The sequence below is a fragment of the Plecotus auritus genome, assembly GCF_963455305.1.
Source record: "Plecotus auritus genome assembly, chromosome: 6".
Classification (NCBI taxonomy): Eukaryota; Metazoa; Chordata; class Mammalia; order Chiroptera; family Vespertilionidae; genus Plecotus; species Plecotus auritus.
This window is the reverse complement of record NC_137773.1, coordinates 102,492,670-102,636,848: the sequence shown is the minus strand read 5'-3', so window position 1 is coordinate 102,636,848 and position 144,179 is coordinate 102,492,670. Positions and strand designations below refer to the sequence as shown.

At 38.9% G+C, this 144,179-nt stretch overlaps 2 protein-coding genes across 2 annotated transcripts; both read right to left on the bottom strand.

Moving 5' to 3' along the window:
* Nucleotides 1–39,986: 39,986 nt before the first annotated feature.
* On the bottom strand, nt 39,987–116,844 carry ADAM7 (ADAM metallopeptidase domain 7; the record flags this gene model as incomplete). Its single annotated transcript, XM_080675482.1, has 22 exons — nt 39,987–40,351; nt 41,409–41,465; nt 47,395–47,494; nt 47,878–47,983; nt 48,503–48,581; nt 50,458–50,538; nt 56,303–56,489; nt 57,683–57,785; nt 58,180–58,375; nt 59,428–59,517; nt 62,903–63,077; nt 64,899–65,029; nt 66,486–66,570; nt 70,356–70,525; nt 81,124–81,195; nt 83,881–83,934; nt 86,136–86,328; nt 88,676–88,752; nt 89,986–90,064; nt 91,529–91,605; nt 96,093–96,196; nt 116,799–116,844. 22 exons carry the CDS (start codon nt 116,842–116,844, stop codon nt 40,307–40,309), a joined length of 2,307 nt encoding a protein of 768 aa, XP_080531608.1. The 3' UTR covers nt 39,987–40,306.
* Nucleotides 116,845–117,219: 375 nt separating this feature from the next.
* On the bottom strand, nt 117,220–140,077 carry ADAMDEC1 (ADAM like decysin 1; the record flags this gene model as incomplete). The annotated part of the gene is made up of 14 exons (XM_080675481.1): nt 117,220–117,292; nt 124,971–125,053; nt 128,801–128,978; nt 129,779–129,909; nt 130,572–130,653; nt 131,344–131,513; nt 131,805–131,876; nt 132,566–132,628; nt 132,853–133,039; nt 134,150–134,226; nt 135,699–135,777; nt 136,540–136,613; nt 137,842–137,960; nt 139,990–140,077. The coding sequence occupies 14 exons, from the start codon at nt 140,075–140,077 to the stop codon at nt 117,220–117,222; spliced, it is 1,476 nt and encodes a 491-aa protein (XP_080531607.1).
* Between the last annotated feature and the right edge of the window lie 4,102 nt (nt 140,078–144,179).

The following is a 144,179-nucleotide window of genomic DNA, read 5'->3' as shown; positions in this document are numbered from 1 at the left end:
CCTATCTAAACATTTTTTGTCAGGCCAGTGCCACTCTCCTTCTTATGATTGATGTTTTTTTGTCTTGTACTGCCCACTCCTCATAGTTCTGCTTCGTCATTTGGCTTCTACTGCACATGCACTTAGTAAAAGGAATTCCCTTGCCTTTTCTTCCTTCTGCACACCACGTTAGTTGGACAGATTCCCTGAGGTGACCAAAAAGCTCTCATTCCCACTCACTTGGATATTTTTTTTCTGTTTAGTGGAACGATGCTCGTTACTCCCCAGGGTGACTAGAAGGCTTTGTTTGTTTGTTTTTTGTTTTTTTCCCTCCTTAATCAGGCTCAATAGCTTAATCAGATGTCTGGTTCCATTTGCTTTCTCTTCTTTTATTAAAATCTAATTAACTGTCCCATCTAACATTCCCCCCTCAAGAACTCTGGGCACTTGTATTCTTACAAGACTGCATGGATAAAGGTCTCATCTTCTGTAGCTTCTTCCAGCTGTTAAGGGACATAGTCATGCCTACCTCCTGGCCCCGAGATTCTTGCTTTCTGTCAAGGGAAGAAAGGAGCCAAGAAAGGATCGCAGCTTTTATGTGGGAAATAAGGATTTTTGTAAAGTCATGGTTAGTCTATTGCTGTTCTTGGAAAGTGGCTTATGTGGTGTCTAGAGGATGGTGCTGCTGGACAAATTGGTACCCTGTTGTAGGGTCATCTGCAAGATGACAGCTTCTAGATGGGAGGCTTTAATTTTACTGGTTGTGGATTCCAGGCTTTCTCTTCCTGAAAACAAACAAACAAACAAACTGCCAGTGTGTCTTTCTCGGCAACTAGAAGGGTTCAGGAATCTGGAGAAGGTGCTGTGTGTAAATTAATCAAGAGTCCAGAGACGAAACATAATTTTGGAAGGCATTTGGGGGGCCAGAGGAGCTTGGCTAAAGAAACCAAGTTCTCCCTTGTCTGAGGACCCCTTGCTTTTTATTAACACAAATTGTCATAAGGCAAGGTAGATATACACATCAGAGGCCAGGGTTAAGTATACCGAATCCATTGTCAGATTGGAGGAACTACCTCCAGCTGTTCAGGTGTTTGGCCAGGAGGAGGCAATAACATGTAGATTGAAATGCCCTCAACTGTCTGGCAGCAAGCAATCATTTATGCATCCTTTTCATGTTTGGGGAAATGCCCTCAGCCATTTTCAGATGATTCAGCCCTGCTGGCATGCTGGAATTGGCTTCTGGCACAAACAAAAACTTCAAGTTTTCAAGGGATTGGCAGTCAGAGGCATGCTTGTAGACTCCCTGTTCTGGATTCTCCTGGGAATACTCAGAAGAAAAAGGTTTAATTCTAGACAGGTAGACCCAGCTAGTGATCCCTGTAGTGTCACAGCTGTAGGGGTGTGTAGGAAGACCTGTTCCCATTTAGGTTGTAATTGGTCAGTGGGAGAGCCTTCCTTCCAGGTTTTGAGAAGGATCATATCACCTGGGCTGATTTGAGTGGGCACAGGGCTTTGGTTTGGCATAGGCAGAATCCTGTTGTCACAGTCAGTTAGGGCTTTTTGTACTTGCCCTAAGTTAATTAGGCATTTAACAAATTAATGAGTCTCAGTGTCTAATAAGAAGTTAAAGGTTAAGAGGAGTCTTCCATATAACATCTCAAAGCGGCTGAGATTAAGGTTAATTTTGGGGGCTGTTATTAGCTTAAGAAGAGCTATAGGCAAGGGTCTTATCCAGGTCTCTGATGTCTCTTGACAGAGTTTGGCTAAAGTTTTCTTGAGAGTTTGATTGGCTCTTTCAACCTTTCCTGAGGATTGGGGTCCCCAGCTAGTGTGGAGATGGTATTGTATAACTAAAGCAGGGGACACTTGTTGAGTAATTTTGGAAACAAAGGATGGGCCATTATCACTTTGTAAGGACTTAGGAAGTCCAAATTGGGAAATGATTTCTTTTAGTAGGACTTTTTCTGTTCAAGTAGGGTATGCTTCTACCCAACCTGCGAAGGTGTCAATAAATACTAGTAAGTGTGTGTGTGTGTGTGTGTGTGTGTTAGGGAGAGAGAGAGAGAGAGAGAGAGAGAGAGAGAGAGAGAGGGAGGCATTTGAATAAAGTCTATTTTCCATTCTTATCTTGGGTAGGTTCTCCATTTTTGGCTAAGGATTAGGAGGGAACGGGGTCTTATTTCCCCTCCCAGGATATTGGTATAGCATAAATTGCAAGCCTTTGTGACTTCCTTGATACTTTGGAGGAGCCCAAGTTCTATAAAGCGTCTATCAACTAGTGATGTCATTGCATCTCTGCCTAAATGCAAGGAATCATAAAGCCCCTTAATGATTTTTCCATTGAGAGGTTTGAGGGAGGAGTAATCAGTGATTTAATTCTTAACATCCCTCAGGGTTTAGCTGACACCTTCATTTTTGAGCCCAGCCACTTTCCTTTTCTATGTATTATGACCGTGGTTGGGGGATAGATTTCTATGGAAATAAGCTAGCCTGTATTGGGTCTAATTGCAAGGCAGCTCTTTTTTGTGGTGGTATCAACTAGGTTATTTCCTTTAATAATATCTGTGTCTCCCTTTTGATGTCCTTTAAAGTAAATTACAGCTACCTCCACAGGTCCTGGTACTACTTGTAGAAGGGCGAGAATTTCCTGGTGATGTTGGATAGAGGAGATTTTGCTGTTATGAGCCCCCACACTTCCTATATTGCTGCATGGGCATATAAAATGAGAAAGGCGTATTTAGAATCTGTGTAAATATTAACCCTTCCCTAACTATAGGGCAATGAGCTCAGCCTTTTGAACCAAGGTGAGGCAATACCTGGTTGTTGGTGATTTGATTGAGGTCTGCTACTGCATATTTGGCTTTCTTAACTCCTTCCTTTATAAAACTACTGCCATCAGTTTACTGTATTTTATCTGGATTATCTAGTGACTGGTCTTTTAGATCAGCTCTGCTGGAATAAACATATACATGTTCTATTTCCTCTCTATAGGAATGTGAAATTCTTTCTCTTTAATTCATAGGCAGGAGGGTGGCTGGATTAAGAGTTTTGCATACCTTGAGAGTCACCAAAGGGGAGTCTAGGATTAAGGCCTAGTATCTAGTGAGGTATCCCCCAGCCCCCATTAACCATTGGTGACTCTTGATTTCTAAGACCCTCTAAACCTGGTGTGGGGTTAGGACTTCTAGTGCTGTCTCAGGTTTAATTTTACAGCCTTCTTTACCAAGGGTGCTGAGGTTGCAATGGCTCTTGCACATCCTGGTCATCCTGCTGCCACTGAGACTAATTGGTTGAAAAAAGTAGGCCATTGGCATATTTCTGGGTGAGAACTTTGAAGGCTATTCCTTGCTTTCAGCCACATATAAAGTAAACTAGAGGCCTGGTGCATGAAAATTTATGCACTCAGGGGGGTCTCTCAGTCAGGCCTGCACCCTCTCGCAGTCTGGGACCCTTCAGGGGATGTCCACCTGCTGGCTTAGGCCTGCTCCCCGGGGGATTGGGCCTAAGCTGGCAGTCAGACATCCCTCTGGCAGCCCGGGAGCCCTTGAGGGATGTCCAACTGACGGCTTAGGCCCGCGCCCCGTGGGGAGTGGAGTGGACCTAAGCCATCAGTCGGACATCCTTAGCACTGCCAAGGAGGTGGGAGAGGCTCCCGCCACCACCGTTGCACTCACAGCCATCGGCCCGGCTTTTGGCTGAGCGGAGCTACCCGCTGTGGGAGTGCATTGACCACCAGAGGGCAGCTCCTGCATTGAGCGTCTACCCCCTCATGGTCAGTGTGTGTCATAGCAACTGGTCGTTCCCGGTCATTCTGCCATTAGGGGCAATTTGCATATTACCCTTTTATTATATAGGATGGTTTCTTGAGATTTGGGATCCTAAGTGCTGGGGTTATTTTGAGTAAATCTTGAATTTTTCTCTAAGCCTGTTGTGTGCCTGTCCATTCAAGCAGGTTAGTGTCAGGGCCTTTTATGCAATCATATAGGGGTTTAGTAATGAGTCCAAATCCTGGTATCCAGATTTTGCAGAAACTTGCCATGCCTATAAATGTCCTGAACTGCTCTTTTTATGCCTTCTAGAAGGCAAAATATGATGTGGTTCCTGTAGATGTGCCAGATTTGCCCTGGTTGGTAAAACCAATTAGGATCGGTGTGGGGGATTGCAGTCATCCCTATGGGGTTTCTCTTTGTCTGGCTGCTGTAAAAACTTTGAATATTGCTGGGTTGCTCCCCAAATTTGGAGATTTTCCTCAGTTGGCAGCATTGTGAAAGAAGGACAGTTAAGTCTTCCCAGATTAAATAGTAGATTTAGGTTAAAGTTTGAAATTTCTCTGTGAATTTTGTAGGGTCCTATAAGATTCTACCAATTCATGCCTTGACATGAAGGGCATATGAACTTGGATGATCCTCAGTGGCCCTCCTGCTACCTATAGCGGGCAGAGGAGTTTCTGTTCTGAAGCTTCATCAGGTACTGAGGGATGTAAGGGTTGATAAGCAGGTGGGGATGTTGGTACTCGGTTTCTGGTTCTGAGTTTTCAAGTGTGGAGGCAAGTGTGCAAGTGATATTGCCTATTGTCTCCAGGGAAAGAGATGTCCTTCCCTGTAAAAGAGGAAGTAATTGGGCAGCAAAGGAAAACATGGGCATCTCCAGCTTTTCCCTAGTCCCATCATGTGACCAGAACCTAGGACTGGGTGTGCGACTTCTTTGCCAGCCTTGGCATCCCAAGGCCCATGCCCTGCCCCTACTTTGACAGGGGTGAAGGCCTTCCCAAAGCCTATAATATTGTTTGTGTCTGGATTTGGAGTGTTACCCCATCTTCTGAGGGCAGCCTTACCAATAGTCACAGTGGTGATCAGGCACTGCTAGTTGGGTTTACTCTGCTCAGTCAGGTGGCCTTAACTCCGCATGAAGGATCCACCAATAATGCATTAGTTCCTGGGTGTAGACCTCAGGAATGAGATCCTTTAAGACTCCAGGTCTTCAAAGATCCCAGTTTCTCTGTTCTAGGATAAGTCTTAATAGGTGAAGACTGGTCAGAGTCACCATCTTTGGGGAGAGAGATTTTCTTCCCTGTAAAAGAGGAAGTAATTGGGCTGCTAAGGGAAACATGGGTATCCCCAGTTGTTCCCTAGTCCAATGGCACAACCAGAACCTAGGAAGCTGCATGATTCCCTTTCCAGCCAGGGCACCCCAAGGCCCATGCCCTGCCTCTGTTCTGAAGGAGCAAAGGCCACCCTGAAGACTGATGTAAAGAGAAGTGTCTTGGTGGCAGGAGCCACGGTACTGGGGAGGGAGCAGAGGGGGAGAGTCTGGGGGAAAGTAGACAAGGGCAGGTCTAGCTCCATCACCTGAAAAGGCATGCAGCCAAATCAGCGAGGTGGGGAAGAAAGAAGAACTGAAGTTGGGGAAAAGAGAGAGAAGAGCTGTGGTGGCAGCTGCACCCAGCTGTGTGTCTCCTGCCACCAGAGGAAGATGGGGCTACAGGGCAGAGAGTACTTGAGATTCTGCAGAAAAGATCAAGAATTTCAGTCCCCACATAAGGGGCAGAAGAGCATTAAAGTATTAACCAGAGACAGCAACATCAAAGGCCAGCAAGGAGTATGAAAGGCCATTAGAGAAAGATTAGTTAGAGCGTTGGGGTGTTTCCAACTGATCCTATTAGGGAACTGCTATGGGGTTTGAGAAGGTGTTTCCTGAAGTGCTATGCCTTGTGGATGATTTTTGCTTGAGATTGGCAGGTAGCCTAGCACTTCTGGCCCATATGGTTACCAGATTATCCTCTCATGGGGGACTTCTTTATCATGGTGGTGGGTGCCCTAATAACTCTCAAAGGCACAACTCGTGCCCACCATTAAGTATGGCTGAAACACCTGGGACCAAGGCAGGTTGGGAGAAAGAAAGATAGGAGACAGCTGACCCACTAACTCAAAGGGAGTGAGGTCCTGGTCTTTTACTACAAGCCATGGCTCCTCCTGATCTCTTCATGGTTGCCAAATTTTTTTACCAGAGGACCGAAAAGCTGTCTTTCCAGCCCATTTGGATTTTTTTGTCCGTTTGGCAGAGCGATGCCAGTTACTGCCCAGGGTTACTAGAAGGCTGAATCTTAATCCCACTTAATCAGGCTTAATCGTTTACTCAGATGTCTCCTTCCTCTTTATTTAAGATCTAACTAATTTCCTAACACTTTCATTTTCATTGTTTGTTCAATATGCTAATCACACTTTGCGCAACCTGTAACTGACTCTGCCCTCTACCTGGAATGCACTTCCCCAACTTACTTGTCACTTCTGGTGTCTCCACTGGACAGGATTCATTCTTCTGCCTCTGCTGCATTGTATCATTATATATGTTCTTACTGAAGCATAAGCAATTTGACACACATCTATTTTCCTTCTTATGTACCTACACTTAGCCATATATAAATATTTATTAAATCCATGTATCCCTACACTTGGCCTGACAGAAAGCACATGGTGCATACTCAATAGAAATATTAACAAAAATAAGATCTTTTTGGAGTATTTACTACAGGGTTCTGGCGGGGGGCGGGGGGGGGGGGGAGAGGGTTGTTCTGACCACCTTCCATGCATTTTCTCTTTTAATCCTTCCAACCTCCAAATGAAGAGGAGGATTCAGGGGAGACTTGCCCAGTGATAAAGAAGGCTTTGGAGTTCGGTGCTGCATACTTTGTTCTTCAAACAACTCAGCATCCTTCCTCAACTAATTATATCTGATTATCTTGAAATTTACTGTTGCTGTTTTAACAGTCTGAGAAAACCATTAGAGGGTTTTAGCTAGAGTGTGCCTATGAATATTCATAGACAGCCAGCTTCTGTATTAGAAACCGCACCCACATCTCTGCAGTATCCGCAGCATGAATAAGGGCATTCTCTGAAACTAATAGGGCAAATGAAAACTCGACACTGGGCTGCCTGCAGAATGCAAAGAAGGTCTGCTTTGCTGTTTTGACTTTTATATAAAAGCCCTTCTGATGGGCTTTTTGCATCATGGAAATGTTTTTAAGCTTCTTTTATCTGTTTTGCACAATTTGCCTAATCACAAAATCCTCATAAAGTTAAAATTTTCATTTTTTTTTAAATCACAGATTGATACGTAGCTTTAAAAATATTACATATACTATCCCTGTGTTATTTTGGGATGTACAATGAGGCAACATTTTGCATGGTAATGAACACAGAAGGGTGGTGAAATATACAGAAAAATAAGATTGTTCATGCTAAGCATCTCAATGAAGTTATCATTTTGAATTTGAATTTGATATATGAATATAGGGACATATATAAGTGAGTTGATAGATGAGTAAATATTGGCAACTTGCTTAAAATCACATAACTAGCTAGCTGAATCCATTATGTATGTTTTATTCATATGCACCATTCATGTCTGTCTACACCAAGCATGTCAAACTCAAAGGTTAACATGGGCCAAATAAAGGAGGCATGCGGCCTTGGGGCTGCGAGTTTGACATGCTTGGTCTACACCATATAACACAAAGATCAACAGGAAACTTCCAGATCCTCTGGGAAGTAAGGAGCCCTCCACACAATTGTTTTTTGTCAGTTTCTGTGGCCTAGATTCTCATGGCTTCCTCTACCTTATACATTGTCATTTAATCGCTAAAGTTGAAATTAATAGATCTTTGAGAACCTCCCACCACTCTTCCACTCCCTGCCATGCCAGTGAATCCACAGACATAAATAAATCAATGACCTGTAGACTTGCTGAAGTTTTCATTTGAGGACAAGAACTTTAAGCTGAACATAGAACTTCAAATTTCTTTTAGATATGTTTTTTCTTAAGTTCCTACCAGGGTCTCTCTCTCTCTCTCTCTCAGCATCTAGCCTTTCTTAATTGTCCTTTTTTTTCCCTATTTTCCTCCAAAGAACTTCAGTTATTCTGTTAATTTGCAGTTATTCAGCAAATTTGCACATCCCAAATTTGCTTATCCAAGCCTGTCAATATGTTATCCAAACAAGATTTTCCTCACTAACATAATACAGCCTTTTAAAGAACTGTTGGGATAACATAAAGCAAGTTTTTGTTGTTGTTGGATACAAAATGCTTATTGGAAAGTACTAGTGCATCCAGGGTTTCATTTTTGATCGCCTTCTCACGTGGTGCTCTTCCTATAGTATACCCTTTCCTTCTCCAGTGTTTCAAACTCCCATTTCTATTACAGTGATGTGCAAATTTGTCTCAACTTCCACCTCCTCCAGTGCTGCAAACCCACACGCAGATCTGCATACTGGACCTATAGATTTGGAAGTCCCTCTAGCACCTTAAATTCCATATAGCCCAGCAAATCTCACTATAGCCCACAAACAACCTATTTCTTTTTGTGCTCCTTATTTTGTTAATAGCACCATTATCTTCACAAATATCCAACCTAGAAATCTGGGAGTCATTAAGTTCCACTTTTCCTTATAAATAACAGTGGATTACTAATGGAAATCTGTCTTGTCTAAAATCTATGGTTTCCTTTCCAGGCTCATTAGCCATCCTTGACATCTTCATTATTATTTTCTTCCTAGGCTATGGGAACTACCAATTTAGTTGACTTGCACTTGGCCTGTTTCTATTTCAATCTATCCTCGTCCAAGTGCCAGAGAAATCTTCCTAACCTACAAATCTGACTTTTACTCTCCTCCCCTGCCTCAAAGGTCAAGCAAAACACAAGAGTAGTGATGCTGGCAATTTGAATATGCCAAAGAGAAGCTACAAAGTATGTATGTATAGAAATAAATATAGTGCTCATAGGGTTCAGTGCTATCTGTAACTGCAGGCATCCATTTGGGGTCTTGAAACGTATCTCCTGTGGATGAGGTGCAATTTACTATATTAAAGTACAATATCCTTCACAATCTGGCCCTGGGTGACTACCCTTATCTACTTCTATTCCCTTCAGATTCCCAATGCTGGGTCTAACCTCTTTCTACATTTCTCAGTGACCTGCCACATTTGATATTTGATGTCTTTATAGTACTTGTGTAACTGTTGTTCCTTTTGCTTTGAAAGACCTTCCCCAATATTTTTTTTCTTCTGACAAATGCCTACCATTTCTTCAAGACCCAAACCAAAATAAGCTTTCTCTGAGAAGTCTTCCTTGATGCATGTTCTTATCTCTTCTGCTTTACATTAATTCCCTCTCCACATCTCTATTTCCATAGCACTTCCACCTCTTTATTAAAGCATTCATTGTCTGCTGCTTTCTCTCATTTTCCCAATCAAGATGAGATCCATAAGCAGCTGTATAATTATTTCAATGATATTTTCACTGATTGAATGCCAGAATCTCTTCTGGGAACATATAAATTACAAAAAAATTAGGATCAATCTTAATGCTACATAATTCCACTTTGGTTTTCTTTAAATATTAAAATATTTCATACCTACTTCAAATCAGATATTAAAATAGCACCTTTTGGGAGTACTTTGTTAAATATCTTTTCAACACCTACTGCTAGATGCTGAGAATATAAGAGAAAAATCCAGATGAAGTTATTGTCCTCATGGAGTTTATTTTGTAGTGCAAGAGAATGACAATATATAAGAAAATATAAAGTCTGCCAGATGGTGATAATAAATGTGGAGAAAAAAATATAGAAATATAGAAAACATAGGGTTTATATAGAGAGTGTTATTTTATATGGAATGTCTGAGAAGATCCCTAAAAGGTAATAAGAGAGGAAATATTCAGAGGGAGGGAGGGAGGGAGAGAGAGAGAGAGAGATTGAGAGGAAAGTCATTATATACCAAGGAAAACCCAATGCAAAGGTAACATGGACAGGCTGGATGTATTTAAGGAACAACAGGAGGCAGTAGTAGAAGATGAGGTAGACAGGTGAGGCCAGATCATCATAAAACTTCTGGGGTTTATTTTGAATGAGGTGGGACTATTGGAAAGTTTGGAGCAGATGAGTGACAGAGCTGTCTTACTCTTTTAAATAATTCCTCAGGTTGTGATGTGAACAGTGGACTGTATGAGGGCAAGGGCATAAGCAGGGAGAGTGGTAAGGAGTTTCTTATGATAATCCAGGGGAAAGATGGCAGCAATTTCAAGTAGAGTTGTAGCAAAAGAGGTTGTGAAAAAGACCTGCATTGTGGACATATTTTTAAGGTAGCTCTGCAGGATTTGCTTGATAGTTTCATTATTGGGTGGAAAGAGAAAGAGGAAATAGAGGGAATTGCAAGGTGTTTTGTCTGAATAGCACCAAGAATGAGATTACCATTTATTAAGATGCGAGAAGTGATAATTTTGGAAGGTGGGGATTGAGTAGTAAGGTTTTAAAGAGCTTTGCTTTGAAATATAGTAAGGATCTACTAGCACTGTCTCTTGAAAAGAAATTTGTTGCCTTTTTTTTCTTGTCAAGATAGAAAGAGACTTAAAGCTGCTGATGTGCCTACCCTGTGTACTGCACACCCAGATGGTGCGATTTGCAATGTGAAAGGGCTACTTGCCTCAAAGGCTAGTGGGTATGAAGATGGAAGTTAAGTCTGCCAATGTCACAGACAGCTTGTCTGCATTTCACAAAGATAAGGGCAATATTCTAATTAGATAATTAATCCTCAAGGCAGTTTGGCTTGGATAGAACTGTCCCCAAAGAAAGCCTGCATTAAAGCACAGACTTCTTTCTCATTTCCTGGAATTCTTCAACATATGGAAGTACCAATTCTGGCCAAGAGGCTTTCTGTGCTTGCTTATAAAGGGGGCTAATGTGCCTCAAAAATAGTAAGTCATCAATGTTGTCTTTTCTTAGAATGTCAGGCTACTCTGGAAGTTGAGGTTGACATGTACAACTTTCAGATCTCTTGAACATACAGTATTTAATTAAATGCTGTTGCAGGCAAAAATTCTTTGAATTAGGTTGGACCACCACAATTATTATTATTGTCAGCCAAGAAATCCAAATCCAAAAAAGAGAAAAAAAGAAGAAACTAAATTCTAGAAGCAGTGCCTGGCCGGTATGGCTCAGTTGGTTGGAGCATTGTCCCATACACTGAAAGCTCATGAGGCCTATTCCAATCAGGGCACATAACCTAGCTTGTGGGTTCAATCCCTGGTCAGAGTGCATTATGGGAGGCAACCAATTGATGTTCCTCTCTCACATCGATGCTTCTCTCTCTCTCTCTCTCTTTCTTCCCCCCCCCCCTCTAAAATCAGTGGACATGTCCTCAGGTGAGTATTATAAAACAAACAAACAAACAAACAAAAACATTCTAGTAGCAGTAAGTAGCAACTCACATTTGCAAAGGTTATTATATCAGAGCTGGAATGAAGAACAACTTGTCTGAACTGGTAGTGCAGTATTTTTTACACCATATCACACAAATATAATCACTGAGCATTTAACTGCATTTTTAAATTTCTTATGTAGGTTTTTGTTTGGAACCGGCAGAAACCTCTGCAGTGAAGTTTATGTATGCGTGTTGTTGGGAAGTAATTCAGAGGAGACTATTGGCAGGTTGAGAAGGGAATTGCTTTTATTGAGTGATCATAAAATATCTTATATAAGCTGTTGGAGACCATCCAGTTCTTTCTGGTTGCAGAGAAACTTGTCCTCTAACTCCTGGAAACAGAAATTTTAGACTCAACCAATGAAGCTGAAGGGAATAGCATTACCTCATCGAAAGTGTGTTTCATTGGCTGTTCACTTTTCAAGTAGCTTTAAGATAGTTTCTAATACTTTAACCCTTGTGTTTATAAATCCTACGTAGTGCAGTATTAGAGCTAATTCTTGATACTAAGGACATTCTGTGTGATATCACATATGGTTAGATTACAGAAGCAAATGCCACTTATTTTCATTCAAAACATAAAACAATACCAATGATCAATTTTATTTTTAAAAACTTAATTTTCTTTCTGCTGAATCATACTATCTCTATTTGCCTGCTAGAAAAATATTAGTCCTTGAAAAAAGTGCAGAGAGAATCATAAGCTGATGTCTGCTATGTGTACCACACTCTGTGGCTTCTGAAATACCCAACGGACAAGTTGGGGGTAGTGTAGGGTTTAGGTGCTGGAGAGGGGAGTTGAAATCTATGTATGTGGAAAAAATGATAAATACAGCTAAGGTATAGGAGAATGTTTAAAGGAAACCAAAGATGCAAGACTCAGGTAGTTTATCAAGAACATATATTTACTCCCCATCTTCCTAATCTCACTAACTTTTAGGCAGAAATAAAATATCATCGTTTCTATTTAAAACTATTTTAGCACTGGCTGGTGTGCTCAGTGGGTAGAACATGGGCCTGTGCACCAAAGGGTTGTGGGTTCTTTTTTAAAATATTTTTTTTATTGATTTCAGAGAGGAAGGGAGAGAGATAGAAACATCCATGATAAGAGAGAACCATGGATCGGCTACCTCCTGCACGCCCCCTACTGGGGATGGAGCCTGAAACCTGGGCATGTGCCTTGACCGGGAATCGAACCTGTGATCTCCTGGTTCATAGGTCGATGCTCAACCACTGAGCCATGCTGGCCGGGAGTGGGTTTGATTCTTGTCAAGGGCACGTACCTGGGACCTTGGTTGCGGGTTCGCTTCCTGTCCCTGGTTGGGACAGGTGCAGGAGGCAACCAATCGATGTGTCTCTCTCACATTGATGTTTCTCTCTCTCTCTTTCCTCCTCCCATCCCTGCCTCCCTTCCACTCTCTCACTGAAAAGCAATGGAAAGAAATATCCCCCAGTGAGGATTAATAACAACAAGAAATAATAAAAAAGTTAAATACAACAATTTTAACTAGTCTGACCTCACATTTTGATCCCTGTTTGTCCTGTTTCATGATAGTTCTGTGCTAATATAGTATATTGCTATCCAACAATTTCTATCTTGTGTTGTCAATTCTATGAGTTTAAGATTTAGGAGTTACAATTTTTTGCATCTTTCTTAGAACACAGCGTAATAAAAATCTGAAGGCTGGTTAATATGAGTGAGTCAGAACTCAGGAATAAGTTTTTTGTTTTTGTTCTTTTTAAAATTGATTTTAGAGAAAGAGGAAGGGAGAGGGGTAGAGCGAGAGAAACATTCATCAGTTGCCTCCCTCATGTGACTCAACTGGGGGATGGGGGAGATCATACCTGCAACCTGAGTATGTGCCCTGACAGGGAAGTGAACCCACAGCCCTTTGGTGTATGGGACGATGCTCCAACCAACTGATCCACACTGGCCAGGGCAATGACCATACTTTTTTTTTTTAAATATATTTTATTGATTTTTTACAGAGAGGAAAGGGGAAGGATAGAGAGTTAGAAACATTGAAGAGAGAAACATCGATCAGCTGCCTCCTGCACGCCCCCTACTGGGGATGTGCCCACAACCAAGGTACATGCCCTTGACCAGAATAGAACCTGGGACCTTTGAGTCCGCAGGCTGACGCTCTATCCACTGAGCCAAACCGGTTAGGGCAATGACCATACTTCTTAATAGCTAACAGGATGAGGAAAGGCCACTCCAGAAAAGAAGACCTGGGTGTGTTTTGTTTGTTTATTTGTTTGATCTCTTTCTTAGTTCACAAACCTAGTTTCTCAGAGTTTTAAGGTTACTTAAGGTGTAATGACCTTGGAAAAGATCTAGATTTGACACCTAGCTCTGTCACTTTCTGTGTTGTAATTTTGGATAAGCTATTTAAATTCCATGAGCTTCAATTTCCTTCTCTGTAAAACTGGGATAAATGGAGCCTCGTACCCAAAATAGTTGTAGGGATTATAGGAAGGCACGTATATCCACCCACTTTAATATCTTTTTTTTTTTTTAACCATCTTCCCTTTCCTCAGGGTTAGAAAGTAGATTTTGTAATTAGCAGGACTTTTCTGGTATCACCTCCTACTTTACTCATTCCTGCTCAATTATGAGTGCTAAAACCCTGCACTTCTGGCTTTAACTTACTTCTAAATCTCCAGCCAATCTCCATCAAAACAGAAAGAAGAACCTTGACAGCATCCAACTTCCCAATGAATGGATCTTGAATTAAATTTGTTGTCACTGATCTTTACCTCTGATGAACCTTGAGCATCTGAATGTCACAGGCTACAGTCTCCAGCTTTTCCTCTGAAGCATACCTCTTTGTTCCAAATGGCTGGGTATTGTCTCTCTGCTCAACTTCTGAGTTCCATAATGAGCTGAGAATCTTCACCTCAACTGCAGTTCCCTTTACTAGGACCTATACTTTGTTGCTGGCACCTGCTATTCCTTAGGAAGGAGCTGTGCTATCCTCTCAGGCTAAGGAGACCCACATCATGAGCCACAGGATTGCCCTGATTCTCTGCTATCACTGCTCATAGTGACCTGTTTGTCTTGATATCTTCTGCAATTGCTTTGGATGGCTGAGCCCCTAGTTAGCACACACAGTCTTCAAGATCAGTTAATCCATTCACTCTTTTTTTGTTCATCCATTCTTCCATTTTCTGAGCATGTAACTCTGCTTGAAACCCTTGCCTAAGCCCTAGGATGCAGAGTTGAATATCCTAGAGAGTTAGTTCCATTGGTCTTGACCTGATCATGTCTTAGCTTCACCTTGTACTGCACTGATGACTCACAGCTGAGCCAGAATTATCCTTAACTGCTACCTTATATCTTTTATAGGAAAATATATTCAAATAGGAAATGAAGAAAATGTTAATAGATCCAAATACAAATTGAATAATTTGGATATATCCTGGAATTTTAAATTCACCTGAAAGCAAATAAGCAAGTGGTTTTTCCTAAGTAGAATTATTTACACTAAAATAAACAGGTAATCAAAATAATGGGTTAAAAACAGAAAAATCTTTAAAAGAATAGTTAAGTAACATACTGCACTTAGCTAGAGGGAGACAGAGCATTGACTAAACAAATTTAATATAGGACTCTGTCTTCTCTCAATAAATGCTCTAGTCGTAATAGATGGCTGATTTGTTATAGTCCTAATAAGTTAATGGAAATGATCACAATCTTTCCAAGTATTTCTTGTTTTTATTTAAAAAATCAATGTCCAGCTTTCCATCAAATTATTGCAAAGAATGAAGCTAATATGTAGACTGCAGAGTCTGCCAGAGTGTCTATTTAAAATGACCTAATACAAGGACACATACCCTAATGCCTTTGTCATTCTCCAGTGCTCCCCACACTGGCAGCCAGATTTGTGTTCTCTGAGCCAGCCCTGACAGGAACAGGGGCTATCTGTGGCGGGTGCTCCTCTCTGGTTAGACTTGGGATGAAGTCCTATTCTCCAGCCTGAAGTCCAATGGTCCCATAAATGACCTTGGATCTTTTATGTGGAGGGGAGCACACATCAAAGCCAGAATTTCAGTCTGGCCCATGGAATCCCAATTTCACTCCCATGTTCTTCTGTCTGAATCATTACCTCCCTTCCAATTGTTTTTTCTTATATTCTATCTAGTCTTCATGATTAAGATTCTATTGTTCTAAGTAGCTTGTTAATGAATTTATTTTCACAAATAGTTATTGAGCAGTTACAATGTGTCAGGAAGGTGCTGGATTAGAATAGGAACCAGTGAGAGTCCCCTACCCTCACGGAGTTTACAGTCTTTTGAGGTGACAGATGTTTCACATGACATTACTACAAAATGTAGTGAGTGTTAGCAGGGTAAGTATAAATCCTATCTACTCTAGGGGCTCGGTCTTGAATTCTGCTCAATGAGGAAATTCCCTAGAATCATAACAAGAGTTTATCTGATTGCCAAGAATCCTGCCCATCTCTCCTTCCTATCCCCCACACTATGTCCTCCCTACCTGGTCCTGTTTCTCAACAATGATCACTTAAAACCTCACAACTGAGGCCTGTTTCATTATTTCACTGTCCTTGAGCTGCACGGTTATCTATTCAGCTGGCCTTTGTAGCAGTCAGTTACTTCTAGCCAAGCCTGCCGTTTTGCTCCAGGCTACCACTCTGTCTTTCTCTCCTCTTAACTTCCTGTGCAAAACTCCCTGGATTTTATGCATATCAGCCCACTAGGCTGCAAAGATTTCTGCAATTATATCTTCATGCGGACCTTGACTTGGCACTGACTTTATAGCTAAAGCTTGTCAGCGCCTTCCTAAGATACAATGCAGTGTTTTTTTTAAGGAACTTTCGATCTCTAACAGAAAACCTGATTCATTGTAAGGCCACTGCTCTACTAGATACTTTATTAATGAGGTTTGCACTGTTTTCTTATGTGCAAAATATGAATAATGAGTGTGATTTAAGGATCCAAAAGAGATGATGCATGGAAAAGTACTTTTAACTGCAATGCACCATACCCAGGTAAAATACTTTTATGGTTGCTTGATAAGGGCTGCCCTGGTAAGATGCAAGAAGCATTAAAGCCATCAAGACTGGCTTGCCCAAGAGAGTAAAATTTGTTCTGCTTTGGGTGTCAGTTTTATTTTATTACATGAAAGATTTGGGCTGGATGACTTTCCAGCATTACTATTGATTCCATTATACTACTGTATCTTATTGATGCTTAAATATTTCAGTAAGGTCAATTTATAAAAAAAATCCACTATCCACAAACACTTATAATTCAAAAGCTGGTACAAGAAAGTGTACTGAGTGCTAGGGACATACAAGGGTTTCACATCTGATCATGACTACAGGATTCTCTGATTTGGAAGACAAGCAGCATGTATGGGAAGGTATACCTGCCAGCATGCAGCTAAGTGTTACATCAGAATAAGATACTGTACTAGAAGTGAAGAATTGGAACAAATTTCTACTAAGAACCAATGCTTTTACATAATTAAATCCTCATAATAACTGTGCAAGATTTACATTGGTATTCCTATTTGGCAAATGAAACTAAAATAAGGTCCATAATTTATCAAGCTAAAATAACTAGTATCTAGAAAGCAGCTTTATATAAAAAAAAAAGTATATAGGTTTTTTCACTAAAGGCTTTAGTATTTCAGAAATTACAAGTTCCTTAGCACATAACTTGCAACCGGAATTAGAAAGCTTTGGGGAGGAAGAAGGGTTACTGTTGTAAATTACTCTGGAACAACAGACATGAAACAAAAATGACCTGGGTAAACTAGGATGTATGATCATCCAACCTATTATGCTTTATTCAAATGATATCACTGGGGAGAAAAGATTTAGGAATAACTTAGAGCAGGATTGAAGGCAAGTGTCCATGTCAATAACTTGGTGGAAGAGCCATATGGGTCTCTCTGCTCTCCTACCTTCTTCAGCTGTGTTTTTCCGACATTCAGTAATAACGTTTAATAGTCCTTAGCTGTTGAGTGTCAATAGCGTGCAGTGCTTCTTCCTTCATAAACCCAGGCAGTTATTTGTTTGAAGCTTCCAATGAGGTAATACAGTGGTAATAACCTTGGGGTTGCAGGCGGTGGGTCCCCAAATGAACCTGTAGGCTTACATAGTCACCATTGTACCTTATTTCTGCTAGCTGTCTTGTACTTGTTACATCAAACACAGGAATGTTTAGGAGTTATCAGCTGGCCTAGGTTTGCATTTTCACTTCCCCTAACTGTGTGGCACTTTCAAGTTACTTAATTTGCCTTTGCCTGAGTTTTCTCATCAGTAAAAAGGGGATAATTATAGTGGCTACCTGATAGGCCATTGCTTCCAAAAGTATTAGATACTTTTATTTATTTATTTTTAATATATTTTATTGACTTTTTTACAGAGAGGAAGGGAGAGGGATAGAGAGTTAGAAACATCGATGAGAGAGAAACACAGATCAGCTGCCTCCTGCACACCTCCTCCTGGGGATGTGCCTGCAACCAAGGTACATGCCCTTGACCAGAATCGAACCTGGGACCCTTCAGTCCACAAGCCGGTGGTCTATTTACTGAGCCAAACCGGTTAGGGCAGTATTAGATACTTTTAGTATTAGTATTAGATAATTAGAATTCACATTTCTTTCTGCCGAGCAGAGACTGGGATAAATAGCTCAGTATATATGATTCACTAACATTTGACAAAAAGAATCATTATTAGTAGAGCAATGGATTTGAAGTTATAAGTCTTGGGTTAATGCTTTTGGCCTCAGCATGTTACCTCTCTGAATCTGTTTCTTATCTGTATAAACTGAAGCTAATGCCTACCTTCATAGAGTGATGTTCACCTCTCAGGGTCATTATGAACACCAGAATAAAGTATTTTTTTATTCTGAAGAGAGCCACCTAAAAGTAAATGCTTATACATTTTAATTCTCATATTTTACAAATTATTTAAAAATTTACTCTTAATAAGATGTATATGGCATTTGGTAACTTTCAAATATTTTAAAATATAAAAATATTGTAACAGCAGGTGAACTGGCAGGGTTGGATTAAGATTTAAAAAAAAACACAAATGAACAGTTTTCAGTGAAATAAATTGTGTTCAGAGTTTGCTTCTGAAACAGAGTCATCAGGAGACTAATGGGATACAAGCTGCTCATCATACCCAAACCTTTGAAGAATTGCACCCTGTTGTATATGCAGTTCATGTTCCAAAACTGAAATATACAGTAAGAAATACAGAATGAAAACATCAGATTAGAACTATCTCTGCTTGGAAGGGACTAATGTGGTGCATTGCAGAGAAATCTGAGTGGCAATGCCGACTCCAGCTATAGCAGTCAGCTTCAATTCCCTTGGTCAAGCAGCCATAGAAACCCAGGAGAGCCAGAGCCAGTAGCAGGCCAGAAGGGATCCCCAGGCAATTTTCTGGAGAAAAGTGATAAGTCAGGGGAGAGAGAAAGGTCTCTCTACTGCTTTGAGTTGTTATAGAAATCAGGTTAAACTCACAAGTCCCCAAGTAAAAATCCTGTTAAAGCAAATGATCAAAAAATGTAATTTTGTGTAAAATCTGTATTGTAAAAGGGTATGCTGAGATTAATATTCACTGCTATTGAAAGAAAGATGTGTGTTTCAATCAGCATTCCCAAGGCATGTGTGGATTCTCAGAGCTTAATGCTGTAATGCCATTATCTTGCTCATTATTCCCATCAGGAGGGACAGTCCCATTTTCCAGTTGGGGAAGCATTGGGTTAACTGCCCTAAGCCCACAAACTAGCCATTTCCAGGCTTGTTCTTTCTTGCTAGTAAATGCCACCATCATTCAAATATGTCAGAGAAATTTATAAAATGCACTTAAAACTTAAGTGGTTGAAAGAGCTCATTGTTGCCTAGCAACAGAGCTTCCAGAGATAAGTAATGTGACATGCTGAAGAGATCTCTAGAGAAGAGAGGAAACCTTGCTTCTAGCTGTAGCTTTCTTACTGTATTAGGTGGTAAAGCATTTCGGTGGTGGGGGAACTCAATGATAAAATGATGTCTTTGAACTAGATGGTCATTAGGTTTCCTTTCACTATTTGATCTATGACTAGAGGCCAGGTGCATGGATTTGTGCATTGGTGGGGTCTCTCGGCCTGGCCTGCACCCTCTCGCAATCCAGGACACCTCGGGGGATGTTGGAGAGCCAGTTTCGGCCTGATCCCCACAGGCCAGTATGAGGGACCCCACCTGTGTACAAATCCATGCACCAGGCCTCTAGTATGCATACAAGATCTTTGGTTAATCTCTTCCTGCCCTCCTCTTCCCCACTTCCCTCTGAGATTCATCAGTCTGTTTCATGTTTCCATGCCTGTGCATTGAGCATCTGCCCCCATTGGTGGTCATTGTGTGTCATAACTACCTGCTGGTCGGCTGATCCACCTGTAGGCCGGTTGCTTAGGCTTTTATATATATATATATATATATATATATATATATATATATATATATATATATAGATAGATTGGATGAACCATCAAATTATTACAGCCTTAGCCTCTGAAACAAGGCATTTGGGTTTAGATCCTAAATTTATAATTGATTATAATATCTTTGGCCATTTCCAAATAAAAAATCTTACTTACCTGTCTATGTAAGGTACCATAAAGAGTTAATATGTGGTTCCTTTGCATGATTTACTTAAAGAACAAATATTTCTTGAGCAAGCATTGTATGCAAGGCACTGTACTTGTGCTAAGGGAGTAAACATAAGTAAATCATGAATTCTATCTTCCAGGAGCTCCCAGCCCTGTAGAGGTCAAGAAAATGTACACAAATATCTTTAAAACACAGAGAGGTTCATGAAAGTTGGAGTGGCCTGAGAGATCACCTAGCAAAGAGTCTTTTCATCACTTCCCCCCCGCCCCCGCCTTGAGATCTGGAAAGCTTTTAATTTATGAAAAGGCTACATTGTGGTGAGTCCTGGAAAGTCTTATGCATCTGCCATATCTTAACAAAAGAGGAAACTGAGGCTCATATTAGATCACACAGCTAGCAAATGACAAAGGGACAATTCAAACTCATGCTTTCTGATTATATATTTAGTATTTTTCTGCAAAATATAAGGTGGAAATTGACAGATGTACACAAGAGGTTTAAAAACAAAGGATGTTCTTTGAAAGAAGGGAGAAGTCACATAGGGAAGGAATTAGGAAAAAAATGGAAGAGATGGCATTTGAATTATACATTGTAGGACACATTGACTTAGGTCTCTGAAGATGGTAGGAAAGAAATTATTGCCAGAGGGAATATTATGAACAAAAGAAACAAAATATGGATAGTAAGACCATATCATTCAGAGGCCTTGATTTTATTCAGTAGGAAATGGATAGAAATTAACATTTTTTTAGCAAAAGAATGGCATCACCATATTTATGGTCTTAAAGAAGTTGTATTTATAATAGGTATAAAATGCCTTTGTAAAGATCAGTTAGGTGGCTGCTGCAATTGTCCAGGAAAAGGCATGAAGGCATGGGTATTTTCAGGTAGGGAGAAAAGAATGGCATCAAATAATTTTAGAAGCAACAAGAACGGTATTGTGGTATTAAGTGAGGAAGTGCTTAAGTGACCACACTGCCTCAAGTCTGGTGACAGGACAGCAGTGATGTCAGGGCCGCAACTATAGATTTTGGCATCATCTACCCACAGGAAAATATTACTAGGGTGAAGGTGGATAAATGGGCAAAGAAATGATCATCTATTATCTATAAACCTGTGTTCACCAAATAAAGTAGCAGGGACCATATTTTATGCTTTAAATATACTTTCAGAAAAATTCACAGATATTAAACATGAAAATGTCTTTTCCCAGAGCAATTGCAATAGGGCAGAAAGTGCATTTCCAAAGAAAACTTCATGTCCTATCTTAGTCTCTTTCTTTTCTCCCCAGAGGTAATCACTATTCCCACTTAGTTTTGCTTGGTTTTGCCCTTTATAGAAACACAATCATCTAGCATATACTCTTTTGTGTTATTTTCTTTTATTCAAAATTGTGCCTATAAATTCTTCTATAATATTCCATGTGTCAGCAAATCATACTTTTTCATTCCCCAAAGTAAATGCTAATGAGGCCTAAGTCCTATCTAGTTAGCTGGGCTTTAGCTCCAATTTCCAATGCCATCAGGAACTGAAGTGCTCATCAGGAACCAGAGACAGAAGCCCAGGCCTGTGGTCTAGAAATTGATGATCGACGTTAGTGCAAAACTGCAACTCAATTGACAACTGAATATGAATAACTACAGATAGAACAGATTCTGAGCTTGGTGAAGTAAGACCAGTCCTTGACTCTATCTAAGGGTGTCAGCCAGTTTCCTCATGGACTTTGGTGCCATCTAAATTGGCATGAAGCTGGATTTTCACATGATAGGCCAAAAGCTATAATGAAGCCAGGAATAGGCTCATATCATGATAGTATAAAGTCTTCCAACCCCATGTTTTCAAGGGGGTCTAATTCCAAGTGGATTATCTATGTGTTTTAAAGACAAAATTAGGAATTGTATTGCCTTATCCCTTTGGAAACTACTTCTATTTCTCAGTGGAATGTGAAATTAAGACAAGTAAGCCTCTAAGTTAAATGTAAGACAGAGAATCAGAAGTGCTTCCCCAGTGGGACTGTAATGAGTATACACGAGGAGGAAGTGCCAGCAAATTAACCACGCTGGGTATGCATGGGGAAGAAATGCTAGCAAATTAATGGCCTCAAAGACAAAGTGTATAATAAACATCTTATGCCCAGGGTATTCTAATAAAAAAAAGAATGCAAACTGTAATAAGAATTCAAACAAGGAAATTAGATAGCAAACCTGCACTCTTGTTTTCTTTTGCAACTGTGAAGAGATGCCTTTCATTTTCAAAGTCCTGACCTAATGAGCAATGCATTGCTTTATGCAAGAGCATTGTTAAAATGCTTTGATTTGTTTGTTCTCTAAGACATGAAAGCAACCTGGGGGACCTGGGATGTGCAAGATGCCTGTTCTTGCTCGTTGGTTAATCACTGTTGCCTTCTCTTTCCCTTGCTCTTCACTGGGCATTTCAGTATCCATAAATACCTTTAATAGGATATCATTGATGAATTAATGAAGCTATTTTCAACACGGTAATATTTGCTGACACATACTAATGTGTTGTTGTTTTTTTTGTATGTGCAGGCTCTGTCCTAATGACTTTATGTATATTAACTCATTTAATCATTGTAACAACCTTCTGAGGTGGACACTATTATTATATTTTACATTTGAGGAAAGTGAGGCATGGAGAGCTTACAGAACTTGACCAGGTATACATGTGTGGGTTGTGTAGTTAAGATTCAAATACTGGCTTTCTGAGCTCAACATACACTTTTAACCACCAAACAATGCTGCCTCTTAATGATGTGTGAGCACCTTAGGCAATAAGAAGACAAAATCCTAATTTATTCAGTAAACCCAACTTTAGGATTATCTATAAATTAGATATTGTTGTGCTCCAGAGCAGCAAATATGAGTAAGGCATCTTTTTGGTAGGGTACAGAGATATATGCCTCAAAACACAGATGTGGAAAAAGGTACCAAAGTTCAGATTTTGTGTCTAAGCTTATTTAAACACACACACACACACACACACACACACACACACACACACAGAAAACAACAACAACAACAACAACAACAAAAAAAACAAAAAAAAAAAAACAGGCAATGCTGAACCAGGAGCAAGTTCAGACTTTTTCTAGTATCTGATTTAGACTTTAGCTGTGGACAGTAGATTTTAGCCACAATGTTTTACAGAAGAATTTATTCCTCCAGCTTATTCATACCTGCTGGATAAATCCTTTATCACTATTTCATTTCTTATTTTCTTTTCTGTTCATGATCTAAATAGACTTCCATAGTTTATCTATTTCTGTAGCTGTAGGTAGGTGAGAAGACTAACTCCCACATCTTACTTCAACCTTGCAGCACCTTGATTTGACTTAAATATAAACCATTCTCAAGTCTTTGGTTCTGGGAACTATAAGTCTGGAGTTTCTGGAGCATTGGTGTTGCTAGAGTTACTGCAGTATAAACTAGATGGGCATCTGTGCTGTGTTTATGTAAATTTATGCAGCATAGTCAAGGCAGCCAAGGGAAATGGAAGTGGAAGCAGTCACTGCACTGGCCACTGTATAGAAATGTTGTAACATGGTGACACATCTGCTCCCCACCCAGTGAATTTTTATTACATTACTAGAGGCCTGGTGCACAAAATTCATGCACAGGGGAGGGTGTGTCCCTCAGCCCAGCCTGCACCCTCTCCAATCTGAGACCCCTACTGGGATTGGGCCTAAATGGGCAGTTGGACATCCCTCTCACAATCCAGGACTGCTGGCTCCCAACTGCTCGCCTGCCTGCGTTACTGATAGCCCCTAACTGCTTCTGCCTGCCAGCCTGATCACCCCCTAACTACTCTCCTGCCAGCCTGATTGATGCCTAACTGCTCCCCTGCCAGCCTGTTTGCCCCTAACTGCCCTCCCCTGCAGGCCTGGTCACCCCTAAGTGCCCTCCCCTGCAGGCCTGGGTCCCCCCCAACTGCCCTTCCCTGCAGGCCCAGTCGCCCCCAACTTCTCTCCTCTGATGGCCTGGTCACAACTAACTGCCCTCCCTGCAGGCTTGATCGCCCCCAACTGCCCTCCCTTGCAGGCCTGGTCCCTCCCAACTGCCCTCCCCTGCTGGCCATCTTGTGGCAGCCATCTTTGACCACATGGGGGCAGCCATCTTGTGTTGGAGTGATAGTCAATTTGCATATTACTCTTTTATTAGATAGGATGTAATGTTAGGTGGCTAAGGTTGCTGGCTCACCAGGTCACATGGCATCATTGACATTTCAGCGGTGTTAATGAGATTTCCACAGATCACAAACATGAGTTTCTGTGATTCCCAGGTATACCTTTTTACAATATTCTTCATGTTGCTTTTTAACAGAGTGACTTGGTATTTTAGAGAATAGTTGTAAATGGCAATTCTATACCAAGTTTGGGCTTGATAGTGATGGGCTTATCAATCTAGAACATTGACAGAATCCAGGGAACTTTAATGTTTTAATAATTATTGAATTTATTGGGGTGACATTGGTTAATAAAGTTATATAGGTTTCAGGCGTGCAATTCTATAATATATCACCTGTACATTATATTGTATATTCATCACCCAAGTCTAGTCTCCTTCCGTCATCATTTATCCCCTCTGTTCCCTCTTCTACTGCCCCAACTCCCTTTTCCCTCTGGTAATCACCACGCTGCTGTCTGTGTCTATGAGGTGTTTATTTTTTTTATTTTTTATTTTTATTTTTCTTTAGTTCCTTCACCCCTTTTACCCAATCCCTCAAACCCAAGGGACTTTAAAAGTTGTAATCTTTATCTGCCTCTGAGGCTGTAGGATGCCAATGCCATCCCTGCTCAGGGTCCCTACTTCTTGCTGTTTTTCTGTTTTGTTTGTTTTATTTTTAATATATGACTATGACTTGCAAAAATCACTTATAAAGATTTTTCTCATTGAGCAAGCAATAAAAAAGGATGCAAAACATTTGGGAAATACAAAATGCTCTATACATTTAATCACGGTTCTGTTCATTCTAAAACCAGAACTATACACATAGGATTACCTGGCATGAAAGCAAATACTGCTTTTGCTTAATTTGGGGCAGAGTAGAAGCACTTTATGAGTACACTGGTGCAGAGTGAAGAGCATGGATTTGGGTTTAGGGAGACCAGAATTTGATTTCAGCTTTGTCACTTATGAGGTATGTGACCTGGACAGATTGCCTCTCAGAGCCTCAGTTTTCTAATCTACATAATAATGTTAACTGCAAACACTCTCCTGCCACTCAGAGATTTGCAGGGCTGAATGAGATAGCATAGGCAAAGTGTCCAAACAGAATGTCTATCTTCCAGTTTTCCTAAAGTTTTAAATGCTAAATCACCAGAGTGATCAGTGCTCAATATAAGATACAGGCTAACAAGTGGTACATCCCAGGAAAGTTGCCACAAAGAAAGAAAAACACCCTGTTGGTGTCATTCCTCTTATCCCAGCCACTCTGCTTGGAATAAAATCCATGAAGACCCAGATCAGTGTTGAATGAGTACATGGAACTCTTCTTGAAATAGCCTCATAATGGGTGATTGCAAGTTCACTAATAATGAAGAAATTGCATTGGCGAAGGTCTCAAAGAAGCATGGTGCTGTGGAAGCCATACTGGGCAAGTGACAGGTGTTTAGTGATCTATTTCCCTCTAGTTGCAGGTCACCTGGGCTCTGTGGGTGTCAGTTTCCTTACCTGAAAAATGAGGAAAACGGCTTAATGATCTTCATAGCCTAGAACCACTCTGAATCTGTGAAATAAAATTTCCTGATGAAAGAGATTTTCTGCAGCTCAGCAAATAGGCCAGCTGCTAAAAAACAGCTGTAAGCTTTTATAGCAGGGAAGAAACCCATCTTGTGGTTTTCTGAATGGGAATTTAGCTTAAACAGACTCTGGAGCCTTGGCTGTTGGCAACACAGGGAGCTCCATCACTGAGGACCACAATACACATGACCTTTTCCAAGTGGGAATGTTGCCTGTAGAAGCAGCAATATTTTTCTAACAGTGTCATTAACACAGCTATTCCAGACCGTGAGGATTTTACAGGAAAGTCATTTGGAATGTTTTTTACATAATATTCATGCATTTTAATAAGTTCATCGGGCATTAAGATGCCACAATACATTTCGTTCTCACCTAACACACTGGGAATCCAAATGTGTTAATAAAGGTCTTGATTGTCATTTTAGCCTCCCCCATGTGAATGAAGATCTTCTAGGGCAAGGACTGAAGCTATTTTTTTCTCATTATATCCAGAGTACGTAGCATAGATACTCAGTTTAGTCTCAGCATGGATATTCAGTTTATGACAAGTCAATGGTCACAAAGATCATAGGAAATACTTATTTGTGAGCTAAATAAATGAACATTCAATTCAATGGCAATCTATTTGAGTTTAGAAGGAAGCCCTATTCATACCCTATTAGATCCCGTTAAGGAATTTTTACCTCTCTGAGTTTAGACATCTACCTTAACTAGTAAGAGGCCAGAACAACGTGATTTTAAAAGTATCTCCCAGTCCTAAATTTTATGTCTTTATTCTACATGTGTACTGAAACAATTGATAATCTCAAAGTTGTATTTGGAAACTATACCGGTATAAGGGATATTAGAATGACTTTTCCTCTCAAAAATATAAAATCAGTGCCTATCTAAATTTCAAGTTCCTTAAAGCTGGTATTCAAAATTCTTATAGCATACAAATAGTCACTTCAATATGATACATTTTCCAAGGTTATTTTTAATATACAACACTTAATATGTATACAATTTCAGAGGATCAATAGTATTTCTTGTCACAATTATTTATCCCTAACCTTAAAAAAAAACACCCAACTCTTTGAGTAAGGAATTATAGTTTTATTTTTAGTTCTTATTAATAGCTTATATATAGGGGGTGCTAAAATATATGAAAATATAAGTAAAAAAAGACATAAAATCTTATTTTCTTTCAAACACAATGAAGGAATAAAAAACGGAAAAGAAAAAGAAAGCCCAGTGACAGTGTAGGGATAGAGAGTGGGTCTCCTTTAATTAGATGCTTGATGTTGATCAGGAATACAGGTCTGGCTGCAAGCAGGCAGAAACTTAGCTCTCCAGCATACCTCAGAAGAAATTCTTGGAAGAAAACACGTATCTACCGAGTTGAGCATGTATAATATTCAAACAAACTACTTCTGCTCAGGTACACCAGGTGAGTAGCACATGAAAAGCATTGATAGTTGAAAATGGACTGTCCTAATTTAAAACCCTTTGCTGAATGTAATGAACAACATAAACTGATGAACAAAAATAGATCCAGAGACACAGAAGCAATGAACAGACCGTCCAACCTCAGAGGGAAGGCAGGGGAAGCGGGGAGGGGGAGATCAACCAAAGGACTTGTATGTATGCATAAAAGCATAATCCATGGACACAGACAGTAGGGGGATAAAGGCATGTGCTGGGGGGTGGGAATGGCCAGGAAGAGGTCAATAGGGGGAAAAGGAGACTTATGTAATACTTTAAACAATAAAGAATTTAAATTATAAAAAGAAGCCCTTTGCCGTGTAATTCTGAGCAAACTATTTAAACACCCTGGTTTAATACTACTACTATTAAGTGAGAAAATTCTAAGAACATAGCACAGCCTTTAGCCTTTATTAAATGTTCAAAAACATGTTAATTTTCCCCTCTACTAATTTGTATTCCTTATCCTTCCCTACGAGATAAAAAGAAAAAAGTCATATGCAGACCATTTAGATGATTAAAAAGCATAGATCACTTCATGACCTATAATCTTATTGGATTCCATGCCAAAGGGACTTTGGATCCAACTCTGATCATTTTCATCTCTTTGGCCTTTTCTGCATTATTGGTTCTTCCAGACTGCAAATCAAACAATATGTCCTAATAGATGTAGCATGGACCTAAAGAATTATTATTGACTAATTTTCCCAGAAATGGAAATTAGGGAAACTTTCCTGTGGTCATCCACTTCTGTGTGAGTTTCTAGACACTTTGAAAGCTTTTCAATCTTCACATACAAAACTGTATCCAAAGTCTATTTAACTGCCATCTCTCTATTATTGTGTAGAGATTTAGCAAAGCACCATAGCACTCTCTTAACTAAAGATTTTAAGATTTCCACATGGCCATTATGGAAGAACTAGAGGTCTGGTGCACGGATTCGTGCACCAGTGGAGTCTCTGGGCCTGGGCTGCGGGGATTGGGCCAAAACCGACTCTCCAACATCCCCCAAGGGGTCCTGGATTGCGAGAGGGTGGTTCTCGGGTGACGCACCCCAGAATTGGGCTCCCTCCTCTCTGGTTCTGTGTGTGTCACCCGAGAACTACAGCTGCCAAGTCACCACAGCTTGGCAGCTTCTGCGTTGAGCATCTGCCCCCTGGTGGTCAGTGCACATCATAGCTATTGGCCGGTTGGCTGGTTGCTTAGGCTTTTATATATATATATAGATTACTTTGGCCTCTATTGGCTTCCACATCTTCCTGAAAGTCCAACATGGTCTTTCTGAGGATAGTGCCATCACAGCTCCAAAATCCTGTTAAATTAACTAAATTGCTAGAACAGAATTCTTCCTAGTGGTGGTCATGTTTAGCATATAACTTCAATGTTTTTCTGTTGATGAATACATCTAATTATAAATCTAATATTTCTACCTAACTTTCAAGCTCTTCTATCAAGGAACGTTATCTACTCCATCTTGCCTTACTCCCAAGCACCTATTGCATACAATCTGTGACTGCTGAACCTCTTTGTCTTTACCAAAATGTAACCTTTTCCTGAAATGCTCTCTAAACTCCTAATGAATCCCAAATCATTTCTTTTTATCAAGGTCAAGTTGGAATCATCCCGTCTATATAAGCTTTTATGATTAGTCCAACCTGTGTGATTATGAGTTTCTTACCTCCCCCCAACTATTCCCCCAAAATTATAGGATTGGACTGAGAATGTTTTGCTTGGATACATTACTGTCCTGTAAGCCAAGATTTCTCTCCTTGTGACCCCCATCAACCTTGTCTCTTTGTATCCATATTTTACGCTTGGAAGAGGTTTTGTGAATAGGAGCAAGGCATAATGAGAAGATGGAGAGAATGATTTGAAATGATTTAATTCTTTAACTTTTTTGGCCTATTTTCTAAGATTGTAAGGAATTGAATTTCATGAGATTTGATGCAACTTAACCAGCTACAAGCTGATCTCCTTTAGGGCCATTGTAATTGCATGTGGCACCAAACGAGAGAAAGGGATGAGTATTTCTGCTACCTCTGCATAAAACTAAGAAGAATTTTCACTTTGTAGCCATCAAGGTCCTGGCAAATGACACACTCAAATGGGGATAATTAATGAGTATTCAAGAAAGGAGTAGCAGGAAGAGAATTTTATTTTGTGAAAAGTTGTGGTAGGGTTTCAGGAGATTTAAAATATGGTAAAACACCCTGAGACTATCAATAGCAGCTAGCTCTTACCACCCTTAGTCAAAAGTTGCCAATGGAGGGAGCCATTACTGGAAGAGCGAGAGAGGGGGTGGGGGGGGGGAGGAGAGAGAGAGAGAGAGAGAGAGAGAGAGAGAGATTGCTGCTGGAGAGGGTACATTTTGGTATAGAAGTCACAGCAACTTCCAGCCCAATTTGGAAGGATCAGGAAATAAAAATGCCAGCTGCATTTGTCTCTCTATTTTTTTTAACATATTTTATTGACTTTTTACAGAGAGGAAGGGAGAGGAATAGAGAGTTAGAAACATCAATGAGAGAGAAACATCGATCAGCTGCCTCCTGCACACCCCCTACTGGGGATGTGCCCGCAACCAAGGTACATGCCCTTGACCGGAATCGAACCTGCGACTTTTCAGTCCGCAGGCTGACGCTCTATCCACTGAGCCAAACCGGTTTTGGCATTGTCTCTAATTTTTTTTAAAAAAACTCTTCATTGTTCAGATTATTACAGATGTTCCTCTTTTGTCCCCCCCATAGCTCCCCTCCACCCGGTTCCAACCCCCTACCCCAACCCCCCCAACTGTCCTCATTCATAGGTGTAAACTCTTTGTCTAATCTCTTCTCACACCCCCCATACCCCCTCCCTCCCCCCCAAGAATTGTCCGTCCGCTCCCTTTCCATGCCCCTGATTCTATTACATTCACCAGTTTGTTCTGTTCATCAGATTTTTTATTCATTTGATTTTTAGATTCACTTGTTGATAGATATGTATTTGTTGTCATTTTGTTGTTCATCATTTTTTATCTTTACCTTTTTCTTCTTCTTCCTCTTCTTAAAGAATACCCTTCAGCATTTCATATAATTCTCTCTCTAATTCTTGCCTGTTGTCTCCTTTTGGACAAACCCAGAAGGAAACCAGAAGAAGAAAATTTCCCTGCTGCAATCATTCTTAGGCAGAAAAAGGGTGAAAAGGATGGACAGTGAATCCGAGGGCACATGGAGAGAACCCAGCAGAGGCAGCCTGATTTTATTAAAAGTTTTGAATGATCTAGAGAAGGGGTGTAGATAATGCAAACCAAAATGCAACCACCCAAAGAAATGTTTTTGCACCTCTTGTAACTAGGGGAAAATTATAGATTTAACATATGCATAGTTGAAAAATTAGGGTGTGAAAATGGGAAAGATTTTAACCATATGAATGCAAGTATAAGCATCATTAGCTAAGTGGATTTTTAAATTTTCCTTGTGACATAGTTATTCTTCTAAAAACCATGACGAGTTCTCCTATGTGTGTACATCCTCTGAATCCACTAGTAAAAATTATTCTTATGATAAAAGAAAAATTGCCCTGTCATCTTTTAAGTACTGTAATGTAATGCAAGGTATTCTAATCACTGCATCTAATCAGCATAGTAAATCACTTTATATCTTCATGTTATTATTGAACCCTTGATTATAATTGTCCTATATTGGCAGTACTCCTTAAAGCAAAGAGTAAGTAAACCCATCACCGGAAAGAAATAAGCTCTCCTGCTAGACTTCTTATCCAAAAGCAGATACAGATATTTTGTCATCAGTCAGATGTCTAGCGATGCTGTCACCCAGTGAGGCTGTTTCAGCATTGCAGCAAAGGAGGCTTTTGTCCTGATCACTTGCAGACTGGTCATTCCCTCTGTTTCATTATTTGAGTGGCTCACAAAGATCATACATGGAAATTCAAAACGAGAGAGCAATTTATCCTTTGTGTGTTTGCCAGTGTATATGCAGGTATATTTGCTCAATTTTTGAGTCCTCCCTTTGTATGACAGTCTGACATTCTTTTCTGTCCCTTCATCTTTAATGCAAGGATTATCACATGCCGACATGTCCGGAGAATTCACACAAGCCTAGTGGCAGGCATGGGCTCCCATCTCTGGAATTATTCCAGTCCACCTCCTATTGCAGCCAATTCTCCTCAAATTGCCTCTCTCTCCAATTTCAGTTCATGCTGGATGCTTCCTTTATTGCAGTGTTATGGGCTGGGCCCACTTTGCACATGAGCCTTTGGATCAGCTTCTATTTTGTCTCTCAGTTTTACATTGTCCTGGCATCATGGAGGGATGATGATGGCACAGTCTTGGTGCTCCCTGAATCCACCCCCGGACACACCCACCTCTGCCTGCTCTGCCTAACTCTCCACTAGGGGAAACCAATTTGAAATAATAGGGAAAAATTATTATAGTGAAGGTCAAGAAATTGCCTTTCTGGGTGTTTCAATCATAAAAATACATATAGTTTAAAATATCAAATAACATTCAAAGACTTATAATGAAAGACAGGAGCCTCTGCCCCATACTTTCTCATTCCTGGTCCCACTCATTATTCACTAAATATTCAATACCGTGAGTTATTTCCACTACCAGCGACCTCGATCTTTCTAAGTAAGTTACTTATGCTTCCATTTGTACATTTGTCATGCTTAGGAATTATCTACTGTCTTTCAACCAAAAATATAAGATTTATCACTCCTTTACCTCCTTTTCCTCACCACTTGTGTTTGCTAAACTTTCCAAAATAGTTCTAGCACAATGCTTTAAATTTCCATCATATTTGAACAGCATACTATATGTGATTACATTTCTTTCCATGTACATTTTTTCTTGGAGTTAATATCGCCTAATTTATAATTTCTCATACAACAATCGATTGAATTGAAGGGGAATTGGATCCTATTTCCAGAATTATCAACATCTATTATTGTTCACTAGTTACTCAACTTCATTGGGCTTTATTTTCATTACCTAAAAAAGGCAAACACATTTCTTTTACTAGTAACTCTAAATCAGTATTTGATGAGCCTGCCTTCTATTCTACCCTGCACTACTTGTTCAGAATTAGCCATAGGTAGTCAGCATCTAGCACAATAATTGAATAAATTATTTCATTTAAGGTATTTTAAAGCCATTTTAAGGAAAATGTTTCTCAATAATTTTCCCAATTTGCTCCTATAATCACAGTAATTCACTATACTTATTTATATGAGTCAGCTAAAAATGCCTCCTATGTAATACATTATCACCTCCAGCCTTATTTGCTTCCCATTTACATTCTCTCTCTCTCCCCGCCCCACCCCCAGTTACTGCTGAGGCCCTGGAAAGGGGCTCCTCTCCCATAAGGAACTGCCTGCTTCACTCAAGAAAGCCAAGGCCCTGGCAGGGGAGTCTCTTGCCCCAAGTCACAGAGCAGTAATCAGCAGAGTTGGGTTCATGCTTAAATTAAAAGTTAGCTCAACAGAAAAACATTTTTGATCCCAGAGCCCCCAAGCCCCAGGGAGGGAGTGGCTGGCAGGTCTCAGAGCTGTGCCTTGGGATTTATCGCAAGTCTCAAACCACAGATGGTGATTGTTGCTAATCAATGACCACTTTCTCTTTGTTGGTGAAAGAACCCATGAAGCCTCTACAAAAGCAAAAACCTATAAGCCCATCTCAACTTTCCCTCTACCTCATCCCTGTCCCCTACTTTGCCATAAAAAGCTTTGTGACGCTGACTGCTTCTCTCTGTTTCTACCATCCCTGGTCTCCTATCAAGTTTAATGACTTCTAAGCTGGACAGTCCAGTCATTTCTAATCCACCCTACAATTATGACTGTCATTTTTTTTTCTAAAATACAAGTTTGATCCTGTTACTGCCATTTAAATCCATTTAATAAGGTCTCATTGTCTTTAAGATAAACAGCTTAGAATGCCCTCCAGAGCCCACCTGCCAGCTGCCCTCACACCACACTTTCCTATACATCTTCTAAGTCAGCTACACTGTCTACTCACTAGGCGAGAACCCATCAAATCTGGTAGGCATACTCCCTGATTCTCCCTGGAATACCACTTCTCGGCTTGGCAAACCTTTTCCCACTTGTTAAAATTCTCCCTTGGTGCCATTCACCACTTTATGCTATCATTCCTTCAGGAGCCTGTCTTGTTTTCCCATGAGGCTTTGGTTTCTTAAGGCAGAGCTTTATACACATGTATATCTGTTGAATAAAGAAGCAAATGAATAATTAAATAAGCAGAATTGAAGTGGTATCAATCTTTATTTATTTATTGTTATTTTCATGCCAATTTCCCCTCTGAAGTCTACAAGTATTATTGCTCTCTGTCTCCAGTTTCTGTTTGTTTGCTTTTAGAAGAGTCACCTGGAGAGAGGAGGTCCTAGTGAAGAAGATGATTGTGCCTCGCTAGCACAGCCAAGGTTCCGCGAGCCTGAGGGAGGGCAGTGAAGGATTAAAGACAGATGAAGAGAATATAGCTGGGTCTCCGTGGATCTCTTATGCCTGAGTAAGGACACAGAAAGACCCCACCTGTAAGCCTAGGCCAGTGGTCCGCAAACTGCGGCTGGCGAGCCGCGGCGGTGTGCCGCTCTGTTGACTAATGAGTTTGCCGACCACTGGCCTAGGTTTTATTTTATAGTCAGAGACAAACAAGGAGCTGGTTAACATAGTTACAATGTTCTTGTGAGTTTCACTTGTTTTGGCAGCACTTGCTGCACCTCCCACAGCCCATTAGCTACCCAGATAGGATCTAGGGAGCATCATGAGGTCAAGCTTAATTATGCTAAGAGGGCTGTGCCCTCTAAGCTGGGACTTGTTTGTGGCTTTGCCAACAGGTCAGTCCCAGGCTTAACCCTATAGCCGCTCCCTACAGATGATGGCTTTGCCTGTGCTGTGATCCCAGAAATGGTGCTATGTGGTCTGTCGCTTTACCTTTTTTTCCGAGTCTGGGTGCTCGCTCACTTGAAGATGCCAGTGAACCCAGGGAGGAGTGTGGTATGCGATTGGGCTGGTGCCTGATAATTCACTTCTGAAGTTGGGCTATTGAGTGACACAGGGTCCAGCTGGTGATATTTTCAGCATAGAAACCTGTCAAACTACTAAGGCAGCATTAAGGCGATGGAATGAATTGATTTATTTTTCTTTTGAATTGCTTGGCAGTGTCTCAATATTCGGGCATCAAATTTGCTCAGTGTGCTACGTAGGTTATTTCTTTCTCTCAGCCCGTCTAAAGACTGCAGTAGCTAATGCTGTTGTAAACTATGTCCTTCTTCAGAGAGAGCATGAAACACGGTTCAGAGAAGATCAACTTAATCTCCAGCTACTTTCCCTGGTGGACCTGAGGAGGCATGTCCCTGAGTCAGGACTTTAGTGTTTTGGGTTGTTTTTTTTCCATGTCATCCCCTTTGGGTCATTGACATAAACTTTTACATCAAGAGGCTGATGCTGATAATAGGAGAGAACAGAATAGTATAAATGTAGGAAGAGAATGATTTTATATGCTGGAGGACTTGTTTAAAGTAATTTATATTTTTATGTCTAGCAATTACTCATTTGATTCCTGTTGTAATAACAATAGACCTTTGAACATTTTCTTCCTTTTAATCATTACTTTGAAGAACCTGGAGAAGATGTGAAGTAAAATTAATACTCTACAGCTTTATGACAAAAACATAGGCTCAGCCACTGCCAGCAAGCCTCTTTCTAGATCAGTCACCTTTCCCGGGAATAAACTAGGGTCATTCAAAGGTCACCCGTGATGTCACTGTCCCATTGGTGACTGCTAGGCCAGCCGAAGTGGAGTGGGTAACAGCTGAGATTGTAGTTTTGGTCTGAGACCTATGCGCATATTTCTGTTTTGCTTTTCACAGCTGGATGTCTGGGCCCTCTCATCCTTAGCTTCCTCGCCTGTAAAATACTTGTCATAGAGCTTTGCAGCGGGCAGCACATGAGAAGGGTGGAAAGGGCTAGCAGGTAGGTGCCTAGGAGTCAGAAAGGTGTAGTGCAGACCCTCTCTCTTTCCTACGTGTTAAAAGTGACCACTCACCCGGTGCATTCGTTCTTTTATTAAAGCAAGGAAGAAGGTTTCATCCAAGGCTCTTCCCCTTTTATTGACCCCTGCTATCTCCTCACCCACTGTCTGCTGCCAAGCATCAATAATCCTGTTGGTTTTCCTTCTCTGCACACAGATGGTGGAGGCAGGAGCAGAGAGCTTCCCCAGGCATGCTACACTGAACTAATACATCACTCAGACAGAGCCCTGTTCTGCTGAGAAAGCATTTTCAGAACCTGAAATAGTTGTAAAACTGCCCCCCCCCCAAAAAAAAAAAAATTTCAGGGTCACTAGCACCCCCTAGAGAGTGGCCAGGAGAACAGTAAAATGATTAAACTCTCGGGTGCATCTCCAAATACAGCTCCACATGAACAGCAGCGTCTCAGACCGGGTCTGGCTAATCTGGGAGGTGACAGCTACTTGGCTTTCCTTCCCCTTCCTGGCTGTGTAAACCTGTGCACTGTTGTTACTGTGGCTGAGAAGGCTGGGCAACTTGGTGGGTGAAAAATGAGAGTGGGAGTGAGATGTATTAACTTCTCTTACACAGGTCTGAAGGCCTGTGCCTTTTCCTGAACAAAATTACATTTGCACCAGCAGCATGGTAAGCATTGAAAGTATAGACTTTGGAGTTAGACTTCCTGCGTGGGTATTCTGACTATACTATTTAATTGGTTCTCTCATTTGGCAAATTATTTGACTTTGATTTTTCTCACAGTGTAATACGAGGATAATAATAGTAGTTAATTCATAGAATTGTTTTAAGCTAAATAAATTTACATGTGAGGGGCTTCGAATAGTGCCCGACAGGTAGTGTGTACTCAATAAGTGTTGTATTTGCTCTCCTTGCAGCAAATTACCCGTATCCTTGAGCAAGAAGCACTGACTTTCAAATCCACTTATCTAAGATTCTGTAAGTCACCTCTGATACAACTGGTTCCCAACTAGCACTCCTGTGATCCTGAAGGCCCCCTCCCTCTGTGTCTTTCATCCCTAGAGACCCCTGAGGTTTAAAGTTATGTGTATCTTCTTTTCTTAGCAATCAATATCCATTACAAATAGCTCATGATTGCAGCTTTTCCTGGAGAAAGATGTTAATGGATTCTGCCCAGGCCACAAGACAGTCACTTCCCTACCTAACCTAACAGCTCCTGAGTCCCCTAAAAGCCTGACCTTCCATTAGAAAGTGATCAGGAAGCTTCCAATAAGCTCAGGAATCTAATCAATATTTCTCATTCCCTGATGATTAGTAGGGAGACATCAACTGTCATCAACAGTCCACCACAAAGTCATATAAGTCAAGCAGGCTGTGGCTTTTCCTGGCATTTACTATCCCTTATGCGTCCCTGGGGAAAGAGGAAGCCCTTCAGGTTTCCATGGCAGCAGTGGTTAATTTTCTGGTCTTCAAAAAAAGTAGATAAACAGATAATATAACAAACAAACAAAAAAACAAAACAAAAACCCCAAACTAAACACCCATAAGTAGTTTTCAAAAGATGGGATCATTTTGGGCTGTTGACAAATCAACTTTAAGAAGACTGGACTTCAAAATGTGAGTGAGTCACATTTATCTTTCCAATTTAAAATCTCCATTCAAATCTTTCAGGTGCCAGCCCAGCTCCCCTCTGTTTAGGAAGGAGTATGGTCCCTGTTTGTGTACTTCAACTCTCAACCCTGGCAGAGAAGAAAGTATGTGTGTAGCAAAATTCCCCCAGACTTATATTTTTAATAACAAGAAACAGGAGTTTAGCAAATTTCTTAGTAAGTGTATTGAAAGTCACGATTCTGAAGGTCTAGGGTTGTCTGACAAAGGGAAGAAATAATGGAATTTTCTAGCTTACAGATTTAGTTTACTAGACCGTCACCTAGTGGTCATTGTAGGAACTTCACTGATAGACAGTCCTACCACACATTTGCATGCTATTAAGGGAATGCTTACCTTTCTTTAGAATGTAACTACCCAATTTTAGTGCAACCAATGCAATTTTTAAAATTCCACAACAATCTATAAGGACAGAAGCTTCGAGAAAAAGGCAAAGTGGCTATGTGGAGCTGGTTGATATGTGATAATAATCATGCTTTATTGGAAATGCTGGTTTTGTTTTAGATCACCATCACTGTATTCCTGGCAGAACTGATGTAAAACTATACTTGCTACTCCTTGACAGAATAGCATACAGGTAATATATCGTAATAAATACAGGTTCTGATTTATTTTTCTGAGTATTTATTTGTTTATTTTTAAGAGTTTACTTGAGCAAAAATTAATTCAAATCAGGCAGTGCCAAACAGGAATTGGTCAGGAGCACAGGGAGAGACATTTTCCCTTTCTTCTGAGTGTTCTTTTATGACTTGCCTGAACTTCAACTGCAGAACTTTGCCCACCTCTGCCCCCTGAAATATACAGCTGGTGTCTCTCCTCAAGTTTTAATTCATATTTTTATATTTCATACTGTTTTTCTATCGGTTGCCCTGGATCTGCATGGCTCAGTAGCCAGTGATTAGAGCAAAGGTTTTGTTCAAACTCCCCGAGCTGGTAAAGCTTCTGCCCTTAGCCATTGATCTGCATATATGTTGAGGAACACAGTCAAAATTCACTCAGCTTTCACCCCGTCTGTGATTTTACTCTCTGTAATGCTACGGGAGTGCTCACTCCTACAAAGGTCTCTCTCCAGTCAGCAAGGGGGTTGTAGATAGCTGCTCAAACCTGCCATTCTTCTCTCTTTCCCAGGTCTCCCGCCCCCATTCTGTATTGAGCTGATCCTCTCCTCACTGTTGCTGAGACTTTGTTTCCTGTAGGCACTTTTGCTGATAATTATTTGAATTCCTCCTCCTCAACCCAAATCTAGCTCACTGAATGTCATTACAATATGTAAATACAAAACTAGATAAAAAGTCCTGGAAGGGGCAGTGTGTATATGGGCCCTGAAGCTCAAGCTTCATTAGGTTCCAGATAAATCGCCTCTGCCCAAGGCAGAGAGCACATGACCCAGCTGCAGGGACTCCAGGGCACAGCATCCAAGGCTGCCAGAGGTTCAGTCTTAGTTTAGGCAAAACCAGCATCAGGAAGAGTTCTCAAGCTGTGCATGGGGCAGGGCAGCAAGAAGTTCATGGGACTAGGGTGGAAGACAGAGGTACTTAGACTGCAGGTTGGGCAGGTCTGTCCATTCACAGTAGGAGACCTGTCAGCAATTGTGGGTTCAAGGGAAAGAATTCAAACCCCTGGAGGTGGCAAGGGCCAGAAATATTAAGACTATGAAATCATAACTGGCCCATAACCAGAAACAGAACTGGGCCTCCAAGGGGACCATTGGTAGGGAGGTTGAAAGTGCTTTTTAATCTATAGACAGTATCGGAAGGAGAAGGTCCCTATGAAACAGAGCAGGTAGTGGCAACATTTGAAAGGAGTGCAGGTAACATCTCTAAGGGATAGGAAACACAGTATGGGCAAGCATGAGGAGCACTACCTAAAATGGAAAGGTTCTTAGCTACCAGAAGGCCCTGGGGTTATCTGAAAAGAATGAAGCAGGTTAGAAGTCTAGAGCGATTAGGCTGGAAGCAATGAGGCAGGAAAATTTGGGGAGTATCAGACACATAATTGGAGCGAGAGAAGAAATTTGAAAAAATCACTGGAAATGAATAGTTAGGGAAATGTTGAGTCCAAGGCAGAGGAAGTGGGTGGTGATGACAAGTTCTCTGGAAGAGCATTGGTAACAAGAACAAATCAAGAAGGCTATCCTTTTATAGGGGGAATAATATGTCACCAAAATGTGTACTGTTCAGCAACATATGTATTGTTCAGGTGAATATGAGTCTGTGACTGTCCCTTCATTTTGATTACCAGAGGATTATTGTTTGCTAGCATATATGAGGTTTTATATTTTATATAGAATTTTTTTAAATAAATTTACATAAAATATGTAAATTGGCACCTTCTGCTTTAAGTACATATTTATCAATATTCTTTCTTAAAGGGATGGTTTTAATTAGAAAAACAAATCTTTAATCAACTATCTAGGTATTAAAGTGCTGAGTCACTGCTGCCCGATCTGCACTCTTTTCTCTCATCAACCAGTCAACATAGCAACAAAATCTCACCAAGCACAACCAGCCTTCTTCCTTGATTTGCAGCATTTATTTAATTGAATCATAAAATTTGCAGTTAGCACTTGAAAACTTTATTTCAAAGAATGAAAAAGAATTGGATGCAGCTTTGACAGCTAACCAAAAGAAAGTAGAGAGCACAAGAGAAAACACTGAGAAGCAAAGGTATCAGAAATAGCTGAAATCATTCCCAGGACAACCCCACTGGAATCAACTGACAGGGAGGAGCGGAGACAGCACAGAAATCACACACTACGTGATCAAGTCCATCTGTTACAAGGATCTCACAAGCCTTTCATGGAAATCGTATTTCTTCTCTGTGGGAGTAAATTTTCTGAAATTCTTATAAACCTCTGACTTCTCTGTCAGGTTCTAAGGAATTCTAAAGATTTGAGAATTTAAAAATTAAATTCTAAGAATTTAGAATTAATCAGGAACATTTCAAGTCCTCCAATGCTGTCAAAACCATTTTAAGAATTATTCTGCAATTAGGGTGACTGTTCCGTCTCCTTCACTAAAAGGAAATGAGTAAAACAGTCATCTACCTTTTAATTAGCACTGAATTCCTTGGCTTTCTGTGGGAGAGAATTTCACTTAACCCAGAATGAGTGGTAATCATGTCATGTTCAGATGAAGGTAAGTACTTTCATACTCCCAAGGCACTAACCTTATACAAACACTGTTTTGTTTTGTTTTTTGTTTGTGTGTTTTTTTTTTGTTTTTTTGTTTTTTTTTTGCTTCTTAGACTCAGGATTGTAATTTATTGTCTTCAAGGTTTTGGTTCCTTTTTAAGTAACTATACTAATATTTTATAGGGAAATACTAGAGCAAGGAGACGGTTTATATTGGTAGTAAGCTAAAGAGGTTTTGAAAAACTATAATGACTTTTGTAGCATATGTCTACACTACAGGTTATGAATTCTACAGGCAAATAATTACAGAAAGAAGTTGTTTCTTTTCAATGTTTTCTGTCTGGATAAAAAACATTTGAAAAACTACCAACATTTGTGTAGCGAATATTGAGGGAAGGTTGTGAAGATCATGCATCCAGCAGCCTCAACCTAGACTTGCGCAGCCATTTTGGATATCCAATTTCAAGCTCTAAATAGAAACATATGGTTAAAATAAGTTGTTTTGGTAAAATCTATAAGCATGTACTATTTCAGTTACTTATTCATATCTACTAATTGCAATAATCTTTCTGGATATTGCTGTACTACGTTTATCGACATTTCCCAGCTCTCCTGAGCCAGGGCTAATTAAGCAGTTATTGTAAAATGAATGAGCCTATCACAAAAGAAAGAAAACCATTTAGTTTTTCATTAGAGGAAGCCAGTTTGTTTGCACTAGGAGTGCCTCTCTTCACACTCCAGCATGAGACAGGTTCATCATTGTGAAGAGGTAGGGCAATTAGAAATATCCCTTCTTCCCCATCCCAACAACAAAGGTGTATTGGGCAGGATTTCTTGTAAGAATGCTTTGTGAGGGGAAGCTTCATATTAAACCAGTACACTGTAGACACTCAACAAAAGTCAATGAATGGACGAAAGAAGGAAAGAAAACAAAAACTCTAAAATGTAGCCAAACAGTCCTAATTTTGTCTCCCTTTGATAATTTTGTCTCCCTCCACAATTTTGATAAATTTTCTAACACAGAGATAAATTTTCTAACGTACACAAAAGTGAAATTCTCCCTCAGATACAGTCAGTTATTGATTTGGTAAGTGAACTTCGATAAACCAATCATGAAAAAAACAACAACAACAACCTTTACCATTAGAAATGATACCTTTTCTGTGATTGCCAGTACTATTATGTCCTTTAAAATACTTCATGAGAACCCATAAATTTGTATACACTGGCCAATAAAAGTTTGAGAATAAAGTTTTGTTTTTGTCATTATATTTTGAAACTCTGACACTTGAATTCTAGCTCGCTCTTTTGGTCAGGTTGAAACTCTTGAATTAAAGCATGCCCTTCTAGATTATCTTAGAAATGTTAGCATATCAGAGGAAACAATGTCGACCATCCTATTCTTTTTGATAAGAGCAGAGGATGTTCCTAGTCAGTCAACGAGCATGTAAAGAACACAAAAGGACGCTAGCCTTTGAAAATGTAAACGGGGGATGAGGGAAGTGCCACCTGTCTTGGGAGCCTACCATTTTGGCATGTGGATTGGAATCTTCAAGTCCTCTTGGCTCTCTACTTGCAGGTTTCTATAATAAATAAATGCTGTGTCAGGAACTGCATCAGATATCATACATAGACACACATGCACATGTGCACATACACATGCAGAACACATCTTCCTGATTCATGAAAAATCTAAGATAGTTTGTAAATTCCTATGGGATAGGGTGGGGGAGGTGATTCTGGTTAAGTGAAGTTTTATCAGAAACTATTTTTCCTTGTAAACCTTGTGAATCTCGCCAAAACCGGTTTGGCTCAGTGGATAGAGCGTCAGCCTGCGGACTGAAAGGTCCCGGGTTCGATTCCGGTCAAGGGCATGTACCTTGGTTTCGGGCACATCCCCAATGGGAGGTGTGCGGGGGGCAGCTGACCCATGTTTCTCTCTCATCGATGTTTCTAGCTCTCTATCCCTCTCCCTTCCTCTCTGTGAAATATCAATAATATATATTAAAAAAAAAAACCCTTGTGAATCTCTCCAACAATATATTTGGTAATAGATTTACAAACATTTCTCAAGATCTTTCATTCAAAAAGTATATCTATTGAAATTCCAGTAAAACCAACTTATGAAAAGGACTGTACTGATTGCATGTGCAGCATCTTCTTAAATCATCTTGTGTGATAGGCAGATTCTGTGGAAGTACAGACAGAAAACTATCTTTTCAATTTTTTTAATTGATTTCAGAGAGATGAAGGGAAAGGGAGAGGGAGAAAGAGAAACATCAATGATGAGAGATAATCATCCATAGTCTGCCTCCTGCATGCCCCCTACTGGGGAATGAGCTGGAAATCTGACCAGGAATCGAACTGTGACCTCATGGTTCATGGGTTGATGCTCAACCACTGCACCACACTGGCCTGGCTGAACACTATCTTAATCACATCCTTTTAGCTATGAATAAAGATGACATAATGATAATTGCTAATTTACAAGAAACATACAATTGAGAGTCTTGGTGCATTCAGCACCCCGTTCTCAGTAAGAAGCATCCTGCTCTGTGACCTTGAGGATATAGATGTAGAAACAGCCACCAGCATTTTGGGTGATCTTAGAAAGCCTGTAATATTCTTTTTTGACTTAGTCTCTAATGTTTGAGTGTGCTGATTTGGCTAATCTGTTTCTCTCTTGTCAAGACTGATCATGGACTACACCTCCTCAGTCAGTGGAAAGTCCTCAGGTTGATCAAGGATCCATTGGAAGCCATCTTTGGATATTGACTCCTGAGAACCTGGGCCAGGACTAGGGTGAGGTGAGCGAGGCATTTGTCTTGTCACAGGAACAACATTTAAAAGAGACACATACATACTCAGTAATTGTGATAATACTATAAAATTAATTTCCAAGATTTCATGATGAACACAATTCCAATATTGTAAATAAAGACCATCTCTGACTGTGTACTTGCATGAACCATTGTGCTCTTCCCACCTGAATCCCAGCCCTACAGAGACCTAGAAAGTGTCTTATTTCTGCCTCAAATAAGAGAGTTATATTATATTTTTGGATCTTTTCAAGGAACCAACGAATGGTCAAGTGACATCAAAATTATTACTGCAATGAACAAACTGGCACAACTAACAGAAAGGAGGCAAGGGGCTATACCAGTGTGATGTAGAGAGGACTGGAGAAATGGCTTGGAAGCCTCTCCAGGGACTCTGCAGTTCTTCACTGGTGAAGGGAAATACTATGAACCTGCAATTAGTATTCAAGCCAGTATGACTCTGTTCCAAGTCCATGAAATAAATGTCCAGCCATCCCTGGAATACAGTCCTAGTAAATGTACAAATATTAAAATACATGGAAACAGCCTTCTTCCTAGGTTGTTCTCTTGTGGTGGATGAGTCTCAGATTTTATCTATAAAGCCAACTCACATATGAGAAGGGTAGAAGCTTTTTTTCCATATTATGTTATGAGTAGCACAAGGCACACCTGTTAGCCTCTGAATCTTAGTATCTTCAATTGTCTGGGTGCCTGCAATTCCACAACCATTATATCCCTTTGGACCTTGAAGGTCTTTGCAGACCTTCAGAACTTACTAGGGTAATACACATATGCCTGACTGAGGTTACCCCTGTAAAGTGCTTTCCGTTAACCCCCGCAGATGTTAATATAACGAGAAACGTGTTCCAGTGGAAACAGGACCTAGGAGAGGCATTGGTGCAGAGCAGAGCTTAGCCAAACCCCATTGATGTAATAGGGAAAGGACAACAACGACTTTTCCCAAACCAATTTTGCTGAGAGAACCGGCCTTGCTAGATAAATAATGTGTCCAACAAACACCAGCTAAATCACTATTATGTATATGATTTTATGACAAATACAACAAGTCTAAACCAAGCATTTGCATACACTTTCTTAGTTAAACCTCAAGTTAAACATACACATTGACATCATTATCTGATTTTGTCTCATGAAATCTTAGTATAACCTCAAAACATCATCACACAATATATTCTACCCATTTGAGTGCACAATTAAGACTTGTTTTTATCATCTTGGGGTCACCACTGGTGTAATAAAAGCACAAATGGATAAATATAAGAAACCACCATATAATCAGAGAAAGATGATCTGTCTGTCCCTAAATACTCCAGTGAAGTTCAGAAGAAGCATTTCTGCTCTAGGTCATACATGTGTTCCTGGGTGTAGGGTGGGAGCAGGTTCTATATTATTGTGCAGAAAAAGCACAGGGCATATGGGACATAAATAATCATATGATTTTATTATCTTAGTCTGATAATGCAGAAATAAACAAAGCATTCAAAACCTCTGGAGCTGTGTAACCAGACCACTGTGAACCCCAAAACTCCCTGTTTTAAATTATTGGCACCATTATGTTTTCATTGGCATGTGCAACCAGCTGTGGTCAGTTGATAGTTAGCCTCAAAATTTAAGGCTTATACTCCCTCCTTGAAACAGTCCCATTGGGCAGTTTCATCGGGATAATCTTATCAATTTTAACTGATAATCTTATCAGTTTTATCGGGATAATCTTAATTACTTTTTCAAGAAAATGCCTTTATAGCTTCTTAAGCTGCACTCACAGTTGTGTGTTTTTTTTAAATGTGTTTGTGTGTGTGTGTGTGTGTATCTTTAGTGAGCTAACTGCATAGAAAATCATGGCTGTTGTTAAAGGCACTAAGCAAGCCACTACTTGTAGGGACTTCTGCAGGATTGGCAGTTCATTTTTTAGGTCTTAATATGTTACTAAGACTATATATTGCATATATATAATTTATTGCTAAATATATATTCTAAAGTTATTTTAATAAACTTTTCCCTTTAGTGTAAAATATACACAGAGATGCACAAGTATTAAGTGTAGAGATGGATGAATTTTCACAAATGGGTACCTCTGTGTAACCAACTCCCACCCAGATCCAAAAGCAAAACTTTACCTCCTGCGCTGAAGACGCTCCCTTCTCTGTTGTAACTAATACCCTGACTTCTAATACCATAGCTTAGTGTTGCCAATTCTTGACCTTGGTATAAATTGAATCATGCAGTTTGCTTGTGGATTTGGTGTCTTGCTGAAGAGTATGTGAGATTTATCCATGTGGTTGTAGATATCAGTATGTCATCTATTATTCTTTGTCTTTAGTTTTCATTGTATGAATACATAGCAATTTGTTTTATTGTGAGAACATTATTGTAAGTGGCTTCCAATTCCACAGGACACATTTATGTTGGGTTTATACCTATGGCAGGAATTGCTGGGTCACAGGCCATGTGTATGATCAGCTCTAATACATAGTACCGATTTTCCCCATTGTTTATACCATTTACATTTTCATTAGTTATGTTTGAGAGTTTTCATTGTCCATATCCACTAGTATTTGGTATTGTTGTCCTTTATTTACGTTTAGTCAGTTCATGGGAAAATACAATACAGATAAAACACACACAAATAGATTCAGGGCTTAATGAAACATTGATGGTGAATATCCTTGCAATCACTGCATTTGTTGAGAAATAAAACTGCCATTTCAAGTTTCCTATCATTATGCCCATCCACACCCCCTCCCCAAATTAGTCACTTTCCTGGCTTAAAATAATGACATCTTCCTTGTGTGTCAGTTTATTTTAGCCCCAAATATTTATTTCTCAACCCTATAACTTAGTCCTATCATTTTTAAATTTTAATTTTTGTAAGAAAGAGATGCATGTATTTATGTGCATTCATCTTTCACCTATAAATATGATGTTAGCTATAGGTTGTTGTTGTTGTTTTTGTAGATATCTTTTATCAGGTTCAGTAAGTTCCCTTATATTTCTAGTTTACTAGATTTTATCAGAAATAGATATTAGATCTTTTGAAAATGTTTTTCTTGCTTCATTTTCTTGAAATAATCATATGATTTTATTATCTTAGTCTGATAATGCAGTGAATTAGCTTGAGTGATTTCTTAAATGTTAAATTTGCCTAGTATTCCTGGGATTAATTCCAACTGGTCACAATGCATATCCTTTTTTATATATTGTGAGATTTAATTGGTTAAAAACTAATAATTTATGCACCTGTATTTATTAAAAGTATTGGCAAGTAGTTTTTTCAGTTATAATGACTTTGTCTAGGTAACAGAAAAATACGGAGCTCATGAAATGAGTTGGGAAGTAACTATTTTCTCTCATTTTCTGGAAGAATTTATATGTAATTGGTATTATGTCATCGTTAAATGTTTAGTAGAATTCATTAGTAAAGCTATATGGGCATAGAGTGTTCTTTGTGGAAAGGTTTTTGCTACAAACTCAATTTCTTTATTACATGGATACAGGGCTATTCAGGTTATTTCTTCATGAGTAAGCTTGGGGATTTGTAACTTTCAAAAAGTTTGCTATCTCATGACATGATCATATTGAAATGATGCTTTTTCATAATATTCTCTAATTATCAATTGAATAAGTGTATAATCCGTGATGTCACCTTTTTGATTTCTGGAAGTCTCTTATTTTTATTCTGATCAGTCTGGTTGAAGGTTTATAATATTTATTAATCTTCTCTACAAAACAGCTTTGTGTTAATTGATTTTTCTCTGTTATCTATTTCATCAGTGACTAATCTAACATTTTATTTTTTCCTGTTCTCTGCTTACATTGAGTTTCATTTGTTTTACTTTCTCTTGTTTCTTAAAGTGAAAGCTGAGGTTGTTGACCTGATACCTTTCTTCTTTTCTGAACATAAGCAAGTAGCGCTGCAAGTTTCCTTTAATTACTAATTTCAATGTTTCCCATAAATTTTGATATATTGTGCTTCCTTTCCTTGTAATTTAAAATACTTTCTAATTTTTCTTTCAATTTTTTTCTTTGACTCATGGATTCCTTGGAACTTGTTACCTAATTTTTTTTAAAAAATATATTTTATTGATATTTTACAGAGAGGAAGGGAGAGGGATAGAGAGCTAGAAACATCGATGAGAGAGAAACATCGATCAGCTGCCTCCTGCACACTCCCCGCTGGGGATGTGCCCGCAACCCAGGTACATGCCCTTGACCGGAATCGAACCTGGGACCCTTCAGTCCGCAGGCTGACGCTCTATCCACTGAGCCAAACCGGTTAGGGCTTGTTACCTAATTTTTAATTGGGGATTTTCCCAGTATCTTTCTGTTACTTATTTTTAATATGATTTTATTTTGACAACATATTTTGTATAACTTCAGTTCTTTTAAATGTACTAAGACATTTTCCCCTTAATATGGTTTATATTTGTATTTTTCCAATAGTGCACAAATCAATACTTTATTTAACCAATATAGTTTTCTCTGAAATAGTGTCTTGGTTTGCTTGGGTCTTGCCATTCTCTCCCTCCCCATATGTAGACTGAAGGCTTGGTATGAAATTGTGTTAAACTGTTCTGCATCTCCTACCTCATTTAGATTTAGGGCTACTTCCACTTCAAACACACATTACTTAACTTTTTAAGTTAACCAACTATTGCAAATGAAATTTTCTTACGTGTAGGGGATGAATATCAGGTAAGATTGGCTCAGTCCTGGTTTGCAGCTCATCACCAAAGTATCCTTTATTCTCCACTCCCAGTCTATCTCGAGGTGGGCTGTCAAAAGGAAGTGGAACATTGATACAAGCTAGGGGAATAGACCTGTGGTTAACATTAAATCAACAAGGAGATTTTTAAAAGATGGATACTCTGGTTACACCCTATAACAATTAAATAAGAGGGAGAAACCAAAATTAGGGTAAAACAAACAAACAAACAAACAAACATAAAACCCAAGACAACAACCCTGTAATTTCAATGTGCCATCAAGTTGGGGAACTACTGGGATAAACATTGGGATTAGAACTTGATATACGGCTACTCTTACTTGGTCTTTAATAAGAGGTTATATTTTGCCTCCATCGAGTACCCTCTATGGACACAAAGCCAATATAGTCTCAGTAATGGCCTTCTTCAACACATAGGGAAGACAGACATACCTCTGAACTTGCTTCAATTTAATACAGTTTAGGTAGCGAATTAAAAATGCGATTCCCCCAATACCGATGATACCCAGGACAAGGACTACAACCAGGATGGAGATATCTGAAATGGTAAAAAACAACAAAAAACAAACAACCATGAGCTTCAACCAGGATTTAAACTTTAGGACAGTAGAATATTAACATTTAACTGAGCTGTTAGAGACCAGTTCTCTATTCCTTAAAATACTTTGATTCCTCTTCCCCACAATTTTTATATTTTAAAGGAAAAGGCTATAATATTATACAAATTACCATCTATGTTAGCAATGAACACTCCTTATGTTTAAGGGAACCACAATCAACAGAAAAGTTTCTATTTTCGGTTATTAACAGACTATAGAAAAAGCCTTTTTGGGTTATGGGCTCTTAGAAGACCTAATGCAAATTTAGGAAAAGATAAATTAATTCTAAAAACAATGGGAGTAAATTCAAATGTGAGTATTTAAACATGTGAAAAAAAGACCATATAAATACATGCAGAAACACAACATATATGCAGTAGACTCAGAAAATAAGGAAAAAGCTTTTTCACTGGCTAAGCTTTTGATATATGCAGGATAGTATATTCTAGGATGCTCACTGGTAACATTTAAGGATTCTTCCCATTCCACAATTATCTCTTCTTCCTCACATTGGCACTGGAGTTCACTGCCATCCACCTGGAAGAGCAGTCAATCATAATGTTACCAAATGACTGACATAAGCTGTGTTTTGTACTTCATGTACTTTAATGCTAGCTAGTAATACATCACACGCACACACACACACACACACACACACACACACACACTTTTTTATTGATTAATTAAACTGTGTACTAAAATCAATTTTTGAAAGAAATAAGCAAAAACAAAAAATACAAGAATCAACCACCTTTGAAGATGTTTGAGCAAGAGAATGATTCAAAAAAATTAAAACCAGATAAACAAGATGGCTTGAGTTATATTTCCAGAAAGCATCAATTGTATTAAAGGAACAGTCCCTGGTAAAGTTGAATATATCACAGTCAAGAACAAACTCTAACTAGGCTTAATAATGAGGGAATATTAATCTGGGATAAAAGTGAGGGAACTATGCTTAGTTCATCAAAGAGTATTGTGCAATACTTAAGAACATATACTCTTTCTGTGTTTAAATATCAACTTTTCCTTTCACATAAACTAAGTTTAACTTGTCCTCCATTTGTAAAAATAGGCATAGGAATAGGACTCACCTTTTTAGTTGTTATGAAATTTTAAAATTTTATATATATATATATATATATATATATATATATATATATATATATAGTATTTGAAAGAGTACCTGATATATATACAACTAAACTCTCTATATAAATGTTACTGATTACTTGGGCTTAGGAAAGATGTTACCCACAAACATGACTGCTAGGCACTGCTATTATTGAATAGTATCGAGTAAAAAAATATATAATGATTTGTTTTTTTTTGGTTTGTTTTTCAAAAACTTTAGGTGAATGTTGACATGATGTAATTTAACTATAAGTGATATTATGATGGATCCAACTTTAAACTTTAGGTGTCCATCTTTTGCTATAAATTCTGCCTGTTACTGAGTTTTCATTTTATGCATTCCTCAACTCAAGGACATTTTATGTGCTTAAGTACTGGGTTTCTAGATTACCAGTCTAATAATAAAACATATACTTGCAATATTGGTGTTATATATATCTATATATATCTATATATATCTATCTATATATATATATCTATATATATATATATATCTCCTATCTAATAAAAGAGTAATATGCAAATTGAACATCAGTCCAACACACAAGATGGCTGCCCCCATGTGGTCAAAGATCCTGTCCCCATGTGGACACAAGATGGCCGTGACAAGATGGCCAGCAGGGGAGGGCAGTTGGGAGGGACCAGGCCTGCAAAGGAGGGCAGTTGGGGGCGATCAAGCCTGTAGGGGAGGGAAGTTAGGGGTGACCTGGCTGGCAGAGGAGGGAAGTTGGGGGCAACCAGGTCTGCAGGGGAAGGCAGTTAGGGGCAAACAGGCTGGCAGGAGAGCAGTTAGGCATCAATCAGGCTGGCAGGAGAGTGGTTAGGGGGTGATCAGGCTGGCAGGCAGAAGCGGTTAGGGGCAATCAGGAAGGCAGGCAGGCGAGCAGTTGGGAGCCACCAGTCCTGGATTGTGAGAGGGATGCCCAACTGCCTGTTTAGGCCTGATCCTACCGGGATCGGGCCTAAACGGGCAGTCGGGCATCCCTTGAGGGGTCCCAGATTGGAGAGGGTGCAGGCTGGGCTGAGGGACACCCCACCCCCCCGTGCACAAATTTCATGCACTGGGCCTCTGAGATATATATTATCTGGTTTGTCTCTTTGGATCAATTTTATTTATGTGAAAAACATTCCCAAACGTACACTTGATTTCAAAATCACTATACAAACATGTGCATGAGTATACACACACACACATGCACACACACACACACAGGCCAAAGAATAAGTCCTATGTAAATAAATGTCTGATAAGAGATTAATTTTAAAAGGAGCAAAATCTTACAGCATTTTCATTGCACTGAAAGGAGCAATTAGTTGAATTGTAGAACTTCTCAAAATTCACACATTCACCATTGATGCACACCTAGAAATAAAATAACCAAGATATATTGGAATTACTTATTCTTACAATTTACATATTTTTTTCTATTATAAATAATCACAGGTAGAATATTCCGTGGAATAAGAAATCCTCTATAAAGGTTTGATAGCTGGTATTCACAACATCATTTATTAAAGATACTGTACTTTCCCCATTGTAAATTCTTGGTGCCTTTGTCAAAGGTTAGTTGACTGTATATGCATAGATTGCATAGATTTGTTTCTCAGCTCTATTCTGTTCCATTGATCTAGATGTCCATTTTTATCCCACGACCATGTTGTGTAAATTACTACATAGTTTGGAATAAGATGGTTCTAACTGTTCTTTACTCAAAATTGCTTTGCTTATTTGGAATCTTTGTGGTTCATACAAATTTTAGAACTGTTTTTCCTATTTCTGTAGAGAATACCATTGGATTTTGGTAGTAATTGCATGGAACCTGCAGATTATTTTGGGTAGTATGGGTATTATAACAGCATTTATTCTTCCAATTTATGGACACAGAATATCTTTCAATTTATTTGTGTCTTCAATTTCTTTCATTAAAGTCACATTTTTCAGTGTATAGATTTCACCTCCTTGGTTAAAAATACTTTTAAGTATTTTATTGTTTTTGATATAAGTGGGAGAGTTTTCTTAATTTCTTTTTCAAATAGTTTGTTTTCATTTTTGTTGACTTCATTGTGTGAAGGTAAGTATAAATGTCCTTCTCTTTCTATGAATTCTTCCTGGTGTTGAGTTTTCATTTTATGCATTCCTCAGCTCAAGGACATTTATTGTTATTATTTCTTTAATTATATTTTACCTCTATTATGTTTTATTTATCTAAGAATTCCTAGATATCTCTACTAGATCTGGATTAGATTTCTTAGAACTATTTTTCCTGTTTTCATTTCTTTTTTATTTTTTTTCTGTTAATCCTCAATGGAAGATTTTTTTCCTCATTGATATTTTTTTTTTCAGAGAGAGTGGAAGAGAGAGGGAGAGACACAGAGAGAGAAGCATGGATGTGAGAGACACATCGATTAGTTGCCTCCTGCATGCACCTGGACTAGGGCCGGGAATTGAGCCTGCAACCCAGGTACGTGCCCTTGACCAAAATTGAACCTGCAACCATTTGGCCCATGGGCTGATGCTCTAACCACTGAACAAAACCAACTAGAGCTATTTTAAAAAATTTATTGATCTTAATTTTCTGTGTTAAGAAGTTAAGCTTCTAATTTACTATTTTTATGTAGTACATATTTGATGGCTTGCTGTCCAAATTACAAATAAACTAGCAGCCATGATTTATTTTGTACTTTGAAGGCTCTGCTTCTTAATTGCAAATGATAACATTTTAGGATTTAATATTCTTTTAAATTGTATTAAGTATAAATTTAACTTTTTTTCAAAAGGACTATCCTCTTTTTTTTTAATGTATACATGTTTCTTAAGGGACTGTCATCTCTGATTCTTCAGACTGGTCTCCACTATTCAATTATTTTATGTCTGTTGTTGTTTGTCCTCTTTGCTTATTTTTATGGAACAGATTTTCAATATACAGTCATATGTCACTTCATGACAGAGATATGTACTGACAAATGTGTCATTAGGTGATTGTGTCGTTGTGCAAATATCATAGAGTGAATTTATACAAACCTAGATGGTATAGCCTACTATACAGCTAGGCTGCATGATACAGCCTGTTGCTCTTAGGCTACAAGCCTGTACAGAATACTGTAGACAATTATGTTACAATGATAACTATTTGTGTATCTAAACACAGAAAAGGTACAGAAGTATTATATAAAAGATAAAATATGATACACCTGAAGAGGGCTTACCATGAATGGAGCTTGCAGGACTGGAAGTTGTTCTGGCCAGTGAGTGAATGGTGAGTGAAGGTGAAGGCCTAGGACATTACCATACACTACTGTAGACCTTAGACACACAGTCTCATGATCCCTTCTGCTTCCTTCCAACAGTGTTAGAAAGAGAATATTGAAATGGTCGGTGCTGCTTCATGAACAGGGATGTGGGCTGGATTAGTGGGAAATATTGAGGGGAAACTGACTGGGAAAGGCATAGATCACTATAATAATTACTGGCAGGAGGGAGTGAAAGGTGACCTGAGGATAAGGATAAGTAGGAATAAGAAACTGAGACGGAGAGACAAAGGAACGGAGGGGATAGGCATGGCGATACAGTTTTGTCTATTGGATGTTGGAGCAGTGGTCAGATTTTGGAACTTTGTAGTATTCCTAAGAAAAGAGGGCGTTTAACATAGAAAGGGTGTAGAACTGAGGACCCAATATTTTGACTTTGGAAATTTTTTTGTTTTGTTCTATTGACTCTACCTGTCACAAAGGTCTCTGTTTGTCATTAAATGAATGCATAAATAAAACTTATCTATGCTTTCTGTCATTACAACCTGAAAATATTTCCACAGTACAGAGACAGGCTACCACAGAAAGTTTTTTTTACTAAAGTGGCAATGGCACGTAATAGTTGTTAAAAGGGGAAGGGATTGAGAAGTGCAGATTGGTAGTTACAGTACTCTGTCATGAGGCTGTACAGTACAGGGTAGGGAATATCTATATATATAAAAGCCTAAGCAACTGTTATGACTGAACGACTGGAACGACAGGAACGACTGAATGACCAGCTGGTAGCTATGATGTGCACTGACCCAGACCTTGCTGCTGGGGTCCTGACAGCCCCAAATCTGGTTCACCTGCACCCTGGACCCAGACAGGGTGAGATGGCCCCAATCAGCCCTGATTGCCGGCCAGGCCTATGGACCCCACCTGTGCATGAATTCGTGCACCAAGCTTCTAGTAGTCAATAATATTGTAATAACTATGTATAGTGCCAGTTGAGTACTGGCAATATCAGGGGCACACTTTGCAAAGTATATATGATTGTCTAACCAATATGCTGTACACCTGAAACTAATAGAAAATAAAATAAAATAATTTAAAAATGGAAAAAAAATCTCATTTAAAGAAAAAAATACTTATTACTATACGTTACTGCCTATGGACCTGCGTCCTTGTACAGGATCTTAGGTCCTCCACAGAGAATTTACAGCAGTGTGCTCTGAAGACAATCAAGCTGCATGGAGGGCTGTAGTGCCCTCTAAGTGTGCAGTGCTGGGGGAACAAGCTCCTCTGTGCCAAAGCAAGTCAGTGGTGACAGGCTGGGATGTGATCTCTGCCCTCAAAATTGAGGTGCTGTCAGTGAGAGGCAATCTATTGCCACACCCTGAAGATATTTCTCCCATCAGAGAAAAAAGTCTTCTGAACCATCTGTCCTTCCATTTCTTACAGAAAATCCAGCTCCATTATAATCTCATGGGACCATCATTGTATATGCAATCCATTGTTGACCAAAACATTGTTGTGCAATACACGACTATACATGATTGAACACTGGGAACATTGCCTTAAAACCCATGAAGTTAAGTCTCAACTAGAGAGAAATAGTGAGATACTTATTTTAATTTGTCCATTTTTTTATGTTTAATAAAGAAAGAACAACAGAGAGTTTTACAGCAATTCTTTTGTGTCAGAATACAGATTAATCTCCTTTTCTTCCCTCTCTCCTCTCCTCTTCTCTCTCCACTCTATCCTTCTCTTCACTTCTCTTTCCTTCCCTTTTTTGATTATCTACTAGAGGCCTGGTGCATGAAATTCTTCCCCAGGGGTAGGGGGTCCCTCAGCCTGGCCTGTGCCCTCGGGGGATGTCTGACTGCTGGTTTGTGGGAGGCAACCAGTGGGGGCACTCGCCAGCCGGCCCCACCTCCTGATCACCGCCGCCGGTTACCTCCCTGAGGGGCCAAACACTCAACACAGGAGCTCCTGCATTGAGCTTCTGCTTCCTGGTGGTCAGTGCATGTCATAGCGACCAGTTGTTCCACCAGTCATTCTGCTCTTCAGTCAATTTTCATATTAGGATTTTATTATATTCCTAAGTTCTGTAGTATAACTAAGAAAAAAGGGCACCCAGGGGCCTTGGGATACTTTTGCTCTCTTATCCTACATCAAATTAAAAGGCCTGGAAGGGATGAGTGTGGAGTAGAGGGAGTCAATGGGAAAAAAAAGGGGACATCTATAATACTTTCAACAATAAAGATAAATTTTAAAATAAGGTATGGAAATATTTTTTAGTTATGATTACAATGTAAAAAGAAATGTACCCAGAAAAAATAACTACTAAGAGAAACCAGAATTTTTTTATGCATTTTAAATTCCATATGTCTAAAAATAGTATCTTATTGTAAAAATGAAATGAAAAATCCTGTTCCCATTGTCTTTGTGATACCTCTATAGACTGGCATTTGTCACACAGGGATTCTCTCATTAGGAATTGGGTCAGGAACTGGCAAGGTTGTGACTGTGCACTTCTGGACTAAAGCCCCTCTTATAAGAATAAGTACATGATCACAATGTACTTATGAGATCAAAACGGGTTCCTTAACAACTGCTCCCCTATCAACCCCTCTGTTCAATTCCTGTCACTCTTAATGGGGTTCAAGGAAGGGGATGTCATACTTCTGCTTTGTACGTCTGGCTGATTTTCCTGACCTGAAGTGAATAAAACATTGTTTGCTAATTTTTTCAACCTGATGCTTCACACTTTATCTTGTTGAAAATCCCTGAACTTTCTAGCTCGTAGTTAGTACACACAATTTAATTTTCACAAATATAGATACCTTATCATTTTGATATTTATTTAGTCATTTTCATGGGAAAGTATATAGTTAAATATTTGGTCTTTATTAATTTTTTTTAACTCCAATCCTTTTTTTATTCTGAGTTTTTGTTTTCTAATTCAGCTCTTTATTACGCTACATGAAGGATATTGTAATGTTTGTGGATTTTTGCATAGAGAAGGGAAGCCATACCACAGAAAGTACTCAATTTCAAAAGAGCTGATTTAAAAAAAAATAAATTCTTATATGCTTTCCATATATGCTTGTGTTTGTAAACCTGGGTGAGTTGGCTGTTGTTGTTAGTATGCATTCTTAAGTTTTCTCAATAATAAGCCCTTTATAATCTGGCCTCATTCTACCTGTTCAATTTAATTTTATTCCAGTTCATCCAAAGCTGTAGCCACACTGAAATGATCAGTTACCTGACCATGCCATATACATTCTGTAGGTATCTATTCATAAAAAGTCGTTGCTCATATTCTGTGTTAAAAAATGTTCATCAAGTCAAAGCTGAAATGTCACTCATTGTAAGATGTCATTCTATGTTCTATAAGTGAAGTGGGTCCTTTGGACTCAAATGTACATTGATCACATCACTTTGAAAGCCTTTGTGTTGGGTCGTAATAATATAGTTCACTTAACCTATGAAATTCTCAAGTACGCTCATCTTTGCACCATCTATGTCCAGCAGTCACTGGCACCAGAGTATGTGCCCAGTAAATATGGCCCAATGAATAAAATAAATGAAAAATGTATGGCTGCTCCATAGCCAGATTAATTTAAAAATTATGTCTATAATTTTATTCAATGTCTTCTGTAAGATACGAATTAAGCACATTTATAATATTTACATATCATTTTGTATAATAAAGCTGAAATAAAATAAATATTTGTGAAAATGTCATTGCTACTCTGCTCAATACAAAAATGACCAATTTTTTTTTTCTGCTTTCTCTTATATAGGCCCTCTGGACCCAATTCTAGGATCCAAAGATGTTTTACAGCGGCTGAGCCAAGAAGGTTTAATCAAACAAAGAGTTTTCATCTTACCATTCCATCTCCACATTTTGTTCCAGGAGCAACCAGGCCCAAATCTCTAGGATTGTGGTATAAATAAAAGGTTTTGCAGTTAGCGGTGACATTCTGCTTTGGAGCCTTCATATGATAGATCTTTTCTTCTCCGAGGAAAGATGAGTGCTGCCCTCCGGTGCAGTATATCTTTCCACATTTGATATCTCTGGAGGAAAGGGACAGTGTTCTCAGTCTTGGGACCAGAATAGAACTTCGGAGACTAGGCTTGCCCTGAAGTGGCCTGGCCACTGCTTTCTAGGCCCGGGCTTGCCAGCCGGCTGCGAAAGGGCCAGGAGCAGGGTAGACTGTGGTGCAGTCCAGTCCGGACCCAGGGAACTGAGATGAACAGGCAAAGCTATAAATTGATCATATTTCTTTCTGATATCTTTGTGGCTCTCACAAATCTATATTAGCTTAAGCTTACAGAAGAGTACTTTTTAAAAATATATCTTATTGATTTTTTTACAGAGAGGAAGGGAGAGGGATAGAGAGTTAGAAACATTGATGAGAGAGAGAAACATTGATCAGCTGCCTCCTGCACAGTTTCTACTGGGTATTTGCCCGCAACCAAGGTACATACCCTTGACCAGAATCGAACCTGGGACCCTTTAGTCCACAGGCCCATGCTCTATCCACTGAGCCAAACCAGTTAGGGCCAGAAGAATATTTTTATTGTTAATTTGAATTAGCATAACTTGAATCAGGATGCTAAGATTTCTTTCTTGTTCTCCCTTGCATAGAGCACATTAGTTGATTCCTACAATAAACCCATGAGATGTGATTACTATAATCTCCGTTTTGAGGATTAGGAAGTAATTGTAAGTAAGGGAAGTTCAATGACTGCCCATTTTCACCTGCTGTTGTTGTCAGGCCAAATCCTGTTCCATGGCATGCAAAGCCCTGCCAAGTATCAGCAACAAACACAGACTCAGCTCACGCTTTTAAAAATCAGATCTAACTTCCAATTCTTCCATTTCTCTTCCAACTTCAGCTTCTACCTTTCTTGTCTGTTATGGCTTCACTCTTTCCTTCTCTCTTCCTCTTCTTACCTTTTCTACTTACTTTCTTCTTCCTCCTATTTGCTCCTTTCTCTTTTTTTTGTAGCATTTATTCCTCCCTTTCCCTCTGAAGAATATAACATCTTTCCTATCTTCCCTCTTTATAGTCTGTGACCTTCAGCAAATAAATACAGCACATAAATGCCAGCTGACACTGTCAGGGATGCATGCTCCCTCTCTTTCTACTTCCCTCGCCCCAGTCACCTCAGCAAAAAGAAGTTAACAGCTGCCAGAACAAGAGCCGCTCTGATCTGCCAAAACACTCTTGGAGGGCACTAATTCTTCCTCACAAGGCACTTACTTGTCTTCACAGGGAATTAATTTGCTTTTCTTGCTTTTGCAGTATCCGAATTTATCTCCCTTTTTATTCATGATGTAGCAGATATCAGGACTTCCTTTTGCTTCTGGGATGCAAAATGATAAAAGTAAAACAATGAAAGCATGAATATTGTTAATTATAAAATACTTAATTTTTTTCTCATGTAATTGAAATTTCAATGTTATGTAATGGTGAAGCAGAATGGAATAAATAAATAATTTAAAAATTATTCCCTCAGGATGATATTTAGTATGGATATAAAAAGTAATAAACATGCCTTAACCCACATGCTGATATAGTCAATTAATATTAGAGGTAATGTCAATTAATATTAAAGATAATATGTGAAGAGGTGCTAGGTAATATCTTTAAAAAATTCCACACATGGCATTATTTTCCATCTTTCCCCCTGTATAGAGCAATAACAGAGAAATAATGGCTATTAGCATTATCAGTCACCCACTGTAATTGTCTCTCACCATGATCAAACAATTCGGAGCACTGGTCGTCCCGGGTGGGACATCTCCCCATGAAGCAGTAGCCTTTCGCATTCTTGCAAGGCGTTCCATTTGCTTGGAATTGGTCCTTGGGACACCCAGAGGAGTGGCCTGTACACACTTCAGGAAAATCACATTCATCTTTTGCTGGTCTGCATAATGACCCTGATCTTTTCATCTGTTGAAGAAAAACAAACTGATTAAATCTTGGACACATTTAGATAGGTAAGGTTCAGTAAGTAGGAGGAAGATTGACCTGTTTAATTTATCTCGAAAAGTTTTTAGGACTGAATCATACTTTCCTTTTCCATTCCACTGAGAGTTATCATCATTTGTGAATGCTTTGGCTTTGATTAATTTAAGCAATGCCAAGATGGTGTTTTTGAAATTTGGTATTAGAACAGCATTGGGCAGTTGGGATGGGCATAAATTGAGAAATGAATAAATGTTCTGTTCTTCTGGACATAAATTGAGAAATGAATAAATGTTCTGTTCATCTTGTCTTCTTCAGTCTTTGCTCCAGCACTTCTCCCCTCCCCCAAAACCCCACCATCACACACACACACACACACACACACACACACACACACACACACACACACACACCTGGAAGCCCCTGACTATCAGGAGGAATCTCCATTCCCAAGAAATCAGATTTCTCCCATGAAGTAGAACCATCCTCTGACTATCATTGGAGGGCACTGCATGGAAGTATTCTCTCATTCAGCCATTCAATCTGCATTTAATTGTGCTGAGTTCTGAAACTATTTCAAGATGAGTAAGACATGCTTCCCTTTCCCTTTGATTTCACAATCTATGCACAGAGTCATTAGGATTTCTGGTCATCTTGCCTAGACACATATCTCCAATTCCAGCATTATCCTTTCCCCTATTTGTTCACTCCTGTTGGGATGCCAATCCATACCCAAACCCCAACCTGAGGCTGAATAGTTTGGTAATGATTTACAAAGAAACAAGAGTAATGTTAGCCATGTAACTCCATTTCTGAAACACTAACCACTGCATACCCACTTCTCCACTTCCCAGACCAAAACACTGCCCGGTGCTTAGAAGTCAGAGCATCTCAGAAGAGGTGCTGTTGTGTACAAGCAAGCTGAGCCCCAGTCTGGGATCAGTGGCATAGGATTTTAGCGGTCAGACAGCACTTTGGTCCTCTGATCACATAATCAACTAAAGATAGAGAAACCAGGTGCTAGCAAAGGATCTTACTTGACAAGATTCACAGCATTCTCCTTCTGCACAAGTAAATCCTGGCTTTAGCAGACATTTGTTGGCATCACAGCAAGGATTAGTGCACTCCTGGCAATAACCAAAAATTAAAATCAGAAAGTGGATTGCAGTTTGGCTCCTGTTTGAAGAGTTCATTAGCTTCTGGGTAATTTAGCATCACTTGTTTTTCAGAGTTAAATACAAATGCCTGGTCCTTAGCTATGACAGCTATACAAGGTGGGGGCAGAAGTAGGTTTACAGTTATTCGTATGGGAAATAATACAATAATGAATAAGAATACAAGAATGAACTCTGTGTTTCGCATACTCACTGCTGTAAACCTACATTTGCCAAACCGTTATAAAGACTACTGCTTGCCATTGGTGTTGGGACTTTTACTTTGTTTCCTTCCCACCTGGTTGCTCAGTATCCCAAAGTTCATGACCTCCCATTCTCCTGATGACTGTCCTCCAAGAGGGTCTTGCTGCTTCTCTATTCTAAAGGTTTGATGTGAGATAATACAACTTCTGAAGATCTGATTTCACATTTTCCTTAAGAATCCAAGTATTGCTGAAACCGGTTTGGCTCAGTGGATAGAGCGTCGGCCTGCGGACTGAAGGGTCCCGGGTTCGATTCCGGTCAAGGGCATGTACCTTGGTTGCGGGCACATCTTCAGTGGGAGGTGTGCAGGAGGCAGCTGATCGATGTTTCTCTCTCATCGATGTTTCTAGCTCTCTATCCCTCTCCCTTCCTCTCTGTGAAATATAAATAAAAAAAAAAAAAAAGAATCCAAGTATTTCAGGCTGAAATTTATTTTTAATGCATAATTAAATAATAACAGCAAGTTGGACACATACGCTCTATCTGCTCATAATTTAAACTGCAAACAAAACTGTCTGCATCCGGTCATCTAAGTTACTTCACATGCGAGGGTGAAACTGTGAACCATTACAAAGAAGCTGCATGAGCAAAGGCATCAATTTCAAAGTAAAAGCCTCTGTACATTTCATGAAAGACATTTGAAGATTTGATGTTTTGTAACCTCTGGACATGTCACTGTTCCCACTCTGATTGTGGAGTCCCTTAATTGCCATCCTACTAGACATTTTTTCAATTAAATTTATTGGGGTGACATTGGTCAATATATCATATAGGTTTCAGGTGTGGGTTTCTTACTTTTTGGAGATGTGCCATGTCTCCAATTCACATACTCAGAATGAGGTCTTTGGATCTGCAGCATCAGTATAACCTTTCAAGTTGGTAGGAATGAAATATCTCAGCCCACTCCAGACCAATTGAATAAAAAAATCACACTTTATCAACATCTCAAGCTGATGCATCTGTACGTGGTAATTTGAGAAGAAATTGTCTAAGACAATTTCTTGAAATAAATAACTTCTCTGTTGAAGAAAAGCTGATGAAGAGTTACTTTAAAATTTGCCTCAAAGGGTTATTCTAAATGTTTCAGAGACCAAAACTGCAATAAATATGTGAAAGGTTATAAGTTTCCTGCTCAATTATGACAGTTTTTTTTATAACATGAGCTGTCACACCAGCTATAGCTAGCCTCATAATTTCCAGAGTAAAATAGGATTGATTGCGAAGTATTTTGTAGAGCGAATTCCTACTGTGCATGAGAGACTAGAATATGACACAAATGGGCCCCACTTACAAGAAAAGCCCATCTGTAACAATAAAAGCGTAATATGCTAATTAGACTGGACATCAGTCTGGACAAAGCCGGGGCCAGAGGGAAGCCCGGGTTTGGGGTGCCTGCTGCTGGCTGGAGGGAAGCCTGGGTCCCGGGTGCCAGAGGGAAGGGGGGGCTGGCAGCTGGGGGAAGGAAGGCCTACTCTTGCATGAATCGTGCATCGGGCCTCTAGTCCTATCTAATAAAAGAGTAATATGCAAATTAACCATCACTCCACTACACCACAAGCCACGCCCACAAGCCACGCCCGCCACCCAATCAGGAGCAAATATGCAAATAAACCCAATCAAGATGGCTACAGTCACAGAGAGCAGGAGGGAGGCTTGGGTTTCCCCAGCAATGGAGGAAGCCAAGCTTTCCACCTGCCTTTGCCGGCCTAGGCCTCCACTCAAGGCTACAAAGTTTCAATGATAGAAGATACATAAATTTCAACAAAAATGGCTGCCACCACGGAGGGAGCAGAAAGCTTGGCTCCGCTCCAGGCTACAAAGTTTCAATTGTAGAAGATAAATAAACCCCAGATACCAGGGCCTCTGCTTGGGTCACCGGGGGGCGTGGCCGGCCTGCAAACCACCACAGGCCCCTCGCCCAGGCCGCCCCACGCCCCAAGGGAACCCCCACCCTGATCCGGGACATCCTTCAGGGCAAACCAGCTGGCCCCCACCCATGCACCAGGCCTCTATCCTATCTAATAAAAGAGTAATATGCAGATTGACCATCACTCCAACACACAAGATGGCTGCCCCCATGTGGTCAAAGATCCTGCCCCCATGTGGACACAAGATGGCCACCACAAGATGGCCAGCAAGGGAGGGCAGTTGGGAGGGACCAGGCCTGCAAGGGAGGGCAGTTGGGGGTGATCAAGCCTGCAGGGGAGGGCAGTTAGGGGTGACCAAGCCGGCAGAGGAGGGAAGTTGGGGGCTACCAGGCCAGCAAGGAAAGGCAGTTGGGAGGGACCCAGGCCTGCAGGGGAGGGCAGTTGGGGGGACCAGGCCTGCAGGGGAGGGCAGTTAGGCATCAATCAGGCTGGCAGGAGAGTAGTTAGGGGGTGATCAGGCTGGCAGGTAGAAGCGGTTAGGGGCAATCAGGAAGGCAGGCAGGTGAGCAGTTGGGAGCCACCAGTCCTGGATTGTGAGAGGGATGTCCGACTGCCCGTTTAAGCCCGATCCTACCGGACATCCCTCGAGGGGTCCCAGATTGGAGAGGGTGCAGGCTGGGCTGAGGGACACACCCCCCATGCATGAATTTCGTGCACCGGGCCTCGAGTTAATATATAAAGCAGCAACTGTGATGCAGTGTATCTCCAGCAAGATCATTATACACAATTTATTACTTGGTAAGAAGCCTTCGATAAGGCTCCACCAACAGCTTGTTTCCAAATGAGAAAAAAGAAGCACTGTTTTTAAAGCTTTATAAGGAATATCATGGTTGATTAATGGCTACATCCCTGCCTAGGTTCTAGCTGAGCACAAAGTTTATACTTTAAAGATGTGCCTTGGCTGGTTTGCTTCAGTGGATAGACAGTCGGCCTGAAGACTAAAGGGTCCCGGGTTTGATTCTGGTCAAGGGCACATGCCCAGGTTGTGGGCTCGATCCCCAGTGGGGGGCATGTAGGAGGCAGCTGATCAATGATTCTCTTTAATTATTGATGTTTCTATCTCTCTCTCCCTCCCCCTTCCTCTCTGAAATCAATAAGAATATATATATATATATATATATATATATATATATATATATATATATATCAACATCATTTGCAAATACCTGAGCAGGGCCACAATCACATTCTTCTCCCTCATCCAAGTTCTTGTTTCCACAAGATGGAGAATCATTTGAGTTATCAGTAAATGGAACATTAAACATGCATGCTGGCTTATAATCATTCAGGAATTTCTCATACTGCATTCTGTTGCATTTACTGAATTTCAGTGCAGGAATGCTAGAGATAAGTTAAAGGTAAAGATTAATCATATCATTGCATACTGGTAGAATAACTGAAAATTTTATAAATAATTTAGAAATAAAAAATATAAATACTAAACTCTAAAAGTCTATTTATTTTTCCTACTCTTGTCTTTCTGTTACAGCAGAGTGACTGGACTCTTTATTATATAAAATGTCTTATTGAAACATAGCCAACAAATGCTATTATGGTGAAAATGCGTAGACTTTATCTGCTCCAGAAAATCCTTCATGAACCTTGGTTTAGGCTGATGGTCCTTGCTTGCTGCTCCCATATCACTTTTTATTTTTTCTTGAAATAATTTATATACTTGGTTATCATCTACGTAAGATCACAGGCTTCTCAATGCAAAGACTGTATCATGTTCAAATTTTTTTTTAAGAAAAGCACCAGTTGCCCTAGCCTGTTTGGCTCAGTGGATAGAGTGTTGGCCCTTGGACTGAAGGGTCCCAGGTTTGATTCCTGTCAAGGGCACATACCTCAGTTGCAGGCTTGACCCCCAGCCCTGGTTGGGGCACATGCGGGAGGCAACCAATCAGTGTGTCTCTCTCATATCAATGTTTCTTTCTTTCTGTCTCTCCCCTTCCTTTCCCACTGTCCTTAAAAATCAATGGAAAAATATCCTCAGGTGAGGATTAACAAAAAAAAAGAAAAAATAGAAAAAGAAAAGCACTAGTTAGTACAGTGGCTGGAACAGAGTAGTTGTCTATAAACATTTGAAACTATTCATTTAATAATATCTAACACATCCTAGGAATGGGATATAGTTTTTAAAAACTGAAATTGACCTCCCTCCTATTTTTGTTTTGACTCCTTTCCATTCTTATTGACACAAAGATCAAATAGAGATGGACATTTAGAGTCCTGAAGACATTAGCTGATTAGATTAGGGTGGTGGGGCCCTGAAAATAAATGACTAATTATGTGGATAACCATATAAAATTAGACATCAGTTATTGAATTCTTCCTTTATGCTAGTCACTGTGCTTGGGTGCTTTGGCTACTTTCCTCCATTTAATCAACACATAGAGCACTGGTTACCATAAAGTAATATTTTTCTTACTTTATACAATGCACTACGTGCACCTACTGTGAAAGAGTTCAGAGATGTGCAAGGCTTGGGGTCTGACTGCAGCTAATTCAATGCAGGGAGGAAGCTGGACATCCTCTCATTCTGTATCCAGGAGTGCCTTGTATGTGTCTGGGACTTTTCTAGACAGGGTTCTATAACAATGAACAAAGAAAAACAAAGCAAAACAAAAGAACCCTGCCCTCATGAAACGTGTATTCTAATGGAGGAGGAAAATAACTAAATATGTAAAACGTATACTGTATTAGATAGTGGTTAGTACTAAAGGGGGGATTAAAGCAAGGGTGAGGGTGTGCATACCGTTAGAGTATATGTGTGAGGGGACAGGATTGAGAAATTGGATCAGGTAGCTACGAAGGCTTTGCTGAGAATGGTGTTTCAGTAAAGATGATAAACCAAGGCATGTGGAGTGTGTTCCTCTCCTGAGCAGCTGGGTATAGTGACTAATTGATTGTCATGTACTTTTGCTATGTGCTCAGATGGAGTTTTAGAATTTCTCTCATTACGTCACTAGGAGATACACTACCAATGGTTATGATTTAGCTCCCCGAGGGAAGCACCTTACTGGAACTGCTTTTGTAATAGACCTTCTGGAGTATATTAGAAAAAATTCCATATAATCACAATATACCCCTACAATATGGAATTTGAATCAAAAGTCACTCCCAAAATATTTAAATGTGTTTTCTATATCATTTGAGCCTTACCTCCCACCTCTATCCATCACACATCTTTCCAGAGTGCAGGTACATGGGTAATCGTCATGCTGCATCCCAAGGCTATGCCCCAGCTGATGGGCCATTCGGCTTGCAATCACATTAAGGTCGGGTAAAAGATCCTGAGGCCAAAAGAAGATGTGCATTAGAAATTTCTACAAGACAGCACGCTGTAGTAAGTAATGCTTTGAACTAATGGTTGAAACCTGTTTTCTAGCTTCTGGTTAACTAATACTTATTAGAGAGGCCATGGACTTACCTCCCTCTTTCGTCCCTCAGTTTCTTTAGTTATATAATGAGGTTGGACGAATGATGTTTTGAGTGGCTCTAAATCTACCATTTTGAAATTCTTTTTTTGTGGTATAGTAATGGTCATTGTTGGAGTTATGCAGACACATGCTTACAAATAGCTAAAAATGATTAACGAATGCTTTACCCAATAAAATAAACATTACTACCATCCATATACCAGATAATCAAAGGGGGTAAAAATAAAAATGTGTGTGGTTCATGTTTTCAATGTGCAGGCTCACATTGTATAAAACTGTTATGCAATCATGAGAATGGAGTTCCTACTGGAAGAAAAGCAGGAGGTCAGTGAGGCAAAATCCAACACAAAATTGATTGTTACCTGTTTGCAGTTCTGTTTAACATTCTAATCTTTATATTATTTTCAAAAATATGAATTTCCAAAGGGGATGGAATATCAGGTTACTGTAAAAGTAAAATACCACTAATTTGGTAATTTCATCTTGCACATTTAAGTTTAAAATATGCTCTAGGTTATAATCTCATAATTTGAGTGGTGACTGCCTATATTAGCTTAGGCTGACACTTTATGCAACATTTATGTTATTAAAATTCCATAGGCAAACACATAATCATACAAAGAATCATAACAATACATAGTTCACGAATTCATTTTAATAAGTTCTAGCTTTTAATTTTAACATCTTAACAAGACTGGGCTGAGCATTGCAATCATTAAGTAGGCACTAAAAAAACAGTAATCCAAGTCTTGATGTTTTCAAAAATTTGTTAAATATTTAACAAATACTGCCACCTGGTGGTCAGTATTTACTAGAAACTCAGTGACTTGGGAAAGGATCAGATAAACAAGGATCAGAGTCAGCAGTGTGACGGTCTTACGCTTTTGGAAGAGAAATTGCAAGTCTGCCTTGATATGATATTTTACATGATCTATGCAATTTCTTTTCAGCACAAGAACAATTATTCTCACGTGCTAAATCAGTTGAGTTTAATGGACTTTACATGTCCTGTACACAACTTATTTAATATGTAAAAGAACTTTTAAAATATTTGCATGCTAATTTGTATATGATGTTATCTTAAACTGTGAACACTGCTTTACCTTGATTATTCATCTATAGTTTTTTTTTTAATAAAACATTTTCTTTCTAATCTAATAAAAGCAACATGGAAGTTTGATCATGACATATGTTGGTGGGAATATATGAAGGAATGCATACATGGTCCCTTTCACTAGGACACAGAAAATTACAGAAATTTAATTCAAACATTTTATTAAGTAGTATAACATAAATAAACACAGCCCACCTTAACGACACTGCAGGAATAATAGGGCAGGCACATACCCCCTGGATAAGAAATTCCTTGCGCATTGGTATAAAGCCACTTCCCACTATAAACAAAATGAAAACATACTCTTCAATCTGAGATCGTAGTTTAATTAATACATACTATACATTGAACCGCAGTGAATTCCCACAATGCTAGTGCCTTTGCACATGAAAGTGTGTTTTCTTTTTCCTGGAGTTAAGGATGACCTCAGTTGATATTAGCTCATTTTAAAACTATGGTATATTAGATGTGTTGAAAAATCAATGCACTATTTACTTGAAATCATATAAAAGTACTTTCTAAAAAATAACAATGGTAGAGTCCCATTTTACTTGACTTCAGTTTACCCTGCATTCAGCTCTGGATAAAAGAACTTAAAAAAATTAAAATGTTTAGAGCCCGGCCAGTGTGGCTCAGTGGTTGAGCACCACAGTTCGATTCCTGGTCAGGGCACATGCCTGGGGTGCAGGCTCAATCCCCAGTGTGGGGTGTGCAGGAGGCAGCCGATCAATGATTCTCTCTCATCATTGATGTTTCTATATTTCTCTTCCTCCCTGAAAGCAATAAAAATCTACATTTTAAAAAAGGTTTAGAGGTGAAAATGCAACATAGTGAATGGACTCAAAGCCATGATTAATTGGTTGTGGTTGAAAATTTTTAAAAAATGTTGAATCAGCCATAAAAAACTACAAAGAATTTTATAGCTATGATCAAAGATTTAAAAGAGTGTCATGTGAAAACAGAACTACCCCTAGATTAACTAAAAAGACAGATGTAGATATGTATATCAAAGGAATCTAAATCTAGTGTGCTTTCAAGCAAAACACTTAGAGTTGGAACACCTTAAAGAGAGCTATCATAGGCTGGAAGGCCACTCTTGGAGTATAGTAGGGATTTAAATACAAGAAAGGTGGTCAGGCTGGATGACCCCTTTTAGTCTTTAACTTTTTCAGCCAATATGTACTCTCTGTCTTGCTGGCATTGCTCAGTGATTGAGCACCCATGAACCAGGAGGTGACTGTTTGATTGCCAGTCAGGGTACATGCTTGGGTTGCAGGCTTAATTCCCAGCAGAGGGTGTTCAAGAGGCAGCCAATCAATTATTCTCTCACATTATTGATGTTGCTATCTCTCTCTCCTTCTCCTCCCTTGGCCTAGCTGAAATCAATAAAAACTATATCTATATATATGTGTGTATAATATGTGTGTGTGTGTGTGTGTGTGTGTGTGTATGTGTGTTTATATATGTACTAGAGGCCCGGTGCATGAAATTTGAGCACTTGGGGGCAGGGTCCCTCAGCCCAGCCTGTGCCCTCTCACTGTCCGGGAGCCCTTGGGGGATGTCCAACTAAAGGCTGTCAGTCAGCCATCCTTAGCACTGCCGCGGAGGCAGGAGAGGCTCCCACCACCACTGCTGCGCTCACCAGCCATGAACCCGGCTTGTGGCTGAGCGGCACTCCCCCGTGGGAACGCACTGACCACCAGGGCTCAGCTCCTGCATTGAGCATCTGCCCCCTGGTGGTCAGTGCACATCATAGCGACTGGTCATTCTGCCATCGGGCTAAAACTGGCTCTCAGACATCCCCTGAGGGGTCCTGGATTGCAAGAGGACTCAGGCCAGGCTGAGGGACCCCACCAATGCACGATTGGGGCTGGGGAGGGACGTGGGAGGTTGGCCAGCTGAGGAGGGGTTGCGGGAGGGCTCCAGGGCATGTCTGGCCCATCTCGCTCCAGCAGCAAGCTAACCTACTGGTTGGAGCATCTGCCCCCTGGTGGTCAGTGCATGTCATAGTGACTGGTAGACCGGTCAACTGTCTGCCCCCTGGTGGTCAGTGCATGTCATAGCAATTGATCTACCAGTCGTCTGTCTGCCCCCTGGTGGTCAGTGCATGACATAGTGAGCGATTGAGGGGCCTTAGCATATTATTAGCATATTATGCTTTGATTGTTTGAATGGACGACCAGATGACCAGTCACTTAGCGTATTAGGCTTTCATTATATAGGATATGTATATGTGTGTGTGTATATATGTGTATATGTACATGTGTATGTATATGTGTGTGTGTGTATATATATATACATATATGTATATGTATATGTATATGTATATATATATATATGAAGATGTCCTCTATTTCTTTCTTTATGATTGAAATGTCCCTATGCCTATATTTTAAAGTCTCAGTATTTGACTATACATGTTGGAGGAACATGGAATTTTGGTCTTCCTAGACTCTGAATTTCTTGGGAGAATACCACCTGTGGAGATGAAGCACCTGAGAAAGCAGGGTCCAGATTCTGACTTTGCTCATAAACACTTAAAACCAAAAGTCACACCATGACAATGCCATATATAGTGCCTTGTCACTTCTAGATCTATGTGAATAGAGAAGGGAAGATATATAAGAAACTGAACACCTGAGAAATCCTAAACATAGTGCCCAGTTACTCATTAATAGCACTCTCCATCACATCATTTCTCTATTTGTAGACATACTGTTAGGGAGAGAAGTTACCTCTCAGAGTAAGAGATACTCATGGAAGTAAAAGATTTCCCACTTACACACATTTAAATATTTTTAAATTAATTGATTAGTTATTTTTAACACATGTCTAAGGATTAGGCAAAGGGGCTAATCTTGCCACTACAGAAGTTATGATGATATTTTACTTCACTACTCATAATTTTGAATTATACTAGTTCATGAATATCCAAGCCCAAGCCAGGTACATGTTTCCCCTGGAAATATGTGCTATGGGCCATCCCAATATGGAAATCAGAAATGATATTACACCAGAGGTCTGGCTTACTCTCATTATTCTGACAAAGGGCTGGAGCTGACCTCTGACTAAAGGCTTTAGAAGCTTCACAGTTCTGAGGTCAGACTGAAAGTTAACATTTACTTTTATTTTTTTATTTTTTGAAATTTTATTATTTTTTTAAGAATTTTTTTTACTGTTTAAATGAAAGTTAACATTTAGATAATGGTCAAAAGCACATTTGCAGGCTGTGTTTGCAGACTTTAGGAGAAACACTGCTATTATAGGTAGATGAAATAGGTAAAGTGGGTACCCATCTCCTATAGCAGCTTTAAGGGAATCGGGAGAGATGCTAAAAGACTCCAATGCTCCAAACCTGTTATTCCATAAATTAACATTCTTTACGATATCAGGGTATGCAAAATACAAGGTTGAAGTCAGTTCAGCTTCACAATTATTTACCATTTCTTTACAGGCTGAGTAGTGTGCTTTGGTATTTTGAATAACGGAAATGATTTTAAAATGGCCCCTATTTTTAAGAATTAATGACCTTAGTATTCCAGATAAATTCAGACTTTTCCTTAGGAATTTTAGAGCTATGGCAGTTTTAATTTATCACATTAGTTTTCTGTCATTTTGAATGGTAGAGAAGATGCTCTTGAAACACTAGTCACTGGATGAGCACACAATGATGAGGGGAAATGTTCAGAGAATAAGGCGTTTTCCCAGAAAAAGTTGATTTTTGGGAAGTGTTAGAATAGTATGGTGTGGAAGGCTGAAGGAATGAGAGCTGAAAGCAGATAGGTAAAGTAAATGGATTCTGAAATTGCTTTATTTACCTAACATTTTTCAACCCTGCCCAGGAATATGAATGTATTAAATTTTTCCTTTCTAGTGTTTATCACTATTAGGAAGGAAGTTCTTAAAAAGTTCATATGAAAATTTTCTATATAGCTAGACATAACATTTTGTTCCTGTGTACTATCCAAAAAATGTCAATTGCCTTAAAAATTTTGTTTTTATTTGTTTTCTTTTTTTTTTTTATAAACCTCCTAAGGTATGCAGGGAAATAGAGCATTTACATACCTGAGTAACAAAACATGATCATAATTCTTCTTTTTTTTAAGGATTGCTTGTTGCCAAGCTGAAAAACGCAATAAAGTCGTTTCCATATTGGAATCGACTTTTATTTTATCTCCACTTGTCCACATCTCAAGGCCAACCAATGTAACATGAATGTCGAAAGTTTTATAAATCTGTTTAAAATAAAAACAATATTTCACAAAGTCAAGTTGCAGAAAGATCCTTGCCATTAGCATATTCTTTTACATTAAAAAAATGAAACTTTTGCAGTGAGTGCATGCCAGAGAGACCTCCCACACCTTGAAGTTCTCATCCATGTGCCCAGACCCAGCCTCCCAGGATCCCATGCTGACAGGGCTGCCATAGCAACACAGAGCCACCCTGTGTCAACCCCAACCCTGGGCCCAGGGACTGTTCTTCTGGTCCAACCTGGTGATCCCAGCCAAGGGTCACAGGACCACACTGCAAGTATCCAGCCATAAGGTCCTAGGGCGCCACCCTATTGCAAATACCAGGGCCGTGTAGCAAATTTCAGGCCTCATAGGAAGTTGCACACCAGAGGAACTGTGCATGCAACCCCGCTGACCCCGAACATCTGAAGCAGACAAAGGAGGGATCAGATCCATGGGAGAAGGGGTTAAAACTCATAGAAATAAAGGCATGAGACTCAAAGCAGACCCAGCCTCCAGGCTAACGAGTCCTGGACCACTGAACCGCTATGAGCTTCAACCTGTCAGACCTCAGGTAGGGTGCCCAGGGCCAGGAAGAAACAACAAAAATGGGGAGATAAAGAAATAATCCTCAAAGGAAAGAAGAGGAATCACCTGAAAAGGAACTAAACAAAATGGAGGCAAGCAATATGTCAGAGAAAGAATTCAGAGTAATTGTTATAAAGATGCTCAACTTTATAAGAAATTCACCAACATATGTAAGAATCAAGAGGACATGAAGAATGATATAGTGGCAATAAAGAACACAATGGAAAGTTTCAACAGTAGACTAGAAGAAGCAGAGGACTGAATCAGTGAGTTAGAACACAGTCCCAAACCTCAGAAAATAACACCCAAACTACACAGCAATTGGAAAAAAAATTAAAAAGCAGGAGGAGCCCTGGCCAGTTTGGCTCAGTGGATAGAGCGTTGGCCTGCAGACTGAAAGGTCCCGGGTTTGATTCCGGTCAAGGGCATGTACCTTGGTTGCGGGCACATCCCCAGTAGGAGGTGTGCAGGAGGCAGCTGATCGATGTTTCTCTCTCATCGATGTTTCTAACTTACTATCCCTCTCCTTTCCTCTCTGTAAAAAATTAATAAAATATATATTAAAAATAAATAAATAAAAAGCAGGAGGAGAGTTTAAGGAAGCTTTGGGACAACATGAAACGAAGAAACATATGCATAATAGAGATGCCAGAAGGATAAGAAGAGGATCAAGGATTAGAAATCTTATTTGAAGAAATAATGACAGAAAACTTCCCTGACTTGGGGAAGAAAAAGTCACACAAGCACAGAGTCCCAAACAAGATGAACAAAAGACCCACACCAAGACATGTCATAATTACAATGGAAAATGCTAACGACAAAGAAAGAATCTTAAGGGTTGCAAGAGAGAGACAGAAAGCTACCTACAAGGGATCTCCCATTAGACTATCAAATGATTTTTCAACAGAAACACATCAGGGTAGAAGGGAATGGAATGAAGTATACAAAGTGATGCAAAGCAAGAGACTGAATCCAAGAATACTCTATCCAGCAAGGCTATCATTCAAAATTGATGGTGAAATCAGAAGCTTCACAGGCAAAAAAAGGCTAAGAGAGTTTATTACTACCAAGCCAGCAATGCAAAAAATGCTAAAGGGGTTGTTGTAAAAGAAGAAATAGAAAGGGAAGAAGGAACACAGTCATAAAGAATAAAAATGGCAACAAACAAGTACCTATCAATAATAACCTTAAATGGAAATGGATTAAATGCTCCAATCAAATGACATAGAATTGCTGGATGGATAAGAAAACATGACCTATATATGCTGTTTATAAGAGATCCACCTCAGAACAAGGGACTCACACAGACTGAAAGTGAAGGGATGGAAAAGAATTTTTCAGGCAAATGGAAATGAAAAAAAGGTGGGGTAGCAATACTTATATCTGACAAAATAGACCTCAAAGTGAAGGCCATTATAAGAGATAAGAAAGGCCACTTCATAATTTTAAAGGGATCTATACAACAAGAGGATGTAACTCTGGTAAACATATATGCACCCAATACAGGAGCACCCAAATACATAAAAAAAAATTCTTAAAGATATCCAGGGAGAGGTTGACAGCAACACAATCTTTGTAGGGACTTTAAAACCCCATTGACATCACTGGATAAATCTTCTAGACAAAAAATCAACAAAGAAACAGCAAGCCTCAATGACTCAATAGATCAGATGGAATTAATTGACATCTTCAGAACATATCACCTCAAAGCTGCAGAATATACATTCTTCTCAAGTGCACACAGGGCGTTTTTAAAGATAGACCATATATTAGGACACAGGCAAAGTCTCTTCAAATTTAAGAAGTTTGAAATCATACCAAGCATCCTCTCAGACCACAATGGAATAAAATTAGAAATCAACTACAATAAAAACAAACACTTGGAAGCTATTAAACAACAATTGCTTTACCAAAGAGAACCTGAAATCAAATGATAATAAAAACACAACAATCCAAAACCTATGGGACACAGTGAAAGCAGTCCTGAGAGGGAAGTTCATAGCACTACAGGCCTACCTCAAAAAAACAAGAAAAAATGGTAATAAAAAAATCTCACCCTACAACTTAAAGAATTAGAAAGAAGACAACAAGAAAAGCCCAGAGTAAGTAGAAGGAAGGAAATAATAAAGATCAGAGCAGAAATAAATGACATAGAGACAAAAAAAAAAAAAAATACAAAACACCATTAGAACCAAGAGCTGAATCTTTGAAGGGATAAACAAGATTGATGAACCTCTAGCCAGGCTCACCAAGAAGCAAAGAGAGATGACCCAAATAAACAAAATCAGAAATGAAATAAGTGAAGTAACAACTGACCCCACAGAAATACAAAGGATTGTAAAGAAAACAAAAATAAAACAAACAAACAAAAAAACTATGAACAGCTCTATTCCAACAAACTGAACAACCTACATGAAATGGACATATTCCTAGAAAAATAAAGTATTCCAAAATTCAATCAAGGATAATCAGAAAATCTGAATAGGTCAATAACTACTGAGGAAATTGAAGCGGTAATAAAAAAAAAAAAAATCCTAGAAACAAAAGGCCTGGTCTGGACGGATTCACAGGAGAGTTTTATCAAACATTCAAAGAACTAAAATCTACCCTTCTCAGATTATTCCAAAAAATTCAAGAGTAAGGAGCACTTCCAAGCTCTTTCTATGAACCCAGCATTACCCTAATCCAAAAACAAAATAAAGATGCTACAAAGAAAGAGAATTATAGGCCAATACCCCTGATGAACATAGATGCTAAAATCCTCAGCAAAATATTAGCAAATTGCATCCAACAATACATTAAAAAGAACATACACCATGACCAGGTGGGATTTATTCTGGGGATGCAAGGCTGGTACAACATACACAAATCAATAAACATGACACATCACATAAAAAAATTGAAAGACAAAAACCACATGATCATATCAATTGATGCAGAAAAAGCATTTGACAAAATCCAACACCCTTTCTTTATAAAAACTCTCAGCAAAATGGGAATAGAGGGCTCATATCTTAACATAATAAAAGCCTTATATAACAAACCTACAGCCAACATCATACTCAATGGGCAAAAATAAAACTATTTCCTAAGAATAGGAACAAGACAGGGATGCCCACTTTCACCACTCCTGTTTGACATAGTACTAGAAATGCTAGCCATAGCGATCAGACAAGAAGAAGAAATAAAGGCATCCAAATTGGAAAAGAAGACATAAAACTGTCATTATTCGCTGACGACATGCTATTGTATGTAGAAAACCCTAAAGACTTCATCAAAAAAACTACTTGATTTAATAAATAAATTTAGCAACATAGAAGAATACAACATTAACACCCAGAAATCTATGGCTTTTTTATACACCAACAATGAGAACCCATAGAGAGAGAAACTAAAAAAAAACAATCCCATTTACCACAGCGACAAAAAAATTAAGATACCTAGAAATAAACTTAACTAAGGAGGTAAAAGACCTGTACTCGGAAAACTACAAGTCATTAAAAAAAGAGATAGAGGAAGATATAAACAAATGGAAGAATACACCGTGTTCATAGATTGGTAGAATCAACATCATTAAAATGTCCATGCTGCTCTAACCGGTTTGGCTCAGTGGATAGAGCATCGGCTTGCAGACTGAAAGGTCCCAGGTTTGATTCCAGTCAAGGGCATGTACCTGGGTTGCGGGCACATCCCCAGTAGGAGGTGTGCAGGAGGCAGCTGATCGATGTCTCTCTCATCGATGTTTCTAACTCTCTATCCCTCTCCCTTCCTCTCTGTAAAAAAGCAATAAAATATATTTAAAATAAATAAATAAAATGTCCATGCTACCCAAAGCAATCTATAGATTCAATGCAATCCCCATTAAAATACCAATGGCGTATTTCACAGACCTAGGACAAACCATCCAAAAATTTATACACAATTAAAAAAGACCCAGAATATCTGCAGCAATCCCGAGAAAGAAGAACAAAGTTGCAGGAATCACAATACCAGATTTCAAGTTATACTACAAAGCCACTGTTCTCATAACAGTCTGGTACTGGTGCAAGAACAGACAAATAGACTTATGGAACAGGACAGAGAACCCAGAAATCGACTCAAGCCATTATGCTCAATTAATATTTGACAAAGGAGGCAAAAGCATACAATAAAGTCAAGACAATAAATGGTGCTGGGAAAAATGGACAGTTACATGCAAAAAAATGAAACTTGACCACCAACTTACACCATACACAAAAATAAACTCAAAATGGATAAAAGACTTAAACGTAAGATGGGAAACCATAAAAATCTCAGAAGAATCCATAGGCAGCAAAATATCAGATATAGCTTGTAGCAATATGTTTACCAACATATCTCCCAGGATAATGGGAACTAAGGAGCAAATAAACAAATGGGACTACATCAAAATAAAAAGCTTCTGCACAGCAAAAGAAACCATCAACAAAACAACAAGAAAGCCCACTGAATGGAAGAACATATTTGCCAATGTGACATCTGATAAGGGTTTAATCTCCAAAATTTACAGGGAATGCATAAAACTTAACAAAAGAAAGATAAACAATCCAATCAAAAAATGGGCAAAGGACCTGAATAGACACTTCTCAAAAGCAGACATACAGAAGGCCAAGAGACATATGAAAAAATGCTCAAAGACACTAATCACCCGAGAGATGCAAATCAAAGCAACAATGAGATACCACCTCACTCTACTCAGAATAGCTATCATCAACAAATCAACAAATGAAAAGTGTTGGGGAGGATGTGGAGAAAAAGGAACCCTCCTGCACTGCTGGTGGGATTGCAGACTGGTGCAGCCACTGTGGAAAACAGTATGGAGTTTCCTCAAAAAATTAAAAATGGAACTGCCATTTGACCCAGTGATCCCACTTCTAGGAATATATTCCAAGAAAACAGAAACACCAATCAGAAAGGACATATGCATCCCTATGTGATAGCAGTGCATTTTACAAATAGCTAAGATTTGGAAACAGCCTAAGTGCCCATCAGCAGATGAGTGTATTAAAAACCTGTGGTATATTTACACAATGGAATACTACACTGCTGTAAAAAAGAAAGAACTTTTACCATTCACAACAGCATGGTGGACATGGTGGACCTGGAGAGCATTATGCTAAGCAAAATAAATCAGTCAGAGTAGGATAAGTATCACATGATCTCAATCATTTGTGGAATATAATGAACAACATAAACTGATGAACAAAAATAGATCCAGAGACATAGAAGCATCATCAAACCTGAGCGGGAATGCAGGGGAGGGGGTGGTGGGGGTGAGGGCAGTTGTGGGGGGAAGATAGCAGTCAAAGAGCTTGTATGCGTATAAGCATAACCAATGAACATAGATAATATGGGGGGGTTGGGGGCAGGCTGGGAGGGGACAATAGAGGGAAAAGGGGACATATGTAACACTTTCAACAATAAATAATAAAAAGAAAGTAATTTTGCCCTGGCCGGTGTGTTCAGTGGTTAGATTGTTGGCCTGTGAACCAAAGGGTGGTGGGCTTGAAACCCGGTCAAGGGCATGTACTACTTGGGTTGCAGGTGTGATCTCTGGCCCTGGTCGAAGATCATTCATGAGGCAACCAATTGATGTGTCTGTCTCTCTCACATTGATGTCTCTTTCTCTCTCTCTCTCTCTCTCTCTCTCTCTCTCTCTCTCTCTCTCTCTTTCTCTCTCTCCCCCCCCCCCCTGCCATCCACTCTTTCTAAAAGAAATCAATGGAAAAAGTATCCTCAGGTAAGGATTAACAAAATAAAAAAAGTAACTTTAATGCAGGAGGTCATAAGCAAAAAGTATAGGCCTCAAACAAAACAGTTATATTAAAACCTAAGTTGGGGTGAATCACTCAGAATACTGGGTGAATTGCCATGGCCAACAAAGAAGCTAAATTAAAAACATCTGAATAACCCTTGAGCTCAAAATATTTTAGACTAAATAATTTAGCAAAAGTCTGAGATTACAACTGACCTGAAATGTGAATTCACTGATAGTAGGCACATGATGGAATGAATGTTCTTTATTCAATTCTCTCCTTTCAGAGTTAGCTCTGTGGCAGATTAGAAAGTTGACATTGGTTTTCAAAAACCAATAGTTAGCTGCTATCTTTGTTCTCCATGTTTGATGTTTGGAACTACTTTGTTGTTTAAGAATCTTATTGTGGATTACTCAAAACAGAAAGAAACAGTTGCAGTCCATAAGCCTTCTTGCTGCTATTCCCATCTGCTTTCATAAATTCCTAGTTGATAGATATTTGATGCCAGGATAAAAGAAGAGTTTAAGAAAATACAGGGGTGTGCAAAAGTAGATCTACTGTTGTTTATATGGAAAATAATACAATAATTAATAAATCATAATACAAGAATAAACTCACATACTTACAACTATAAACCTACCTTGGCCAACCCCTGTATTATGAGAATTTTGAGACAAATAACTATGTTATATCAAAATTATTTTCCATACTAGCTGGTTGAAGAAAGAATGAATGATAAATTAGGAACACTGAGTTTACAACAATGGAGAGCTTACTCATATAATATGAACAGAGAATGTAATTGGTTATTCAAAAGGTTTATACAATATGTGAAGTTTAATGAACAAATTGAACTACCAAGCAAAATAGAGACAGAATCAGAGATAGAGAGCAGGCAGACATCTCTAGTGGTGGTGGTCGGGGGAGGGGAGACAGGTTGTTGCAGGGGGGGTGAAGGGATTGAGCAAAAAAGAAAAAAAAAACGAGAGAGAACTCATGGATATGGACAACCATGTGGTGATTGCATCATGGGGAGGAGGGGAGAGGGGAAGTGGAAGAGGGCATAGAGGGGATAAATGGTGATGGAAAAAAATAAAATCAAAAGATAAAATAATAAAAACAAAAATTTTAATACATCATTGCTATAATAACCATATCTTAATTTTCCATTTTTCTTAACCTAAATAATATGAATATATTGAATTCCATGTGTCAATATAACATAACAAATTCATTTCATAGCCATGAGAACTAGGTTTCTTTTCAACTTCAATGAAGCTAGACCTTTAGTTAAATCATCAGTTCAAGTCTATATTGCAGCCTGTGATGCCCATTCCTTTTGGTCCCAATTTCATCGTGGAATAAACCTTATGAGTCAGGTCCCACAGAACAAGACTTTTTTAAACCTGGGTTCTTTGGATTCTCTACATTCATGGATGGGCTTTAGGTTTATAAAACTGGTTGCAAGTGAAAATGGAAACAATATTTGCCATCCTACAAATATGTTCTCTTCTAGTGAGAAAATATCCTATAAAATAAAGATGTTTTATGGTTGAGGACAGAGTGTTTAATGAGGTTGCTACTTCCAGACTCTCTAGTTAGATACAGCTAGATCTGGCCCAGAACAGAGATTGCTTCCCGTAAATCCTCTCAGACTGTCTGACCCCTCCCCTATGGGCAATATGGGGCATAAAAGGCCAGTGAAAGTGACATGATGGAAAGGGTCAAGGACTTGTAGACCATGCTACTTTAAAGTGTTTGTGGTATGACCTCCCATTCTACACTGAAAATCTTTAATGAAAAGTTCAGCAATGTGCAACAATTTTGTATTTATGTTTACTTTGGAGATGAAAAGCCAAGGAGAGAGATGAGTCTTATATTTGGATGAATATAAGGTAATGATAAAGATAATTACAAGATAAAAGAAATAAGAGAAAACAGAAATGACTATGAAATATACTCATTCAACTCTACATTGCTCCTATATTTTAGAAAATGTCACAGGGAGAATTTTTAATCTCCATAATCATAAATTTAAATGTAGGAGGAATTCTGCTTCTGTCTAAGATGTAAACAGTTGTAAAGAACACTGTTTCTATTCTGACCAACAGAAAAATAATTTACAAAATTTTATTTTTTATTGAAACCATGAGAGCTGAAGTAACTAGGCAAACAGCCTGGAATCTAAGGAAATACAGACTCCTTCTAAGAGAAATTATGCAAGAGCATCTCCCAGTGGCAGAAAGAGAGAAAAAGAGATGCTTCGTGCCAAACAGAGAGATAAGAATCCACCAAATATTTTTAAAGAATTGCTAAAAGACAAGTGTGGGATAGAATGACAGTATATGACCTTCAGGGAAACACAGATACAAGGAAATATGCCCATGCACAGACTCTTCCCCATAAACACAATGGAGGGCAGAGTGGGAGACTGGAGATATCCTCCCTTGGTGGTACAGGCCTCAAGGGTGGGAGCAACTGCTTCGATGGAAACATTTTGAAACCTACCAAGCTTTTGTTTCTCTTTTGTTGAGAAACAAAAGCCTTAAGCTGCTGTATGAACTTCAGTGACCTTTTTCTTTTACACCCTCAGAACTCAAGTGAAGACCTACTGTGGCTGAAAGAAGGGGAAAAATAACACCCACCCCTAGAGAAGAGGAAGGAAACTATCTTGAGGCCAGACCATTCAAGGGCTCCTACCCAAGGAGGAAGGACATGAACTTGGAGAAATATCTAGCCAATGACCCATGGGCAGGACTTTCCTAAGACCAAGGATCTATCAGGATAACAGAAAACACTTTGGTCCCGTAACTAGGTCAGCAATTACTGAGTAAAACACAAGAACAGATTACTACTGAAGAAGAGATCTGTGTGAAAGAAAACCTCCTTTGAGCACTGGCCCTGACAAAGGTCTGAGGTTGAAGTTGAGATTGAAGCAGAAATGAACAATCCAGGACTGACTCTAAGCACAAGATAACATTACAGAGATCTGAAGCTCATGGCGCACTATAAGTAACAATAGCAATAGCAACACCCCAAACCAGTATAATTGCTTGACAAGATTGATTCAATCCCATTTGTTAATGGCCTGGTCAAAGAAGAAGGGATAGTACTATTTCCTCTGTCCCTACTACCCTATACGTAATGTCCAGTATCCAATAAAATATTAAAGAATACACAAAAAAGCAAGGAAAAACAACCCACTGTTTGAGAGATGAGTCAACAAAACTAGACTCAAAGATAATCCAAATGTTGAAGTTATCTGGTAGGAAATGTAAAATAATAATTATTAGTATGTTATAGCTCTAGTAGAATGTATGAATGTGGTAGGCAGAATTTTAACATAAAGTTGTATAAAAAATTTCCAAGTATTTGGAAATTAAGTGACACACATATATAACCATTGAATCAAAGAGGAAATCATAAGGGATATTAGAAATATTTTGAATTGAATGAAAATTAAAAATAAAACATCAAAATTTGTGAGAACCAGCTAAAGAACATATACTTATTGTTTGACCCAGCATTCTTATTTCTTAGTCATTTATAAAAAGAAAATAAAAATTCATGTTTGCACATACATCTATATGCAAATGTTGAAAGGGATCTTATTCATTACAGCAAAAACTAGAAATTGATCAAATGTCCTTGAACTGGTGAATGAATCACCTCTGACCTAGATGGGGCTACTCATTACAGCATCTTCATTTGGGCCTTCTTTATCCTAGTAACGGAGCTCAATGACTTAGAAGGAGTCAGAATAAGAAAAATATGCACAATTCACAATATTGCTTTTTAAGAGAGGTTATAGTTAATTATAGATTTTGCTGAAATATTTTCCCTAATTTCTGTGTCAAAATATAGAAAATAAATTACAGCTTGCAAACCTTTTTGCTGTGCATGGTCATGGAGCAGTAAATTTACAATAGTGGATATGATTTATGAATGATGGGTATTAAAACTTTGTACATTACTTTATATATTTTTGTGATTAGTGACGAATATTTGAAATTTATTTAAATGTTTATTTATTAAACACCATTTACTTAGAAAACAAAAAACTCAGACCTCTGGTTCATTTATTGCTGTGAATTTAATTAATTTTTACTAATTAGTCTACTGGGTGAATTTTTGTCTTTTGGGCTATCTCAGAACCACCACAGAAATTCAGCAGTATCTATCCTAAAAGTTTCTTTCCATTTGTATTTTTAGCTTGATTTAAACTGTATAAAATCTTACCATGTTGACAAAATTGACCATTCCCCAAATTCGGTTTCTCAGTTTATTGCGAGGATAATTATTCCTGCGATACTGCAAATATAAACATCAGACAAATATCTGTTAATAATAGGAGTTGAACATAAATTCAATAAAATATTTCACACATTATCAGGTATTTCAAAGAAAAAAATATCATTTGCATTCCTTCCAGTCAGCTAAAAATCTTGACAACTTAAGCAAAAATATATTTTGTATATGACATAGCTACAGCACTTTCAAAAGACATGCTTCAACTTAGCAATTACTTTAAATGTTATTATAACTTTGTCCCCTTTCACATTTTATTATATTACATTAGAGGCCTGATGCATGAAGATTCGTGCAAGAATGGACCTTCCTTCCCCTCGTTGCCAGCACCGCCTTCACTCTGGCCGGAGCCTCTTTTTCGCTCTGGCCCAGTGCCACCTTTCTGCCTTCCCATGCTGCCCAGAGGCACTGAGCAGCCGGCGGCAGTGCAGAACGCCTATGTTGTCACCATGGTGACGATGCAAGCGTCCTGCCCCGCCCCCGGCTGCTCAGTGCCTGTGTATGAAAATTAACCCACCATCTTTGTTGGGTTAATTTGCATACTCCACTCCTGATTGGCTGGTTGGCGTCACAAAGGTACGGTCAATTTGCATCTTACTCTTTTATTAGTGTAGATTACATGATTTGTCAAATCAACTAATAAGTGTTCTTTAGATTTCATATTTATCATGCTGATGAAACAAAACTTATTAAAGCTCCACAGCAACCATTATACTTCAAGAAAACAGCTTTCTGTGTCCATGGTGGTAACAAACTAAGTAATGTATAATCAAGGGTCACCCTGGAGGCAGAGATGTGAGGAAAGGGACACAGAACAGTTGCTTGCCCTTCTTTCCAGGAAAAGACTAGGAAGGAAACGCCAACTTTCCTACTCTGGCCTATTCTTCAGTTTTTTTCCTCTAAGGCAGTTTTTTATTTTTTTCCTTTTATTAAATTCATTTGGGTGACACTGTTTAACAAAATTATATAGGTTTCAGGTGCACAATTCCACATCATCTGTACATTGTACTGTGTGTTCACCATCCCAAGCTATGTCTCTTTCCATCACCGCCTATTCTGACTTTTGTTCTCTTCTTTCAAATGTATTCTCTATTTGTGCCATCAGGACCTTGTTCTCACTATTATCAATGTAGACCTGACCAAATACATTTAACAATAATATAAGTTATCCTGTGGGGACAAATGCAAATGGTCAAGTTTCTTACCTAATGAAAATAAAAATAAATATCCTGTTCTGAATCCTGCAAGTATCCTCTAGTGATCATGTCATTGCTGTCCTGTTACCGTAAATATCTACATATCTCAATGTTATAACATTAAAATCTCTTCAATTATCATCTACCACCTACTCCTCAACTCACCACTCACTAGCTTGGCTATCACTATTTCATTGAAACTATTCTTGATAAATGTCCTCTCAATGATCAACCCATTGAACACTTTTTCCTCATCTTTCTGCTCATCCTGTTCACATTTAACATTGACTATTTTCTCTTTCAAGACATTTCTTATCATCCTGGTTTTCATTATTCTATACATTTTTAGGATTTTACTGTGCAGAGGTTTCTCTTTTCCACCATTCCCTTAACTTCTAAATAACAAATGTTTTCACTCCAGGATTCCCATTGATGAATGGGTAGGACTGGCCTAGTATACATAGTTAATAGAGATTCTGAGGTTGTCTTAGGGACTACAGGAATAGAGTATTTATCAATCATTGATTTCCACCCATGGGGTAAGGAAAAGGGGTGGACATGGGGTCTTTGTACTTTTATTTCCAAACCTTTATTAAATGTTTAGTATTCCCTGGGGTCAGACATTTGTGTTATGCTCTCTCTTTCAACTTGCTAACTCTGGGTGTACACATCTGTATCCTCACTCTACCTAGCTGCTTAAAACTCATCACATTGCTTTCAAGATGTGTCAAACCCTCAACATGTTTTCCAAAGCTGCCTTTGTTTTTCCTCTTCTATCTTACCAAAATATCCTAACTCTTAGTCTTTATTAATAAATTATTAAGATTAAAGCTTATCTTAACTTTCTTTAAAAAATTTAGTTAACTTGTTCTTACCAACATGCCAATAACCCTATCTATCCTTTAGTGCCTAGAACTTACTAATTCATTAAAAAATGTTTGTTTGTTTTTTTGCTTTTCCCATGCATTATATTTCCCCTGCCCTTTGCCACAGGCAGACAGAATGTTTTCTTTATCTTTGCATTTTTAATGCACAGAACCTTTCTATTTCCCTTTACAGGTCTGGGCCAGGCCTTTATGGCTCTGGGCATCAAGCACTAGTCTACATATTGTAGGTCACAAAGCCTTTGAGTTTTATTTACTACTCTGAGGTTTTCTTCCTGATTTTTAGCACTTGGAGATTCTTTGTTTTTGTTGTTGTTGCTGTTATTTTTGTTTGGTTGGTTTTAGCTCAACTACAGAGTGTAGATATAGTTTTATTTTTTGCATGTTGTTCAGCATTTTCATGTTTGTAATGGGGAGGGCAGTTCTTTTTTGGCTTAGTCTGCTGTACTGCTAAAGGATGCAATCATCTCTTATATAAATCTGTTCGGGGAAGCTAAAAAGAGATTGAGCCCAGAATGAAATTCTGAATAAAACTTTTTTCTTTGTTAGAATCACAAATCTAGTTTTATAAGGATGAATGAAGAGCCAATGTTCATCTGAAAACTTACCACGTTACCATCAGCAACAACAAACAGTTCAACATAGTTTTCTATATGGGTGACCTGGAAGTTTATAAAAAGTTTAATGAGGTATAGTTAATATTTTTTTATTTTAACATTTTAAGATAACATTTGTAAGGTAAGAAATGTTAATTTTTATTGATACAAGAAGGTGAGGTATAGAAGTATATTTAATAATTCTAGAAAGTTATCTAAATAAAATCCATGTTATTAAAACATGTGGTCCTGTATATCAGATTGTAATAAACCTGAAATAGCATTCCATATTTGATTATCTTTTCCTTCTTTGTTAAGTCTTTCACATAAAATGAGTTATAAATGAAAAAAATATATATATCTAGTTTCTAACATCGTGTTTTTTGTTTACAAAGTAAATGCTTACTAAGAAAACTCTTTTAAAAAAAGCATCCATTTATAAAGCTCAGAACTAACACAGAGCTAATTATTAGCCTACAGTCAGGCTAATAGAATTGATTGTTTTTCATTTACTCCTGCTCTTCTCTCCAAATCATCTGTATTTCAGTAGTCTGTTTCCAAGAGAACATGTATAAAATTTGCTAATTATAGATATTTTATAAAACACCAATACTAAGAAATTCTATGTTTTGTTTTTGATGGCATACATTGAGGTTCAGGCATATTCTCTGAGTATAAATCAGGGGCATATTGTATAAAGATTGACTAAGTCATTCTTACGTGGACTAAGTAATCTTTTATTGATTGATTCATTCAATTGGACTATGAATATGTGAAGAAGATGAACATTCTTGGAGCTTAAAGGCTAACATCCAGTGGGATTTAAGGAGATATGAATTGCTTGTAGAGAAAATGAACTCATTATTACTCTTAATTTTCCTTAACAGTTAGAACGTTTGACCTAATTAAAAGGAGAAAATCTTGCTTATCAATTCCCTGAAAATGTCAAAGAAAACAAGGGTAGACAATATATAGGATAGGTTTCATGACAATGTAAATTTCATTCTTTCTAGCCACTTGTAGCTCTAATGCTCTAAACCTATACACACATTGTAGATACCAGAGGCCTGGTGCATGAAATTTGTGCATGGGGTGGGAGAGGGGTATCCTTCAGCCCAGCCTGCACCCTCTCCAATCTGGGACCCCTCAAAGGGTGTCTGACTGCCCAGTGGGATCAGGCCTAAATGGGCAGTGGACATCCCTCTCACAATCCAGGTCTGCTGGCTCCCAACCGCTAGCCTGCCTGCCTGCCTGATTGCCCCTAACCGTTTCTGCCTGCTAGCCTGATCACTCCCTAACCATTCCCCTGAGAACCTGATTGATGCCTAACTGCTCCCCTGTTGGCCCGATTGCCCCTAACTGCCCTCCCCTGCCAGCCTGGTCACCCACAACTGCCCTCCCCTGCTGGCCTGATCGCCCACAACTGCCCTCCCCTGCCAGCCATCTTGTGTCCATATGACGGCTGCCACCTTTGACCACATGGGGGTGGCCATCTTGTGTGTTGGAGTGATGGTCAATTTGCATATTACCTCTTGATTATATAGGATTCCCCTTCCTTGAAACCAATGGGACAAACTGAGTTTTACTGTATGGAGCAATCACTTTCCATATAGATAACAAATACAAATGTTTGACATTTCAGATTTCAAACAGTAAAGAGTTAGACTCAGATAGTATGCATACTTCCTTCATTGAGGTCAGAATTTCTCTCTTGAGATAATCCTATCTAATAAAGAGGGAATATGCTAATTGACCCTCATGCCATTGCAAAGATGGCAGCGCCCACAGCCAATAAGGAAGGAATATGCTAATTGCCTGCCCCACCCTCAAAGATGGCAGCGCCCACAGCCACAAGATGGCGGCGCCCAGTCCCCTCAGCCCCGCCAGGGCGGCAGGTACACGGCAAGGCCATGGCCTTGCCGCACACCTGCCTCTGGAGTCGCCCAGTCCCCTCAGCCCCACAGCAGCCCAGGGCCGGCCTGAGGCACAGGCAAGCCTTGGTTGTTGGCTTCCCAGCCGCCCAGGGCTGCCCAGGGCTCAGGTAACTGGGGCCAGTCGAGGCTTGTGCTGCCAGCAGTGACAGCAGCAGAGGTGTGATGAGGCATTGCCTTCCCCTGATCGCCGGGTTGCCTCCCACCCCTGAGGGCTCCTGGACTCTGAGAGGGGGCAGGCCGGGCTGAGGGACCCCCCTCAGTGCATGAATTTTCATGCGCCGGGCCTCTAGTTAAGGAATAGAGAAAAATATAACTTAAAAATAAAGCACTCACTTCCATGTTGGAGCCTTCCATGGATTTAGAATTATTGTTTGGAGCAGTTGTCCTTTTAAAATTAAGCTCTGTACAAGAATAATTGGCAGCATACTGCATTTTTGAGTTATAGTTGAATACTAAATGTTCACCCTCATCTGAATATTTCACTGGTTCAATGAGGTACCTTTGGTCATATACCCTGAAGAATCCCCTGTGGAAATTGAGAATACAATGTATAGTTAAGAATTTTTATTATTACATTACTATACAAAACTACTGTATTCCATATTTATTGATGTTGCCTTTTAAAATTTTTATTATATATTTTATAAATCCTCCCTAATTTGGTTTTATTTTCAAATTTAAGTACTTTTCCCCACTTTCTTTTATTTTATTACTTTTCACATCACCATTTATCCCTCATATGCCCTCTTCCAACTCCACCCACCACCCCCACAGTCACCACACTGCTGTCTCTCCATGTCCATTTCTTTCTTTCTGTTTTTTGCTCAATCCCTCCACTTCCCCCAGCACCCTCAGAGCTATCTGCCTGCTCTTTATCTATGATTCTGTCTCTATTTTGCTTGTTAGTTCAGTTTTTTTATTAAATTCCACATTTGATGGAAATTATATGGTACTTGTCTTTCTTTGACTGGCTTATGTCACTTAGCATAATGTTCTCCAGGTCCATTCATTATGTTGCCAAAGGATAAAATTTTCTTCCTTTTTATGGCCAATTAGTCTTCCATTGTGCAAATATACCACAACTCTTTTATCCACTCATCTACTGATGGATACTTGGACTCCTTCCAGATCTTGGCTATCTATATGTATAAAAGGCTAAGTGACCGACATCCACCCATCCAACTGTCTGACTGACTGGTACATATGATGTGCACTGGCAATTTAAAAACAAATGTTGACTCGTGCATGTGCAATACATATAAAGCTCTCGCTGGCACTAATCACACATGTGTGTTTCAATGTGTCAGCGATATTAAAATATTTCTTCTAATTAATTTCCTTTCAATGTGCACAAATCCATGCGCCAAGCCACTAGTTGTAAATGATGCTGCAATGAACATATGGGTGTATATATTCTTTTGAATAAGTGTTTTGGGTTTCTTCGGATGTGTTCCCAGAAGTGGAATTGCTGGGTCATAAGTCAATTGAATCTTTGAAGTTACTCTATACTGCTTTTCACAGTGGTTGCACCAATCTGTGTTCTCACCAACAGTGCACAAGGATTGTCTTTTCTCCACATCCTTGCCAACACTTGTTGTTTGTTGATTTATTGATCATAGCAATTCTGCCAGGTGTGAAGTGATATCTCATTGTGGCTTTAATTTGCAACTCTCTGATGATTAGTGATGTTGAACATTTTTCATATGTCTATTAACCATCTGTATAACCTCTTTGGAGAAGTGTCTTTTCAAGTTTTTTGCCCATTTTGTAATTGGATTGCTTTGCTGGTGTTGAGTTTTATACGTTTTATAAATTTTGGATATTAACCTCTTATCAGATGTACTAGCGAGTATGTTCTCCTGCAGAGTGGGTTCCTTTTTCATTTTGTTGATGGTTTCCTTTGTTGTGCAACACCTTTTCAGTTTGATGCAATTCCATTTATTTATTTTTTCTGATGTTGCCTTTTAAGAAAGGGGAACTATAAAGGCAAAGCCCCATGAGATTGCAGCCATGTGTTATGAGTGATAAGAATATGAGATAAGATGTGGTCTTTGATTGGATTAATACCTTTTTGTAAGAGTCAGCTCATCTGGATCTTTCATAAGCTTTGATAGTCCAATCTCTACTTTCAAGTATTAGGTAGAATAACAATACCCACCTGGGGCTGTAGATCTCTGGCAAGTCTCAGATTTCTTGCAAAAATGCTGTGAATTTTTATGTCCATCATGCATTAATTGTAGAATATATATTAAAGTACAAATGCTGAATTTGTTATTAAAGTGATGAATTTGTTACTAAATGGGTTCTCATATTTGAAAATACTGGGAACTACTTAAGTAAATGCCTCACCAAGAGAGACAGAAATTTCTTGTTCTTCTACCCTTTGCCTCTCCATGTCTTTCTCCTTTGTACTTGAGCAAAAAATCTACAGAGGACCTCTATAGGCTTTGCTTCTGACATTTTGCTTTCTAGGGACTGAAAATACTGTGAAGTGTTGATGTGTGTGGGGAATTCACAGGACTAGAAGTCGAGAGACCTGGTTTGGACTTAATTCTACCGCAGGCAAATAAAATGTTCAGGAGCAACTCTCTGATTTCAGTATCCTGATATAGAACATGAAATTTTCAATAGTATTCAAACACTGAATCTCTTGATCATATGCTAGAATACTTGTCTTGCTTAGGGCTGGCATTAGACATGTTTTTTTTAATAAAAAAGGAACATAAACAATGGGCTGAAGTGGATACTCATGTTGAAAATATACAGTAGCTTTTCTATTTATGAGGGTTGTTAAAAAGAAACATGAGAAGTCAATTTTTTTAAAAATTCAGAGAAAAAAATCATAAACAAAATAGAAAGATACTGTGCATTACCTGAGACCGTTACATGTGCTGATACTGGCAGCAGAATCATATTCATGTATAATGGATCCTTGGTAAAAACAGTGATCCTAAAATAGATGAAGAGGCTAATGATATAGGTATATATAGAGGGTGGGGCAAAAGCAGGTTTATAGTTGAAAGTATGAGAAACATAGAGTTTATTCTTATATTATTATTTATTAATTACTGTATTATTTTCCATAGGAACACCTGTAAGCCTACTTTTGCTTCACCCTGTATTGATATACACTGAGTGGCCAGATTATTATGATCTCTGAACGCATAATAATCTGGCCACTCAGTGTATATCCTATATAATAAAAGGATAATATGCAAATTGTCCCCTCGACCAGGAGTTCGACCAGCAGGCAGGCCGGCCAACTGCCCATGTCCCCTCCCCCTGGCCAGGCTGGCCAGACCCCACCTATGCATGAATTCATGCACCAGGCCTCTAATATCACTCTTTATCACTCCCTACTTTATGCTCTGCCCATGATGAGTCCAACCAGTAATAACCTTCCATCATTTCCATCTGTTTGACTCCCACCTACTTGTGACACTTTCCATGTTCCTCTAGGAACCTCAGACACTTGCAGGCCAACAACCACTCCCTGCATGAAAGAATGTTTCCTGTTTTCTTCCTGTTCTATTTCACATAGATTACATAATGACTTCAATTTCATAGTTGGCAGCTACCTTAAATAGAGAAAATTGGTTTTAAAAGTATGTCTTTGGTAAGAGAATAATGTTCTCCTTGGTTAGAAGTCTGCAGAGGGCATGTTCTGGAAAGGTGACTAAAGTTATAAAAATAGAACCTGTTTCCACTAAAATACTAGTGATAAATACACAAAGATTATTTATTTGGAAAATAAAGGTGAACCCTCAGTGTTAGGTGCATAAGAAATATGAGGAAAGGGGATGTGACTCACTTAAGGGTCAATTAGGTGGGGGATTTAAAATCATTTCATTTATTTAGGTTTTATCCATTTAACTTGATTACAGTCTCATCAGGCTGCCCTATACTCCTTTGGTGTCCAGTTTTATCCTTCCTCCAGAATTTTTGGGTTCATAGAAGTCAGTTTGGTAAAGGAGAATACATTAGTAATCATTTATTTGCTTGTTAGTCTTTTAGCGTTCAAAGGGCTTTGCACTCTAGGATCATTTAGTGACAATAGTCAATGCAGGATTCATTCTTGATGTAACACTTTCTGAAGCTGCTTGTAAAGCTAGGATTGGTTTGCAAAATCACAGGAGGAAAAAAGAGTCTCAGAGAAGAGACGTAAGAAAGTTTGATAAAATACCTTAACCTGAGGATGGCTGGTGATTTCCTCTCCTTTTGCGGAGTAGTACGTTTCACTATAATTTGAGGCTAGGAACTCCCTGGAAAAGAGGACAAAGGAGTGCCGAGATTTACTCATTTTTGACAGTGAATAGATAACACCAATTATGTGAGCCAGAAGCCTCCAGACTGCTTTAGAATCTCAGGAACTCCTCTTACGCTAAAAGAGAGAAGCAAAACTAATCCCACTCCCATGGAACAACTTTCTACCCGGATTTCATGGGTTGGTAAAGTCTGTAGAAGAAACAGAAAAATATTCTGGCAGTTTTAGCAAAGTGGCACCTTGAAAAGAACCTGGAGAAAATATTATCTTGGTAAAAATTGCTTGCCTTAGGAGTCAAAATTAATGTAAAAAATCTCATTAGAGACTATAGAAGTCACAGGAGAGGAGAATATGTCAGTAACATTTGCTAAAACTCTGTCAACACATAATTTTATATCCACAAAAAAAATGACCTTTAAGAATGAAGAGAAAATAAAGACCATTTCAGGTAAAATAAAACTATCTAGTTTATTTTTATAGGGGTTTAGGTAACACAACTATGTGCATTTGTCATAATTCAATGAATGTACACTCAGGTTTGTGAGTTTCATTATAAAATATTTTAACATCAAAAGAAAAACCTGCCAACTCTAATGATACGTTTGTTTTTTAGGAGGGATTTTATTGAAGTTTTTATGCAATATAATTTGAAATGCATAAAAACAATTAAGGGTGAATGGATGGGTAAATAGATAAAGGAATTATGATATGAACAAGCATAATAAAATATCAATGAATATTTGTGTATATGTCTATCTTGATGAGATTCTGGGTATCCTATATAATAAAGATGTAATATGCAAATGGTCATTACTCCATGAAGCGTAACAACAGACCGCATAAGACCAGATCACGGATCAGCAGGAGGGTGGGGCAGCAAGCTACAAGTGGGTGGCAGAGAGCTACAGGAGGGGGCAGGGCAGCAAGCTATGGGGAGGTGGGGGGGTGGAGGGAGCTACAGGAGGGCAGGGCAGTGGGAGGAGAGCTACTGGAGGGCAGCAGAAGCTACTGGCGAGCTACTGGTGCACAGATTTGTGTGCAGGGCTACTAGTCTGTATATATTAATGGGTATATAAATGTTCACTATAAAAGTCTTTCAATTTTGTTCCATGTGCAAATAGAACTTGCTTTGATATCTATTTTAAATAAAGTTCCCTTAATAACCATGATTTTCAAATTTCCTTTGTTCCACTGATTCACAAAGTATTTGTGAAAGTATTCTTAGAGTATGTATGTAGAGCTCAAAGCACTCCTGTACCCCACATAGGGAGTCAATTAGAAAATGGAGAAGAGTGTCTATAATTGTTAGGCTGTTGACATGATGTGGGCTTACATTTGAAGGGTACGAATTCAGATTATGTACAGATGAAAATGACTTAAATTCACTTCACTGGAAGTTTTTATAGAAATGGTAATACTATAGACTAATAAGTCTATGTTATTAAATCATAATAGAACTTACCTTGATCTTAAAAGGTGAAGTATGAAGGTTTTTCTACTTAGACTTATTTCATATAACAATTCGTTGTCATAAGTTTCCTGAAAAACAATATCCATAATGTGAACTAAATATGTGCTCCTTCAGTGCGGGCTGAGGGTGGGTAATGGAGTGGGTAGTCTACCCAGAGTTCAATTCTTCTTTAAGGCAAAATGGTAAATATGGATAAAACTGAATTTATAAGGAAGCTAATATATGCAGGATTTTGCTTTCAAGTTATTTTTAATTAAATTTTTGATGTTTATTTCTAGTTAAAAATAAGGTAAAATTAAAATATACATATAATACATATTATACATATAATACATATTATACATATAATAACATATATCCAGAGATATATGTTACTATATGTCCTTGCAGTGTCACTCCCCCAATAAATCTTCTGCTTATGTATTTTTCCCAGTTTTGTGTACACTGTCTTATAGCTTACTTTTTTTTTACATAAAAGTAAGTTATGGCCATGACCACTTTACTATTCCAATAAGTATTCTTTTATAGTATGTATTTTATTGCTGAAAAGCATAATGTGAACTTATTTAATCTACACTTAGATCAGAAATTTGATTTGGACTATTCACTATAGGTAGACAGAATTTCATTGTCAACAACACGGAAAAAGTGTAAAGCTTTTGGTAAATACTTTCAGATAACCCTGAGGAATGGAAGTACAAATTTAGAATTTCACCAGAAATTTATAGTGGTTCTTGCCTTAAATATTATCATCAATAAGATTGTTCAAATAATGAAATAACTTATTGTCATAAATTGTTGTCTTTAATGACAATTAGAATTGATATTTTCTTTTGTTTAGTTATTTGTGTATTTGTATATGAATTTCTAATTTATGCCCTCTTACCAATTTCTTTTCTGGCATTTTATTTATTTATGTATGATAAGAATTCTTTATAATTTAGGAATTCACAGTTATTGGACATATATCTTACACATTTCTTCAATTTATTTTTCATTCATTTGTTCAATTTCAATCACAGTGATCATATGGAAAATACAATGGTGCACACGTTAGCGGTCACTGCTCTCATGAAAACCATAGTGTGGCAAAAAAAGAAAATCAAGCAAATGTAGTTGAGTATTACAAGCATCTTAAGAGGAGAAACACAGTGACTGTGTAGAAGGGTATTGAAAGGAGAAGTCAGGGACAAGGAAGAACACATGCAAAGGTCCTGAGGTAGGAAGGAGCTTGACATATATGAGGAACAGAGAGAAGTTCAATGTTGCTGGAAAGTCAAGTTGAGTAGAAACGGAAATGAAAAGTAGGAAGGAGCCAAATCATGTACAGCTTAGTAAGCCATTTAAAAGAATTTAGACCTTATCTTAAGAGCAAAGAGAAGCAAAAATTTTCAGCAGAATAATGCAGTAGGTGTGATATTTTAGATGTCTTAATTATTGAGGGTAATGAGTCAGCAGAAATCATGACTGTAGGCAAGAGAAACATTTAAAGGCTGTTGCTATAATACCAGCGGTTTGGGCAGGGAAGTGGCAGCAATAATAAGGAACAGTAGATAATTTTGAAAGATATTTACATGATAGAATCTACAAGGCTAGGTGATTGTTTGATGGGTGAGGCTGAAGAGAGGAGTCAAGAACTATCTCCGGTTTCTGGTTTGTTTAACTGTGCCACTGCTAAGAGGAGTATCTTCTGAAGAGAGGAAACTTTGAGGGAAAGAGAGGGGAGTTTTGTGTTTGTTAAAGGTGAGGTGTGCGTCAGTTAGGACTTTTTTGATTGCAAGTGTAACATAAAATTAGAATTTTATTATAAAGACACAGTATTCGTAGTGGGCAGGCAAGAAACAGATACTCAATTAAATGAGAGTTGAATCCCATTTTACAACAAGATGACCTTTATGTGTAGATGTGTAGGTGTATGTCTATATCTGTGTGTGTAACAGGATGGTATATCAGGACTTTTTGAAATGTGAATGAATATAAATTTTATATTAGCTAATATTGAGGAACAATTTTTATATGTCAGATGTGATAAAGTTATTTTTAATCTTGTCATTAATAGTTTTAATGAACAGGATATTTAACTTTTTTATTTTAGAATTTTATGTATTTTTATTTAAGTTTTAAATTTAGTTTTATTTTAGAATCATTTTAGATTTAGAGAAAAGTTGGAAAGACAATATAGAGAATTCTCATGTACTCCACAACTCAGGTTTTCCTTAATGTTATTATGGTGTATTTGTTACTACTGATGAACCAAAATGGATATTACAATTAACGTTTACACTTAGCCAGATTTCCTTCATTTTTGTCTACTGTCCTTTTATGGCCTTAAGATCTCACCCAGGACACCAGATTACATTTTATTGTCATGTCTCCCTAGGCTCCTCTAGACAGTAACAGTTTCTCAGACTTGCCCTATTTTGGATGACTTTGACAGTTCTGAAGAATACTGGTCAGGTATTTTGTAGGCTTCTCTCAATTTAGGTTTTTATGAGTTTTTTTCCATGCTTAGACTAGGTGTATGGAGATTTGGGAGAAAAACAAATAAAGTGTCATTTCTATCACATCATAACAAGAGTCCATACTATCAACATGTCATCCCTGGTGATGTTAACACTGGTCACCTGGCTGAGGTAGCATCTGACAGCTTTCTCCACTGTAAAGGGATATTTTCCCCCTTCCCTGGTCCACTCTTTGAAAAGAAGTCACGAGGCACAGCCCAGGCTTAAAGGGTAAGGAGTTATGCTCCACCTCCTGGGTGGGGGGTGGGGGTGGGGGGTGGGAATATCTACATCAATATTTTGATTCTTCTGTGATGTCTATTCTCACATTTATTGACTTATTAAATCACTTATTTATATCAACATGGTGTCATAGACATTTACTTTATGTTACGGTCCAAAACTATGTCATGTATTGTTTTGCTCAATTTATTATTTCTTCTTTGGCCATAGGGAGTGATTTCAGTTGACTCCTATGTTCTTTTAACATCTCTCCTCATTGTGGGTAGAGGTTGTCTGAGAACTTCCTTACTTCCTGGTACAAGGTGCTCCAAACTCATCTTGTGTATTTCCTGCCTCAGTTCAGGCTCATCTTGTATATTCACTGTGGGACTTTTAATATCAGTATTAAGTCTTAATAGATGCCAGAAGAGCCCACCAGCTTTTACACAATGGGTGGTAGAAAGCTTGTTTTGCCCTCTTAGCTGGGTGCCAATAATCAACCAGTTAAGAGAAGGTGAGGAGACTTAGAGTTCAATACAAATCTATTTGTAAAGAGATTATCAGACGAGAATGTTTAGAGTAGACATTGTTTCCAAATAGTTGCTTTTTCATCATCTCAAGCCATCACTAAAGAGGCCTCAATAGTACCATTTGGAACATTAAAATGTGCCTTAATTATGACTGAGAGACCTAATAAGTGGAAGCCTGGGAGGCTGGCTCTTCTAATGGTGGAGGGAAGAAAAGGAACGGCACTGGGAAAGGTTTGCCCTCTCAGGAAGTGTAAGGTCATGTGATAGCTATCTTTCTCTGACTGGCTTATTTCACTTAGCATAATGCTCAACTATCACATGATCTCACTCATTTATGGTATATAATGAACAACATAAACTGATGAACCAAAACAGATCCAGAGACAGAGAAACCTTCATCAGAACATCAAACCTCAGAGGAAAGGTAGGGGAGGGTGGGGGTAAGGGGGAGAGATCAACCAAAGGACTTGTATGCAGTCATATAAGCCTCACCAATGGACACAGACAACAGGGGGGTGAGGGCATGAGTGGGGGGGGGGGGTTGGGGGAGGTAATGGGGGGATAATGACACATATGTAATACCTTAATCAATAAAGAAATTAAAAAAAAAAAAGAAGTGTTAGGTCAAAGTGAGTCAAAGTGACAGTCAGTATTCTCTGTGGGCCAAATTAAAAACCTAAGGCTCAAAATGCAATTGCCTGGTAATAAAAATCTAAGGGCCAACATTGAATGTCTTTTACAATAGTGGGAATTGAAAATAACTTCATTTTAAGGTTTGCGCCCATGATGTGTTTTATACATTTTCTACATAAGTAAACATTTATTACTTTAAAAAATAAAATTGTAACTTTTTAATTTTAACACCTGAATAAACACCCTTCTAACTAATAGGCAAAGTAGGCCTTTCTGTTGCTGTGAAAGTTGTCCAACTCTGCTGCAGAATCTGTCAGGCAAATAAGCCTGCATATCCGATCACTGTTTATGGGGAGCCAGCTCAGAACAAGTGAGGTTGCCTTACATCAGTCTGGAAAGCGGGTAGTGGAGCTCTCACATAAACTGAAAAATGTTTAATGGAACCCCCTAAAATCCGAGCTTGACTCCTTCTTGTTTCCTAATCTGTCAAGGGCTTCTTTCCTCTTATCCTCCACTTCCCACCCACCCAGGCACAGGCCGTAAACTGATTGGGAGTCCAGAGAAGAACTGAGACTTCTCTTCTCTTGTTTGCTTCTAATTGGAAACCGAGGTTGCTTTCCACATGCCTGTAAAAGCAATACATTTTACTTATTATTTCAAAATCTATACCTGTAGGTCATAATCATGAGTGTGCCAAACATCTCGCTTCTGTATCACAGGAAGCCTTTTAGGATAAACCAGTTCTTGGCCCTCTACTCCAAGGACTGCCTTTTCTAAAAGGAAGCATAAAGGGAAAATACATGTGGCATTAACATACACCCACGGTGACTGGATAACAGAATTACTCTCAGAGTTCACTTGCTCCCAATTAGCAGCCATGTACAACATCACTATAACATAGCGCCCCTATTTACAAGGAAGGAAATTGAGAAAGATATTTCCAAAGTAGAAAAATATAAGTAAAATTGGAAAGGAGGCAAAAAAAAAAATCAGTTTGCTTCGGCTTCTTCCATCTTTTAACCTTGTTCTACGTTGTCACCTTTGTCATCTTATTCTCCTCATGCTTGTCTCTCTATTCTGCCACCTGTCAAAGCTTCCCCTAGAATGGACTGTTTCAATGCAAATCATTGTTTGTATCTCCCAGGGACAGTTGCATTTGAAGTCCTAACTCAAGAAGCTAAATAGAAGGCTTCTCTTGTTAAAAGATTTTAGATACTCTTCAATCAGTATTAAACAGAATCTACACATTTCCTGTCACATTGGTAGTCGCCACACCAAAGAGCCTGTGGAGGTAAAAAACGGGACTTTGGAATCTGCTCTTTTATTTGAATCAAAGTTTTATCAGCTTATTAGCAGTATGACCATGAGTAGCACACCTAATCTCTCTGATTTCCTTATCTGCAAGTGGAGATCATAATATAAAAGTTTAAGCATGCTAATATACAAAGTAGCTCATGGCTAGCACAGTGTCTGCTGCATTACAAATATTCAGTTCACCCCTGCCTCTTTGCCCCTGTAACTCAGGGTATTTAAGAGCGACCTGACATTTCATAGAATCATAGAATCTCAAGATTAGCTCTAATCTAGTCCAGAACCTATGCTGTGCTCCTGGCAAAATCATCAAGGTATATTAATGTTTTTATCGTTTGCATTTAAACATTGCGATTAAAAAGACATTACCTCATTGTACAATAAGAAAACCCCGATGAAAGGATTAAGACATACCTTTAAACTGAGAAGTGAATAAAATCATGAAGATTAAACTCCCGGAAAGCATTCTGAATGATTCTGGTTGAAGAGGGATTCATGTGCTTGAGAAAAATGTGCACAGTTCTTTGTCCTTGCTCCCACAGCAAGGATGCAGGGTCTAACAGGTAGTTAGACAGTTTTGATTCAGTTCAAGGAAGTGTTCCTTGACCCACATTACACAATTTGTAAGGTGCTTGAGGCTAAAACCTGAAGGGTGGACAACATGTACTAATTAAAGGCAACCACTGTGCTGGTGGTGCAGGTGGGCTGGACAGAGATCCCTACCTCACGCCTACTGTAAATGATTCCTAGTGTACTAAAAATTAAAAAGAAATCATGTATGCCTCAGAAAAAAGTGATTGAAGAATGTTATATATACTTTTATCAAAGAAGGTCTTTCTATTCAAAATGCCACATGCAGAAACTCTAAAGGAAAATTTGATATAACAAAATCGATAGAAATATTGAGAACTTTCTAGCTAAATAATGGCCTTTTGAATGCTGTATAAAACACAAGTTAATAATCTTTATTTTACTTCCACTCTGATAAAAGAACCCAGGGAGTCATTGGGGGCAACAGGGGGAAATAAGGGAAAATAACTTTATATATTTTTAAAAATATGTCTTTATTGATTTTTACAGAAAGCGGGAGAGAGAGAGAGAGAGAGAGAGAGAGAGAGAGAGAGAGAGAGTTGGTTGTTACTGCATGCCCTTTGCTGGGGATCAAGCCCACAGCTTGGCATATGTCCTGACTGGGAATTGAACCAGCAACCTTTTGGTGCATGGGACAACACTCACCCAACTGAGCCATATTTGCCAGGACTATCTTTTTTTTTTTTCTTCCACTTTTATTGAGATGTAATTGATATACAACTCTGTTTAGGATGTACATCATAATGATTTAACTTACATATATTGTGAAATGATTACTACAATAAGTTTAGTTAACATCCATCATCCATCATCTCATATAGATACAAAAAGAAAAAAGAAAAACAAAATTTTGTTTTAAGAACTCTTAGGATCTATTCTCTTAACAACTTTCCTATATATTACACAGGAGTTTTCACTATAGTCACCATGCTATCCTTATCTGTAAGTGGAGATTACATTTCTAGTACTTATTTATCTTATCACTATATCTTTTGACCACCTTCATCTAAACTTACTTATGAAAACTTATTTATGCTATAAATTTCAAATTATTTTAAACTAAAATACAAACAAAAACTCTATAAATGCATTCAACATCTATATCCTATATAATAAAACCCTAATATGCAAATCGACTGAATGGTGGAACAACTGGTCACTATGATGCACACTGACCACAAGGGGGTGTACACTCAATGCAGGAGCTGCTCCCTGGTGGTTAGCATGCTCCCACAGGGGGAGCGCTGCTCAGTCAGAAGCTGGGCAAATGGCTGGCAAGCACAGCAGCAGTGGCAGGAGCCTCTCCTGCCTCCACTGCACAGGGCAGTAAGGGGTAAGGGGTCCCAGACTGTGAGAGGGCACAGACCGGACTGAGGGACTCACCCCTCTAGTGCACAAATTTCGTGCACCAGGCCTCTAGTATAGATATAAAAGGCTAATATGCAAAGTGTCTCCTCGGGAGTTCAACCAGGAGACCAGGAGTTCAATTGCTTGCTGTGACATGCACTGACCACAAGGGGGCAGCATGGAATGAAGGAAAGCCCTGGTTGGCAGCCAGAAGGCCTCAATCGGCCCTGATCACCAGCCAGGCCTAGGGACCCTACCAGGCATGAATTTCATGCACCAGGCCTCTAGTATACAATAAAATTTGAGGGTAAATGTCCCTATAATATAGAACTTCTTCAAATCAATGCAAAAAAGAAAACATTAATCAGTAAATATGTAAAGTACCTGTGCAAAACTATATGTCTGTGTTCTCTTATTATATTAGAAGAGATATCCCTTTGCCAATACAATCCTTTATCTATGTGTGTGATTCTATCCCCAACCCTGTTTCACATTATTGATTATCCCTATAGTAGTCCCAAAAACATAACCAGTCTATGACAATTGAAAACTTTCTTTTGATAAGTTTAAATAAGCTCAAGTCTTTCCCTTTCAAAATATCCTACCCTATCTAATAAAGAGGAAATATGTTAATTGACCCTCACGCAGTCGCAAAGATGGTGGCGCCCACAGCCAATAAGGAGGGAATATGCTAATTGACTGCCATGCCCTCAAATGGTGGTGGTGCCCACAGCCACAAGATAGCGCCACCTAGTCCCCTTACCCCCGCCAGGGAGACAGGCGCATGGCAAGGCCGGGCCCGCATGCCTGCCTCCAGAGTCCCCCAGGCCCCTTAGTCCCCCAGCTGCCCAGGGCTGGCCCAAGGTACAGGCAAGCCTCGGATGGCAGCTGCCCAGCCACCCAGGGCAGCCCAAGGCTCAGGGAACCAGGGTTGGCCGAGGCTTGCACTGCCAGCAGTGGCAGCAGCAGAGGTGTGATGGGGCGTTCCCTTCCCCTGATCACCAGCTTACCTCCCGCCCCTGAGGGCTCCCAGACTGTGAGAGGGGTCAGGGCGAGCTGAGGGACCCCCCCATCCAGTGCATGAATTTTCATGCACCAGGCCTCTAGTATTCTAAGCACCTACCATTCTTTTTTAATTCCCTTTTCAGCTAAACTTCTCACAGAGTTTATATAACTTTTACTAATTTTCTTATCTACAGTTCATCCTAACACATTCAACTCAGGCATTTGCCTTTATGATTCTACCAATAGCTGCCTATCTCCAAGGAATTCACAATTGCTACATCCAATGGATATGTTGATTCCTCATCTTACTTGCCCTCTCAGCAATATTTGACACTATTGACCAAACCATTTCCTTTGAAATATTACATTTAACTTCCTAGACAAAAACCAAAACAACAATGAAGCCTGAAACAGATTTCTATATCAAAGTGGCTCTGTGAGTGCAAATGTCAGACAAAAGCAGATCATTTTAAAAATTTAAAATTTTATTTTTTGTTGAATTTATTTGAGTGACATTGGTTAATAAATTATATAGGTTTCAAGTGTACAATTCTAAAACACACCAGCAGTATATTGTATTTTGTGTTCACCACCGCAGATCTTAAAGATTACAAGAGTATGGAGATGTTTTGTTTCCTTCTTATTTCTCTGCTGCAAATTGATGAAGCAACCTCTCATAAGATGCTAATCTACTCCCATCTTTGTTTCCATGATGGGTTTGAGGTTGTAGATTCTCGAATTCATTACTTATTGCCACCATGATTAGTTCTTTTTTTTAAAAAAATATATTTTATTGATTTTTTACAGAAAGGAAGAGAGAGGGATAGAGAGCTAGAAACATCGATGAGAGAGAAACATCGATCAGCTGCCTCCTGCACACCTCCTGCTGGGGATGTGCCCGCAACCAAGGTACATGCCCTTGACCGGAATCGAACCTGGGACCCTTCAGTCCGCAGGCTGACGCTCTATCCACCGAGCCAAACCTGTCAGGGCCATGATTAGTTCTTTACATAATAGTCAACCGGGAGTGGTTTTCTTGGAGGCCTCTCAGCAGAACTTGCCTGCTGACCCCTTTTGATCTACCTCACAATCCAGATACCCCTAGTGCTTGCCCTCCTGAGCTCTCTCCTCTCCCTTTTTTCCTCAATTCTGCTCCCTCTCTTTGTCTAGCGCAACTTGGCAAGCAACCCCACAATGGTGAAAGCATAGGAAGGATGACAGATGACAGAGATTATCTAAATCAGAAATAAGAAGCAGCCCACTTGCAGACCCATAATGCTAATTCTTGTACTACCTTTGTAAAGAGAAACATGAAGAAAAGGGGAGATAAATTCAAGTAAATAAAGAGGAATAAACTAAAGCTTCACATAGAAACAAGAAATTAGCATTTTTCTGTCTGATTTTAAAAGAAATATCATTATAATGTACTCCAAAACCATATTAATCAATGGGAACTTGTAATTCTCTTTGTAGAAGCCAATTTCAACCCATGAATTGTGCTATAAATGCATTAGAAAGAACATTCAATTCAGAGTCAGGAGCTGTCTGTTCTCCTGTGATTAATTCTGCCTCCTCTGGCAAATTACTTATTTTCTGGGTCCCCAAGTCTTATTTATAAGTTGGGCCTATCAAACTATTTGATCCTCGAAGACATAATTTTAACACCAGGATGCTATGTTGCCTTGCTTTTACTGATTTCTTCCCCTTTTCTAAGACCTTCCTCATTGATTTGGAGCTTTTATCCCCATCATACTTTTCATTTCTAACCACAGATTTGTCCATTAATATGCATAGTAAATGTCATGCAATAAATACAAGTGTCATAAAAGATCAACTCACTCTGCCACCCAAATGGACAAAGTTATTTCTGGGGAATGGCAGACCCAGAGTAAATAGAGTGTATAGAAATTTCACCTCTTAATTCGGATAATCCTATGATTTAGCTAGTGACATTGAACAAATTACTTAATATTCCTAGAGTTTTCATTTCATCATGGAAAACTAGAATAATAGTACTTTGTACATAGGATCCCTGTGCAGGTTAAGTGTGATAATGAAAAATTCATAACTCATATATCTCTCTCAATGTTGTTGAATGATTGACATTATTTTCCATCTTCAATTTAACTGTTTCATAAGATCCTTATGAAATACACTAAATTTTATAAGGTCAAAATGGTTTAAACAAGATAAACTTTAAGTCAAATGGTGTCAGAATATCAAATAAAATGCAACATAATTAGATTTCCCTTGTTGCATAAGTAGGGCCAAGGTGGTAGCATTTTTAATTCTATTCATACAATTATGTCACCCCTTCTCTGCACTCCTCAACAAGCTGTAATTTTCTTCATCTTTAACCAAATTACAGTAACTCTCTTGACCTTGCATGCCCTTTCAGCAACCACAATATTGCTGTGGTTCCTTTATAACAAGGTCCTCTCAAAGAGTTATCTATAGTCACTGTCCCTAGTACTTCATTCTCTCTTTAATCCACTCCAGTCAGGGACAAGAGACAATCTCTTTTCTCCCCACCTCTTTACTGAAATTGCTCATCAAGGTCACCAACCATCTCCAGATTTTTAATTCAATGCTCAATTCTCAGTCCTGATTATATTTCTTTGCCATGTTTGACTTGTTATTTGACCCTGTCTTTTGGATACATGTTTCTTACTTGACTTCCAGCCCTACTGTTTCTCCCTCATTAGCTGCTCCTTCTTACTTGAAGTTCTTCACATATTTCTCCTCATTTTACAGGCATGTAAACAGCAGAGGGCCCCAGGTCTCATTCTTTGAACTTATTCTCTTTTCAGTCTATACTTATTCCCTTGGAGATCTTACCATATCACATAATTTATAGGTCCCAGAAATATTTTTTCCCCTTCATTTGTCTGTTTGGCATTTTCATTTTGATGTCTGGTGGGCATCACAAATTAAATATATACAAAAACAAAACTCCCGATCTTCATCCTTAAAACTGTTTCTCCAAATGTGTTGCTCATCTCAGGAAATGACAATGCTGTCAATCAGTATAGCTACTCAAGCCAAAGATCAGGGGGTGGTCCTGGCACTCTCTTTCTCTCCCACTCCCACACAAGCTGTCAGGAAATATTGTGGACTCTTCCTTCGGAATAGACCCAGAATCTAACCTCCTTTCATCTCCTCCACCACTTCCACTCTGACAAAAGTCCTCAATCATGTCTCACCTGGATTAGTACAACTTTCTGATAAGTGGTTTTACTCTACTTTGCTTCTCCTTCATAGTTTATTTTCCAAAAGTAACAAGTCATACTTTTAAGATGGAAGCAATGCTGTGTCATTCATCTCTTTAAAATATTCCAATGGCTACCATCTTACTGAATAGAAGCTAAATTCCTCATAATGATTTCACGCTATCTGGCACCCTGTGCCTCTTGCACCTCATCCCCTCCTCTTCCCTTCAGCTCTCTTCAGCCACTCTGTCCTTCTTGTTCCCAGAAGAAACATGCCAGCATGCTGTCTTCAACTTCAGGTCTCCATCCTCACCTTTCTTAGTTCTTTTCTCAAATACATTTTTTTCATTAAGATCTACTATGTACACTCCATTTTATTTTATTTTAAATATATTTTTGTTGATTTCAGAGAGGGAGAGGGAGAGAGAGATAGAAACATCAACGATCAGAGAGAATCATTGATCAGCTGCCTCCCATATTCCCCCCACTAGGGATCTAGCCTGCAACCTAGGCATGTGCTCTGATTGGGAATCGAACCATGACCTCCTGGTTTCTAGGTCAACACTCAACCACTGAGTCATGCCAGGTGAGCTGCAAATCCCTTCATGCAATACACCTACACTCTCCTTATCGCCTTTCCCACTTGTCCAATGAAGACTAAGCACCTGGTCAATGAAGAGTTTTACTTATGTATTTGTTTTTCATCTATCTACCTGCACAAAATGTAATGTAGATAATGTTGTCTGTTGTTCAGTGTTATGTCCCCAATATCTAGAATGGCACCTCCCACAAAGTAAACTCTTGATAAATGCTTTTAATGGAAATTAAGCATTTTTAAGGACATTGTCCTTACAGTTCATATATATGCTAGAGACCTGATGCATGAAATTCATGCAAGAGTAGGCCTTCCTTCCCCCAGCTGCTGACACTGGCTTCCCTCTAGCACCTGGGACCCGAGCTGGCTTCCCTCCGGCTGCCCACAGGCACCCAGGACCTGGGCTTCCCTCTGTCCCTGGCTTTGTCTAGAAGGATGTCTGGAATGATGTCCGGAAGGATATCTGGTCTAATTAGCATATTACCCTTTTATTATTATAGATTTTTAAGAAACTAGTATTATCAATGAATGTCTGAGACTCTTCCCTCTTCTGTCTTTCTGAAGGGGATACTCTAGATGCATGGTGGCCAAGTATAAGAATAAATAACTTATGTCCAGACATTTTTTGCAAAATATTTTAAGATTTGCAACAACAAAAGCAGGAACTGATCATTTGCTTGGTTGGCCTGCTCAGTTCTTGGTGTCCTTGCTCCTTTTATCAGAACCCTGTGTGAGTTCTCCCACATAGCTGGTTCACCTTTCATCTTCCTCCAGATTCAGCTGAAACACCGTTTAAAGGGTTGATTGAACAGAACTTAGAGTCTGTCTTTTATGGCTTAATCATATTCTTCATTTCATGCCACCCTCTCCTCCAACTTGACAAGTACAATAAGTCACTTTCTGAGGTGAGGGGCCATCTCCTATCCAGCTTTCCTGAACCCACACATCTCATGCCACATTCTTCATTATACTTCTGTTACCCACCATAAAACAGCTGTTTCTTCCTTTCCTTGACTCCTAATACTCTGCCTACCTCTGCCCCACAGTGCACATGTCAGTGTGTGAGAAACTTTGAGCGAGTTTTCTCTCTTTTATCTGCTTGCTTTTGTAGACTAGATATAGTGAAGTCTAAGGTATTTGGTAAGTTTGTTTAGATCTCAGTTAAATGATATAAATGAAGTCCCATGCCTTCCATCTGTTACTTCTCTCAAACACTTGCAATGCCAGGAGGTATTAGTAAAATTTTCAGCTTATCTTCTGAAATACCTGCAAACCCTTTGAAGACAGAGACCATGGCTAACATTCACATGTTCCCTGCAGGGTCTAACAACTCCAGGCCTTGTACAATGTTGGGACTCAATACATAGTATATTAAGAAGATTAATTTATTATAACTTTATTGCTGCACTTGGTTTGCAGAATAGATGATAAACATTATAAATTTATTGTGATTGCAAAAGGTTCCTCTACCACTCCATGCTTTCTGAAAATTCAAGCTTCTCTGGGTCTTTGTATATCTAACACAAGGCTGCTCAAAGGTCCCAGAGTCACCTGTGACAAAGAGCTAGGCAAGACCATCAAATACTAGGATCTAAGATCATATTACTATTTCTAATAGATTGAACATCCATCGTGCCTTTTTTCTGAAACTAGGAATGAATGTGATAGCATCTCTATAGCTTGCCCAATGCTTTGTCCCATAGTCATACCTTCCGGCACAGCGAGATCTCTGTGTGCCTGTACTAGCAGCACTCCATTAATCATGGGCAGAGGCTGGGCATGACTCCCAAGCCTGTGCCAGAAAATTCCCACAGCAAGCCTGTCTCTTCACAAAGACAAAGTTAAGGATGTGATGTTGGCCCTCAGATATCCCCTTAACTCGGAATGCACGATTTTAAATCAGGCTTGAAATTAGCCCTATTATCTAATGATGAAATAAAATGTACACCCTGAGCACTCATTCTATCAGGCAATTGCTCATTAATCTCTAACAATATGTGGTAGTTATACTTTTGACTCCTCCAAAACTTATCTACATTAATAGTCCCCCTAGGTATCTGTGGGGAGATTGGTTCCAGGTCTCCCTACCAGGGATACAAAAATTTGAGGATGCTCAGGTCCCCTATATAAAATGGCAAATATCAATGTATATAATTGGCCCTCTAGATACCGAGGAATAAACTTAACTAAGGAGATAAAAGACCTATATGCAGAAAACTACAGGATACTGAAAAAAGAGACAGAGGAAGACATAAGTAGGTGGAAGAGCATACCATGTTCATGGATTGGTAGAATCAACATCATTAAAATGTCCATACTACCCAAAGCAATCTATAAATTTAATGCACTCCCCATTAAAATACCAACGACATATTTCACAGACCTAGAACAAACTTCCCAAAAATTCATCCGGAATAAAAAAAGACCCTGAATAGCCACAGCAATCCTGAGAAAGAAGAACAAACTAGGTGGGATCTCAATACCAGATATCAAGCTGTATTACAAAGCCACTGTTCTCAAAACATCCTGGTACTGGCACAAGAACAGACATATAGATAAATGGAATAGAATAGAGAACCCAGAAATCCACCCAAGCCACCTATGCTCAATTAATATTTGACAAAGGAGGCATGAACATACAATGGAGTCAAGACAGTCTCTTCAATAAATGGTGGTGGGAAAATTGGATACATGCAAAAAAATGAAACTAGACCACCAACTTATACCATACACAAAAATAAACTCAAAATAGATAAAAGACTTAAACATAAGATGGGAAACCATAAAAATACTAGAGGAATCCATAGGCAGCAAAATCTCAGACATATGCCAAAGCAATTTCTTCACTGATACTGCTCCTAGGGTAATGGAAACTAAAGAGAAAATAAACAAATGGGACTACATCAAAATAAAAAGCTTTTTCACAGCAAAAGAAACCATCAACAAAACAAGAAAGCCCACTGCATGGGAGAACATATTTGCCGATGTTATCACCAATGAAGGCTTAATCTCCAACATTTACAAGGAACTCATACAACTTAACAAAAAGAAGATAAACAACCCAATCAAAAAATGGGCAACGGACCTAAATAGATACTTTTCGAAAGAAGACAGAAGGAAAGCCAAGAGGCATATGAAAACATGCTCAAAGTCACTAATCATCCGAGAGATGCAAATCAAAACAACAATGAGGTACCATCTAACACCTGTGAGAATGGCTATCATTACCAAATCAACAAACGACAAGTGCTGGTGAAGATGCAGAGAAAAAGGAACCCTTGTGCACTGCTGGTGGGAATGCAGACTGGTGCAGCCACTGTGGAGAACAGTATGGAGTTTCCTCAAAAAACTAAAAATGGAATTCCCATTTGACCCAGTGATCCCACTTCTAGGAATATATCCCAAGAAACTAGAAACACCATTTAGAAAGGACATATGCACCCCTATGTTCATAGCAGCACAATTTACAATAGCTAAGATTTGGAAACAGCCTAAGTGCCCATCAGCAGATGAGTGGATTAAAAACCTGTGGTACATCTACACAATGGAATACTATGCTGTGGTAAAAAAGAAGGAGTTCTTACCATTTGCAACAGTATGGTTGAAACTGGGAGCATTATGCTAAGTGAAATAAGCCAGGCAGAGAAAGATAAATATCACATGATCTCACTCATTTATGGAATATAATGAACAACATAAACTGATCAACAAAAATAGATCAAGAGACAGAGAAACATCAATCAGACCATTAAACCTCAGAGGGAAGGTAGGGGAGGGTGGAGGTAAGGGGGAGAGATCAACCAAAGGACTTGTATGCGTGCATATAAGCCTAACCAATGGACACAGACAACAGGGGGGGAGAGGGCATGAGGGGAGGTAGAGGGGTAATGTAGGAATAAGGACACATATGTAACACCATAATCAGTAAAGAAATTAAAAAAAATAAGAAATAAAAAAAGAGGAATAAAAACAAAACAATTGGCCCTCCACATCTGCGTGCTCCCAACTATGGATCAAAATTGTATAGATATTTATTTTAAAAATTCACATATAATTGGACCCACACAGTTCAACCAATGTTGCTCAAGGGTCAACTGTACTCACTTAAACAGTATACAATTATATATATAATATTTAGATATTAATTGAATGATGAGATTTATCCACAGGTATGAACTCTATAATAGAGTATTGTATGAATTAAAATAAAATTGTTGAAAAATAATTTAGATGAAGTCAGATCACATCTCAAACTGGGTGCTCAATAGAGATGTGTTTAGCAGTGGAACAGGTTAAACAGGATTCGGGGATGGGGCTGTGCTGTGAGATGAAGCTACCCACTAAATCCGAGATGGATGGTATAGAGGTCCATTTGCTAGAGCAGTGGTCAGCAAACTGAGGCTCGCAAGCCACATGTGGCTCTTTGGCCCCTTGAGTGTGGCTCTTCCACAAAATACCGCGGCCTGGGCGAGTCTATTTTGAAGAAGTGGTGCCGAAACCGGTTTGGCTCAGTGGATAGAGCGTCAGCCTGTGGACTGAAAGGTCCCAGGTTCGATTCTGGTCAAGGGCATGTACCTTGGTTGCGGGCACATCCCCAGTAGGAGGTGTGCAGGAGGCAGCTGATCAATGTTTCTCTCTCATCGATGTTTCTAACTCTCTAACCCTCTCCCTTCCTCTCTGTAAAATATCAATAAAATATATTTTTTTAAAAAAAGAAGTGGAGTTAGAAGAATTTTAAGTTTAAAAAATTTGGCTCTCAAAAGAAATTTCAATCGTTGTACTGTTGATATTTGGCTCTGTTGACTAATAAGTTTGCCGACCACTGTAGAGTAAAAAGATAATTATTTATCCTGAAGGCAATGGCCACAAAGTTTTTAAACACAGAAATATTGTGTTAGACTTATCTTTTAATCATATAATCATGTGGATACCTGAGATGAATTGGAGTGCATGAAGGAGAAAATATATATATATTAGTCTCTCCCCCTCAATTCCTGACACAGAACTTCTAAAACTCTTGTAATTTCCTAAGTGATAGGAGAATTTCTTGTTCTAATATTTGGTCTTTGACCCTATCCTTGACACAGGCCTCCCCAAACCCTTGTAATTCCTAAGTGATGAGAGCACTAGAAGCATCTTGTACACTACTAAGTGATTTAAAAAAAAAATGAACTGCCAGTGTACACAGTGAAATTTTAAAATATGTTCAAAGATTTTTTTTCACATTCTTTGCTGGACCTTCTCTTGATTCAGGACTGACCGTCATGGTGCACTTGCAAGCAATACAAAACAACTGAAGTGATGTCATATAACCTTCTTGACTAGGTCAGGAAAGGACATATAGCTTCTGCTCTGAGGCTGCCAATCTATGAAGAGGCCACATATCAGTGTTCCAGTCCACAGAGGCACTTGACATTTCTGACAATAACCAGCATCAAGCACCTGTGAGCGACACTGCCTCCAGATGCTCTGGGCCCCTGGCATTAAGTCACTGCCAGTCTTTCCAGCTGAGGTCCCAGACACCACTGGCTTTCCTGTGCCCCGATGAAACCCTGACCCACTAAAATGTTTTGTGCCACTAGAACAATAGATGAATCTCTGAAATATTATGCTGAGTGAGATACTTGGCTCAAAGAATACATACTGTAAGATTTCTTTTACCTGAAACTAGAAAACACAAACTTACTACTGAGTGATAGCAGATCAGTGACTGCCAGGGTCTGCTGTGGGGTGGGGCTGAGTGGGGTAGGGCATAAAAATGGGTAATGAAAATGTTGTATAACTTGATGGTGGTAGTGGTGACATTTGTAAAAATTCATTGAACTGTATCCTTAAAAAGTGTATTTTATTGTACATATATTACACCTCAATTTATTTGTATTTTAAAAAATAGCAACAAATCTACAGAAGAAACTAGAAATTTTGATATTCCCAAAGGATGGGTAGATGTCTGCAAATATTTGTTCTCCTTGTAGTCACTAAGTCACTCATGACCAAATCCTCAGGAAAAGATGGGGGAAGGACAGACAGGCCTTGGGCTGCTACCTGCCTAATGCTACCTGCCTAATTCAGGAATTTCAATGGTCAGGAAAAAAGTGGACTGATATTTGCTCATGTCCTCCTAGAAGTTTTCATGTTCTTGCAATATTTTTTTTCATAGGAAAGGCCAGCTAGTGACTATAGTAAGTTCTTTATTTCTGACAGCAGGTGTCACAATTGCCTCATAAAGGAGAAGTATGCTGCGTTTTCTTAATGCAAAAGAGAAAGGCACTAATCACCTTAAAATGTGGTTTTAAAATCTATTCCGTTAATATCATGGATTTCCATGACAATGGATACATTTCTTCTAATGACAAGTAACATGCAGGTAAATACATCATTGGTTTAGTAAAGTTATTGAAGAGGAAAAAGGGAACATCAGCTCATTAAATGTTTGTGTGTGTGTGTGTGTGTGTTATCCATATATCCAAAAAGCAATATCCCTAGTTCATAAATGTTAAAATGTGAAAGGATTTCCTCTAGTATCAAGGAAATATGGTAACTAACTGCATGCTATTTGCAGGTGCCAGGTAAGTCCCACAGCCTTCACCACTGCTTCCCAGCTTCTCAGACATCTGCCTCATTTAGCTTCCCTTGCACAGACTTTAACTCAGGGGAGGAGCAACCAAGTACCAATGCCCCTGCTGGTTGGTACCGCAGAAAACAATGGAGATTTTTGAGGCCAGCAGGGCCTAGGATAGTGAAGTGTGGTAGTGAGCACTGGACATCTGATTATGGACATGGGAGGTTGTACCCTTCTTTCATTTGGACTCTGGGGTGGTTCGGAGGAACATAAGGAATTCTGTCTACTGTCTGTGATAGAGCCTGCAGCAAGTGTCTGCTGTTCCCATAGTCCGTCCACAGCAGGAGCTTAGTAAGTGCAGGGAGATGAACCAGCTAACAGCCTCTAGAAGGTGTGCATCCCAACCTCAGCAACAGACCATGAGGACTTCATCTCCCAGGGGTCAGCAGAAGCTTGGACCTGTCCTGATCCTCACACTTAGAGAGCTTTTACTAGTGAATATTGTTTGTAGGTAGTTTTATATTTTAAAAGGTGAATTAATCCTCACTGTTTCATTTTTCTCTGCACTCAATTCTGGGTCCCTCATTTTGGCCAAGAACATCATATCCTTTATTGGTGGATTTCTTAGTAGGACAGGAGGCCTACACATAATGAGTCAGAAAAGGTGCCCTCTGGTAGCTGGGCTGTGAAAATGTCCTGGTATATTCCAGACATGAGTGCCTCTTCCTCAAATTTACAACTTCTTCTGATCTTCTACTTACTCCACAAAGGAATAAATGTTATCATAATCAAAGAAACAAACAACAATAAAGGGAACAGTTATAAAGCCTTTAAATGACCAGTTACCAATGGATGTGAAATTTCCCCCCATGGAGACAGCCTTATCCAGGGTAAAGGCTGGAAGATCCACCTCTAAACTAAATTTCTTGGCTAATACTTTTGTCTAAGCAAAGTATTGGAGGATGGGTAAAAGAGAGTGCTGGTCACGAAGCCTGGTTCTGGTGGAAGGTATGTGACAGGAGTCGTTACACAAAAGCGTTAGGAAAGAGCAAGGCATCAGGATACGAAACAGGACACACAGCCACGCCCAGGCTGAATAAGGGTCGGCAGTCACTGAACTGGCTGCACAAGCTGACTTAGAAATAGCCACTGGGTCTCCCTGATGTGACAAGTCAATGAAGAGCATTGTGATTTGCAGTCCTGCTGAAAAGGTACAACAAGAAAAAGCAGAATCAAAATAGCGGGGGAAACTACTAAAACTAATAAGTTAGTTTAGCAAGGTCATAAATTAGATACACAGTTCAATATAACAGAATAAAAAGTCCAGGAATTGACTCTCAGATATATGTACTTATTGATTTTTTTCTACTTGTGTAAATGTACCAAAGAAACTCAACAAATGGTGCTGGAACAGCCTGCTATATATATGGGAAAAGTAAACATTGGACCTGACCTAAGACCTGTTTAACTTAAAGTGCATCATAGACCTAAATGAAAAACTAAAATAATAAAAGTTCTAGAAGGCAGCATTAAGAGAAAATCTTCATAACCAAGGGGAGCAGAGATTTGTTCACACACAGCAAAAGGGATGTTGCCTTTTTAAAGTTTGAAGTTTTTAATTTTAATAAAGTATGGTTTATGATGAATCATCATAAAAAGGCAACATCCATGAAGAAAATGAACAGGCAAATTGCAATCTAGGAGAAAATACTTGCATGTGCAGTTGGCCCTTGAACAACAAAGGTTTGAAATGTATGGGTCCACTTATATGTGAAGTTTTTTCAACAAATATACAGTTGGCCCTCTGTATCCTCAGGTTTTGCATTCACAGATTCATACAACCGGGTATGGAAAACAGTACAATGTTTTCAATTTCAGGGAGTCTGTGGATACAGAGGACTGACTATATGCATTGTCTACATCATTTTATATAAGGAACTTGAGCACCCATGAATTTTGGTATCTCAGGTGTCCTGAAACCAATTTCCTGTGGTCAAAGCTACACACTGATTTTCACCAGCACAGGGGCTGGTGCTCCTACTCCCCAGCCTCATGTTCAAGGGTCACCTGTATATATATGAGATTTATCAGAATACTTGTAGTACATATATCTGGCAAAGAACCTATGTCCGGGATACTAGAACTCAAAAATGATAATAACTATATAGTCATAATCCAAGAGATTTGTGGCCCACAGCTAAGAAGTGAGGCAGGACTCCAGTCACAGGCAGAGTTAACTAAAAAAACACACAAAAGAAGAATCCACTCTTGTGACTTGAGGTTGAGGTTAAGGAAAAAGAAAGGAGATATTGGAGAATTTAAGAAGGAAAAAGGAAAAATTTTATGAATTCTAGGACAAGGGTTGCCATGGTTGGACTAATTTTAATTCTGAGGCAGAATAGAGGATTACTTCCCAGAGGTTCAGTAGTTATGCTTGGCCCTAAACTTCCTCAAAATCCATTACAAGGGACATCCACCTAACCAGGCCTAGCAGGTTCCTTCTGGCTAATGTGTTAGGATACTCTTGGGCCCGCTAGTCTGGGGACGAGACCTTGATGTTTGGAGGCTTGCGATATGCCACTCTGAAACAAGTGATCCACCACAGCAATCTTCAATCCAGGCCACTGATTTTTCTAATCCAGTCTTTCCCCCTAGTTTTCATATCCCTGGACAAGAAACTGGAATCTCCTCTGGATGCGGCCATTCCCTTTTGTGTTCCTGTCCATGGACAATAACCTGTGGCCAATACCTCCCTGCACAGGCTTTAGGTGACAGCTCTGCGGACGCTGCAAACAGTGACAGTAATTATCACAGGTAATTCAGTGCCACTCAGCTGGGTGCATGTGTGTGTGTGTGTGTGTGTGTGTGTGTGTTATTGGCACGTCCAGAGGAGGCCATTCCAGAGCATGCATGCCCCTCTGTCCTGAGTCCTCTTTCAAAGATTCCTTTCAGGTGGAAAACTCCTCTCAGGAGGGACTCTCCTTGTCTTACAGGTTTATATTTTCTTAAATGAGTAAGAAAAGGATGGGGAAGAGAGAGTGCTGGTCACGAAGCCTAGTTCTGGTGGAAGGCATGTGACAGGAGTCGTTACATAGCAGCGTTAGGAAAGAGCAAGGCATCGGGATATAAACCACAGAAACACTAAGTCCCAAATCAAAAGTAGAACCAATATATATGGGTAAAGTCATTCAACAATTAACAAGAGCACTGTTATGGAAAAAAAGAAGGGAAATAAAATAGGGAAACAGGGCAAGGTACAGAAAGATACCCCAGTCCTTTTGGCTGGAGTTTCTGCGAAGAGCAGTTTGCTGCATTTTAAGTCAATGACTATGCTTATGTTTGTGTTTTACACTGCTGTTTATCTCTTGCTATTACTAAGTATCCAGTATAGTTTGGAGGAAAATCACTTTAGTTAACTGTGCTAAGGGAACCTCAAGAAAGAAACTTTTGTTTTCCATTATGTAAGGTCTATTTGTAATAGATGAGGAATACCATATAGAGAATTGGCATGGAGGGAAAGGGGTCAGCAGAATGAGAGTGAGCCCAGTCCAGGGTACAGGACAGTCAGGCGCTCTCTTCTGAACATTTGAAGAGTTATGGATTTTTCCTATGTGATGGACTCTATTACTTGTAAGTATTCTCTGTAAAGCTGACCTGACTGCCTATTTCAACAGTACTGACCTTTCCAACCTTGATTCTCCGTCTCAGCTTCTTTTCATCTATCCACCGAAATGTTATTATCTACCTGTTGCCTTAATTTCTCGATGCTTTCTTATATTCCATGATCTTTGTTATATCTGAGAAAACATCACTTCTTTTTCCCAAGGTGACCAGGGGGGACTCTTTCTCTTCCAGGTTTATCTTACCTTGATTACTATCATTTGTCTTTGAAGATACCCAAATCCAAGTTAATGTTATTTCAGAAAGGAAAAGGCCTGCCCGTTTGGAGCTGTCACTAAGTGGTGGTGACTTGGGGGATGAACAAAGCTGAAAAGCTGTCCCTAATAGTTTGATATTCTGATATTTAATGGTAAAAATGCAGAATGATTTTATAGTCCCCTGAAATAAAGTGGTACCAGCCTAGGAAGAATCTTTTCTGATCCATCTAACGAGGAAAGATGTATTTTAATCCCCTCCAACCCTTTCTCCCCTCTCTTCCCTGGTGAGCTTTTTCTGACCCTCTGTTTACCTGCCTCCACTGCTCTCTTAGAATGTGTTGACTATGTGTGTGATCATAAGGAAGAGAGAAAGGCGGGTAAGGTCTGATTGCAACATTCCAAGGCTGCCTAAAACATACACTGAGTGGCCAGATTATTATGATCTCTGAACACATAGTAATCTGGCCACTCAGTGTATATATATATTAGAGGCCCGGTGCATGAATTCATGCATGGGTGGGGTCCAACCAGCCTGGTCAGGGGGAGGGGACATGGGTGGTTGGCCGGCATGCCTGCTGGTCAAACTCCTGGTAGAGGGACAATTTGCATATTAGCCTTTTATTATATAGGATATACACTGAGTGGCCAGATTATTATGCATTCAGAGATCATAATAATCTGGCCACTGAGTATATATCAGTAAAGGAGGCTCTTTGAGGGAAACAGTCTCAGATGTTGTATTGGAGATGAAAGCCAGTTTGCTAGGTGGAGATGTTTCAGCAATCCTGGTGGCCAGCTCAGAAAGCAGGTCCATGCAAGCGCATCCAGCTGGTCTCAATTGAGGCAAGTTGACAGTGGAGCTTCTAATTTATAATAGCCACAGAGAAAGTGAAAGGGCCAGGAACTCACTTTGCAGAGTGAAAGTAGAGAAGGAGAAGGGACATGGTTGCAGCATCTTGGGGTAACAGCAGCACTCCTCCTGATCGGATTGCACACATTTGTAGAAGTATACGTTAATTCATTTTCATGGATCCTTACATTTCTTTACAAATAATACAATCTACAGATATTATATTTGTTCATGTGAACATGTTTTTGTTGGCCTGTGTTCTCACTCTTGAATGTGGCCTCTACCATAAGATGATCACTCTCTAAAACAAAACATAGATCTAGGCCATATGGAATTGCATTCCACAAACTATTCTCCCATTTTTACCTGATTTCTTTGAGAATTCTTCCCACTATCAGTAAAGCTCAATAATCATGAGAGGACTTTACCAGTTATTGAGACACCAGAATAAATCATGAAAAAGCCCTGGCCAGAATGGCTCAGTGGTTGAGCATTGACCTATAAACCAGGAGGTCACGGGTTCGATTCCCAGTCAGGGTACATGCCTGGGTTGCAGGCTGGATCCCCAGTAGGGGGTGTGCAGGAGGTAGCCAATCAATCTCATCATTGATGTTTCTATCTCTCTCACCCTCTACCTTCCTCTCTCTGAAATCAATAAAAATATTTAATTTTTTTATAGATTGGTTTAGAGTTTGAAGGACTTATAAGTATCCTTTGGAGGAGTTTGTTTCTTTTTGAACTATAGCTTTCCTCAGAAATTGTGTGGAACTCTCTTTTCCCATTCTTTTCCCTTCTTTTCTCCCTTCTTTTCTCCCTTCCCTTCTCCCTTCCCTTCTCCCTTCCCTTCTCCCTTTCTCCCTTTCTCCCTTTCTCCCTTTCTCCCTTCCCTTCTCCCTTCCCTTCTCCCTTCCCTTTCTCCCTTTCTCCCTTTCTCCCTTTCTCCCTTTCTCCCTTTCTCCCTTTCTCCCTTTCTCCCTTTCTCCCTTTCTCCCTTTCTCCCTTTCTCCCTTTCTCCCTTTCTCCCTTTCTCCCTCCCTTCCTTCCTTCCTTCCTTCCTTCCTTCCTTCCTTCCTTCTTCTTTCTTTCTTTCTTTCTTTCTTTCTTTCTTTCTTTCTTTCTTTCTTTCTTTCTTTCTTTCTTTCTCTTTCTTTCTTTCGGCTTTTTGCCTGGTTAGTGCCAACCTATGTGTTAGGTGATAAGGTATGTGCTAAGTGTTAAGATGTTGGACCTGTGGACACTCTTGTACTCTTTCCTCAAACCGTCATTCTAAAGAAAGCTCCCAGAAGAAAATCTATTCAGGGATACCTTCTGGCATAAGATTCCAGAATACCTGCTTCAGAACACCTCCCTTAAAACATGGTGTTGCCTCATACTTTTTCATGATTAAAAAAAATTAAATTCCTTTTTATTGATTTCAGAGAGAGGAAGGTAGAGGGAGAGAGAGATAAAAACATCAATGATGAGATTGATTGGCTGCCTCCTGCACACCCCCTACTGGGGATCCAGCCTGCAACCCAGGCCTGTACTCTGACCGGGAATCGAACCGTGACCTCCTGGTTTATAGGTCAATGCTCAACCACTGAGTCACTCTGGCCGGGGATTTTTCATGATTTATTCTGGTAAAGTCCTCTCTAACATGCACATTCATAGGTATTTCTCATTTGGTTTTGACTTCCTTAATCTTAAACGTGGAAAATTATTTTCTAAACCACATTTTCCATACACACACTCTTGTTTCCAAACATAGGCTCCTTTAATTCAAAATATTTGTCTCTCCCTTAAAATGGTCACATCCTGTTCCTCACTTTCTTTTCCAAAAAATATACTCTATGACTTCCCTCCTGGAGGGCTCTTCTCTTATTGCTGTGTCCTCTTCGACCACATGGTGCCACTTGGCATTAGCAAATTCTCTTCAACTCTCCCTCTGTTGTACTTCGGAGCCTCTGCATTCACCACCATCCACAAACATTTTGATCCATAAAATCAGTAATGCCACCTCCCTCCCCCTGGCCCCATGTGGCTCTTACCTTCTTCTCGTGGCTGATTGGACTCTGCTTCCATTATATTCAGCATCCTTGCTCACTCCAACCTTCTAGGACAGTGGTCAGCAAACTCATTAGTCAACAGAGCCAAATATCAACAGTACAATGATTGAAATTTCTTTTGAGAGCCGAAAACCAACTTCTGTGCATGGGCCACGAAGTTTCAATCGCACTGTACGTGTGCGCCCGCACATGGTATTTTGTGGAAGAGCCACATTCAAGGGGCCAAAGAGCCGCATGTGGCTCACGAGCTGCAGTTTGCCGACCACTATTCTAGGACAACTTGTTTTCCCAATTTTCTTTTTTGTAGGTGCATCCATGTTTGAATGGAATTCTCTGAGGAAAGGTATAGGCACATGCGTGCACTGCCTCCTCACAAGATATGCCCCTTACCTTTCAGTGTCGTCTATGGCTTGACTAGGTCAGCCTTTTCTTCAAGTCCAGTTACTAAGCAGATAGATTCTTTCTTCAGTTTTTTCCTAGACCAAGAAAGCAGCCACATTTTTAAAAATTATGATACAACACTAAGTGCAGGTCAGATCTATTTTTTCCTGGTCAGTTGTTATGATATGAAGTTTCCAGAGAGTCCTAGGAATCAGCCTAGATACAACCACAACAAGTACCAGGACGCCTTTCAACACTGAGGAGACTGCTGGATCTGGCTTAGTCACATTGTTTCTGCTCACTTCTCTCCACTTTCCTACTTCAGGGAATAAGATGGTTGGAAGAAACATTAACTATAACCTACTTTTCTTAACTGGTTTCTAGAAAAAGAAAGCAAAAGAACATTTTAAAGCCATTCAAGCTGCTTGGTTTATGTAGTCCTTTTCATATATATGTTCTTGTTTGCCTCTTCTTGGGAAGAGAGTATAATTAGTCACCATCCTCTGTGCCAAAATATTTTACATGCTGTGACTTTATCTTTTTTTTAATTTATACAAAACACTGAAAAGATGATTTGATGCTATAACCATTTAAATATGTGGACAACTTTCTTATTATGATTTTTAGCTGTTAGTTTTTCTTATTAGTTTCTAAAATATACAGTGAATAAATATAATGTTCAGGTGCTAAGACTTTGGTGTACTGTCCTGGAAAGCAAATGTTATATCTGACGGAAACTCCACGCATCCATTTACTTGTTGTGTGACATTGGTTAACTCTTTCTGAATGTCAATGTTATCATCTGCAAAATGGAAACATCACTAAGGGAGTATATGAAAATTAAATAAGACAATATATGGCAAGAACTAAGGACAGTGTGTGGATGAAAGGGGCCACATGCTAACCTGACAAGCTCAGAGAAGGCCTGCATGCCAGTCTTGCAAACTCAGAGACTTAAAGTAACCACAAAGGATGGTCTGAAATTAATTTTTACCTAAAAGCAGTTATAGTGGGTAGTTACATCCTAGGCCGGTATCTTCACTGACAAGGTCAACCTTTACCTTAACTGAGCCTATCTGTCTTTTTGCATCTGTAATTATATACCCTTGAAATGTCTAGGTAACTTGTAACTTCCCTTTTTCTGGACCCTTTGGGGCACAACCCAATGTGCCTGGGCTCCAGGACAGATACCACATATTCCTTCATTGCTATCATGTTAATTGTTCCTGCACTCACCTAAGTATGTGTCTATCATTTATGCTTTTTATCCAACCCCAGGGGTTTCCCCACTTTGCTTTCTCCCGCCTCTCTGGTCTATTACCAATGGATTTCATGTAACCCACCTATGTCACTTCCTTTGATTGCAATGTATAAATATAGATGTAACCCACCATTCTCTGGAGCATTATCTCAATCCGTTGAGGTTCTGCTTCCTGGCAATTGTCGACAGTTTGGCTCAAATAAACTCCCAAAAATTCTTTACAGGTTTGAATATTTTTATGTTAACAAATGTCTAATAGCTATTAGCCTAAATGTCCTTCCTCATTTAATGGGTCCTAAATACATCCCATCATTCACATAACCCCCATTCTGCCTGAAGGCACTCTCACTCCAGGCCATGGTGAAGGCTGAGGCCTAAGAAGAACAAAAGACAGAGGAAAGAGGAAGTCACCCTTTTTCTTCCTGCCTGCCTGCTTGAGCTAGGATATCTCATCTTGTTTCCTGCCTTTAAACTGAATTATGCCATCAGCTCTTTGGGTCTCCAGTTTGCAAATATCAGATTGTGGGATTTCTTAGTCTTCATGAAAGGTGGCAGAAATAGAATGTTGGAGAACAGCTAGTATTGTAAGAAAGTATTAATCATGCTCTGTTAACCATAATTGTTTTATTCTGATTAAAGAAGTCACATTCTACCCTGGCTGGAGCTGACGTGGAGATGCAGCCTTCCTCCCTGTTTGGAGCGGCCTATTATCATGGAAAGATTAACAGCTATGTTGCAGAAACCAGAATTGCCAACCCTTTGACATCCCCAGCCCTTTTTGCATACCTTCAGGACTTTGCAGACCTCCAGCCTGCTTACCTGTTAATTGTCCATTTGGCACTCCCTTTGGCTATTTCCCCATGTAACCCCAGCCCTTACATATCACTAAGCCCTTTGAAGACCCCTAGTCCTTTTGCATATCTGAAAACTGCCCTTTTGCTTACTTTTCCTTTGTAGTTCTACTATACTAGAGGCCCAATGCACGAAATTCATGTACTTGGTGGAGGGTCCCTATGGCAGTCCAGGACCCCTCAGAGGATGTCCGACTGATGGCTTATGCACGCTCCCCCTTGTGGAGCAGGGGGCAGCTCCTGCATTAAGTGGGATTGGGCTGAAACTGGCTCTCTGAGGGGTCCTGGATTGCGAGAGGGCACAGGCCAGGCCGAGGGACCCCATCGGTGCATGATTGGGGCAGGGGAGGGATGCAAGAGGTTGGCCAGCTGGGGAGGGACTGTGGGAGGGCTCCTGGGTATGTCTGGCCCATCTTGCTCAGCAAGTTAACGTACCAGTCAGAGCATCTACCCTTTGGTGGTCAGGGCACAGTGCACGTCATAGCGACTGATCGACTAGTCAACTGTCTGCTCCCTGGTGGTCAGTGTATGTCATAGTGAGCAGTTGAGTGGCCTTAGCATATCATTAGCGTATTATGCTTTGATTGGTTGAACAGATGACCGCACAACCGGGCACTTAGCATATTATATAGGATAAGCAGCTGGCTAGTGGAGTGCTGTAGAGCAGATTTTTGTGGCTAACCTGCTCCTCTCCCATACTGCTGGCAATATTGGAATAAATGCTCATATATGATTCAACCCCGTCTCTGCTTAATTGGCTCATGTAGTGACAGGCAGCAGGGACCCACTGTTTGTCCTGTTACATTCATAACCACATGAGCTAATTTGTCATGGTTAATCAATGTATCTCTTATATATATCATATAAATAAGAAAATATATAGTCTGTCTCTCTGGATAATTCTGACTAAGATAGGTTTTACTATAATGTATCTGTAATAATAAAAGCATAATATGCAAATTGACAGAAAATCTTTCCAGACGTCCTTTTGGATGATCTTCTGGATGAAGCCAGGGCTGCAGCCGTGGGATCAAGGCAGCCGCAGGATCAAGGCAGCTGCCCTCACTATGAAGAACAGATTGAGGGAGCCGCCGTGGCTGTGAAGGCCTACTGTTGCTTGAATTTTGTGCATCGGACCTCTAGTTTAATTATAAATGTTTGCAGGTTGATTCTCAGTAATGGCTGTGTTTCATAACCAGCTCATGATATTCCTGAGAATTTAACAATTGGCACTAACCAGCTAGTATGAGCTGTCTCCAGCACACTACTGGCTATAATCCTTGCCACTCAGGCAGTTTGACTACAAGAAACCTCTACCTAATCTTGAGGTAGAAGGCAAATATTTCTAAAGAAACATGTGTTTTTCCTTGGAGGGATTGGCTGGAAGTTTGTACCAGACAGTAGACAGGGGAGAAAGGCATGCCCTGGGGCTGTAGCCGGCTATCAGTGGCTCTGACTTCAGCTCCAATTGTGACACTGGTAGTGCCAAACCCCCCAATAACACCAAGGCAATGGAGGGGGAGACAGCAGCCAGGGCCTTCTGAAAGGCTGCTCCGTTCAAAGTCCAGTCTTTAGAAGTATGTCTAAGTCCCTGTTCTCCCAGCACAGGCATTGATGGAAATGTCAGTAATTTTTTTAAAAATAACTGTTTAAAAGTATTTAGAGAGAAAAACCTCAGAGAGAAGTCTAGTCTCTTGTGAGATTGACCTCAAGACATTTCGTTTTGAGCATTAAAAGACAATGGGAGGGCCCTGGCGGATGTTGCTCAGTTGGCCTGCACTCCAAAGTGGTGCAAGTTGGATTCCCAGTCAAGGGCATGTACCTGGGTTGCGGGTCCGCTCCTTACCCCTACTCGGTGCTCATGCTGGAGGCAACCAGTTGATGTGTCTCTCTCACATCAGTGTTTCTCTCTCTCTTTCTCCTTTCCTCCCTCCCTTCCACTCTCTCTAAAAAGCAATGGAAAAAATCCTTAGATGAGGATTCACACACACACACACACACACACACACACACACACACACACACAAAGATGATGGACCGCCTAGCAAATGACCAGAGGGAACATTGTCTAATTACATGAGGATTTAACACCTAATGGAAACCCACAACAAAGTTTGAAAATATTCATTTTAGAAAATTACCACACAGAAAGCTTCAAAAAGTTGTGTTTTTATTCACTGACATTATGGTTTATTAAGTCAATAAATGAACAAAGCATTTCTTGATGGCTGAATTAAAATGTAAAAAAATGCAGACTTCTCAAAATTAACATTATCTGTGATGGGGAAATGATTATTCATGATACAATTAAAAATGTTTATATTTAATTACTCTTGACATGATATAGAAAAATACCACATTTCTAAGAGCAAGGCAAGTAGAAGACAGAGGAGTAATAATAAGTGACACATGAACCAAAGGTTTCGCTCATCAAGTCCCAGTGTTATTTTTTTCATGAGTTATAAACTAATAAAATGAAAGCGGGGTTAAAATACAAGTCCCCTGTACTTTTACAATTCTGGATTGACTCTGAATAATTCCATGGTGCATTTTAAGGTGTTTTTGTCAAGAGCTAATTTCTTTTGATTTTCCAAAGAGCCAAGCTAAACAACAGCTTCATGATTCTAAAAAATGCATTAAAAAGTAGGTCTTAGAAAACAGGCAACTTCTTTAAGCACCTCTATTCCTCTGTTACCTGGACTGGTAAAATTATAGAAAGGATAATGACAAATAAAAAGCAAAATACATCTAAGTGCAAAGGTGAACATACATAAGAATTCTGGTATGTTTAGATTTCTTGACTCTTGTCCTGGCAAGTAGCATCTCAAGTAGATTTTTTAATTCATTCACTGACTAAAAGATAAAAAGTTTGGAAGCCATGGTTAGTATAAATTACAAAATATTATGTAATCACTAGAGGCCCGGTGCACGAAATTCGTGCACGGGCGGCGGGGGTGGGGGGGGTGTTCCTCAGCCCAGCCTGCACTCTCTCCAATCTGGGACCCCTCAAGGGATGTCCGACTGCTCATTTAGGCCCGATTGCCCCTAACCGCTTCTGCCTGCCAGCCTGATCACCCCCTAACCACTCCCCTGCCAGCCTGATTGATGCCTAACTGCTCCCCTGACAGCCTGTTTGCCCCTAATTGCCTTCTCCTGCAGGCCTGGTCACCCCTAACTGCCCTCCCATGCAGGCCTGGTCACCCCTAACTGCCCTTCCCTGCAGACCCAGTCACCCCCAACTTCCCTCCTCTGCCAGCCGAGTCACCCCCAACTGCCCTCCCTTGCAGGCCTGGTTCCTCCAAACTGTCCTCCCCTGCTGGCCTGATCACCCACAACTGCCCTCCCTTGCAGCCATCTTGTGGTGGCCATCTAGTGTCCACATGGGGGCAGGATCTTTGACCACATGGGGGCAGCCATCTTGTGTGTTGGAGTGATGGTCAATCTGCATATTACTCTTTTATTAGATAGGATAGAGGCCTGGTGTATGGGTGGGGGCCAGCTGGTTTGCCCTGAAGGGTGTCCATTTTTGTTGGGATTTATTTATCTTCTATCATTGAAACGTTGTAGCATTGAGTGGAGGCCTTGGCTGGCAAGGGCAGGCGGAAAGCTTGGCTTCCTCCATTGCCAGGGAAACCCAAGCATCCCTCCTGCTCTCTGTGGCTGCAGCCATCTTGGTTGGGTTTATTTGCATATTCCCTCCTGATTGGCTGGTGGGCATGGCTGGTGGGTGTAGCAGAGTGGTGGTTAATTTGCATATTACTCTTTTATTAGATAGGATGATACTGAACATGTATAGAGTTTAAATAATGTTAACAACCCTACTGAGAGACAATATCATTTGCTCCATTTTACAGGTGAAAACTTGGCTTAAAGTCCCATAGCTCATGTTGGGTGGAACTAAGAAAATAATTTAAGTTTCCTGAGTTCAAGTTCAATTATTGTTGCAAGTTACTAAATTGTCGATCTGGCCCAGCCATGGGACATGCCCACCCATCACCCTAAAGAATTAAATTGATAATTTTTGAGATGCTATGCTCCATTCTCTGTGACAGAATTAGAAGATGGGCACGATTTCTAGACTTCCCTCCAGAGTGGCCCACAAAAGAGTTTCAACAAGCCACGGTACATGGCACTTTGTAAATAATGAGGTGATGCTCCTTGTCTATTACCTTGCCAGTCCTTTCCTGAGAAAGTCATAGTCAATGGAGATTGAGTTCATTATTCTTATAATCTCCCTCTAGTTTCAAGTCCAGAAAAGATTCATGGAAGAGGAGTAGGAATAATAAGCTTCTTCCCTATAATTTATCCTGAGTCTTTCCCCTATGTATGATTTTTGTTGTTGTTATTACCGTTTTTAGACTTAGAGATGATTTTTTTTTATTTTTTTTTACTGAAAAACACACACACCATATTCAGAGCAATTGGGTTCCTTCACCCAGCTCATACAGGATTGTATAAAACACAAAATAATATGTGCAGTACAGTTTCTTAAGACACTTTAAAAGGAATAAAATATTTTTCAACTCATTTTCCCCTCTTCCTCCTCTCTGGCAACGATCATCTTATATCTGTATCTATTGAGTCTGTTTCTGTTTGTTTGGTTTGGTGAAAGGGGAATAAAAGGTGCAAACTTCAAGTTATAAAATAAATAAGTCAACTATACTTTAATAAAAAATAAGATAAATTTTAAAAAAAGAAATAAAATTATCAAATCTTATGTGTTTTTAAATTTTTTTGATTTCCTGAATACCTCGCAAATTACAGCTATCAGCTCTTAACCAAGAATAAATTTGCTCATCAATCAGAGCTTTTTTTATAAGAACTTTTTAATATGACCCAGCAATCCTTCTTTTGGGTACCTACCCAAAAAACTTGAGAACATTTATTCACAAAGATATATGCACCCCTATGTTTACTACAGCATTATTCATGGTGGCCAAGACATGGAGACAACCAAAGTGTCCTTTGATAGAGGATGGGAAAAAGAAGATGTGTTACAGATATACTATGGAATACTCCTCAGCCATTAGAAAAGATGAAATGCTGCCATTTGTGACAACATGGATGGACCTTGGGAATATTATGCTAAACGAAATAAGTCAGTCAGAAAATGCTAAGAACTATACTATATGATTTCACTCATGTGTGGGATATAAAACTGAAATTCATAGACACAGATAACAGTATGGTGGTTACCAGAGGGAAAGGGGCCAAATGTATGGTGACCAAAGATGGTTTGACTTTGGCATCGGCACACAATGCAACATATGGATCATGTATCATAGAAATGTACACTTGAAACCTATATGATCTTATTAACCAATGACACCCCAATAAAGTTAATTAAAATAAAATAAAATGAATTTTTCTTCTCTTACCTTAGCTAACATTAAACTCATCACTACCTAAGAGAAATGTAAACAATTTTTAGCACATATTTCAGCAGTCCTAATCTCACAGATGAGAAAGTAGTCATTTTCTCATTAGTATGTTAGTTATTTTTGTTCATAATGATGGCTTAATTTTTCTTCTTGAAGCTGTCATTTTTAACTGTAAAAAATTGTGTTTTAATATGTTATAGAACTCAGTGTCACATCTTTCTTAAATACGAAATAAAAGTGAGAAATATCTGACAACAAAGGAAAAAAATAAAGGTCTTACATCAGAGTCTCTTCTTCATAATCAGCGTCCGCGTCAGGTTTCAACGTGCAGGTCAAGGCCTCACAGGAAGGATTGGTGCATTCCTTTAAAGCACACACAATGGAAAGTGGGCTCAGCATTTTTCTCTGAGGAATTCTGGCACAGGATGGCAATAACATTTCACTTTTCAAACTAAATTATTCTGCTATACAAGTGGTAACGGCCTGGGGTAATGGGGCGGTCTAGTAGGAGTCAATGGGAGAAAAAGGGGACATATGTAATACTTTCAACAATAAAGATTTAAAAAAAATTAAAAATTAAAAAAAATTTAAGAGTAATAGAAACTACCTCTTAAAAGGACAAAAATTGAATTATTCAAGAATCACCCCAAATAAATGTGTCCTAGATGTTATCATGTAAATTAATTTAAAACTTCAAGGGAGAATATTTCTATGCTATAAAAACTGAAGATAGAGAAAAATATTTTAAATCTTCAATTTGTTTTACCAAGATTGCATAATTCTTATAATGAGAACTGGTAATTAATACACACACACACACACACATACACACACAGAGGCTATTCTCAATTATTGATATAAATGCAAAAAACTTGAATAAAACATTAGTTAAGCATCATTTTATTAATATCACAACTCTCAATTACAACTATGTAGTTTCTTTTTCCCCACCAAAATGCAGGGTGTCTCAACTACACAGAATAGAGTAACATAATTAATCACATTAAGAGACTTAGAAAGAAAACAACTATTATTGTGATAGATGGCAAAAATTAGCTGGTAAAAATTCAGTACCATTATTGCATTATTTAAACATATTAAAAAAAAAACTGTGAACAGAATTATGTATCATCATGATGAAGAAAACCTATCTGATATATAACGAATATATCCAATAAAATAAAGAATAAGACAAGGATTATTTATAGTTTATATTTATATGGAAATGGTGGTAAATGTTATGAGATAAGAAAAAGATATAAAAGTATAATAATTGGGTAGTATAAATCACATTTTCACTATTTGTGTGTCATAAAATTCTTGACCTGGAAAAAAACATAGGTTCAACTCTAAAAATATTGGGTAAGTCACTAAGATAGCTATTTAAGATAATAATCAAATAACATAAAAAGTCATAATAAATTAGAACCAAAGATTTAAAAAACTTTACACATACTAATAACAACAACAAAAAAAGAAAATACTTCAGAATAAACCTTCAAATGGTGCCAGAATTACATGGAGAACTTTATATATAACTTTTCTGAAGAACTTTCCAGGCAAATTGTCTTTTAAGACAATATTTAATATTGTGAAAATGCCAGTGGCCTTTAGTGAAATATGAATTTAATGCATTTCAATCTGAATCCCAGTTGTATTTGTGGGCAAACTGACAAAAAGTATACCAAGAGTTATATGGAAAAACTAACATTAAAGAATTTCTATGCAAATTCTATATGAATAGACGATAGATGATAGATATGAAGAGAGTTACTGTAAAAGATATTAAAATGCATTGTATGTTACAATCATAAAAATAGCATGATGCTTATGGTAGATATTTAGACAGATACTTTTATTATTTTATTTTTAAATATGTTTTATTGATTTTTTACAGAGAGGAAGGGAAAGGGATAGAGAGTTAGAAACATTGATGAGAAACATCAATCAGTCGCCTACTGGGGATGTGCTTGCAACCAAGGTACATGCCCTTGACCGGAATCGAACCTGGGACCTTCAGGTCCGCAGGCCGACGCTCTATACCAGGGGTGGGCAAACTTTTTGATTCAAGGGCCACAATGGGTTCTTAAACTGGACCGGAGGACCAGAACAAAAGCATGGATAGAGTGTTTGTGTGAACTAATATAAATTCAAAGTAAAGGAGCGGAGGGGAGAGCAAGAGAACCGGATAGAACAGCCGGATCCGGCCCGCGGGCCGTAGTTTACCCAAGGCTGCTCTATACACTTAACAGGTTAGGGCAGAATGACTACTTTTAAAACCTAAAAAACACCTAAATATGTATATAAAAAAACAAATGGCACATTGGATCATGGGAAACTGGATTATTCACTAAGGGTGCTATATAAAGTATATACTATGTATACCATTTGCCTGCTGGAATTAGAAGTACCTAGGGTTATGAACAACTTTAGTTGTCTTACTTGAGAAACCATATGGGAGTTGAAACAATCACTTTAACACTCCATATCTCATTATAATTAACTAGAGGCCCGGTGCACAAAATTTGTGCACGGGGGGTGTGTCCCTCAGCCCAACCTGCACCCTCTCCAATCTGGGACCCCTTGAGGGATGTCTGACTGCCCGTTTAGGCCCGATTGCGGTAGGATCGGGCCTAAACGGGCAGTCAGACATCCCTCTCACAATCCAGGACTGCTGGCTCCCAACTGTTTGCCTGCCTGCCTTCCTGATTGCCCCTAACCGCTTCTGCCTGCCAGCCTGATCACCCCCTAACCACTCCCCTGCCAGCCTGATTGATGCCTAACTGCTCCCCTGCCAGCCTGTTTGCCCCTAACTGCCCTCCCCTGCAGGCCTGGTCCCCCCCAACTGCCTGCCCCTGCAGGCCTGGTCCCCCCCAACTGCCCTCCCCTGCAGGCCTGATCCCTCCCAACTGCCCTCCCCTGCTGGCCATCTTGTGGTGGCCATCTTGTGTCCACATGGGGGCAGCCATCTTTGACCACATGGGGGCAGCCATCTTGTGTGTTGGCGTGATGGTCAATTTGCATATTACTCTTTTATTAGATAGGATAAAATATTTGGAATATTTGTTATAAATGATTAAGTTATACTATGTAATCTAATATAATTCAACAGCTTAATATTTCTGACTAAATATGCTGAAGCACAGAGAGAGTTTGTGCCTTCCCCTTTTTAATAAAACCCCTTAAAGTAATGGATAAACCTTGCATTGCAATGGGATGATTATTAGATTTGTATCCTTGGAACTAGTTATTCAGCTTTTCTGAGCCTCACTTCTTCTTCTCTAATTTGGGATCATAGCAAAACCTATTTAGTAGGTTTGCTGTGATTAACAGGTTTGTTGTGAGTAATAAAGGAGGTGTTGTACTAGTATATACGAAAGCATTATGTATACTGACACATAGAAAATCTCTTCAAGTATTAACTCATTTTTTTAGTCTTAAAAGTAAAAGATTGCTAGAAAAACAAAACAGAAACCCACAACAACAACCAAAAAACACCACCAGAATGCTCTCTTTTGCAAACCTTACATGGGATGCTAGCCAACATTCTACCAAACATTCTCCAGAATACACTGATGCCTCAAAGGGATCAGATTTTACAGACATTAGCAGACTTAGAGCAATTATCTTAGATATTCAATGTTAATAATCCATTTTTTACAAGTTTGTTATTTTTTCTTTTTCTCCATTTTATTCACTTCCTGGTTTACATATTGGCTGGATGAGAGAAAGCCAACTCTCTTCATGGGGAGGAATTGTGATTGGTCAACAGATGATCAATTGTGACTATGTGGCACAGGATTTCTGACTAATACATTTAGGAAAGCTCCTAAGTGACATATTATAGTTAATGATTTACCTCTTTACATTGAACTTCATACAATCATGTCATAACCATATCCTGGCTTTTGAAATGCTTTTCAAAAGATCTCCAAAGTCAGTGCAAATCTTCTTTTTACTATGATTCCAAGCTTGTCTTTAGAAAAAAATTTCCATAAACCCCCTCTCACCCATCCCCCCCCCCCTTTTTTTAGAAAAGGAAAAGGGAAGAAAACAGGTATGCCACAATCACTCTATAATAAGTTTTTGAAACCATGGGCATTTTCATACCTTAGGAGAGCCACAATCGCATTCTTCCCCTACTTCCAGAAGCTGGTTCCCACACACTGGTTTTGTTATTATATTTTTAGAAATTGGTGCTTGCAGCAGGCACTTTGGTTTATGAGATAAAATGTATCTTTCAAAATATGAGCGGCAGGATGTACTGAAATCCTTTGGGAATTTTGAACTGTAAGCAGAAAACAATCAGGGATACCATGATATGCTGTGATACACGAATGCGAGAACCTGACTTGTCTGAAACTATTACAGGCTCAATAGAAATTCCAAATTTAGTATCTGTCTAGGCTTGCACTGTGTTACATGTGAAAGGTGATAGAGCATGCTACTATGCTGGTTGGAAAACTGTTTTTCTAGACACTCAGTTATAGGGCTAGAGTAATTTAAATTCCAGCCTGGATTCAGTACTATACTAATTGGCAGGAACTTCACTATTTGTTTTCTTTGGCTTATTTAGCCACTGAGTGCTGAGAAGTAAGTGATAACAATAACCTAGTGAAAGGAAGTAATTGCAGACTTCCATGTTCTATGTTCAGGAGTTAGTTTTATTCACTTTTTTTCAATCCCAAGTCCTTGCAAGCATCTGGTACCAGAAGGTAATTAAAAACAGAAAAAATTGATTGACTGGTTGGTGATGGAGATAATTGTAATCATCTTAATTAGATACATATTTTTGAAAATATATTATTTAAAGTTAAAATAACATAGTCACCATACTTATGCTCTACCTTGGTATATTTGAAAATCTTAAATAATGAGTCCTAATAACTAATAAAACTTGTGCATCAAGAGGCTTGAGGGTGAATTAATGGGATACACAGCCCTTTGTAAAAAAAAAAAAGAAAAAAAAAAAAAGAAACCCACAAAAAAATAAAAACAAAAATACGCCCATCCAATTATACGCCCATCTGAATTCTTTAGGATTTAAGAAACATATGTATTTTTTCCTGTAGGGTGACAAGGTCTCACCTCAGATATTGACTCATCACACAACTCCCAGATGGACACTTAGTGTTATATGGAGCATCAGGCATACCAAGGGCATGACCCAACTCATGTGACATCACTCCTACAAGAGCCACGTTATTCTTTTTCTTAGCCTTGAAAACATGCAAACATCTGTTATTTCTTTGTTGATCCAGTTAGTTCTTAATTGATTCAATGTTCAGTAATAAAATGATAGTTTGACAAATAAAAAAATAATTAGTCACTAAATTCCTTTTCCTGACATTAGTTATTGTAAAATGTGAGTAAACATTTGAAATGATTGGTTCCTGTGAATCAACCACTGAGTTAGTTCTTAATAAACATTTGCTGAACTAATGATAATTTCTCAGTAAACCATGCTTATATTAATACATTCTTCATAGGAAGTACTAAAAGATACCATTCTATGTATCCAGAGGCCTCCAAAAACTATTGACATTGGTAGTGCTTGGCCACATCCCACCAACATGCACCTTGTCTGACCTCTCTGGCCATCAATACTTTCAGGCCACAGAGAACACTTGAATTCCCTTTCTCTCCTAATCTTCTTGCTCTTACTTCCTAATACCAACTGAAGAGTTAAGCCTTCTGGAAGAGTCAATGTAAGGAAATATTCTGTTCTTTCATCCAAGGGACCAAAGTCTATCAGTAGTTTTATTTCTACCTTTATTTGCTGACTCAGCAAATGCCCATTGTACCATCTTTATATAAGGCATTATGCTGGTCCTCACAGAGGATATAAGACCACAGAGAGCTTTACTATAGGTTTACAAACCTCAATAACAGCAACCGAAGTTGGGGAACACAAGGAATTCGAGGCTGCCAGCCCTACACGTTGATTGTTGAAGCCAATTCCACTGTATGAAAGTTACAGGTACACAGTCACAATCTGAGTCTTTAGAACCATTAGCTGTTGCCAGTTATGTTTTAGATTTCCATTGTTACCCTACCCTTTTTATATTTACTAGGGCCCAGAAAAGCTTATACTATTCCATGGAATTATTTTTTAATATATATTTTTTATTGTTGATAGTATTACAGATATCTCCCATTCCCTCCCCCTTTACCCATCTCCTCCCAGCTCCTACCCACCCCCAGGTCTTCACTACCCTATTGCCTGTGTCCATGGGCTATGCATATCTTATCTAATAAAAGGGTAATATGCAAATTAATCATCACTCTGTCACAAGAATGGCGGCGCCCATAGCGGCCTGGGCATTGGACTCCAGTTGCGTTGCCCCGGCCACAAGCCCCAGAGTCCCGTGCACCCCGGCCCATGCACTGGATCTCTAGTAAGTACATAAGTTCTTTAGCTTATCCAAGAACTTATTCCATAGGATTATAATGCTTGTCCCACATCCAAGAATCAATTTTAGTGATCTGACACAGGTCTAATAATTTCACAAGTGAATTGCTAAGGATAGAACTTCAAGCTCTCTGATAAGTGGTTGGGGTTATGTATCTGAACAGTAAACTCTGCCAAGAAACCTTTGGGATAATTATCTGCTCTGCCTACCTATGCCTGACCCTGGCCAGTGTATGCTCACCTGAGTAGCTGAGCATGGTCATGGGTCTTCATTTTCCCCAAGTTAGAACGATGCCAATTCAGAAAGTTGCCAAAGGTGACGCCTGCATTGGGTGCCACCTTTATCTTATCACCATCAGACCAGATTTCCATACCTACCAAGGCCACTTGAACATCTATGGTGTTATAAATCTGTGGAAAGAGCATTTTTCCTCATAAAAATTTTGAGATTTCTTTAATGTTTTAGATCCTTTGCTGACCACAAGTGATGGATACATGTAACTCATTTTGAAAATAAAATTCTCAAAGTTGCCTTTGCTACAATGTATATGATTTTACCTTGATGTTTATCCTTATCTGCTAAATTTCTCAAAACTGCTGACCTTAAACCATTGTGATCCTCCCAACTCCTTACTTGGTGAAACCGTAGGGAAGCCTCAGGCCCCAATGTGGAGTCACATGTTTACAGGACAAATATCTTACCACATTGAGCAGGTTCATCACATCAAACACAAAGCTTCTTATGGAAGTTAGATTTCCCTTATACATGTTATACTGTAAAATACAAAATACAAAGTATAATTAAAATCTCAAACTATAGTGAGAAAGTTTATGAAATATAGAAGTACACATTTTAAGAAAAATTACACATTTTAATGTAAGCAAATGTCCATTTATTTCATATCTACTTTACATAAGATTCTGTGTTTCAACAAATTGTATTTCAAATGTAAGATTGTCTTGGTAAGATAAAAATTAAGCATTGATGTAAAATTTTAGTTTCTTTCATTTTTACATTGAATAAAACAAATTAATGATTTAAATGTTTTAAGCCAATTCAATATTATTAAAATTTGATTATAAAGTAATACTAGTTAGAAGCACTGATTCTGGTATTTTTGAGTATATAAATATAACTTGTAAAATATAATTTTGTGTCTACTTTATATTTACATAATATAGTAAGAATTTAAAAATATTTTAATAACCCATTCAATTTTTTTCAGTATTGTGCTTGATCTCCTGTAGGTATTGTATTTAGAATATTTCTAATATATGACTATTTTGAATATTAAAGGGGGTGGATGAGCAAAAACTGTTGTTGGCAAGACAGGTAGAACAGATAAGACAATCAGGAAGACAAGCTCCGCATTTTCAGTCAGAATATTACTGTTTGTTTTTGCTGATAAGAGAACTTAAAAGTTGGCTTAACTTAACAAGAAGCACACATATTTCATACTCACAAAGGTATGATCTAGCACCAAAAAGAGGTCAATGTATTTCTCAGCCCGAAGAAAGTATTCTTCCTTTACAAAGAGTAAAAAAAACATTGTTAATAATTATCTTTATCCTAAAAGTTTGGAACGCGTATAAAGAGGTTTATTTTTTTCTTCAGAGAAAAATTAAATTGATGAATAAGTAAATAAATTATAGGTTTCCCCTGTACCAGTCATTGCTGAGCACAACAGTCTATTACACGTCATTGCCGAGCCTACCGAAAGAAATGATGACATAGGAAAGCTACACTTACCTCTGGGCTATTGAGTGACCTAGCGGTCCGAATGTGGCCGTGTTTTCGGCCAACATTTTTTACCCCACAGGTGTGGTTAGTCAGGTCTGGCTCCTCCTGGTTATATGTCAGGACAGCATGTTCTTCTTGGTCTGTGCTTTTCAGAGGCTTGATCATATATCTTTGATCACGATGTGTGAAGAATCCCCTGTGAAACACAGACACTCAAGTTCGAGGATTCTCTGCCACAGTCACACATACTGACCAGAACGGATTACCACCTCTCCCTCCATCCCAAGCTCACACACACAGTACTGATTCATTGGCTTTTGGCTTTTTTTTTTTTTTTTTGCTAATTTAAGAGATAATCAGTATTTTTCAATACTAAGCTAGAGCCTGTTTTATTTACTCAGAGAACTGTGAACAATAATTACTAAGATGAAGCTATACCAAAGTAAAATTTGTCCACACATTTAGCATATATTTCTTGACATGTCTTAGAAAAACAAGGGAGAATAAACTAAAGGAGTGTATAGATACCAAGAACCCCAGTGAAGAGAAAGAATGATGAGCAGATTAGCCAGAGGAACAGTTTGGAACTAGTAGTTTAAAGAATTCCACTTTATAGTAATAAAATTCTTTCAGAAATAGAAAGTTGAATCCATATGATGGGATATTACAAAGTTTACATAACCATTTAAGGTTTCATTTATGAAAGTATCTTATAATAAGGGAAAAGGCTTTGATGTTGTGGTTTGAGCTATGTGAGAACAATTATGTGTATTTTATTTCATATTTCAGCTACATAAGAGGTATATTTGTCTATATGTACAAAAAGCTGTAAACAGGACAAAATGTTAATAATAGTGATCACACAGAGGTAACATTTCATGGTGGTTATTTTCTTATTTGGTTTTTCTTACTTTCCAAAATTTCCCTAATTGATAAGAATTACCTTTTAAATAAGGATAAATACCACACACACATACACAATTTTTTTAAAAGTATGTTTCACCATGACAATTGCAAAGTAGACTCTAACAAAATGAAATAGAATGTCTTCAGGGAGTGGGATTGGTCAATGTAAAAATGGATCCAGATATCATCAAGGTCCATAGTATAGCATCTTGTTTAAATACTGCTAGGACTAACTTTTACTAGATCAGCAGATTATAAAATGATTGCAAGGATGATACATTCAGCATACTATCGATGGAAACATTTAACCAATATAGTATAAGACATGATATCCAGGAAGACATTTATCTGTGTAATACAATGATGGTTGATGTTTAATATTTTGGGGAGTAGTTCTCACCTCAACCCATTACAAGTACTAATGCTGGCAACAGAATTCTTTTCATTCAGGATGTGTCCTGTATAGTAGCAGTGTTCCTACAGTTAGAAAAAAGAAAAACAATAACTATAAGAATAAATATATCACAATTGTGGTGGAAGCTGTTATCTTGAATATGTAGGAAAGGTCTTTGAGTAGTGACTGTGGCCAGACCAATTCCAAGAAATAAACACAGTGGGAACCTCAGAGGTTTTATGAACTGCTCCACCACCAACCCTGGAAACTAGCCCTATTGAATGACTGATGCTAACTGGCACTAAAGGAAAGTCCAGGAAGGCTGAACCTGAGTGGGCTCCTGCTGAAAGTGGGTGCTGCATCTGAGAACTAGCCAGCTGGCCTGGGGTCTACAGAACTCCCAGAGAATGCTCAGAGTTGAGGGACAACTTGTGAGAATTTGGCTCCCTTTGCTGAGTTCCTAAGACACTGTACATACCATATCAATAAAATGGGGTACACATTTTTCTAGATTCTAGGGTCCTTAAAACACCACGCTACCATTCCTGAGCCCTCATAATAATTGATCTCCCTTACCGTATTAATTGGTGTATTAGTGCAATTTCTTTACTATCATCAAAATCCCTGAGAATTTCTCTAAAACTAGAGATTTAGATATGGTTGATGATCCATATAAGCAAAATAGGGGTCACTTGTGTAGAGTAATCTAAGAAAGCCAATGAATAACCTCCTGTTAAAAAATAAACTGACTTTTCTCAGGGTTGACATTCCATCGGTGTTTTTCTTTCCTTTGGAAGAAACCTTGTTATCATAAACACTTTCTCATAGAAGACTTGTACCACATGAAAGTATCAGCCACTGCACTTGAATATGAATTAATTTATCTTCAGATACTTTCATTGAAGGTCAGTATTAGCAAAAATCCAGACAGATGTCCATGAGATGAGAATTTTCATGTGAGTAGGAAAGAAAGAGACATTTTGTGGCAGAAGTCTTATCTGTTGCATTTTTTAGAGAAACACACATTTGAGATGCTATGGAGGTGGCTCTGAGAAACTCACTTAACTTGGTAATACTCCATGAGTAACCTTTTTGTAATCTTTTTCTGTTCTTTCTTCAGCCTTGATTCTTTATATCTGACATCTAGGCCTTGGCATTATTTGTAGAGTGGTGGTTTAACCAGATATACAATATATTAATGAAATAATTTATATTCCATTGTTGACTTCAGGATAAATGCATGTATCATCAGAAAACAGTAAATAGTTTCAGGACATTTTAAAACCTATAGGGGAGACTATTTTTAACCTACTGATAAGGTAGTTTAGAAAAAGTAGACTTTTGATTGCTTCAAAAAAATGCAGCACTCGGAAGCCTCCTAATACTCCTACCTTTTAAAAATGCTGACTATGCTTTTTAAATCTGTTGACTCATTGGATAGATAAGCAACTTGCTTTCAAGTTCTTCAAACATTTTTAAGTTGTTCCTGGACTTATGAATCTTACAGCGTAAGTGGCAGATCCAGAAAGAGTCCCAGAAAGCATTCAAAACCTACCATGTTCTGAGGGCTTGTGGTGATTTCCTCTCCTTTGGGTGAGTAGTAAGTTTCAGTGTAGTCTGGCCCCAGGAGATGCCTGTAGAGATCAGAAAGTTGCATAATACACTCACTGTGGTAATAAAGGCTAATTAATATTTCTGACATGATCTCTGGCACTAAAGCAATAAAAATGTCTACACTGAGAAGATGTTGACATTCTGACCCACTGATCTTTTTCCAACATTGGAATTCTGCTGCTGATGCAAATCAAAGTGCTGGCTATACCTGTTAAATCTGAGGGAAGAAATGGCCTTGGCTGCCTTTTAACTGCACATTATTTATGCTCAAAATGAGTTATTTGGGGATTCTTTGCACAAAGGACAGATCCTTCACAGGGTTCCTGAAGGGTGCTGGGTCACAAATATGCATAAAGGACCATTGCATTCTGAGAGAATTTTACTGACTGCTATAGAACTCGGGGGAGGCCCATCCCTGGGATCTATCTGAAGGCTGTGTGCCCTGAATGAACGTGGGGCATACATTCTTATAAAAATAATGGAAAGTCATATCAAAGGTTTAAGTTTACCTGGATAGAAAAGAATTTCTGCAAGTTCTAAGAAGAATCAGGGAAGAATGCCATTTATATGAGCAACTCTCTTTGTTTTACAATTTGCATGTAATTTCCTAGGAAAGCATCAACATATCTGAGATAACAGTAGCGCAAATGCATTTAAAACATCTAAAACTCAATGTGCTTGATGTCCTTTATCTAAAATTACACTAAATAAGGTCTCAAGATTTATTTTTCCATATTCTCTTAATACAAATCACTGATTAAACTTTTAGAAAATTAACTTACTTGGTTTTTTGTAGGTAGAGAATGACTTCCCCATTTAATATAATCTGATACTGAAGTTCAGGTTCATATTTTTCCTTAAAAATGTAATTATATAATATCAATTTATATTTCTGAGTCTAGCTAAAATAAACATAATATAATAATATATATCATATAGAAGAGTAATTGCAAGTGCATTTAAGACAAAAGCATATCTCGCATGCCTTTAAAATATGTAAAAGTAAATATAAATTGTGTATTTAGATGGATTTCAAAAAAGTACAATAACACGGTAATGAGACTTACAGATTAAACTAATCTGTAATTTAAACTAATGTAAGATAGGGACTAATCATTTGCCCTGTGTACAGTAGACAGTCACTAATGGATCACTAATGGGCTAATAATAAGACACATATTTTATTATGACAAAATAAAACCAAATACACTAAAGAAAATCAACTCCAAACCTGCTAATCCATATATAGAAAAGCCTAAGCGACTGGCTGACCATCCGGTAGCTATAACATGCACTGACCACCGGGGGGCAGCTGCTCAATGCAGTAGCAGAAACCACAGGCATGGGAACATGGAACAGACTAATGAATCTCAGAGGGAAGGAGAGAGGGGAGAGAACGGGAAGAGGTTAATCAAAGATCTTATATGCATACTAGAGGCCCATCAGTGCACCGATGGGGTCCCCTGGCCTGACCTGTGGGGATCAGGCTGAAACCGTCTCTACAACATCCCCTGAGGTGTCCCAGATTGCGAGAGGCTGCAGGCCAGGCTGAGGGACCCCACCAGTGCACGAATCCATGCACCCAGCCTCTAGTAGTTATATAAAGTAAAAACTATAAACTGATGGAAATATTTGCAATAATGTAATAGTCAAAAAGTTAATATCCTTAATACATTTTAAAAATCTTAATAAGATAATGTTCAGTTCTCCATTATAGACAAAATAGCCAAGGAAAAGGCAATTCATTTGGGAAGGGGAAGAGAGTAGGAGAAAGGGTTTGAGGAGCTTGGCAAGGAATATTGTCAAAAATGGCTGCCTTTCCTGGGCTGCTTTTTTTTCTCTCCCTCCCCCCCATACCAGAAACTTGAAGAAATGCCTAAGTAGCTTTATTCTTTCCGATCAAGTAAAGCAGTTAACTCCCTTTCTGCTGCTTAATTGTAAAAGCATTCTAAGAAATTCCATGTTCTCTCTTGGATGAAGATTAAACCATGAGATGTTGACTATGTCATCACTTCTATTAGTTAAAAGGCTCTTTATTGTCTCTTCAGATGATTGTAAAACCCACAGTCATTTACATTACTTACCTCTTTACCATCTGTCTCTGTCTGGTTGTTCTGTATCTCTCTTTTGTGTAAAATGTGCAGTTTTTTAGGACGAACTACTTCATAGCCTTCAAATTCAGGTATTTGCCTTATGGCTATTGCTAAGGAAAAAGAGGTAATAGTGATATAAAATATTGAAGGATTTTGTTTTGGTTTTGCACGGTTGGTTTGTTAAAATGGCATGGGCGACCATATTCTCATTGAGAAAATAAACATTAAAAACAAGTTCTTCCTTCTACTAGAACTTGGAAAACAAAGTTTTTTCCTTTTGCTCTCCATTCCCCGACTCCTGGTTCTGGAAAGACATAATGATGCTAGAACAATGCTTTGGATATCTCCCAATATGTGTAAACTCTGGGCCACCATGGCCAGAAAGGGCAGGTTTTGCATTAGGACACAGTTTATAGGAGCCAGGAATTCTTCCTGCAGTAATCCAGTTTCTTCTTCCTCTATTGTCCTCTACAAAATTGTGAATTGTTCTTTTAATCTTCTCAGTGGTCTCTGTATTCCTTTTTATGTATTTTGCTCTCTTTGGTGCAAACCCTGACTAACTCCCTCCCCCGAAAAAAATCAAATATTTCATAGAGCCCTAGCTGGTTTGGCTCAGTGGATAGAGTGTTGGCCTGCAGACTGAAGGGTGCCAGGTTCGATTCTGGCCAAGGGCACATGCCTGGGTTCTGGGCTCAATCCCCAGTAGGGGATGTGCTGGAGGCAGCCAATCAATGATTCTCTCTCATTATTGATATTTCTCTCTCTCTCTCTCTCTTCCTCTCCCTTCCTCTCCCTTCCTCTCTGAAATCAATAAAGAAATATATTTAAAAAATATTTCATAGACAGATAATTCTTCATTCTACTAACAGTTATTTTATTTCTCAGTGCAACAAAAAACCATTATGGTCTTTCATTAGCATTTGCTCTCAGACTTTAGATTTCATAGGAAATAATGTTTCTGTTATTCTCAGTTGGAACAATTTTAAAGCATCAGAGAGCCAGAAGAAAAATTTTATGTAGACTAAATGTTCTAGATTTACTTGGAATTACATTATGTAGAGAATTTTCTATTTTACTTGCATATAGTAAGAAAATAACTGATATTGGAGCCAGAATTTGGTCTTGAATCCTAGCTAAATGACCTTGTAAATTATCTTGCAAAAGTCACTTCAATTTCTATCAGTTTATTTTCCTAAAGTAGAGGTTGGTATAAAAATCACATAGCATAAACTTTATAAAATTATTTAATACCAAGTGGCAGGCACACCCTTATCCATTATTTTTTCTTTACTCATTCAATTATCCATAGAAACTCGGTTTTGTTTTTAAATGTTTCCATTTTCACAGACAAGTGTCAATGGTTAGAGACAAATTCTCACTCAATGTTGACAGTCGGTGTGACTTTAGCAATACTATATCTGGCTGATGTGGACAACCTGAAGGGAAGCAGTAAGTCATAAAATCTCTTCTAATCAACCCTCAAAGTTCTGCTGTGATGCTATCCGAAGAAGAATTCACTACACATGAAGAAAAGAGCATTTGTAAATATATTACTAAAAGTCTTTATCAAAAGAGAATATGAACCCTATTATGGAAAGAGTTCTGAAATTGAAATTAGAGTGAATTTTAATAATATCTAGTCCCAACTCTAATACTAATTGGTCAGTTGGTCAATTAATTTTTTATTTTGCTTACTAATGTAATTATGTCTAACAACTCTAATTTTACTTAAGAGTCTTCCTTGTCATCTACCCTAGTGCAGCACTTGAATAAATTGTGTTTTAATGATTGTCTTTTTACAGGGTAGAAATATTAACTTTATTTAAGATAACATGGATGACGGTTAGAAAATTCTTGAATTCTGGTCTGGAAGTTAATTATCTGCTGTTATTGTAAAACAAAATATAGAACTTGTAGGATCGTTGAACAAGATAAAATTTCAGAGACATCCTAATTAAATTTTTATGCCAATCACAACACTTTGACGATGAGCACAATTTATGTAAATTGAGTAAATATACTAAAATACAAATAGTAGTGATGTCTGGGTCATATGAGCATGCCACTTTCTTAAGGGTACTTTAAAAATGCTTTAAGTAATTTGACTTTTGTATAAAATGTCAATATATCAGCACTTACCTTCAGTTTGTACAATGAGCCAGAGGACAGAGAGCAGGACCAAAGACATGCTGGCGACGGCAGCTAACTGAGAAGTCCCACACAGCATGAAGATGTGGTCTCCCCAGCTATTTATCTTCCCCTTGTTATTACAAATTGAAAAATAAATCTCAAACTTTACTTAAGAGATTGGGATACGTTTACTAATGGTATTGAAAAATTGCCAAGAAACTGCAGTATCAAGATCATGAGGATGTTCCTCATTGATGAGATGTGTTTATGTCTGTGGTTATAGTCTGTTAAAAATCACTTACAGACAGCTGCTGGTCCTAGTGCCTCTAGAACAGTGGAAAAGTACCAGCTGAGACTTTTATGCCCATGTACATATTCACATACTTGTCAAACTAACTGAACCATCACCCTTGTTCTTCTATAACCTTACAGAAATTGATCTACAAATTTAGAAAACAAATCAGTAGTCTCTACGTATTTTGTGAAACTGGCACAGAAAACACAAAATTGATAAAACAAGTACCCGGCAAAGTTATAAGCTAGCATACTGTAATCTCTCTGTCCCTCAGTCTCCTTTTCTGTGAAAATGGGATGATGATGATGATAACAAGACCTACTTCAAGCTTTTTATAAATTCATGTAAGGTGCCCTGGCTGGGTGGGTCAGTTGGTAGGCACAACGTCGCTTGCACCAAAAGGTTGCAAGTTTGATTCCCTATCAGGGCACATATCTAGGTTATGGGTTTGATCCCTGGTTGGGGCACATGTGGGAGGAAACTAATTAAATTTTCTCTCTCACATCATTGTTTCTCTCTCTCTCTCTCTCTCTCTCTCTCTCTCTCTCTCTCTCCCTCTTTCTTTGAAAATCAATAAAAACATATCCTTGGGTGAGGATTAAAAAAAATCATGTAAGGTAAAATATACACATGCATGCACATAAAATTGTAAAGAAATGTAATTCTCTTGACAGTGTTAGCATCAAACAAATTATACTACATATGAAATATGTTTGAAGTGCAGTATGAGTTCTACTGCAGAAAAATAACAATATTTTCTGATTTTTTTTCATGGTCATAAATATCAAGAGTATACTAAGGAAAAAAAGTTGAAAACCCTCCTGTGATCCCTCCCCGGCTGGCCAACCTTCTGCATCCCTCCCTGGTATCGATCGTGCACCAGTGGGGTTTCTCGGCCTGGCCTGTGCCCTCTCGCAATCCGGGACCCCTGGGGGGATGTCAGAGAGCCGGTTTCAGCCCGATGGTGGAACGACCAGTCCTATGACATGCACTGACCACCAGGGGGCAGACGCTCAATGCAGGAGCTGCCCCCTGGTGGTCAGTGCACTCCTGCTCAGCCAGAAGCTGGGCTCACAGCTAGCAAGCGCAGCAACTTTGGCGGAAGCCTCTTCTGCCTCTGTGGCAGTTGGACATCTCCCAAGGGCTCCTGGACTGCGAGAGGGCGCAGGCCCACCTGAAGAAACCCCCTTGAGTGCATGAATTTCATGCACCAGACCTCTAATCTATATATATAAAAGCCTAAGTGACTATTATGACTGAACGACCGGAATGACCAGAACGACTAGTCAACAGTCTCTATGATGCGCACTGACCACCAGGGTCAGATACTCAATGCAGGAGCTGGCCGCTGGTGGGCAGTGTGCTCCCACAGCCAACCTCCCCTGGCCAATCTCCTGCGGCCCCTCCTTCCAGCCAGCCAACCTCCCACAGCCCCTCCCCTACTCCGGCTGACTGGCATCCCATGGCCCTTCCCCCCAACTTGGCTAGCCCCCCACGGCCCTTCCCCCTGGCCAGCCATCCCCTCCATTGGCCCCAATCACTGGCCAGGTCAAGGGACTCCACCCATGCATGAATTTGTGCACTGGGCCTCTAGTATACTAATAAAAGGAGAAAAACAAAAGAAAATTAAATTTTTTAGATTTTAGTGCTTATTGTATAAAGGGTTTTGGGAACCTAAATTTTTTTGCATAGCATTATGACATAATGTATATTAAGACTTTATTTTAATGACTTTAGAATATTGCTTTGTGTGTGTTACATGTGTCTTTGTGTATATTTCTTTGATTGCATTTATAATTATTTCTTTTGGATAAGTTACTACAAGTGATATTATTTAGTTTAAAAGAATAAATTAACTTGAGGTTCTTGGTATGCACTGACCCTGTACTTCCTGGAGAATTAACAGCAAATTAAATTTCCATTTATAGAGTTTTCCCAACATAAAATCTATCTTTAATTTCTGAGCTTATTTTTACAGATACATTTGGAAGTTGGTTAACATCTGATTACAAGTTTTGCAGTTACCTCTCTATGTCTATGGTTTTTTTGAGTCAGTTAAGTTTTCTATATTATTTTATATTGAGTTTGCTGGTCCAGAAGATCAACAGTCTACATACATTCTATGATAGTTACCGTTAAATTTTAACAAAATGTAATCTCAGTTAACCTCTCTACTATCAAATAATACAAGACCCTGGGATGGTGTAACACATCAGCATCCTACCTCTTACCACCTTATGTATTATTGTCAAATATTTTAGTTCTGTTATGATTTTCACCTGCAAGTTAGTCAATATCAATAGTTTTGTGCTTTATTCAGATGATCTATTTGAAATTACTCACATGTGTACTACCTTCTTTGCATACAGGTCCCTTAGGAAAAAATATTTCTTTGTTAAATAAATTCTTTTTTTTTTAAATATATTTTATTGATTTTTTACAGAGAGGAAGGGAGAGGGATAGAGAGTTAGAAACATCGATGAGAGAGAAACATCGATCAGCTGCCTCCTGCACACCCCCTACTGGGGATGTGCCCGCAACCAAGGTACATGCCCTTGACCAGAATCGAACCCGGGACCCCTCAGTCCGCAGGCCGACGCTCTATCCACTGAGCCAAACCGGTTTCGGCTAAATAAATTCTTTGATAAATCATTTATTAAAGTTTTCTAGAAGGAAGACTTTTATGTTTTTAAAGAAAATTCAGAGAGTATATTTATCTCAGCTTATTCTTTAAGGGTAGTTTAGCTGGGAATACAGTTTCAGGATGACAACTAAAACTCCACTTGGGAGTTATTTTACTATCTTGGGCAACCACTACTACTGTCAAAAATTCTGCTTTTAGTCTATTAAATGGAAATTAAGCATACAACAAGTATTGCAAGGTAAGTTAAATATTTATTGATATCATTTTAAATTTGAGTTAGTATTACATTAATACTGAGTTAGCATTGAGTAATACATTAATATTAAATTAATAACATTTCTGGGCATGCGAAGATGACCTAGATACTATCCTTACTATTGAGATATTCCTGCAATAAAATATAATGGAGATAAATCTACAAACAGATATAGTTTATACATTTGGCAAACATTATGACTGAGGTTTGTGCATTGTATTCAGGTAGAATTTAAAAGCATACATTTGGTGAGTAGAAAGAGTCAGGTAATATTGGCTGGAAAAGAAATAGGAGAGAGAAAACTATATGAGCAAAGCCTTGGGTATCCTTGTGGAACTACAATGTATTTTCCGTAACTTGAATATAACATAAAAAGTAATAGGTGTCTGACATAAAGCTTGTGAGATGTGCAGGAGCCAAGTTATGGAGAGAAAAATGCTAAAGGCTTTGCTGAAGAAGGTACACATCTGAGAACTATTTAGCTCATGAAATTGTTCAACTTTATAGTTGATTGGGTGGCAACTGATGGAGATAGAGAAATCTGGAATCAATTCCAAGGTACTTGGTCAGTTGATAGGAGTTGCACTCTAGTTATACCCCTTAAAGGCAGGAGGTATATCTCCTGGTTTTCCCTTCAGGAGCACAGCACCTTGAAGATAATTGGTGTTCAAGAATGTTCATTGAACATTTGTACTGTGAAAGGAGTTTGTAAACTACATTTTTTTTCCTGGAATACTGGTACTGTTTATTTGATAGTTGAATATCAACATAAAAATTACAACTGTGGAAATAACATTAAAAAGATTATTTACTTGATGCATCTGGAGGGATTGAGGAATGAAATATATATATGGACCCTTATGAATACAATATCCAAGGACTAAATAAACATAGGACTTAATTTATGATCATGAAACTAAGAAATCATGACGAACATCCTGACCACAGAGAATTTTGTTCCCATAAAACTTGCAACTGAACATTCTGTTTCCTAATAAAGAATA